This window comes from Oncorhynchus keta, chromosome 33 (assembly GCF_023373465.1).
Source record: "Oncorhynchus keta strain PuntledgeMale-10-30-2019 chromosome 33, Oket_V2, whole genome shotgun sequence".
Classification (NCBI taxonomy): Eukaryota; Metazoa; Chordata; class Actinopteri; order Salmoniformes; family Salmonidae; genus Oncorhynchus; species Oncorhynchus keta.
The window spans coordinates 19,307,558-19,423,841 of record NC_068453.1 but is presented as its reverse complement, the minus strand read 5'-3'; the positions used below and the strand labels follow the sequence as shown (position 1 = coordinate 19,423,841).

The window sequence follows — 116,284 nt, the reverse complement described above, 5'->3', positions numbered from 1 at the left end:
AGTGCACAGTTAGAGAGATTGCAAAATTAGAATCAATCTTTAATTCAATTTACATTAGCAAAATGACAAATCAATAATAGAAGCTGAAATGCAATGATTACCAGATGGTTTCCTGGCACTGCCGATAGCCGGCTTTCAATCGCTTTATCCTGGTGTGGCACTGATCTGCAGTTCTGTCATAACCACGGAAGTTGAGCTTTCCCGAAATCTCTGAGTATATGTGACTGTTGTGCGGGCAGCGCTTCAGGTTCTGCTGCACAGTGTCGTCTCCCCAGAGCTCCAGGAGGATCACAGTCTCGCCGTCCGCCCAGGGGATCTTCTTCCTGTCCTCTGGCATGCCCACCATAGCCCCATGGATGGATCAGTCAATGGGAAAGAGTGTGAGAGAAATATTGGCACAATCCATCCACTCACCCTTATCCCTAAACTCTTGTTGACTCCTCCTCATAGATATCAAAGAATGAGTCAGATATGCTAGGTTGAGTTTCTTCCCAGTCCTTCCATACCCATACAGAGGTCTTCATGTTGATCTTATTATAGTTTACTAGTGAAAGAGGAACTGGTTAACCAGTAGAGAGAATGTGACCTTACCCCTCTCCTGGGAAGAGTAAACAGAGCACTCGTTGTCTGCTGATGATGATTCTCTAGACTCCATGTCAAGACAGTTTTCTAACATCTCCACATGTGAGAGAAGCTCATTCCCCGGTATTCTCTCCAGCAGGTCATATAATTTGCATTCTACTTGCTCTCTGCCTTTCATGCTGCGTTTGGGGAAAGAAAACAAAGCACATTTTCAAAGCAAAGCATTTTTCTGTCTCAAATAGACAAAATGTAAGCCATGACAGGATATCAAACATGAATGGCCCGAGCATAGATCTCTGTGGGACTGCCAATGTACAAAGAAAATGATTGTTAAACTATAACTGACATACTTGTTCTCGTAGCACTGTCGGAAACTCAGTTTCAGTCTTTTAACCCTTGTCTGGCACTGCTCTGCAGTCCTTATAAAGCCCTGGGCAGAAATCCTTTGGGATATCACAGCAAAAAGGTGCCCATTTCTATGCATACCCCTCAATTCCCTCTACATTTTGTCATCTCCCCATATGTTGACTAGGGTGAAGGTTTCCAAGTCTGTCCAGGGAACACTTCTGGTTCCTTCAATGGAAATAGAGACAAACATAACAGCAGTGATCACTGACTATTAATCATTTGATTGATTTAGATCAGGGCTGCCCAACCCTCTTCCTTGAGATCTACCTTCCTGTGAGTTTTCAGTCCGACCCTAATTTAACACACCTGATTCTACTTATTAGCTGTTCAACAAGACCTTAACTATCTGAATCAGATACGCTAAATTAGGGTTGGACTGAATACAGGACAGTAGATCTCCAGGAAGAGGGTTGGGCAGCCCTGATTTAGATGAATCACATTGCACATTCCAAATTTAAAATCAGCTGTATTAACATTCAAGCAGTTTGACCTCTTTGTAAGGTCGTGGGCAACATGCTGCATGCAAACACACATTAGTCACTTTCCCAAGAGACAATATTATGTGATTTACCAAGAAAGGCACAATCAGACCATACCCATCTCTTTTAGACCAGAGTGGCCAGGGAACTCCCAATCATCAGTGTCTTCTAGATGGTCATCTGTCACCTCTTCAACATCATAGGTTACCTCAGGAACCATTAAGGGGGACACGTTCCCAAGTATTCACTCGAGCTGGTCAAAATATTTACACTCCACTTTGTACATAGGGAATGGTTTCAGTGTGAGAATATAGACAAGCACATTTCAGGGATATTGTCCCCATGCCTCTCTCATCTTTTTAAGTAGGAGAACATGCACAATTGGTGGCTGACTAAATAATGTTTTGCCCCACTGTATATATATAGTGTGTGTGTGTGTATATATATAAATATATATATATAGCAAATGTTCTTCTGTAGTGTATTCAATTCTGCTGGAGAGACTGACGAAAGCTGTTCTTCAATCGTTTGATCCTGGTCTGACACTGCTCTACAGTTCTCATGTAGCCTCTCTCAGACATATTTTTGGAAATGAGAGTGAATACGTGCCGATTTTTGACACAGCCTTTCAGAACTCGCTGCACAGAGTCTTTTCCCCAAATGTCTATAAGGTTTAGAGTCTCATCATCCGACCAAGGGACTTTGGTGTCAGTCGTCATGGGTTCTTGACACAAAAGGGTAAGTGAAACTGTCATGCATTTTCTTTTACCATGTACTGTATTTCAAATTTCACACCTGTGTATTCTCCCAATATCGAGATGAGAGGAGATTCACTATAGTATTTGATATTCACTGGAGAATCCCTGTAAAAGAGGAACACAGAAATTCACATAAAGCAGATTTAAAATCCCCCACAAAAAAAACACAATGACTTCAAAGGCATGCTGGGAGACACACCAAAATGAGCCACTTCAATATCAGTTCTTACTGAAACAGAGGTGAATCTGCTTGCCGTTTCTGGGGAACGTCTGAACTGTTGCTCATTTTCCTCTTCCAGGACAGAGTCTGCCCTCTCCTACTCTCATTGGCTGAAAATGACGTTCCCTCCTTCAAAATTTCATCCGTTTCAATTCTGTCCCTCTGTTCATTTCGCTTCTGTCTTGTTCTCTCAGATATCCTCCTCTTACCAGTCCCCAGATTTGGCTGGTCAGTGGGAATCTCAATCATCTCTTCTTTATTTGGATGGTTTGAGATTGGTGTGGCCTCTTGCAGGCGATCAGAGTGTATTTGAGTATGTTTGTCAGCAGTAGTCCCCAGTTTCATGAATGGAGGGAAGGACAGAGAGGAAAGGATGCAGTCGTCCATAGGTAAAGACCAAGTGTCTGAGAGAAATAGAGAATGAGAGGCTTAGTAAATCACTGCGACTTCTCACCGTTTGCTAGTCAAATAATACATTTATAATTCTAACAATCAAAGCAAAGATCATGACACATCAGTCATAATTATCCAATGAGCCAGCCTTACCTTTTTACATCAATGTGTCCAAGATTTCTGTGATGTTCAATTAAAGCCTTCATCTCCTCTGGCGGAGTCGCAGATTGCAAACACTCATCCAGAACTGAAGAGGCCCCATCAAGCCATGACACCACCTGAGAAAGTGCCCTTAGTCATCACGGGTGTGCATTAGCAGTGGTAGGTTCAAGTTTAATACAATACATGCTGTATTCTTTCTTCCTATTGATTACATTTATTTTCTTTTGCACAGGAGGACGCTGAGGGGAGAACAGCTCATAATAATGGCTGGACTGGAGTGAATGGAATGGCATCAAACACATGGAAATCATGTGTTTGATGCCATTCAGTTTATGCCGTTGCTGACATTACTATGAGCCTGTTCTCCCCAATTAAGGTGCCAACAGCCATCTGTGGGTTAATGTGCATAGTAAAATCACCCACACAGTGGTCCCTGGGTGTAGTGATGGAAGCTTTGATTCTGTCCAGGTGGGGCTGGATGGTCTCAGGGTTGACTTGGTGATCACCACGACACAATTCCAGAACCAGCTATGGACACAAAAAAAGTATTTCAACGCTATCATTGGCACCAGTGCACTACTGGTTTACTGGTTCAACTATCAACCACTATTAGACAGATTGGAGGGAACTAATACAGTTGTTAAATGTACAAAAATAAACTAAATTTCAGTCACTAAACAAATCCATGTGCAGACACACATGCACACACACCCACACACTTCTCAGCAGAGATGCTAACCCTGGCTCTCAGTCCCAGGATGAGTTGGGCCCTCTGCCGGTAACTCAGCAGCTCTGGAACCATCTCTGTCACCAAGGTGACAAACTCCTCCAGCATCACATAATGCATGACAAGTCCTTTCTGCACAACTTGCCACATAGCAGCTGACAGAAGTTGCAGGGGTGGAGCCGAAAGGCGTAAATAAGAAATTGATAGAAAGGGGATCTGCGAGAGATAAATAATTATACTCACATTAAAACACTACTAAGATCTACCAACACATTGGGTATTTGCTGTTCCAAAGAAATTTCATCATAGGACTGAATTTATACTAAATTTAAGAATATTCATTAGTAGTAAGCATTTGTGTTGGCGAACACACGTCAGATTAATTGTAGACTTTAAACAATTGCACATAGCCTAAACTAAATATGAGCTGCAGGATAAAGGCTCACGAGGATGGCACTGGCATGCAGATGCATAGCAGACTCAACTATATAATGTTGCATTCAGGTCGGCACTAGAAAACTCGGAAAGTTCCACTATATACACGTTGTATTTAAAGCAATGATCGCAAGCAGTGTTTTAAAAACGTAGGCCAAACAAGGTGGTGAAAGAAAAATCAGTGTTTAAAAAAGTCACGCACCTTTACAATTTTCTTTACGGCTTCTTTCCATTGCTTGTGTCCAATTTTCAAAAAATATCCGACAGTGTCGCAAATATATCTCAATAACAGGGTTATTTACCTTGTTGTAGTAGTGTCAACTCAAACCAAAATGCTCTGATGCTATCTTGGACAAATTTGGATGTATTTCTAATCAAAAACGTGCAGCATTATCATACTCATTCTGCAGGACGAAATAGATATCTTTGAGCGCATAAATCATTCAAAAATATTAGGAGAAACTGCTTCTCACAATTTGAACCTGGATGACCGAAAACAAATATTCTGGTCTAATCCGCTTTAGTCCGGATCACATGAAGCCTGATTCCCCCATTGATTGCGGAGAACCATAATTGCCCGGTTTTGCTAATGAAAGCCACTATACGGAGTCACCGCAACCACCGGGTTGATTTTAATGCCTATGGAGATATAGGCCAAAACAGCCATATATCATGTTTCCATATGTATCATATATTCATTATCCATATATGGCTAATCCCCTTTGAACAATCAATTGTGTGTGAGAATTATTATTATATATTAATTACACCCATGACACTCGAGGCGGGGGGGGTCCTCCATTTATAAACTGTGATACTGTATTTACTGTCGTTGCTTTGGTCTTTTTCACTAAATTTCGTTTTTCTTTCAGCAAAACTGATGAGGAATAGTGTAGCCACATCAACATTGCCAGACTTCCAGGAACGCTTGCGAAACAGACCACGCCGGGTTTGGGATTTGAGAATTTAATGAGAGAAAGGTTGGACTAAATTCCTGAGTTGTTCATTTTCTCGAAATCTAAAGACAAAACCTAGATTCCATACAATGTCTTAAGTATTTTAACATGTTTTTACTCCGACCTCCTGAAATCGACAAACTGACACCTTTTCATTTTCGTCAAAACTACTTTATTTGGAAGGAATGTCTTTGATTTGACATCCCGCACATGCGCAGTTTGTCGTGAGACGCAACGACGTACTTCAACGCATGCGCTTTGCTAGACAAAGTCGTCATGACATCGCCCAGTGTGATCGGGGATTTCTACTGGAGGGGCAATTTTAGCCTTTTATCTTTATATTTTATCTTCATACTGTACTGTCTTTGATGTAGTGGTATCCTGTGGTTCGCTGTCCTAAACCAGGAAAAACAGTCGCGTAAGTCATTGTGAGATGGCTCAACAATTGTTATTAAAAGTAATTTGCAATCATCAGGGAACATTGAACTATGCAGATCTGGCAGATATTGGGTGTGGGGCAGATATGATCTGCGCTCTTGATAAACTTGTTGAAAACGATTTATGTTCTATAGCAGTGTGTAATGGAAATGAACGCATTTTTGCGAAAACGAAAGTTAGGCGCTGCAAGGCTCAGCAATGTGATGGCTGCAATGATTTACATCTATGTAAATTGTATCTATTTGGGGACTGCAAGAATAGTATCGGAAGGTAAGCATAAAATATGTTTTATACGATATGGGCTAAATAAACTGCGTTTAAACAGGCAATCCAATTCTGAACTTGTTTCCATAATCTTATCTTTTTTAGAGCTGATGTGATTGGACAGAGGACCAATTATTGAAAAAAGATCAGAATTGGGCTGCCTGTCTAAACGCAACGATAAAATCAGAGAAGTCTTAAAGTAGGCCAGTTAAACTCTGGTTAAACTCATCCGGGGAACCAGGCCATGCAAAACGAACTCGCCCAATGTTAGACTGCGTGCCTACACATTAAATGTATCATTGCAACTGGTTATTACTATTATTACATTTGAGGTATTTCAGGCCAAAACTTGAAACTGCAACAGTGTTGAAAGATTCAATGGGGTTTAGATGTTGAATTAATTCAGCAAACTGAATTGTGCCTTGCATGTTTATTGACCTGTTTATTAACACTTTGATTCCCAGACGGACATGCCGCTTTGGCCATGACCTTCACTCCGAACACAACTCCATAGTTTTGAGAGAGCATAAACTTGAGACGCTGAGTAGACAGGAACTCAGGCAGCTATTATTACAGAATGACAACTCCCTCCTTCCACCGGTAAGAGCCAACCGTTTACCTGATGTGCTGATGTGGATCAGTGGTGTGTGTGTGTGTGTGTGTGTGTGTGTGTGTGTGTGTGTGTGTGTGTGTGTGTGTGCGTGCAGGGCCAGCTCCAGGCATAAGCGACATAAGCAAGGGGGTGGGGGAATCTATTGGGTCTCAATTTTTTGTTGAGAGTTAGAATAGTGTAATACACAAGGTGCAATTTCAAAATGTGTTTGTGTATCAGCAATTTTTCTCTTATTAGGTCAGTCATTGACAGTCACTCAATTAGTCATGTCAGCTAACCATTTTGAGATTGGTACGTTAGTTTATCCAGCTATCTAAACTTGTAGTAGTCATTGCTTAAAACCAACTTGGCATGCAGTACACATGCCCAGGGCCATTGACCTCCAGAGGGCCCCCATTGATTTTGTTAGTTACTCTCACTCAGATATCATTAACAAGGCATAAATCATGGCAAAATGTGTGAGGGGGCAACCAAATCTCTCTTAGAGGCCCCCAAAGGATATAACCTGCCATGTGTGTGTGTGTGTGTGTGACTGATGAAGAGGTGCTGTCTGCACATATTAAAATCCATTTGAATTCAATTACTCTTTGACAGAATCCCATTTTATGTAAATAAAACTTTCCATATGTTTGCCCATGGAAGAAGTGGTCAGAAAGTGATCTTCTGGACTTGAACAGTAGGCTACCTGTGCATGTTCGTCCACTCCAAAATAATTCCGGCATCCAAACTTCATGTACATTTGTGCCATTTGATGAATGGAAATAGACATCTGTTACAAAACACCAAAAAGTTCACCTAATGACATTCAGGGATTACCATTCATTAGCCTACATTAACTGACAAATGTACCTTTTTTGTAGCCTGAAATGGGGGTTAACACCTGAAATGGGGCTGAAACTGTCCTGGGAAAACTGGGATGGTCACCCTAACACACACGGTCAACTTTACTAGACTAGGCTACAATGTGAATTACCATGAACTTCAAATATGCCTACCGGTAGCCAGTGGTGTAGTGGTAAAAGAAAAATAGGTGGGTGAACTCTGATTGCCGGTCACGGTGAAAAAAAGTAACGCTCCCTATACGTTCAATGCATTTTTCTGAAAAGGGTGGGTAAATGGCGTTTACTTGCGTTTACACTCCAGTAGGCCCACAGCACTGCCAGTAGCCTACCCTGTCACCCGAGACAATTTTACACACGTTCCTACATTCAATATAATAGGCCTATGATTTGAATCAAAACATATTTACTTTTTCCACATTTTGCTATGTTACAGCCTTATTCCAAAATTGATTTTTTTAAATACCCCATTATGACAAAGCAAAAACAGGTTTTTAGAAAATGTTGCAAATCAAAAAATATTTAAAAAAACAGAAGTATCACATTTACATAAGTGTTCAGACCCTTTACTCAATACTTTGTTGAAGCACCTTTGGCAGTGATTACAGCCTTGAGTCTTCTTGGTTATGACGCTACAAGCTTGGCCCACCTGTATTTGGGGTGTTTCTCCCATTCTTCTCTGCAGATCCTCTCAAGTTTTGTCAGGATCGATGGGGAGCGTCACTGCACAGCTATTTTCAGGTCTCCAGAGATGTTCGATTGGGTTCAAGTCCGGGCTCTTGCTGAGCCACTCAAGGACATTCAGAGACTTATCCTGAAGCCACTCCAGCGTTGTCTTGGCTGTGTGCTGAGAGTTGTTTTCCTGTTGGAAGGTGAACCTTTGCTCCAGTCCGAGGTCATGAGCAGGCTATCATCAAGGATCTCTCTGTACTTTGCTCCATTCATATTTTCCTTGATCCCGACTAGTCTCCCAGTCCCTGCCGCTGAAAAACATCCCCACAGCATGGTGCTGCCACCACAGTGCTTCACCATAGGGATAGTGCCAGGTTTCCTCCAGGCGTGTCGCTTGTCATTCAAGAAAAACCTCAATGTAGCTTATAGATATAAATTGCACAGGAATTATACATTTACAGTACATTCAGAAAGTATTCAGACCCATTCCCTCTTTCCACATTTTGTTACATTACAGCCTTATTCTAAGGATCCGCCCCTTTTTTTCAATTTTTGACTAAAATGTCATACCCAAATCTAACTGCCTGTAGCTCAGGCCCTGAAGCAAGGATATGCATATTGTTCATACCATTTGAATGGAAACACTTTGAAGTTTGTGGAAATGTGAAAGGAATGTATGAGAATATAACACATTAGATCTGGTAAAAGATAATACAAAAGAAGAAAAAAAAGTTTGTTTTCTATTTTTTTTTTACCATCATCTTTGAAATGCAAGAGAAAGGGCATAATTAATTATTCTAGCCTAGGCGCAATTTAGACTTTGGTCACTAAATGGCAGCACTGTATGTGCAAAGTTCAAAATGCAAAAGTGCAAACTATTCAAAATGTTGTATCAAGACTGCCCAAATGTGCCTTCAAGTTCAGAATTGTGCACTCTCCTCAAACAATTGCATGATATTCTTTCACTCTAATAGCTACTGTAAATTGGACAGTGCAGTTAGATTAACAAGAATTGAAGCTTTCTGCCCATATCAGATATGTCTTTGTCCTGGGATTTCTTGTTTGTTTCTTACAACCTCATGCTAATCGCATTAGCTCAACCGTCCCCCGGACGGGACACCGATCCTGAAGAAGTTTTAAATGGATCAAATAGTCCCCCCTCCCCCTCATCAATCCACACACAATACCCCATAATGACAAAGCGAAAACAGTATTTTTTTGTTTTTTGCAAATCTATTAAAAAAACAAAAAAACAGATACCTCATTTACATAAGTGTTCAGACCCTTTGCTTTGAGACTCGAAATTGAGCTCAGGTGCATCCTGTTTCCATTGATCATCCCTGAGATGTTTCTACAACTTCCTTGGAGTCCACCTGTGGTAAATTCAATTGATTGGACATTATTTGGAAAGGCACACACCTGACTATATAAGGTCCCATAGTTGAGAGTGTATGTCAGAGCAAAAACCAAGCCATGAGGTCGAAGGAATTGTCCATAGACAGGGAGAACAAGGCTGTAATGTAACAAAATGTGGAAAAAGTCAAGCGGTCTGAATATTTTGAATGCACTGTATGGATTTTTAATGGTATTGTTTTCTCTTTATTCAACCCACCCGCCACACACCCGCCATTCAGCCACACAATATTTAATGACCTTATACCTGCCCTCCCCGCGGATATAAGCACGGGGACTGCAAGTTAGAATTCAACCCGCACATTGCTACTTCACATTGCTACTACAGAACAATTTAGCAAATACACCATTGAAATGTAAATTGAAATTTTAACTTCTAATTTCCACCTCAGAGATGTCACATTCGTCAAAATGAGCGACCAAGGCACAGCGTGCATTGAGTTCCACATATTTTTAATACAAAGTGAAACTAGAAACAAAACTTACAAAGAACGTGAAGTTGTGCCCTACCACAAACAATGTCCCACAAATGCAGGTGGGAAAAAATCCTACCTAAATATGATCCCCAATTAGAGGCAACGATTACCAGCTGCCTCTGATTGGAACCACACAAACCACCAATCTAGAAATCTAAAAACTAACTTGTCTCAACAGATAGCGGGCAACTTCATATGATCTAAAATAGCGTCTAAGCTACTACATATGCAAATATGTTTTTTTATTTTTTAAATAATTGTTGTAAAAAATGTTAACCCTTTACACTCGTACCTGTATACAGGTTGAAAATGGCAGATTTGGGCAAGCATAAATTGGAACGCAGTGGCTGTACATGTCGTCAGACCTGTGCTTCTCAGCGCTGTATGGGTTTTGACTGACAGACGTTCTCAACTTGAGCCCCGCGCGCGACACGAAGTTGCCCCCATCCTTCCCGCTAATTGGGCAACTTTTGTAAATGTTCTGTTGACTGAGTGAGAGAAATGCTGTTAAGAGGACTCAATGTACAATATCTTGAAATATGAGACGTTGAGGATTATAATAAATGCTGCTTTGATGTGTTTGGCTTGCTTGTATGACCTGTCCAAATGTGCACTTCACATTTTCTTATCATATACAGTATCAACGTTTATGATCACTGTTTGTACAGTTACAATATGACATGGCATCCTACCCTGAACAGAATAAGCCTGTTTGTCCACTGTGAATTTATTTTGCTGCTGCACAGGCACGTGCATGTATTCATGAATCCTTTTCTACTGCCCAGGGATACAGTACTTTATGGCAGAGTGGCAGATTGTGGGCATGCGCCTGTTACAGAGAAATGCAAACACCAGCTGGTTGACAGAGCGCTGTGTCATCTCTATGCGCTTGTTGATGTTCCCCATCCCACTGAAACATCCAACTCCTCCACTGTGGGATGTCAGAGTAGGTCACCGTTGTCAGATATCCAGATGACTACCTCCAAATCAGCTCACATCTGACTCAACAGGGCTGTCTCCTTTGTGTCCCACGTCGCTTCCACCGATGTGGATGACTATGATACATTCACAGTCACACCTCGCCTTGGTGAGAGAGAATCATTCAGAACCCTTCCATTAAGAACAGGTCATCCATTTTTTGTTCTCCTGTAGTCATCTAGCCACATTGTGTAATCGCATAGTAAATATTTGCTTCAGTCTGTTTCCTTGCTCTCACCAATTTGCTTTGAGCAATGATCAGTAGGATTATAAGCTGGGATCTTATCAATAAATAAAATGCACAACATTGTGAGGGTTCATAAGGAGAGCATGTGTTAAGCTGTATGATAATGTTGAATAATCACTTTCTGGTGAAATTGAAAACAAAAAAACTATGTTTTAAGTGAGAATAGGCATTGGTCTGAAGCCGAAAAAGAAATGAAATTCACATGAGCACCACAATGCCTATTCCACCCATGCTCTACCAAGGTTTTCCAGCACACAGCTTTGACCTACTACAGTAGCTATGTTGGTATTGTACTTCAAACTGTGTAGGCAGGTTGCTTAGGATTCAAACCTTCTGAAACAGCCGAATTCATCCTCTTCAGGGGGATAATGGACTGTAGAGTGTATTATCGTTGCATAACCATCTTTACTGCAAAAATAAATACAAGTACAAACAACTTTAAGCTACATCTTATTTTGACATCGGTAATGAACTGTCCATTGATCAGCACAGCAATTGATAAAACAGGACCCTGTTTGAAACACAAGTGGTTCTGAGTCAATATTACGTATTAAGCCAAAAGTTACAGAAATGAAGAATGCAGACCACCACCTGTTGGGCACATACTGACTAAAAAAGGATGTCATTTTTTTCAATGACATGTATTGCTAAAATAAAGGTTTAAGAAAATACAGGGATGCACCACATTGCTGCAAGACAAAACAGTTCAATCAAGCCTGATGGTCTTGTAAGTATAAAAGCAGAGCTTGCTTTAATGAGATTTTTTTTTAAAGCATGAAAGGGTAGCGTAATGGTATAATGTCTTACTGTGGTGGGTGAAGAATTCAATGCTTTACCTTGTATGCGGTACAAACCACATTATTGTGGAAGCACCTGTTCCAAGAGTATGAATTAGGCTGTTTTATTCTCACTTATAACATAATTTTTTCTTTTTAATCTCTTGAATGTTTTGGCATTAAGGTCTTAAAACTGTAGCACTTCTACAATGGGTAAATATGTATGGAATGTTCTGTCAAATTAATAGGGGTTCTGTCAAAAAGTGATTGAATTTAAATGGATTTACCCAATAGCTCTGTGTGTTCATCTCATGCTTTCTTGCATAAACAAGTATTTTAAAAGCCTTGTCACTCACTCCTTCAGGTGTGCAACTCTTATAACAAAGGCACTATGCCATATGGCAACTGCCCAGATCAGGAGGGGTGCAGGAGACTTCACGTGTGTGACAGGTACATCAGAGGAACCTGTTCCTCGGGAGCCGACTGCAACAGGTGTCATGACTTCTTTGAGCCCCACCCACTGAGGACCCTGCAGCAGAGGGGGGTGCCAAACGATCTAATGGTGTCCATGTTGTCCACCTACCGAAACATTCAGGCCATGAAAAGTGAAGGTGCCGGCAGTGCTGCTTCTATCAACAGGCCCCAGAGCTGTCCTCAGAGAAACACAGGTAGACGGCTGCAGGAACAAACATCAGGGTTGTGTTCAGTGAGGAATAATGTTTCAGAACAGTCACTATACAGTGGGGCAAAAAGTATTTAGTCAGCCACCAATTGTGCAAGGTCTCCCACTTAAAAAGATGAGAGGCCTGTAATTTTCATCATAGGTACACTTCAACTATGACAGACAAAGAGAAAACCACTCGTTACCTGTATTAATGGCACCTGTTTGAGCTTGTTATCAGTATAAAAGACACCTGTCCACAACCTCAAACAGTCACACTCCAAACTCCACTATGGCCAAGACCAAAGAGCTGTCAAAGGACACCAGAAACAAAATTGCAGACCTGCACCAGGCTGGGAAGACTGAATCTGCAATAGGTAAGCAGCTTGGTTTGAAGAAATCAACTGGGAGCAATTATTAGGAAATGGAAGACATACAAGACCACTGATAATCTCCCTCGATCTGGGGCTCCACACAAGATCTCACCCCGTGGGGTCAAAATGATCACAAGAACGGTGAGCAAAAATCCCAGAACTACACGGGGGGGACCTAGTGAATGACCTGCAGAGAGCTGGGACCAAAGTAACAAAGCCTACCATCAGTAACACACTACGCCACCAGGGACTCAAATCCTGCAGTGCCAGACGTGTCTCCCTGCTTAAGCCAGTACATGTCCAGGCCCGTCTGAAGTTTGCTAGAGAGCATTTGGATGATCCAGAAGAAGATTGCGAGAATGTCATATGGTCAGATGAAACCAAAAATATAACTTTTTGGCAAAAACTCAACTCGTCGTGTTTGGAGGACAAAGAATACTGAGTTGCATCCAAAGAACACCATACCTACTGTGAAGCATGGGGGTGGAAACATTATGCTTTGGGGCTGTTTTTCTGCAAAGGGACCAGGACGACTGATCAGTGTAATGGAAAGAATGAATGGGGCCATGTATCGTGAGATTTTGAGTGAAAACCTCCTTCCATCAGCAAGGGCATTGAAGATGAAACGTGGCTGGGTCTTTCAGCATGACAATGATCCCAAACACACCGCCCGGGCAACGAAGGAGTGGCTTCGTAAGAAGCATTTCAAGGTCCTGGAGTGGCCTAGCCAGTCTCCAGATCTCAACCCCATAGAAAATCTTTGGAGGGAGTTGAAAGTCCATGTTACCCAGCAACAGCCCCAAAACATCACTGCTCTAAAGGAGATCTGCATGGAGGAATGGGTCAAAATACCAGCAACAGTGTGTGAAAACTTACAGAAAAAGTTTGACCTCTGTCATGGCCAACAAAGGGTATATAACAAAGTATTGAGAAACTTTTGTTATTGACCAAATACTTATTTTCCACCATAATTTGCAAATAAATTCATTAAAAATCCTACAATGTGATTTTCTGGATATTTTTTCTCATTTTGTCTGTCATAGTTGAAGTGTACCTATTATGAAAATTACAGGCCTCTCATCTTTTTAAGTGGGAGAACTTGCACAATTGGTGGCTGACTAAATACTTTTTTACCCCACCGTAGTTGTCTGCAAACCCTTACTTGGAAGTATTTCTCTATGGACTTGCTTGCCAGCCAGGGTTGGGGGTCAATTCTATTTAAATTCCAGACCAGTCAATTAAATAAGTACAATGAAATTCCAATTCTCTGAAATGCTTTTCAAGTGCAAGTAAAGTACAGTTGAATTCAGAAGTTTACATAGGTTGGAGTCATTAAAACTCATTTTTCAGCCACTCTACAAATTTCTTGTTAACAAACTATAGTTTTGGCAAGTCAGTTAGGACATCTACTTTGTGCATGACACAAATTTTTCCAACAATTGTTTAGACAGATTATTTCACTGTATCACAATTCCAGTGGGTCAGAAGTTTACATACACTAAGTTGACTGAGCCTTTAAACAGTTTAGAAAATTCCAGAAAATGATGTCATGGCTTTAGAAGCTTCTAATAGGCTAATTGACATCATTTGAGTCAATTGGAGGTGTAGCTGTGGATGTATTTCAAGCCCTACCTTCAAACTCAGTGCCTCTTTACTTGACATCATGGGAAAAGCAAAAGATATCAGCCAAGACCTCAGAAAAAAAATTGTAGACCTCCACAAGTCTGGTTCATCCTTGGGAGCAATTTCCAAACGCCTGAAGGTACGACGTTCATCTGTACAAACAATAGAATGCAAGTATAAACACCATTGGTGTTAAGGTTTTCTTGCGGTGAAGGAGAGGAGGACCAAAATTCAGCGTGGTTATTTCGATTCATGTTTAATAAAAAGATAACGTGAAAACAAAAACTGAGACAGGAACAATCACCCACAAAACACTCAAAGAATATGGCTGCCTAAATATGGTTCCCAATCAGAGACAACGATAAACACCTGCCTCTGATTGAGAACCACTTCAGGCAACCATAGACTTTTCTAGACAACCCCACTATACCACAATCCCAATACCTACAAAAACCCCAAGACAAAACACACCACATAATAAACCCATGTCACACCCTGGCCTGACCAAAATAATAAAGAAAACACAAAATACTAAGACCAGGGCGTGACAATTGGACTACGCAGCCATCATACCGCTCAGGAAGGAGACGCGTTCTGTCTCCTGGAGATGAACGTACTATGGTGTGAAAAGTGCAAATCAATCCCAAAACAACAGCAAAGGACCTTGTGAAGATGCTGGAGGAAACAGGTACAAAAGTATCTATATCCACAGTAAAACAAGTCCTATATCGACATAACCTGAAAGTCCGCTCAGCTAGGAAGAAACCACTGCTCCAAAACCGCCATAAAAAAGCCAGACTATGGTTTGCACATGGGGACAAAGATCATACTTTTTTGAAAAATGTCCTCTGGTCTGATGAAACAAAAATAGTACTGTTTGGTCATAATGACCATCGTTATGTTTGGAGGGAAAAGGGGGTGGCTTGCAAGCCGTAGAACACCTTCCCAACCGTGAAGCACGGAGGTGGCAGCATCATGTTGTGGGGTGCTTTGCTGCAGGAAGGACTGGTGCACTTCACAAAATAGATGGCTCATGAGGTATGAAAATGATGTGGGTATATTGAAGCAACATCTCAAGTCATCTGTCAGGAAGTTAAAGCTTGGTCGCAAATGGCTCTTCCAAATGGACAACAACCCCAAGCATACTTCCAAAGTTGTGGAAAAATGGCTTAAGGACAACAAAGTCAAGGTATTGGAGTGGCCATCACAAAGGCCTGACCACAATCCTATAGACAATTTGTGGGCAGAACTGAAAAGGCGTGTGTGAGCAAGGAGGCCTACAAACCTGACTCAGTTACACCAGCTCTGCCAGGAGGAATGGGCCAAAATTCAGCCAACTTATTGTGGGAAGCTTGTGGAAGGCTACCCGAAACGTTTGACCAAAGGTAAACAATTTAAAGGCAATGCTACCAAATACTAATTGAGTGTATGTAAACTTCTGATCCACTGGGAATGTGATGAAAGAAATAAAAGCTGAAATAAATCATTCTCTCTACTATTATTCTGACATTTCACATTCTTAAAATAAAGTGGTGATCCTAACTGACCTAAGACCAGGAATCTTTTTAAATTAAATGTCAGGAATTGTGAAAAACTGAGTTTAAATGTATTGGCTAAGGTGCACGTAAACTTCCGACTTCAACTGTACATGTTGGATGAAAAATGTCATGACAGGCCTGGGGGGAAAAAAATTGGTAAACTTTCCAAATGTTGACATAAAAATACGCTGGACAACGTAAGTTATTATGCGAGAAAAGGCGTAAATGCTTTTAGTCCCAAATATTGAAGTAAACTTGGAGTCACGGGATGACACGTCGTGTGGTCCTCCCACTACGACTCAGGAAAGCATTCAGTTTATTAGGCCACAGACGAAACAAGATATGATCAACTTATCAGGGGGGTGAAAGTGCAAGGTGATACGCTTGATGCTCCTTTCCAATAAACATTGAGGGTTTTATTCTGGTGACATGATCATCAATGCTTGGCTGCCATTTGACAAATAAAAATTATCTTGCTCTTTTGTCCATAATAATCTCATCATGTAGACTGTACCCACAACTGTATCTGTACCAATACCTGAGTGGGCACATTCGCTATATAACGCAAAAACAAGTATTCGGTACATGGGAATTTAACTGCAAAAGTAATGCTTCTGTGCACTATGTCACCATGCACAGCCTTTTAACCACAACAAGTCAATTTGATGGAAACACGTCTCTGGTGGGAAAATGCGCAGATAGTTTGGATGGAAACCTAGCTAGTGAGGAAAATGTGGAATTGGAATTTGGTTTACTTCATGAGTGAACTGGAATTGACCTCAACCCTGTTGCCAACTTTGATTTCATGTAACTAAATGTTTGTTTGTTAACTTATTTATTCACAGTGAGGAATGAGATCTGCCTGTTCTTTGTCAAGGGGGACTGCAAACAAGGAGGTACATTTAACGAGGGAGATATTGTGTGTGGAGGCAGAGTGACTAGAGGATAGCTTTCCTATGTTTGCTTTGGCAGCTGCAAGAGCTTTGCCCCATTTTTATTCAGGAAGAAGCTATGGCAGCCGACCGGTTATGAGTTTATCTATAACTTTCAAGGTTGTCAGTAGATACACAGTACAAACCCTGTGAAACCATAATTCAGGGACAAATCTGGCTGTTACCCAGGTGCAACAATGATACTCAGCATCATATCACATCTCACTGCAAACGTATGACTTTCAGAGAAATGCTCGAGAGTCCACTTCAAAATGCCCTACAAGTGGGAAGTGAATGGTGGACAGACTTGGTCAGCTCTGCCAGAAAACGAAGCAATCGAGAGAGACTTCTGTGACCCTTCTAAGATACACAGGTACAGTATGTTGTTATGTCATACTTAAAGGATAGACTCAGTGATTTCCGCAACAACTAAGAGCGTTGGAGCGCAAGCCTCAACTTCCCCGCTGTTTTGGTCCCGTGGCTACCACATTGTAACAGCGTGAAGCAAACCCGTGCACATGTGCAGATATATTACTGTGTGTGACTGTCCTGCATCTCGCTCATCTCAATATCTGCGGTGCTGCTTGTGGCAACGTCATTTCCCTGAGTCTACCTTTAACTAGCAACATTTTTCTTTGAACCATTAACCAGTTTTGAACCATTTACGTTTGTTATGCCTTCACAGTGAGGGAGCTGAGCGTGTGCGTTTCGACTCCATGAGCCGCGGGTTATGGGATGTTCGTCGTCTCTCCACAGTTTCCTCTGTGACCCAGCCCACATACGTACTCACCACAGAGTGGGTGTGGTTCTGGGAGGACGAGTACGGCAAATGGATCCAGTACGCATCCATCGTAAGTGGTGTAAAACACTCAAACAGGCTGATGTGTTACGAGGACAATAATAGAGACGGTAAACTGTTGTTCCCCTTGAATTTGATTTTTTTCCTATAAATCACAGAAAGAGATGCACAGATTGTCATCCATCACCAGTGAAGACCTTGAGAAAAGGTTCCAGGAGGATCAAAGTGCTGTGGTGAAGTTCACTGCAGGCCAGCAGTTTTATGAGCTGAGTTTCAGAGGTAACACACATCAACACTCTTGCAAAACAGCTCTCGTGTGCATCCTTCTGTAATAATAGTAATAATAATAATATATTTGAGTTATAAGCGCGTAACACAAGTTACAGTTAGAGTCTAAAAGGCTACTCTTATATACTACCGGTCAAAAGTTTTAGAACACCTACTCAGTCAAGGTTTTTCTTTATTTTTACTATTTTCTACATTGTAGAATAGTAGTGATGACATTAAAACTATGAAATAACATATATGGAATCATGTACTAACCAAAATAATTTTAAACAAATCAAAATACATTTTATTTTGTGATTCAAATAGCCACCCTTTGCCTTGATGACAGCTTTGCACACTCTTGGCATTCGCTCAACCAGCTTCACCTGGAATGCTTATCCAACAGTCTTGAAGCGGTTCCCACATATGCTGAGCACTTGTTGGCTGCTTTTCCTTCACTCTGAGGTCCGACTCATTCCAAACCATCTATAAGTACCTAGGTGTCTGGCTAGACTGCAAACTCTCCTTCCAGACTCACATCAAACATCTCCAATCGAAAATCAAATCAAGAGTCGGCTTTCTATTCCGCAACAAAGCCTCTTTCACTCACGCTGCCAAGCTTACCCTAGTAAAACTGACTATCCTACCGATCCTCGACTTCGGCGATGTCATCTACAAAATGGCTTCCAACACTCTACTCAGCAAACTGGATGCAGTCTATCACAGTGCCATCCGTTTTGTCACTAAAGCACCTTATACCACCCACCACTGCGACTTGTATGCTCTAGTCGGCTGGCCCTCACTACATATTCGTCGCCAGACCCACTGGCTCCAGGTCATCTACAAATCCATGCTAGGTAAAGCTCCGCCTTATCTCAGTTCACTGGTCACGATGGCAACACCCACCCGTAGCACGCGCTCCAGCAGGTGTATCTCACTGATCATCCCTAAAGCCAACACCTCATTTGGCCGCCTTTCGTTCCAGTACTCTGCTGCCTGTGACTGGAACGAATTGCAAAAATCGCTGAAGTTGGAGACTTTTATCTCCCTCACCAACTTCAAACATCAGCTGTCCGAGCAGCTAACCGATCGCTGCAGCTGTACATAGTCTATAGGTAAATAGCCCACCCATTTTCACCTACCTCATTCCCATACTGTTTTTATTTATTTACTTTTCTGCTCTTTTGCACACCAATATCTCTACCTGTACATGACCATCTGATCATTTATCACTCCAGTGTTAATCTGCAAAATTGTATTATTCGCCTACCTCCTCATGCCTTTTGCACACATTGTACATGGACTGCCCATTTTTTCTACTGTGTTATTGACTTGCTAATTGTTTACTCCATGTGTAACTCTGTGTTGTCTTTTCACACTGCTATGCTTTATCTTGGCCAGGTCGCAGTTGCAAATGAGAACTTGTTCTCAACTAGCCTACCTGGTTAAATAAAGGTGAAATAAATAAAAAATATATATAAAAAAAATCTCAATTTGGTTGAGGTCAGGGGATTGTGGAGGCCAGGTCATCTGATGCAGCACTCCATCACTCTCCTTCCTGATAAAATAGCCCTTACACATCCTGGAGGTGTGTTATGGGGCACTGTCCTGTTGAAAAATAAATGATAAGCACAAACTAGATGGGATTGCGTATCGCTGCAGAATGCTGTGTTAGCCATGTTGGTTAACTGTGCCTTGAATTCTAAATAAATCACAGACAGTGTCACCAGCAAAGCACACCCACACCATAACACCTCCTCCTCCATGCTTTACAGTGGGAAATACACATGCGGAGATCATCCGTTCACCCACACCATAACACCTCCTCCTCCATGCTTTACAGTGGGAAATACACATGCAGAAATCATCCGTTCACCCACACCGCGTCTCACAAAGACACGGCGGTTGGAACCAAACATCTCCAATTTGGACTCCAGACCAAAGAACAGATTTCCACAGGTCTAATGTCCATCGCTCTTGTTTCTTGGCCCAAGCAAGTCTCTTAATATTATTGGTGTCCTTTAGTAGGGATTTCTTTGAGGCAATTCGACCATGAAGGCCTGATTCACACAGTCTCCTCTGAACAGTTGATGCTGAGATGTGTCTGTTACTTGAACTCTGTGAAGCATTTATCTGGGCTGCAATTTCTGAGGCTGGTAACTCTAAAGAACTTATGCTCTGCAACAGAGGTAACTCTGGGTCATCCATTTCTGTGGCGGTCCCCATGAGAGCCAGTTTCATCATAAAGCTTGATGTTTTTTGCGGCTGCACTTGAATAAACTTTCAAAGTTCTTGACATTTTCTGGATTGACTGACCTTCATGTCTTAAAGTAATGATGTACTGTCGTTTCTCTTAGCTAATTTGAGCTGCTCTTGCCATAATATGGACTTGGTCTTTTACCAAATAGGGCTATCATCTGTATACTCCTCATACCTTGTCACAACATAACTAAATGGCTCAAACGCATTAAGAAGGAAAGAAATTCCACAAATGAACTTTTAAGAAGGCACACATGTTAATTGAAATGCATTCCAGGTAATACCTCATGAAGCTGGTTGAGGGAATGCCAAGAGTGTGCAAAGCTGTCATCAAAGGCAAAGGATGGAATCTCAAATATAAAATATATTTTGATTTGTTTAACACTTTTGTGGTTACTACATGATTCCATATGTGTTATTTAATAGTTTTGATGTCTTCACTATTATTCTACAATGTAAAAAGAAAAACCCTTGAATGAATTGGTGTTCTAAAACTTTTGACCGGTAGTGTACACCCCTCAAATTACAGTACTAAAATCGGCAGCAGGTCCCCTAGATGTTAGAGATGTCGAACGGTAACTGTAAGGATGCTGGTTCAAATAGTTATTATTGTAATTACAGACATGACTCAATTTAACGAAAGATTTGGTACTACAAGGATGGTCAGACGACGTCCAGTCTTTGTTTCAACTGTGGACGCACAAGCTGCAAGAAGCAGGTAATATATGAATGGGAATGGACTGAGAATGAGTATATGTTATGAATCCATTTTTTTTTAATTACACCATTTCCATATTGACCTAATAGATTATTTTTCATATGTAATTTCAGGAGAAATAGAGCACGCAACCCCTCTCAGAATTTCAGAGCTGTTCCTGGATCTTGGGACAAGTCTGCGATACCTGACATTGGATACAAGGTCACTTGTTTACATGGGATTCTACTGCTTTGACTTGCAGGGAAGTCCAACATTTCCTTTCATTTGGTTTCAGCTGTGACAACCATTTTGCTTTCCCCCTCCTGCAGACAGTCACTCTTCTGAGTTCTGACAGGGACTATCAGAAGGTCCAGAGACTTTTCAATAACACCATGAGGGGCTTCCAAATCACCAGCATCGAGAGGGTCCAAAACAGGGACCTCTGGGAAGTCTTCCAGTGGTATGTTTACTTCAACTCTCACACACAATCCTTGCATGGACTTCCAAAACACTATGTAAACTCTCACACACAATCCCAACGTGTTACTTCCAAAATACTATGTAAACTCTCACACACAATCCTAGCATGTTACTTCCAAAATACTATGTAAACCCTGGCTTGAACAAGATTATGGGGAAGCAGGAATTGAAAACCAGGGTGTGTAGAAATGGTCAGGGTGTGTAGAAATGGTCAGGGTGTGTAGAAATGCTAGATACAAAATATGAGGTGAACATCTCCTATATTTAAAGGTTTATTAGACAAGAGAGACATAGACATACATGTTCATGTAAGAGGTCTTCAACAAATCTCACCCCCTCCCCTCCCAGGGGAGGGCTGACCTAAATACTCTTGCCTATCTTTTTTCACTGCCAAAGCATTAAATCAAGGCGAAGAGCTTGGGGTTGAATAGACTATACATTTGAAACGTCTTAATCGCTTAAAGACAACCATAGACCATTTTATGTCTTAGGGGGCCAGATACCAGTTACTGAGAGCTGCTATACGGTGACCTCTGGCTTTACATATGGTACCTGGAGGCCAAATTCCAATAGGGAATAACCATCCAAAAATAGTATTCTTAACAGCAGCTAATGGTCATTTCCTCTTTCTCAGGAAAAGAGATTTGATGAAGAAAAACAATGGGGGTAGAAACAGCAAGGAGCTACATCTGTTCCACGGAACGGACCCAAAACACGTAGACGCCATTTGCAGAGATAACTTCGACTGGAGGCTGTGTGGAACCAATGGAACTGTGTATGGCGAAGGTACCTCATGTTAACCAACTGTCAGAAATGTAGTCAGATTTTAGAAGCAGTCATGATCTCATGATAGTCAGTCATTTTGTTTTACTGATGATCGTCTCTGTTTGTTTTAGGGAGTTACTTTGCCAGGGATGCCAAGTACTCACACAGCTTCACCAGCCACTCAGGAGTGAGGTCCATGTTTGCTTGTCAGGTGCTTGTTGGTGACTACACACGGGGTAATTCGGCGCTCCGTCGTCCCCCTCCAAAAGGCGAGGGAAGCCCCACTCTCTATGACAGCTGTGTGGACAATGTCCTGAACCCATCCATATATGTGGTGTTTGAAAAGCACCAGGTGTACCCCGAGTTCCTCATCAAATATGATGATGGCGTCATGCACTGGACCTCTTCGGCTCCAGCTCCACTCAAAACTGTCTCTATCCAATCCACTTCCTTAACCCCAAAATCCAACCGGATTCAAGCCACAGCTGCTGCTACCACATTGAAGAGAGTTCCATCCACTTTGAGTCCATCTAAAACTGCAGCCACAACTTCTTCTAATCCAACCTGTTCTCTTCCCGCCTCGCGGTTTGTCCCAAAATCTGACCAAACCCCATTAACATCTCCAGTCCTCTTAAAGCCAGCCCTAAGTTCTCAATTGGTGGATACCACCCTAGGCCCAGATTTCACTCTCTCATTTGCAAACCTCACTCACACACTCACTACCACAGCCAGTACCCCCTTTCGTACGCTCACTACCCCAGCCAGTATCCCCTCTCACACACTCACTACCCCAGCCAGCACCCCCTCTCATACTCTCACTACCCCAGCCAATACCCCCTCTCGTACGCTCACAAACCCAGCCAGTACCCCCTCTCACACACTCACTACCCCAGCCAGTACACCCTCTTATACGCTCACTACCCCAGCCAGTATCCCCTCTCCTACACTCACTACCCCAGCCAGCACCCCCTCTTATACATTCACTACCCCAGCCAGTATCCCCTCTCCTACACTCACTACCCCAGCCAGTACCCCCTCTTATACATTCACTACCCCAGCCAGTATCCCCTCTCCTACACTCACTACCCCAGCCAGCACCCCCTCTTATACATTCACTACCCCAGCCAGTATCCCCTCTCCTACACTCACTACCCCAGCCAGCACCCCCTCTTATACATTCACTACCCCAGCCAGTATCCCCTCTCCTACACTCACTACCCCAGCCAGCACCGCCTCCTGTACATTCACTACCCCAGCCAGTATCCCCTCTCCTACACTCACTACCCCAGCCAGTACCCCCTCTTATACATTCACTACTCCAGCCAGTACCCCCTCTCCTACACTCACGACCCCAGCCAGCACAGCCTCTCGTAGACTGGCTCTCCAACCCCCCACCCCTTCTCATACACTCACTCTCTCAGCCAGCACCCTGTCTCCTGCACTTTCCCCTTTAACTGGCCCCCTATCTCTGGCTCACACCCGCTCAACAACCACTACTCACACACTCCCTGCCAGCAGTACCTCTCACTCACTATCCCCTTCATCCTCATTGAGCACACCTTATCACACACTTTCTCACTCATCATACTCCCCAACTTACACACAAACTCTCTCACACACTTCCCCCTCCACGTCAAGCAATTCTCCAAGCACACTCTCCCCCTCAGCAAGCAACCTATCTCGGGTGTTCTCTCCCTCGACGGGTGCCTTCTATCGTCCACTATCTACCACAACAAGCACTACTAGATCTCCTCCTGAGTCACTGTACAGTGTTCCAACAGCTCAAAGGAGGGACACCAAAGAAACAAACAAATGCCTTCTGCAATAATTTGCCTTTGTCAGGATGGAGCAGTAAGTAGAATGTTTTGATGGCAAACATTTAAAAAAGAAAAGAAAATTAGAAATAAAATGTATTAAAATGATGAATGATCACTTTATTTGCGTATCAAAAATGTAGTATAGATGTGTATCTTTACCTGTAAGGGCGAAATAACAGTAAAGCTGTTAACAACAAACCAGACATTTGTAATTTTGCACATATGAATTTGGTGAGCATGTTTCCTTTACACAGGTCTGCTGACACAGTCCATACATCTTGTAAATGAAACCAGTTTGATGTCTGTGTTTTAAACTGAATAAACTCAGAAAAACATTGATTGTCGATGTTTTTTGGACAAGCCTACTCTTTTCTAAGAGATTTGGAAACACCCTCATGTCAGAAACTTAATTTTCTGGGGAACAAAAATCCTCTTTATTTGAGATTAAACTGAATCAATTAATCACTACTGCTGCTACTGTGTGTCTAGCAGGCCTATTGTGATGTAAATGAAGGTTCCACATACCACTCGGGCAGAGTTCAATGTGCCGTATTTAAAAGGGTGTGTTCCATTGCCTGTTTGTTATACTTGGCTACCTTCATAATAGGGGAGGTGTTACATAAACTGTAAGTTTCATTTAGTCAGAAATGGTTTTGTCGCATGCTGGTCACCTGTTTTGTAGTTAACGGAGAGCAACGTTCTACTTCAGATTTGACAGTATATGTACAGTTTTGCGAGGGCCAACAGTCAGGCGTCCTACGGTGACCGACATGGATACAACAGCTCTGATCTACAAGGTCCTCTGTGCCCATAATGGGTCCTTTGAGCTGGGAGAATTGCGTGCCAACATTAGCACGATGGAAGATGACCTGGAAAGTGTTTTAGGGAATCCGGAGATGTTTACCAGGGCTGTCTCTATGGGAAACAAACTGATAGTTGCCAAGACGAAGATGAGGTTATGCAGAGCTAATGGATGTAGTGGCTGCAGCAATTTACACCTGTGTAAGTTCTACCTGTATGGAACATGTCCATCCAATCAGAGGTAAACTTTCTTTACTTTACTGTTTGTTTTTACTCCGGAAGCCATTTACCCGTCATATTACTTCTATTCATTCTACTATTATTTCTGAAATGTTCTAAATTCCATGTGGTCTTACAGAATGTGACAGGTAATGCACTACAGTATACATGTCAATTACTACAGGTTCGGGGTAAGTTTGTAGATTTGACTTTTAAGGAAAACCTAATATATGTTTTAAAGAGCTTCATAAGAAATCGCCTCTCGTTCTTGCGAATTCCAGACAAGGATGCCGTCTCTGCCATGAGCTGACGTCAGAGCACAACATCAGAGTCCTGAGAGAGCATTACCTGGAGGAACTGGACAGGAAGGAGCTGTGTACATTACTGCTGCAGAATGACAACGCCCTTTTACCCCCAGTATGTGCGTCATAGGCATTCGGGAAGGATTCAGACCTCTTGACTTTTTCCACATTTTGTTGCGTCACAGCCTTATTCTAAAATATATATATATATATATATATATATATATATATATATATATTTTAAATCTTCAATAATCTACACACAATACCCCATAATGATGAAGAAAAAACTGTTTTTTTAGACATTTTTACAAATGTATTAAAAAGAAAAAGCAGAAATACCTTTTTTATATACGTATTCAGACCCTTTGCTATGAGACTCCAAATTAAGCTCACATGCGTCCTGTTTCCATTGATCATCCTTGAGATGTTTCTACAACTTGATTGGAGTCCACCTGTGGTAAATTCAATTGATTGGACATGATTTGGAAAGGCACACACCTGTCTTATAGGCAGGCATTGTATATTCAATGTTTATTTCCCCACGTCCAAAAGGACTACAGACGAATTCACAGACTTGAGGCTATCGTCCAAGTATGTGTACTAAACTGAGCGTGCAGATATCTTTAAAAATTATTTATTTGAATTGGGATATCTGTAAAACTGATGTACTTGAATTGGGACTGATGCACTTAAACAGAGTTTGCACTTATCCAATGTCCTTATCAAGCCCTCATCAGGAGTGGTCTGTGTTTGTCTCCAGGTTTGCTTCACATACAACAAAGGTAGTGGAGAGTACGGATACTGTCCTGACAAAGGGAGCTGCAGAAGACTGCACGTCTGTGAGCGCTACATTACAGGAACCTGTGCTGCAGAGGTGGACTGTGACAGGTCTCACGACTTCTACGAGCCCCACCCGCTCAACACCCTACAGCAGAGGGGACTACCTAATGAACTGGTGGCATCCATGTTGTCCACCTACCGCAACAACCAGGCAATCGGGCATACTAATGATGCTAGTAACACACTTTGGTAAGAGACCTTGTAGAGGAGACTACACTAACCTCGGTCCTCGGAATCAATTTTCTATTGGATATAAATTAGGAGAGAGAGCTGCCAGGTAGATAAGATTATACTGATTGTATTTTATTATAATGCTGTCTAACCTTCTCTAATCATCGTCAGCAAAAAAGACTCCGACTGCCTGCTGAAATCCAAAGTTTTACCCAGTCACTGGGATAAATCTTCAGTACCTGAAACTGGATTCAAGGTTCATAATCACTTTTTAACTCATAAGATCTTGCATCTGGTCAGAAGGCAGTGCATTATTAGATTGGTAGCTATTACATTGGTAAAAGGATGTTCTTTTCAAATGCATTCCCTCTAGAGGGTTGCTCTGCAGAGTTCCTCAGCTGAGCACAAGAATATTCTGGATCTTTTCCACCAAACTATGACTGGCTTCAGTGTGAAGACTATTGAGAGGGTGCAGAATCGGATCCTGTGGGAGGTCTTTTCGTGGTAAGAATCACAAATCCTCAAATCCCATGCCAAAAGAAATGTAATCTACCCAAGAAATATGTTCATATTGTTTGCGTTAATCAAAGCAGTCATAACATATGCGAACAGATGTAACATGTTAAAGGTAACTGGTACTTAGATTCTAGCAGCAAACACTTGCAAATGCTATGAGGTAGCCTGCCAATGACGATACTTGACAAATTAATCTGTTGTTCCTCTCCCAAGGCAAGGAGATGTGATGAGAAAGGCAAATGCAGGGAAAGGGAATGAGAAGCAGCTCTTCCATGGAACAGACTCTAAACACGTGGACGCTATATGCCTGCAGAACATAGCCTGGAGGATGGGTGGAACACAAGGAACGCCCTATGGGCAAGGTGAGCTCTGTATTTCATGTGATATCTAATAGATTTTTAAGTTTCTATAACGATTTATTATGTTACGTGGAAATGGCATATTTTTTTGCTATTCTCTTTCACGTCACATTGTGGAAATACAGTGGAAAAGTTGACAAAACAAATGTCTTTTTAATGTCACACTCACTGTGATGGTTCTAATTCTAACCCATCTCTTTCCAGGAAGCTACTTCTCTAAGGATGCCAAGTTCTCCCACAGCTACACCAGCCAGTCAGGAGTCAGGTCCATGTTTGTTTGTCGTGTGCTGGTGGGAAATTACACGCAAGGACACTCCAGCTACCTCTGCCCCCCTTCAAAAGATGGAAGTCACACCATCTCCTATGACAGCTGTGTGGATGATATCTACAACCCCTCTGTATTTGTGGTGGTCGGGAAGCATCAGGTTTACCCAGAGTACCTTATTCAGTACAGGGAAGGGTCCAGGCCTGGGACCTATGTTCCACCACCTAACTTTGTTCAAAACCAGAGCCACCACAACATGCACTGGACATCTATTCCAGTCATGCCAAGCTCACCAGCCACCCCTGTGCTGCCCTACAATGCAAGGTTCAGATCTCCTTGCCCAACAGGACAGAGAACCCCCAGACCTACCTTGACACATGCTTCTGCACAGTTTGGCTCCCTGAACTCCGTGACACATCCATTGTTTCAGTCAGGTCTGATGACGTATGTCTCTCCTCCACCACCCTGGGTCGGCTCTATGACCTCCATACCACACGCACCTCCATCAAGGACAAGAAGATCACAGTTTACTAAAATGAAAGCAAAAAGTACATCTATGGCATCACTAGATAATCTATAAGTCTTGGTAGTCAATTTTTTATTTTGAAATTTAGGAGGAAATTACCTTTTTTATGTATAAATAAATTATATTTATGAAATTGTGTCCTTTTTAGGTGTTGGTAGAGCATGGTGCATGTAGTGGTTTTTATTCCCTGGACCACCCATACGTAAAGTGACTGCACGCATTTCTGTAAATCACTTTGGATGAGAGTTTGATAAATGGCATATATCATGTGTTGACAAAATAATCAGAATTCGGCTGTCTGTGTAAATGCAGTCATGGTAGTTTCTGAATGCACAACTGCATACAACATTTATTGTTTTTTTCATTTTTAAATGTGTTTTCTTCCCCCTAGGGGTGATGTTGTTAAACTCTGCACCCTACTTATTCTGCATTACTCCACACCACTAGTCAAACAAACATCCAGTCAATGACTTTCTATTGGCCATTTTGTTTATTTAGTTGAATACACAGAAATCCAACTACTTTACAAAATGTGTCAGCAGAACAGAAGTCCCAGCGTAAAGGAAACATGCTCATCATATTCCTTTATACTAGTTGAACATCAGAGGAGGCTGCTGAGGGGAGAATGGCATCAAACACCTGGAAACTGTGTTTGATACCATTCCACCTATTCTGCTCCAGTCATTCACACGAGACCGTTCTCCCCAAGGTGCCACCAACCTGCTGTGTTGAACATCATTCTTGTTTGTTGCAAGGGTTTAACACACCAACTATGCATATTTGACATGAAACTGCAATTATCATTCAGAAACACTACATATTTTCAACAGGTTGAACTTTGACCACCAAATTGTTTAATTAACTCCTGCACTCCAGATGATGTGATAGTAGATGTGTCAGAAGTAGTGCTCGATGTGGAGTGGTCAAACCCTGAGAGTGTGGAGGAGTCTGTGTAAGTGTGGGTGTATGATGAGTGAGAGTGTGTGGTAAGGTGTGCTCAATGAGGATGAAGGGGATAGTGGGTGCGAGTAGTAGTCGTTGAGCGGGTGTGAGCCTGAGAGGATGTGTCAGTTGAACGGGAAAGTGTGCGAGAAGGGGGGCTGGCAGGGGTAGTGAGTGTGCGAAAGGGGTTGCTTGAACGAGTGTGGGCAGTGCCAGGGGTAATGAGTGTGTGAGAGGGGGCACTGGATGAGGGAGTAAGTGTGCGAGAGGGGGCACTGGCTGAGGGAGTAAGTGTGCAAGAGGGGGCACTGGCTGAAGGAGTAAGTGTGCGAGAGGGGGCACTGGCTGAAGGAGTAAGTGTGCGAGAGGGGATGCTGGGTGGCCTAGTGGGTGCATAAAACAGGGTACTGGCTGGGGTTGTGGGTGTATGAGAGGGGGTACTGGGTGTACGAAAGGGGGTACTGGCTGGGGTTGTGGGTGTATGAGAGGGGGTACTGGGTGTACGAAAGGGGGTACTGGCTGGGGTAGTGGGTGTACGAGGGGGGCGCTGGCTTGGGTAATGAGTTTATGAGGGAGTTTTCTGAATGAGGGAGTGTAAGACCAATTAGCTTGGCCTAGGGTGGTATCCACCAATTGAGAACCCAATTTGGTTCGGGCAGGTTTGGGGAGACGTGAAGGGGGAAGAGAATTGGTTGGATTAGAGAAAGTGGTGGCTGCTTGAGATGGACTCAAAGTGGAAGTGGATGGAACTCAAGAGTTTTGCAGTGTAGCAGAAGCTGCTGCTTGAATCTGGTTGGATGCTGGGTATTGGACTATATAATTGGATTGGATAGAGACAGTTTTTGGTGGAGCTGGAGCCGAAGAGGACAAGTGCATGACGCCATCATCATATCTGATGAGGAACTCGGGGTACACCTGGTGCTTTTCAAACACCACATATATGGATGGGTTCAGGACATTGTCCACACAGCTGTCATAGAAAGTGGGATTTCCCTCGCCTTTTGGAGGGGGGCGACGGAGGTCCGACTTCCCTTGTGTGTAGTCACCAACAAGCACCCAACAAACAAACATGGACCTCACTCCTGAGTGGCTGGTGAAGCAGTGCGAGTACTTGGCATCCCTGGCAAAGTAACTCCCTTAAACAAACAGAGAAGATCATCAGTAAAACAAAATGACTGACTATCATGAGATCATGACTGCTTCTAAAATCTGACTACATTTCTGACAGTTGGTTAACATGAGGTACCTTCGCCATACACAGTTCCATTGGTTCCACACAGCCTCCAGTCGAAGTTATCTCTGCAAATGGCGTCTACGTGTTTTGGGTCCATTCCGTGGAAGAGATGTAGCTCCTTGCTGTTTCTACCCCCATTGTTTTTCTTCATCAAATCTCTTTTCCTAAAAAAACAGGGGTAAAAACATTAGCTGCTTCCCCATAATCTTGTTCAAGCCAGGGTTTACTTAGCATTTTGGAAGTAACATGCTAGGATTGTGTGTGAGAGTTGATGTAAACATACCACTGGAAGACTTCCCAGAGGTCCCTGTTTTGGACCCTCTCGATGCTGGTGATCTGGAAGCCCCTCATGGTGTTGTTGAAAAGTCTCTGGACCTTCTGATAACAAAATAGTTGTCACTGCTAAAACAAAAAGTTGAACACTAACCTTCCTGTAAGCCTAAGCAGAATAACCACATGTAAACAAGTGACCTTATATCCAATGTCAGGTATGGCAGACTTGTCCCAAAATCCAGGAACATCTCTGAAATTCTGAGAGGAATTGTATGTTCTATTTGTCCTGAGGATAAATATAAAAGAGGACATGACATTCAACACTAAGAAAATAAGTTGCTCAACTTATTATCTCCACTTATTATCCAAATATTGATTATGCAATTGTGAGTGTTTATTAGGTTAAATACAGAACATGGTGACCATCCTCTTAGTTCATCCTCATCCGTACATTACCTGCTGTCTGCAGTTGAAACAAACACAGGACGACGCCTGACCATCCTTACAGTAACCGTATCTTTTGTTTTTTTGCGTCATGTCTGTAATTATGAGAATAACTATTTGAACCATGTCTGTTGTATATTAAATATATTTTGTGCAAGAGTGTTGATGTGTGTTACCTCTGAAACTCAGCTCATAAGACTGCTGGCCTGCAGTGAACTTCACCACAGCACTTTGATCCTCCTGGAACCTTTTCTCAAGGTCTTCACTGGTGATGGACGACAATCTGTGCATCTCTTTCTGTGATTTATAGGAAAAAACTCAAATTCAAGGGGAACAACAGTTTACCGTCTCTATTATTGTCCTCGTAACACATCAGCCTGTTTGAGTGCTTCACACCACTTACGATGGATGCGTACTGGACCCATTTTCCGTACTCGTCCTCCCAGAACCACACCCACTCTGTGGTGAGTACGCACATGGGCTCGGTCACAGAGGACACTGTGGAGGGACGTTGAACTTCACTGAATCTCCTGCTCATGGCTTCAAAATGTACACAGTTTGGATCCCTCACTGTGAAGCCATAAGAAAATGCCAATGGTAAAGCAACCAATCCCCATTGCCAATTCCCATTCCAAGAATGTACTTCATTCACACTGTGAAATATTTGTATCTAGTTTAATATAACCTACTGCACCTTTGTATCTTAGAAGAGTCACAGAAGTCTCTCTAGATCGTTGTTTTTCTGGCAGAGCAAACGAAGTCTGACCATTCTTCACTTCCCAATTGTAGGGCCTTTTATAGTGGATGCTCCAGCATTAATCTGAACAGACGTTAGGTTTATATAACAGATGTTACAGTTATGTAACAGTGTGTCATGAGACTCTTGTTAGCCAGAATGACAAGATAATATCTTGCCATGGCCTCCATTCACAAAATCGATGCTAGGCTTCTAGTGTTGCTTTGAAAGTTTTATCAAATAAAGTACAACATAGTCCATTATTGTGGATGTACAGTATATGGTTGTATGTTGTCCTATGAGGAGGATATGGTATTGTGTATCTACTGACAACCTTTAGATCTAGATAAACTCATACCCAGCCAGCTATCCTGGATGGGGCAAAAAGTTCCCCTGATCTCAGGTGTTCTGCCAAAGCAAATGTGGGAAAGTTAAGCATCCCAGCAACGCTCTCCCTCTTTAACTTTACCTCCTTGTTTGCAGTACCCCTTGACAGAGAACAGACAGATCTCCTTCCTCACCGACAACAAACAACTTGTGGTGCCATAAAAGAAATGCACCCCTCCCCAATGTTGATATTTTCAAACGACCCCCCCTTGTACTGAAGAAAAAGTGAACACACTCCCTTATAGAATTAACTAAAATAAATATACGTCCACAAATAACAATAACTGTAGCGACCCCGTGTTTATGAACCTGGATATCAACTTTGCCACTTCAGCATGCTTTTGTGGCACAGTCGATGGCTACGGGCCAGACAGAAACAAACGCATCGCGCCGATAGAAACAAACATCTTTCTGGTAAGAAGAGGGGCGGGGGCGTATGCTTCATGGTTAACGTGACGTGGTGTGGCCACAACAACATACAGGAACTCAAGTCCTTCTGTTCACCTGATTTAGAATTCCTCACAATCAAATGTCGACCGCATTATCTACCAAGGGAATTCTCTTCGATTATAATCACAGCCGTATATATTCCCCCCCAAGCAGACACATTGATGGCTCTGAACGAACTTTATTTGACTCTTTGCAAACTGGAATCCATATATATCCGGAGGCTGCATTCATTGTAGCTGGGGATTTTAACAAGGCTAATCTGAAAACAAGACTCCCTAAATTGTATCAGCATATTGATTGCGCAACCAGGGCTGGAAAAATCTTGGATCATTGCTATTCTAACTTCCGCGATGCATATAAGGCCCTGCCCAGCTCTCCTTTCGGAAAAGCTGACCACGACTCCATTTTGTTGATCCCTGCCTACAGACAGAAACTAAAACAAGAAGCTCCAACGCTGAGGTCTGTTCAACGCTGGTCCGACCAATCGGATTCCACACTCCAAGACTGCTTCCATCACGTGGACTGGGATATGTTTTGTATTGCGCCAGACAACAACATTGACGAATACGCTGATTCGGTGAGCGAGTTCATTAGAACGTGAGTTGAAGATGTCGTTCCCATAGCAACGATTAAAACATTCCCAAACCAGAAACCGTGGATTGATGGCAGCATTCGAGTGAAACTGAAAGCGCGAACCACTGCTTTTAATCAGGGCAAGGTGACCGGAAACATGACCGAATACAAACAGTGTAACTATTCCCTCCACAAGGCAATCAAACAAGCTAAGCGTCAGTATAGAGACAAAGTAGAATCTCAATTCAATGGCTCAGACACAAGAGGTATGTGGCAGGGTCTACAGTCAATCACGGATTATAAAAAGAAAACCAGCCCCGTCACAGACCAGGATGTCTTGCTCCCAGGCAGACTAAATAACTTTTTTGCCCGCTTTGAGGACAATACAGTGCCACTGACACGGCCCGCAACTAAAACATGCGGACTCTCCTTCACTGCAGCCGATGTGAGGAAAACATTTAAACGTGTCAACCCTCGCAAGTCTGCAGGCCCAGACGGCATCCCCAGCCGCGCCCTCAGAGCATGCACAGACCAGCTGGCTGGTGTGTTTACGGACATATTCAATCAATCCCTATCCCAGTCTGTTGTTCCCACATGCTTCAAGAGGGCCTCCATTGTTCCTGTTCCCAAGAAAGCTAAGGTAACTGAGCTAAACGGCTACCGCCCCGTAGCACTCACTTCCGTCATCATGAAGTGCTTTGAGAGACTAGTCAAGGACCATATCACCTCCACCCTACCTGACACACTAGACCCACTCCAATTTGCTTACCGCCCAAATAGGTCCACAGACGATGCAATCTCAACCACACTGCACACTGCCCTAACCCATCTGGACAAGAGGAATACCTATGTGAGAATGCTGTTCATCGACTACAGCTCGGCATTTAACACCATAGTGCCCTCCAAGCTCGTCATCAAGCTCGAGACCCTGGGCCTCGACCCCCCCGTGCAACTGGGTACTGGACTTCCTGACGGGCCGCCCCCAGGTGGTGAGGGTAGGCAACAACTTCTCCACCCCGCTGATCCTCAACACTGGGGCCCCCCCACAAGGGTGCGTTCTGAGCCCTCTCCTGTACTCCCTGTTCACCCACGACTGTGTGGCCACGCACGCCTCCAACTCAATCATCAGGTTTGCGGACGACACAACAGTGGTAGGCTTGATTACCAACAACAACGAGACGGCCGACAGGGAGGAGGTGAGGGCCCTCGGAGTGTGATGTCAGGAAAATAACCACACACTCAACAAAACTAAGGAGATAATTGTGGACTTCAGGAAACAGCAGAGGGAACACCCCCCTATCCACATCGATGGAACAGTAGTGGAGAGGGTAGTAAGTTTTAAGTTCCTCGGCGTACACATCACAGACAAACTGAATTGGTCCACCCACACAGACAGCATTGTGAAGAAGGCGCAGCAGCGCCTCTTCAACCTCAGGAGGCTGAAGAAATTTGGCTTGTCACCAAAAGCACTCACAAACTTCTACAGATGCACAATCGAGAGCATCCTGTCGGGCTGTATCACCGCCTGGTACGGCAACTGCTCCGCCCACAACCGTAAGGCTCTCCAGAGGGTAGTGAGGTCTGCACAACGCATCACCGGGGGCAAACTACCTGCCCTCCAGGACACCTACACCACCCAATGTCACAGGAAGGCCACCCCGCTATCATCCAGAAGGTGAGGTCAGTACAGGTGCATCAAAGCTGGGACCGAGAGACTGAAAAACAGCTTCTATCTCAAGGCCATCAGACTGTTAAACAGCCACCACTAACATTGAGTGGCTGCTGCCAACACACTGACTCAACTCCAGCCACTTTAATAATGGGAATTGATGGGAAATTATGTAAAATATATCACTAGCCACTTTAAATAATGCTACCTAATATAATGTTTACATACCCTACATTATTCATCTCATATGTATATGTATATACTGTACTCTATATCATCTACTGCATCTTTATGTAATACATGTATCACTAGCCACTTTAACTATGCCACTTTGTTTACATACTCATCTCATATGTATATACTGCACTCAATACCATCTACTGTATCTTGCCTATGCCGCTCTGTACCATCACTCATTCATATATCTTTATGTACATATTCTTTATCCCCTTACACTTGCGTCTATGAGGTAGTAGTTTTGGAATTGTTAGCTAGATTACTTGTTGGTTATTACTGCATTGTCGGAACTAGAAGCACAAGCATTTCGCTACACTCGCATTAACATCTGCTAACCATGTGTATGTGACAAATACAATTTGATTTGATTTGATTAGAAGGTTGAGGGTTCGCCGACCACCACAGACAAATTAACTTTCCCTTCCTGTTTCAGTAGACCTACACTACGATCAGAACCGGCTGCAGACAATGATCAGCTAGTTGGAAATCTGATTTTCAAAATGTTTATGCTATAATTATATTTGCAACAAATTTTCCAATGCCAATGCACCACAACCATTAAGGAAAGCATACCCACTGGGCACAAACTGGTTGAATCAACATTTCAATGTAATTTGTCAACATATTGTGACATGGAATCTATGTTTAAAATACATTGGATTTGCAAAAGGTCATCAATGTAAACTGTTGTTTTGAGGGTGAAATTTCAACCACAGGACTATGTCATCATGGTAACCAATTTTCAACATTGTCGAACTTTGTATAAAATATGTTGAATTTGTACCTTTGAAACAACGTTAGATCTTCAACGTTATTTCCACTATAAGAAAAAAACTAACTTCGATTTTTGTTTAAGACGGAGATGTGAATCCAACATATCAATTATTAATTTGTAGACAAACTGTAATTAAAGCCAGACTAAGTCAGTGGCACAGATGGAACTATCCAAGCAGAAGATACATCTCCTAAATAAATGTTCATATTTGGTTGTGTTGACAACCAAACACAATTAAATATCACATGTGCAATAGAGTAAATAGCTATATTTGAAAAAATGTAGACAATTAGATATCAATGGATTGCTCTGTTTTTTTTTTTACAGTATGTATAAACAAGTAATAGTCAGCATATATTTTCATATTTGCTCTTTGAATATAATGTTTATACATATGTTAAAAACTTCCAGTGAGAGTATAAGAACAACTCTGGCATTTATCTCAAGACGACATTCACAGCTAAACGACAACAGCATTTCTGACTCATTCTGCCAATCACCTGACAATTACTAGAAAGGAGGAAGTGTGTTTCACAATAATACAATTTCAGAGGAGAGAAATAAAGAAATAGTCAATTGTGAGGCAATTTGGGAACCTATTACTCACAGTGAGACACTTTCTGCAGAATTGAGATTAGTAAAAAAAAAAAAAAATTAAATACCAGATTGAAACAAACCTTCCATAGTTGGCTGTAGAAAATAAAATTATAGATTGGGAAACTAATAATGATGAGGCAGTGTGAAAAGGCCTATCCCATAAGAGTGATTTCTGTCTCAAATGGTTGAGAATATGTGGGATTCATTCAACAATTCAGAATAACCTAGGTCACACTTTACATTTATGTTACACTGATATGTGAACAGGATTTTCTCAACTGAATTGCTCTGTAGATAAACCCATCTCTCATAGCAAAAGTTTGATTTAGTCCTATTCTTTAACTTAGATTTTTGGTTGAGATGGAGACACGAATCCAACATATTAATTATAGATTTGTAGACAAACTGGAATTAAAGACACTAAGTCATGAGCACAGATGAAACTATCCAAGCAGAAGATACATCTCCTTCAAATGTCTGTATTTGGTTGTTTCTAATTTAGTCAGAAAGTTGTTTTCATTTCAAGATAAAGTGTACTGTTAGCTAACTAGCTAATGTTAGCTGACTGGCTAGCTAGGTAACGTTACGTGTATGATCTGTGTAGTAATATTATTAGTATCTCTGAGTCATTTGCATTGCTAGTTATAGCCTAATGTTAGCCAGCTAACATTGAACCTGGTTGGTTAGCTACCTGCAGATTCATGCAGGGTCGTAACATTATGAGTTGAGATTGTGGTTCATTGTTTAGCTTGCTAGCTAGCTGCATGTCTAAACAAAAGACTCCACTATGCAAATAACTAACTATTTCAATAGAATGTTTATGATGACACTGCGACAACTGTCGATAGGCGTAGCTGGTAAATTCGCTCTGGCTATCTACTCATATTTTAGAGCACTCTCGTCTGAGTGTGTCAGAGCGCAGAATAATAACATGAATTTATGAACATTGAATATGGTGTCAATAAACGTTGTCAAAAAATATTAATTAAATTGTTGCCAGCAGCACAGCTGCAGTCACCAATGCTCTGGATAACAATAAAACAGCTTAACCAGCTCTGCTCGGGTGAGTAAAATGGTCAGTGAGCTGTTCTAGTAGTTAGCAAGATAGCCAAAATTTAGCCAAAATTAGCCAGTTAGCTTGGTGCTTGACTGCTGCTGTTAAATCAGAACGCTCGGATCAACCCTACTCCTCGGCCAGAGCGTCGAGTAAGCGCTCTGAACGCTCCCAGAGAGAAACGCTCTGAATTTTGGTAAGACAATCTGGCAACGCTCTGTGTTTACGAACACCCAGAGCACACTCTGGCAATCCAAATGACATTTAAGAACACATCCATAGAATAAACAAACCTTTAGTCTTGAAATCTTCGGTTGTTAAGTATATAGCCTCACATGTTAATCCTTAAAGTGATGATTGTGGCTAAATCTTAAGAACGTGTGAACAATGCTGAATGGGTGTCGACAAAAGAAGAGCTCAATAGTAGGTACAAAAACATTAAGGGGCAATTTTCTCAAACGTGAGGTTACAAGTTTATCAACTTTCAAAGCATAATTACTTTCCCATTGTTCCTCAACTGTAGTGTATTATATACTATTTTCTATCTCCGAGTCTCTACTTTTATCCAATGTAAAAAAATATATATTTCAAATTTTGCTACATAAGACCATCTGCTAAACACTTGTACGTGACAAATAAATGAATACAATTGGATTTTAAATGATCTGAATGGAATTAAATATTAAATCACAGGGCTTTTGCACCGTTATTCAAATAGGATTCTCACAACAGTTTCAAATCACATTTTATTTGTCACATGCCCCGAATACAACAGGTGTAGTTGACCTTAAAGTGAAATTATTACCTACAAGCCCTTAACCAACAATGCAGTTTTTAAAAAAAACGTGTTAAGTAAAAAAACAAATCTTTTTTTTTAAGTACCAAAAACATTGATATATGGGAGGCGTATGTAAGCAGGCGAGGAAATGTTGCTAGGTTGCAAGAAAATATGAAGTAAAACCTTCAAACGGGCGAATGTAAACCCGGAGGAAAAAGCACTACCAGCTACGATCAAAGTGTTAACATCCCCCTAGGGTTGTGTTGTTGAATTGCACCATAATTCTGCTGCATTACTGTAGACTCACCACTAAGTGGAAGCACATACACACTGAGCACAGTGGCACAGCGCAGATGGTTTAAAGGGCCAATGCAGCTATATTTATCTCAATATCAAATCGTTTGTGTAACAACTACCTCACTGATTTTTATTTAATTTAAAACAATGGTCAAAAAGAAAGCTTCTTGGTAAAAGAGCCGTTTCTCAAGCAATCATTTTGCCAGGATTGTCTGGGAGTGGTCTGATTGGAGAGGTAACAATGTCAAATTAGCTGTAATTGGCAGTGAGGTTTGGAACTATTTCTTATTGCTCTATTAACCAATTGCCAAAACTCCATCCCACCAAAACAGGCAGAAATTTCAGGCAGTCTTTTCAAACAGCTCTTACACCAAATGTGCATTATCATTGCTTTAATGAAGCTCCCAGTTCCCAGACATTGGGAGCTGCTGCCAGCTAGTTGATGGGAGTTGGCAGAAACAGGGTACTTCAAAACGCACTGGAGTACAAGCTAAATAATTAAGTTTGCCCAGGGGGAATTGGATAAAACATGAATGATGCCCAAGATCGTTTGAACACCCTCACTGTATGCAAAACATGTTCACATTATTAATGTCACTAGATTTAAGCTAAACAAATGCCACTGGTCACTGCTTCTTCACAATAACATTCAGACTAGTGGTTTGTTGCAAAATGGTGTACAGTGCTATTTGGTTCATAAGATAGAGAGGAGTGCTGAGGGTAAGTATTCAGACCCCTTGACTTTCCACATTGTTACATTACTGCCTTATTCTAAAATTGATTAAACTGCCCCCCCAATCCACACACACACTACCCAAAGCAAAAACAGGTTTTTAGAAATGTTAGCAAATTTATAAAAAATAAACACTGAAATATCACATTTATGTAAGTAGTCAGACCCTTTATTTAGTACTTTGCTGAAGGACCTTTGGCAGATTACAGCCATGTCTTATTGGGTATGACGCTACAAGCTTGGCACACCTCTATTTGGGGAGTTTCTTCCATTCTACTTTTCAGATCCTCTCAAGCTCGGTCAGGTTGGATAGGGAACGTCGCTGCACAGCCATTGTAAGGTCTCTCCAGAGATGTTCGATCGGGTTCAAGTCCGGGCCACTCAAGGACATTCAGAGACTTATCCTGAAGCCACACCTGCGTTGTCTTGGCTGTGTGCTTAGGGTCGTTGTCCTGTTGGAAGGTGAACCGTCACCCCAGTCTGAGGTCCTAAGCAGGTTTTCATGAAGGATCTCTGTACTTTGCTCTGTTCATCTTTACCCTCAACCCTGACTAGTCTCCCAGTCCCTGCCTCTGAAAAACATCCCTACAGCATGATGCTGGGATGGCGCCAGGTTTCCTCCAGACATGACGCTTGGTATTCAGGCCAGAGTTCAATCTTGGTTTCATCAGACCAGATAATCTTGTTTCTCGTGGTCTGAGTCTTTAGGTGCTTTTTGGCAAACTCCAAGTGGGCTGTCATGTGCCGTTTAGTGAGGAGTGGCTTCCATCTGGTCACTCTACCACAAAGTCCTGATTGGTGGAGTGCTGCAGAGATGGGAGAACCTTCCAGAAGGACAGCCATCTTCACAGAGGAACTCTGGAGCTCTGTCAGAGTGACCATCAGGTTCTTGATCACTTCCATGACCAAGACACTTCTCCCCCGATAGCGCAGTTTGGCCGAGCGGCCAGTTCTAGGAAGTGTCTTGGTTGTTCCAAACTTCTTCCATTTAAGAACGATGGAGGCCACTGTCTTCTTGGGGACCTTCAATGCTGCAGGCATTTTTTGATACCCTTCCCCAGATCTGTGTCTCGCCAAAATTCTGTCTCGGCGCTCTACGTACAATTCCTTCGACCTTATGGCTTGATTCTTTTTTTGTTTTGTTCTCAACTTGCCTACCTGGTTAAATAAAGGTTAAATATTTTGTTTTCGATCTGACATGCACTGTCAACTGTGGGACCTTATATAGACAGGTGTGTGCCTTTCCAAATCATGTCCAATCAATTGAATTTACCACAGGTGGACTCCAATGAAGTTGTAGAAACATCTCAAGGATGATCAATGGAAACAGGATGCACCCGAGCTCCATTTCTAGTCTCATAGGAAAGGGTCTGTATACTTAAGTAAATAAGATTTGTTTTTTTTATTTTGAATACATTTGAAAACTTATTTTCTCTTTGTCATTATGGGGTATTGTGTGTAGCTTGAGACAAATTTGACAATTTAATCTATTTTAAAATAAGGCTGTAACGTAACAAAATGTGGGAAAAGTCAAAGGGTCTGAATACTTTGAATGCACGGTGTGTGTGTAATCTAAAATGTGTAATTTATTACTCCTGTCGACAGCACTGTACGAGCACAGAAAAATACTTCCCCACCCCTGTCGACAGCACCCCCAACCTAAAACATCTCCCCACAGCCATGAAACTACACAGAACATATTGACAAACAGATTAAAAGGTTAATAACGTCACCTTCTGTGCAGAGCCCTCACTCCCTGCATCATCATCATCTCTGGTAGATAAAGTATAATTGATGACCGGATCAAGAGATCAGTTCAGGGCAGAAATACTCTGATGAATCTTCAGAGGATAAAAATGAGAAGAGCTCTATGATAAAAGACTCAATTTTTCTAGAAAAAGATAATTTATTTTTGTTCTCATTTTTAAAAGTGTTTTGGAAAACCATTACCGGATTAAACCCAACAGCGTGCAATGCTACTGCGAGGGGATAACATAACGGAATCTAGACACTGGAATTATAGGCCCTGGGCTGTGAATCTGGGATATGGCTCTCTCTCCAGACACAGGGAATAGATTCAGGAATTGGGATAGAGCCAGAACTGTTGAGTAACCAATGGACAGTGTAAATATCAATGGTTCAGGACATGACATATTACACAAGGTGCCAGCCAGCCACATAGACCCAAATTTGGCTTTTTAAAGAGACAGAGACCAAAGCACAGAAAATATCAGGTTTAACACAGAAGCTGCATTGAAAAGGCATCAGGCCTGGCCACTATCATCATCATAATCATCACAGTGATAAGTAGCTTACAGAGTGGGTGGGGCCAGAGCTGCATCACTCACTTCCCACCTACCCCTCCCATCTCTGTCCAATCAGACGATAGCATCAAAGGCATTTAGATGTTCATTTTGTTCGGTTCTCATTGTAAAAAGGCAAAGAATATTAAACATTTCAGATAAAACGCATAAAACGTAGTGTTCAAATCTGTCTGAAACATTTGGTATAAGTCAATTCCTTTGTTCAGCCCATTCTGAACAGCACTTAATTCCTATTTCACGAAAATGACATTATCATCAATATTAAAGGATGAATCACAAATGAGGTTTGTGTGTATCACGTCTGAGGTTACTTCCCCCCCCAGGTCCATCAGACTGCCAGATGAGATCACTCGCAGTTAGCATGTTAGCGGCTAAAGGGTCAGTCTATGTATTTCCTATGGGAGAGAACACGTAACTCTTGGGGTGAATTCACCCCTTATAGACTAGACCCGTGGCAGTTCCACTGCATCTGTTAATAGACTATATAAAGTACATAAGACACCATTTATCCACAAACCCGTATACCAGTACACATTCCTTAGTAAAAAAATGAACCACCCTTCACAGGCACAGGGACACACAGGTACACAGGCACACACACACAGGCACACACAGGTGCACACAAACACACACACACACACGAGAGAACAATTAATAAAATAAAATTGTCCTGTCTTCTTTTTCCAATTATAAAACATTTTATCACTTGACAGTACAGGTACACACAGACAAAGCGCTCTCACATGGAGAACACCCCCACCCCCTGTACATACACAGACACACAAGTCACATTCCTCTCAGTGTGTGTGTGGATGAATGTGTATCATGGGGGATGGGAGTGAGAGTGTGTGTGGATTAGAACCAGAGGTCTTCTGGGAGAATTCGTTTTTAATACTCTCAGTGTGTTAGTGTAATAAAGGTGACGCAAGTACGACTCCGCAAAAGACGAGGAACCAATCGGCGGACCCCTTGTTTTTCTTAAAGGTTATACAAAAGCTTATGACCTGCATAGTCCAGTTCAATGTCCTATTGAGATTGACAACCACACAAAGATCAGTGTCCGCAATAATACTGTATGTGCCTGGTCCTGCTTCCTCTGAAGCCACCATCTGATTGGTCAGTCCCAAATGTCTTGCTTTTCTGTAATTTGTACTGTAGTGGCACACTGGCATCGTTTGGAAACAATTTCCCTCAAGGAGTTCTGTCCAAACTCCAAAAGACAGAGAGGAGGAGAGACACGAGGGTGTTGGGGTGTAAGGCTACATTGTAAACACCGCCCCATTTAATCTATCGCTATGACAACATCACAGAGTTCCAAAGTTCCAAACTCAGTGTGGGAGGCGCCAAACCCACATTGTGAGGGGGACAAACTCAGACTGGGTGGAGCCTAGCTTAACATGGGAGGAGTCTAGCTCAGTGTGGGAGGAGCATGCGTTCCAGGGCACACTGCAGGTGCTCCCAGTTCTTCCAGATGACCACCAGTAGGGACAAACCCATGCAGGTGAAAGCCAGGTGCACGCGGCTCCGCAGGAGGGGCGCGGTGAACTTGGCCGCCGTGGAAACGCACACCAGGATCACCGTGACGATGGCCAGCATGATGTTGATGCATTTCCCCAGCAGCACCTTGGCGTCTGTGTTCTCCACCTGTACCGTCTGCTGCTGCTGCTGCTGGAGCTCCAGCTTAGAGACACGCGTCTGACACGACTCCAGAGCCTCCTGTAAACACAGAAAAACACAAGCGTTCAGTTAACATTTGACAATCAGGCTTAAAGTTACTGACCATATTCAGCTTCGATAGATGTGTAAGGGGCATGTTTGTAGAGGGCATGTTTGTAGATGTGTGTGTCTGTGTGTGTACATACCTGGATGTCCCTAGCTCTCTCGTAGGCCTGGTAAGCCACCTTCTCCTCAATGCTGGCAAGCTCCTGCTTCAGGTTACTGGTCTCATGCTGGTGCAACTCTGTCAGGTCATTTAACTGGTCCTCTAACCGCTCAAACCTATTAGGTAGAGAGAGAGAAGGGGAGAGAGAATGACAAGTCTTAATATTGAATGCACAGCTTCAATTCCAAAGCAAACCTATGTGTCCATCTCTTCCCTCACCAATGTGTGTGTGTGTTCTCTGTTTGTGGTGTGTGAAGCATTTTCTACATAGGCGTGTTGATACATCAGCCCTAAGTTGACAGTATCAACAGCGAACAATATTAAAAACAAGATTATGGTTCAAGGTGGGAAATAGTGAAGCAGGCCTAGATAAGTGAAACAGCTAGAACGATGGTGGAGGATGTTGTTGGTGCGTCTGCATGGAGGATGTTGTTGGTGCATCTGCATGGAGGATGTTGTTGGTGCATCTGCATGGAGAATGTTGTTGCGTCTGCATGGGTGCGTCTGCATGGAGAATGTTGTTGTTGTTGTTGGTGCGTCTGCATGGAGGAGTGCATCTGATGTTGTTGGTGCGTCTGCGTCTGCATGGAGAATGTTGTTGTTGGTGCGTCTGCATGGAGGATGTTGTTGGTGCGTCTGCATGGAGAATGTTGTTGGTGCGTCTGCATGGAGGATGTTGTTGGTGCGTCTGCATGGAGAATGTTGTTGTTGGTGCGTCTGCATGGAGAATGTTGTTGTTGGTGCGTCTGCATGGAGAATGTTGTTGTTGGTGCGTCTGCATGGAGAATGTTGTTGTTGGTGCGTCTGCATGGAGAATGTTGTTGTTGGTGCGTCTGCATGGAGAATGTTGTTGTTGGTGCGTCTGCATGGAGAATGTTGTTGTTGGTGCGTCTGCATGGAGAATGTTGTTGTTGGTGCGTCTGCATGGAGAATGTTGTTGTTGGTGCGTCTGCATGGAGAATGTTGTTGTTGGTGCGTCTGCATGGAGGATGTTGTTGTTGGTGCGTCTGCATGGAGAATGTTGTTGTTGGTGCGTCTGCATGGAGAATGTTGTTGTTGGTGCGTCTGCATGGAGGATGTTGTTGGTGCGTCTGCATGGAGGATGTTGTTGGTGCGTCTGCATGGAGGATGTTGTTGGTGCGTCTGCATGGAGGATGTTGTTGGTGCGTCTGCATGGAGGATGTTGTTGGTGCGTCTGCATGGAGGATGTTGTTGGTGCGTCTGCATGGAGGATGTTGTTGGTGCGTCTGCATGGAGGATGTTGTTGGTGCGTCTGCATGGAGGATGTTGTTGGTGCGTCTGCATGGAGGATGTTGTTGGTGCGTCTGCATGGAGGATGTTGTTGGTGCGTCTGCATGGAGGGATGTCTGCATTGTTGGTGCGTCTGCATGGAGGATGCATTGTTGTTGGTGCGTCTGCATGGAGGATGTTGTTAGTGCGTCTGCATGGAGGATGTTGTTGGTGCGTCTGCATGGAGGATGTTTGCGTCTTGGAGGATGTTGTTGCCAGTGCGTCTGCATGGAGGATGTTGTTGGTGCGTCTGCATGGAGGATGTTGTTGGTGCGTCTGCATGGAGGATGTTGTTGGTGCGTCTGCATGGAGGATGTTGTTGGTGCGTCTGCATGGAGGATGTTGTTGGTGCGTCTGCATGGAGGATGTTGTTGGTGCGTCTGCATGGAGGATGTTGTTGGTGCGTCTGCATGGAGGATGTTGTTGGTGCGTCTGCATGGAGGATGTTGTTGGTGCATCTGTATGGAGGAAGACTCATGGGGAGAAGTGTCTGAAAGATTAGGTTCTTTTATACCCAGAAATGAGGGTGTGTTTTTGCTTGCTGTATTGATTTGTGCATGTGTGGAGGAAGACTCATGTGTCTGTGTGAAATGAGGGTGTGTTTTTGCTTGCTGTATTGATTTGTGCATGTGTGTGTGTGTGTGTGTGTGTATGTGTATGCCATTGTGTCTGCACCAACCTATATCTCTCCTCCTGCAGTGTCTGTGTGATGAAGCTGTAGTCGCTCTTGAACTGTCTTTTCAGTGACTCCATGTCCTCGGCCAGCTGTGCCTGGGCCTCCCTAATCTCCCTGACCTCCTCCAGCACCTCCCCCAGCCTCCCCTGAGAGTCCGACCTCCCTGGCCCACCCCCTGACCCCAACCCGGATCCCCCCGCCGGGTTCCCGTTGGAGTCTGCCGACACAGAGGTCCCTATGGAACATTCGTCGTCGCTGGGGTACTTGGCCTTGGCAATTGTGGTGGCGCTGCCGCTCAGCGCCCGGGCCCCGTCTTCCGCCTGGAGCCCCGCCTCCATGGAGCTCTTCATGTGGGCGATGTTGTCGGCGCTGCCAAACTTGTTGCGGATGAGATTGGCGAACTCCCGCGACTTGTTGAAGAAGAAGGGGGGCGAGAGGGAGACCCCGGGGCCGATGGTCTTGACCTTGTCCATTGCCGGGTTGCGCGCGCTGGCCAAGCTGATGTCCCGCAGGCTGCCGTCCTTTTGGCCCTCCTTGCCCCCCTCCCCCCGGGCATCCCTGGGCGGGTGCTTGGCCCCGTTGGCCTCCTCCTTCATACGACGGTGGTACTGCTCCAGCTTCCTCTGCAGCTGGGCGATGCTGTGGGCAGACTTCTGGTTCTTCTTCTCAAACACCTGGCAGACCCACAGGAGAGGCAAAGGGTCAAATTAAAGATACTGCTAGAATTGCTGCATTTTCTTTAAAAAGAAGCTTGTAAACATTCAGCGCACTTGGCAGATGCAGTTATGTAGCAACATAAAAGGAGAAATCAGTGGGATGTAATTGGACTGACCTGGCGTATGCGTGCCACCTGCTGCTTGTCAGCGTTGTTGACCAGTTTGAGGTACTCTGCCACGTTCTGGTCCCTGGCTGTCTGTTCCACCTTGATCTGCTCTGTCACCTTGGGGGAGAGCAACGAGTCAACACAGAGACTAACACACAGATGGGCCAATGCTCTCGCGCTCTCACACACGCGCGCAACACACACACTCACCTTGAGTATCTTCTGCTGCAGGCTGTCGATGGCCAGACGGCCCTTAGTGAAGTCCAGGCCCACGCCCCCGTCAGACACCAGGTTGGACTCTGAGCCCCCCCGCCGCATCGGTACCGGGAGGCTGAGGATGTTGTTCCCATCGTTGCCGCGCTCCGCCTGGACACACACACACACACACACACACACACACACACACACACACACACACACACACACACACACACACACACACACACACACACACACACAGAGAAACATGTAAGATATTGAGAATGTCACTTCAAAGAGAATGTTTTCAATTGAATTTACACTACAGTAAATGACTCATGTACGTATGATAGGACAGTATGAGCTCAGCCAAGTTCATGGTGAATCTCATAGCAACTTATAGTTAGTGAGATAGATATTGATCATTTTATTGAGTGGTAATTGTTTTATCACACGGTAATACACTGTCATCATAATCTCATCTCTTGTAATGTAAACACAAGCTCCATTTCTAGGACTGTCTGTGTGTGTGTGTGTGTGTGTGTGTGTGTGTGTGTGTGTGTGTGTGTGTGTGTGTGTGTGTGTGTGTGTGTGTGTGTGTGTGTGTGTGTGTGTGTGTGTGTGTGTGTGTCTGCGCACATTCTTGCGTAGCCGTGCGCCTGTGTGCACGTGTGAGTCTGTGCGCCCTCTAACCCATTCCGGCATTGAGAAAAATAACTGGATAGGAGGAGAGGACAAAAGACGCATGAAAGAGAGCTCCAAGTCTCCTCTCTTGGCAGACTTTAATGGCTCTACTGAGTGGCTAGGGCAGTTGGTAGCCTCTGGGTTTACAGGCGCAGCCTCTGATGCAGAAACGTCTTTGACTGTTAACTACAGGGACAGAGGATGATTACGTAATAAACCAACCTGAGATGCCTGCAGTACAACTGGACTGTCTGTAACCTGACTATATAACTACACGGTTACCTTGGCAGCCAGCTTGTCCTCATCTATAATTTACAGGGCAGAGTCAGGGCCCCTTCTCATGTCCAACAGTAACTGATGAAATTAATAAAGCAGGCAACAGCAGCTTTAGCCTACTGGTTCACACGTCGCACCACACACACTTCCAATTACACCATACTCATTCACACATACACAGCATGTCTCTCTCTCGCCATCCTCAGATTCCCCACCCCTCTCTCCTCTCCATCCTCAGATTCCCCACCCCTCTCTCCTCTCCATCCTCAGATTCCCCACCCCTCTCTCCTCTCCATCCTCAGATTCCCCACCCCCTCTCCTCTATCCTCAGATTCCCCTCCCCTCTCTCTCTCCATCCTCAGATTCCCTCTCCCCCTCTCTCCTCTCCATCCTCAGATTCCCCACCCCCCTCTCCTCTCCATCCTCAGATTCCCCACCCCTCTCTCCTCTCCATCCTCAGATTCCCCACCCCTCTCTCCTCTCCATCCTCAGATTCCCCACCCCTCTCTCCTCTCCATCCTCAGATTCCCCACCCCTCCCTCTCTCTCTCTCTCCTCAGATTCCCCTCTCTCTCCCTCTTTCTCTCTCCCTCCTCAGATTCCCCACCCCCTCTCCTCTCCATCCTCAGATTCCCCACCCCTCTCTCCTCTCCATCCTCAGATTCCCCACCCCTCTCTCCTCTCCATCCTCAGATTCCCCTCCATCCTCAGATTCCCCCTCTCTCTCCTCTCCATCCTCAGATTCCCCTCTCCCGCTCTCTCTCCTCTCCATCCTCAGATTCCCCTCTCCCGCTCTCTCTCTCCTCTCCATCCTCAGATTCCCCTCTCCCGCTCTCTCTCCTCTCCATCCTCAGATTCCCCACCCCAGATTCCCCACCTCTCTCTCCTCTCTATCCTCAGATTCCCCACCCCTCTCTCCTCTCCATCCTCAGATTCCCCACCCCTCTCTCCTCTCTATCCTCCGATTCCCCACCCCTCTCTATCCTCAGATTCCCCACCCCTCTCTATCCTCAGATTCCCCACCCCTCTCTATCCTCAGATTCCCCACCCCCTCTCTCCTCTCCATCCTCAGATTCCCCACCCCTCTCTCCTCTCCATCCTCAGATTCCCCACCCCTCTCTATCCTCAGATTCCCCACCCTCTCCCCTCTCCCGCTCTCCATCCATCCTCAGATTCCCCACCCCTCTCTCTCCTCTCCATCCTCAGATTCCCCACCCCTCTCTCCTCTCCATCCTCAGATTCCCCACCCCTCTCTCCTCTCCATCCTCAGATTCCCCACCCCTCTCTCCTCTCCATCCTCAGATTCCCCACCCCTCTCTCCTCTTCATCCTCAGATTCCCCACCCCTCTCTCCTCTCCATCCTCAGATTCCCCACCCCTCTCTCCTCTCCATCCTCAGATTCCCCACCCCTCTCTCCTCTCCATCCTCAGATTCCCCACCCCTCTCTCTCTCTTGTGGTGTAAGCTCAGCTCATTTCTCACTCTCTCTGAGTGCCAGTTAACTAGGTCTCCAACCACAGACAAACTCTATCCTGGACCACTCAGGCCCAGCACACAGATGGCCCCACCAGTCAGTAACCAGGCTATTCTGCCTGGGTCAGAACCTACACACACATTATCGAGTCAGCATGGCCAGAGAATTAGCTGACCCTTACATGACCCCCAACAAGCCCGAGGGATGAGGAACAGCATGCACTGACATGTTGTCTGTCCCATCTATCATACACAGACAGTACACACCACATCCTGCCCACCTCATCTAATCTGGAAGATGGGGGGGATTCAAGTATGGTAACTAACATTTTTTTTGAGTCTCAGTCAGTATTCCAAACACGTACAGTCTGAGAAGGAGAACAGACACAGACACCACATAACACAACCATATGCCACAAATGTACATATGGGATGTGTTGTGTTGACTGTCCCCGGGTCAATGCTAAACTCAGGTAAGTATTTATCCTCTCAACCGGGCTGGTATTAAAGCCAGTCAGACTACAATTTCACATGTGTTGTGCAGATGGGCGGATACACACACACCAGCGCCCTCTCCCTGAAAAAGAATGCATCTCACACTGCAACACAACAACCCATGATGAGGCAGGCAGACACACTGCAACACAACAACCCATGATGAGGCAGGCAGACACACTGCAACACAACAACCCATGATGAGGCAGGCAGACACACTGCAACACAACAACCCATGATGAGGCAGGCAGACACACTGCAACACAACAACCCATGATGAGGCAGGCAGACACACTGCAACACAACAACCCATGATGAGGCAGGCAGACACACAACAACCCATGATGAGGCAGGCAGATACACAACAACCCATGATGAGGCAGGCAGATACACAACAACCCATGATGAGGCAGGCAGATACACAACAACCCATGAGGAGGCAGGCAGATACACAACAACCCATGATGAGGCAGGCAGATACACAACAACCCATGAGGAGGCAGGCAGATACACAACAACCCATGATGAGGCAGACACACAACAACCCATGATGAGGCAGGCAGATACACAACAACCCATGATGAGGCAGGCAGATACACAACAACCCATGATGAGGCAGGCAGATACACAACAACCCATGATGAGGCAGGCAGATACACAACAACCCATGAGGAGGCAGGCAGATACACAACAACCCATGAGGAGGCAGGCAGATACACAACAACCCATGAGGAGGCAGCAGATGCACAACAACCCATGATGAGGCAGGCAGACACAACAACCCATGAGGAGGCAGGCAGAACACAACAACCCATGATGAGGCAGACACACTGCAAACAACCCATGATGAGGCAGGCAGACACAACCCATGAGGAGGCAGGCAGAACACAACAACCCATGATGAGGCAGACACAACCCATGAGGAGGCAGACACACTGCAACACAACCCATGATGAGGAGGCAGACACACTGCAGAACACAACAACCCATGATGAGGAGGCAGACACAACTGATGAACACAACAACCCATGATGAGGCAGACACACTGCAACACAACCCATGATGAGGCAGACACACTGCAACACAACAACCCATGATGAGGCACACACTGCAACACAACAACCCATGATGAGGCAGACACACTGCAACAACAACCCATGATGAGGCAGACACACTGCAACACAACCCATGATGAGGCAGACACACTGTAACAACAGCCCATGATGAGGCAGACACACTGCAACACAACCCATGATGAGGCAGACACACTGTAACAACAACCCATGATGAGGCAGACACTGCAACACAACCCATGATGAGGCAGACACACTGCAACACAACCCATGATGAGGCAGACACACTGCAACACAACCCATGATGAGGCAGACACACTGTAACAACAACCCATGATGAGGCAGACACACTGCAACACAACAACCCATGATGAGGCAGACACACTGTAACAACCCATGATGAGGCAGACACACTGTAACAACAACCCATGATGAGGCAGACACTGCAACACAACCCATGATGAGGCAGACACTGCAACACAACCCATGATGAGGCAGACACACTGCAACACAACCCATGATGAGGCAGACACACTGTAACAACAGCCCATGATGAGGCAGACACACTGTACACAACCCATGATGAGGCAGACACACTGTAACAACCCATGATGAGGCAGACACACTGCAACACAACCCATGATGAGGCAGACACACTGTAACAACAACCCATGATGAGGCAGACACACTGCAACACAACCCATGATGAGGCAGACACACTGTAACAACAACCCATGATGAGGCAGACACACTGTAACAACAACCCATGATGAGGCAGACACACTGTAACAACCCATGATGAGGCAGACACTGCAACACAACCCATGATGAGGCAGACACACTAACAACAACCCATGATGAGGCAGACACACTAACAACAACCCATGATGAGGCAGACACACTGTAACAACAACCCATGATGAGGCAGACACACTGCCTGGTGAGAGATATTTGTTAGTTGTGGTGTTGTGTGTTCTATGTAGGCTAGAGCTGCTCAGCCTAGCGTGTTTCCCCACAGTCACACACACACACACACACACACACACACACACACACACACACACACACACACACACACACACACACACACACACACACACACACACACACACACACACACACACACACACACACACACCTCAGTACAGGAAATCACAGTATGACCTCAGCTGAGGGACAACACACACTAGCATCGATGTACTGGAGTGTCATAAAAACGTACAAATCAGAACAGAAGAAAAGCCAGAAAGTAATTGTCTGGAGATAAACAGTTCTAAAATAGGTTTCAGTTGGTGTGAAATTCATGACCAAGAGGTGATAGGACGTAGGCTACTTGAGATTGTCAAACCCATTTAATAAGCCTAGCTAGCATGGATCTGTCCTATCAGTAGAAGGGCGATTCCACGCCAGCAGAGTATTTTGTGTAGGTCGTTGACAAAAAAAAAAAGCCAATTAAATCTATTTTTATCTCAACTTGTAACACAACAAAATGTGTGTCCGGATGAGCTGATGATTGAATAAAAGTAGAGATGGATGGAGAGTTGCAAAGAAAGACAGGGTGAGAGTCAGTGGATGAGAGGAGGGGCCGTCTTGACCCGTTTGTATTATGTGGATTATAGCCTATAGACTGTCTGATCTAACCCAGATAGGACTTTTAACATCAAATCATACATCAACCATTCTGCATTCAAATCTATTTTGTTCCCATAGAAATTAATATTCACACACCACTCTAAGATGAATAGGCTATCCATTCTGACCAACATCAGACTGCAGCACACGCATTCTTAACCATTTGTGTGTGTGTGTGTGTGTGTGTGTGTGTGTGTGTGTGTGTGTGTGTGTGTGTGTGTGTGTGTGTGTGTGTGTGTGTGTGTGAGAGAGAGAGAAAGTCACAATGAGATTGGTGGGATTCAAATAAACAGATTTGGTAAAGAGATGAGACGTTAAAAACTACCCACCGTCGCTCACAGGAACTGACCTCACAGTGGACCCGTCATGACCCCGCCAGCCATTCTACTACAGCATTACCCGACAGCCTAATCACTACGATCTACGACATCACAGGTACTCTGAGTTAAGTAACTGTCACGCCGGAGTCGGTCCCTCTCCTTGTTCGAGCAGCGTTTGGTGGTCGACGTCATCGGCCTTCTAGCCATCACTGATCCACTTTTCATTTTCCATTTGTTTTTTGGTTTCAATTCCCACATTAAATGCTCATTATTCAACCCTCTGGTTTCCCCCATGTTTGTGTGTGTGTTTGTTTTATTGTTCAGGCTGTTACTGACGGCTGGGATTATTACTGCCGGGTTTTGTTGTTACGCCAGTTTATTTCGTGGTATCGGTATTTTTCCAGCACCATAGTATTGTGTTTTTACTGTGTTTTCCTGAATTAAATACCTTGTCCACGCATCTCAGCTCTCATGCACCTGCCTCCTTTCACCAGTTACCCACAGCCTTGACAGTAACACTATTGCGGTACCACACCTCTGGTTCATACACAACCAGCCCACCAGCCACCTACAGTATCCATACTTGAAACTGACACTGAGAAATCCACATAGCAGATCAGAGAGCAAGGTGGAGATATTACCATTTTGCTTACTGTAGTGTATAGCAGAACTTCCCAACTCTTTCCAATCTACATGAAGTGCTAATGGACTACTATGGGTATAGGGGTTGTCTGTGGACTGCAGGGCCAGACAGGGGTTATACCCTCCACAGTGTTGAGCGTGATACAGACTAGCCTATCCTTGGTCATTTATAGCACAGCCTTCTAAAACACTGGAGAGGCCAGGCTCACTGCATCATTCTGTCAACCCTTGGCCTTGCAAATCACAGCACAGAATAAATGTGATGCAAACCTACTCAACCTGCATAACAATATATCAACCATTTAGCAGTTAACTTCAGAACACTGCTCCCTCCATCTGCTACAGCGCTACCACAAAGACCTGAAAATAGGACTTTTAAATGTTTTGATGTCCGAGACTGTCTGGTGATTGTTCTGGTTGGGTGTATATATAAATCATTGATTCCTGTCGTGTATTTATCCCCCTCTGGGCTACTAGTCTTCCTCTCCTCTGCTCCCACTTCCCACCCACGCCTGTTCTAACTCCACTGTCTACTAGCTTACTGTTTGTCTGGTGATTGTTTTGAACGGTTCTGCCTGCTGTGCTGCCTCTTAGCCTGGCTAGCATTGTGAATGAAAAGAGGTCCCCAGACCGATGCTCGACTTGGACAGGAGCTCAGCGGAGCTAAGTACCGCTACTTTAAAATGTTTTACTGCTTGAGCTCGTGTTCCTCTTATAGAATATTAGTGAAAAAGTAATATGGAGCTCCTATGCCTAAATATAAACACAAAATGAGTATCGGAACCTATTTCAGTCCAAGTCAAGCAATGCCACAGACTCGCCTGGTATGATTAAATAACAATTTAAGGACGGGAAATATTCAGTTGGTTGCTGGTCTGAGTTTGTAACCACGCCCCCAAGCGTATATCTGAATAGAATAATCCAGTTTAGTGTGAAGTTGATGAGTTGATTTGAGCAGAACCGGTTTTGATCAGATCTCAGACCCAACCAAACTGATTCGCTCTGCGGTCTGCAAATCAGCACACACTTCAGGGAGAACCCCCCCACTCTCTCTCTCTCGCTGCTCTATGTGTGTGTATGTGTGTGTGTGTGTGTGTGCGCGTGTGTCCTGCACGGCACCATAGAAAACACCCAGAGTCCTGCTCTTATCAGACTTTAGGCAAATGTCAAAGAGAAAGGAATTCTGATTACATTTATGGTCCTGCAGCAGCTTTACCTTTGGTTTTACACTCAACGAGCACTCACACACACGTACTAGTAAATCAGGTCAACCCCTGGGCTGGGCTAATATAGGGCTGGGCTCCAGCAGTTAAACATACCTGAGTTACTGCTACATGCCCTGACCTGCAGTGTATACACTAAACACACATAGTGAATGCGGGTAACACAGGACAGGATATCCACAGACTGTACCATATGATGGAAGAGTGTTTATGGTATTGAAGCTACACTGAGCTGCTCTCCTCTTGCCCACTCCCCTGTGTATGAGTGGAGAGAATCACCACTTGTATTTCCGGCTAAACACTGAAGTGACAGAGGGTCAGGACGTGTGTGTGTGACCGTGTGTCAGGGAGTCATCCCTCCTGGGAAGCACACTTTCTTTGACAATGTTCCAGCAGAGAGAATGAGGAAGAAAACAAGAAACAAAACAAAAAAGAGAACAAGAAACAAGAAAAGAAACAAGAAAACATGTGCAGGCCCGCTAAAGGCTCATCATTTATCTGTACACTTAACAAGACAGAGAAACTGAAGGAGTTTGTTATCTCTAGCTTAGAAATTGGCTTTCATACTTTGATCTCTATTTCTCACGGTCTCTCTCGTTTTTTTTTCAAGTGGAGCACATCAGCCCCAGAGGTCACAATAGCACCGACTTGGACGCATCCCGGAGAGGAGTATGTGTCTCTAATTAATCATTTAGGGTGGTTTACCAGGCCCCGAGCAAGTAGAGCACAGCCCTCAATATCTCACTGCTAAGGGCCAAGTATATAAACACACACTGGTATAGAGACGTAAAGAAGGTAGAGTCTCCAAAGCCATGCCAAGGACTGTGTCAGCACTCAGATGGAGAGAATGTCATGTAACAGAGAGAGAGAGAGAGAGAGAGAGAGAGAGAGAGACGGAGAGAGAGAGAGAGAGAGAGACGGAGAGAGCGAGAGAGAGAGAGAGAGAGAGAGCGAGTGAGTGAGTGAGTGAGTGAGTGAGTGAGTGAGTGAGTGAGTGAGTGAGTGAGTGAGTGAGTGAGTGAGTGAGTGAGTGAGATGGAGAGAGAGAGAGAGAGAGGAGGTGAAAAAAGAGAGAGATCCATCCTAGAAAAATCAATAGACTGTTAAGCGCCCAGTGCGGTCAAAAACTAGATTTTCCTATTTTATATTTATTTCCAAACTATGAGGTTGGAATAATACTGTGAAAATTATGTTAATGTCCTTTTAGTGTAAGAGCTGTTTAAAAATATATATTTCAACCTGTTTTGGTGGGATGGAGTTTTGGCCTGACTGGTGATATCACCAAGCTCTAATTAGTTAATAGACTAATAAGAAAGAGAATTCCAAACCTCTCTGCCAATAAAAGCTAGTTTTCCCCTCCCCACACATTTTAATTGAAAACAATCACAGTAAGGTATTTAATTGTTACCCAGAAATGAGTTGATTGATATTGAGAAGGACCTTTATACACACGCACTAATTAAAACACTGGTGGATAAATACAGTCCACAGGGGGGCAGGAACTCTTCACCAGAAAGGCCTGAAAAGATGTAATCCTCTCCTTTCTGTCATCTGACATTTAATCTCTTTTTTTTCCAGAGCCAAATATTACCCAGCAGCCACCACCCTCAACAAACACACTATTTTAGATGGAGAAGAGGATGGAAAGAAAAGGATGAGCACATAGAGATGGAGAGGGAGGTGGGTGAGGATAAAGAGATGGAGAGAGAAGAGAGAGGGATGGCTATAAAAAGAGAAGGAAGTGAAGGGTGGATAGAGTAGGAGAAGAGTTGAACAAGTGTAACCATGTAATCTTATTGATTTAGGCCTAAAGAGAGAGAAGAGGGATAGATAGAAAGAGAGTAGGAGACGAGTTGAAGTGTAACAGTGAATCCTGTTGTAATGTAGCTTCCTTAAATAGTACCCGCAAAACACCAGTCTCAACGTCAACATTGAAGAGGCGACTCCGGGATGCTGGCTTTCTAGGCTTTCCTCTGTCCAGTGTCTGTGTTCTTTTGCCCATCTAATCTTTTCTTTTTATTGCCCAGTCTGAGATATGGCTTTTTCTTTGCAGCTCTGCCTAGAAGGCCAGCATCTTTCTTGACAATTTCTCGCCTTCATTTCTCAGAACAAGAATAGAATGACGAGTTTCAGAAGAAAGGTCTTAGTTTCCGGCCATTTTGAGACTGTAATCGAACCCACAAATGCTGATGCTCCAGATACTCAACTAGTCTAAAGAAGGCCAGTTTTATTGCTTCTTTAATCAGGACAACAGTTTCAGCTGTGCTAACATAATTGCAAAAGGGTTTTCTAATGATCAATTAGCCTTTTAAAATGATAAACTTGGATTAGCTAACACAACATGCCATTGGAACACAGGAGTGATGGTTGCTGATAATGGGCCTCTGTACGCCTGAAAGATTAGTGGAATCTGTGTGGGTAGCTGGACAGGTAGGATGACTGCCAGTGAAGGTGAAGGGGTAGTCACGGCTCAGGTGACAGAGGAATGGACTGAGGCAGTAAATCCTTTAGCCATAAAGTGGTATATTTACTGGGTAGTCTGTGGTGCATAACAAAGGAAACCTGAATAAATAACATGTATCCAATCAAATTCATAATCAAATCATAACAATCATTCATTCATTATTAACATAATTAGGTGATTCAGCAATTCAGTTCATTAAGAGGTCAATAGGAATCATTCTTGAGTCATAATATTCATCATAATCATGAGAAATAATGATTCAATCAGTGATCGGTTATTCAATCTATAATCCTCATCAGTTTGATATCAGAATTGATCAGTTCAGCAAACAATGATGTTTCATATTTAACCCTTTCAAGTTTGTCTTCATATGTACATGTCATTTCATTACATATTAACCATATATCGATGGCATGATTGACCTGTGATGATCTGTAGGGCCGTGATCATTGACCATTTACATTAAACAATAGGTCTGAAGCGTACGCCCCAAACCGCGCTCTCTGCAGTAATAACTATAAACAATAACTGATGGCCCACTCTCCCGATCGCAACAGATAGTTCAGATGAAAAGGTAACAGATTCGGTGGATTTATGTGGATTCATGGACGCACTCACACAACACAGACTGTCCATCTTTGGAGTTCTGATGACAAACACATCGTACTGCGCAGCACATGGCTGGCTGGCTGGCTGGCGCGCACACGCACACGCACACACACGCACACGCGCACACACACACACGCACACACACACACACACACACACACACACACACACACACACACACACACACACACACACACACACACACACACACACACACACACACACGTCAGAGCTCTTAGGAAAGCAGTTTACCGACTTGGCGTCCACATGTGCTAATGTGTCAGTGTAACCAATGGGCAGATAATTGATCTAGCTTGCTCTCGTTAACACACACACACATACACACACACCACTCCCCTGTGTGTTACGTAATCTACACTGATCTAGTCAACTCAATCTGTGAGCTTTGCTGTGTGTATGTGTATGGTACAGTAACTGAATAGCACTGAATGTGTTTGTAGGTACAGTAGATTTCAATAGGCTGTGTGTGCACGCACACGCATGCAGGCAGCAGACTAGAGTGTTTAATGCTTTATAACGTGACAGCTGGGCTGTATGGCCATTACTTGAGTCAATATTATGGCCGGCAACAATTTGCATCATCACATAAGCTTCTACAGGTAGAGATTGGTTTCATAATGACTGATTAAAAAGATCCAGTCAGCTCTGAGCCTGTGTTATAATATGTAAAGACAGTTCGGTGATACAGAAAATCCTTTTGATGAGTGAGTGCGTATGTGTGTGTTAATCCGAGGCTGTGTTACTCACTCTACCCGGCATCTCTGTTGGTTTGTTAGTGCGTGTCTGTCCACTGTAGGCTTAGCTCACGTTCAATCACTAATCTAACAACACACACACACACACATAGACAGAGATCCACAGAGAAGGGAAGATAGAGAGAAGTACCTCAAAATATTCTGCTAACCTGGTCCAGATATGTACAGTTTCAGCCAAGTCTAGCTAGTAGCTACTTTAGTGTATTACAGTGCCTTGCGAAAGTATTCGGCCCCCTTGAATTTTGCGACCTTTTGCCACATTTCAGGCTTCAAACATAAAGATATAAAACTGTATTTTTTTGTGAAGAATCAACAACAAGTGGGACACAATCATGAAGTGGAACGACATTTATTGGATATTTCAAACTTTTTTAACAAATCAAAAACTGAAAAATTGGGTGTGCAAAATTATTCAGCCCCTTTACTTTCAGTGCAGCAAACTCTCTCCAGAAGTTCAGTGAGGATCTCTGAATGATCCAATGTTGACCTAAATGACTAATGATGATAAATACAATCCACCTGTGTGTAATCAAGTCTCCGTATAAATGCACCTGCACTGTGATAGTCTCAGAGGTCCGTTAAAAGCGCAGAGAGCATCATGAAGAACAAGGAACACACCAGGCAGGTCCGAGATACTGTTGTGAAGAAGTTTAAAGCCGGATTTGGATACAAAAAGATTTCCCAAGCTTTAAACATCCCAAGGAGCACTGTGCAAGCGATAATATTGAAATGGAAGGAGTATCAGACCACTGCAAATCTACCAAGACCTGGCCGTCCCTCTAAACTTTCAGCTCATACAAGGAGAAGACTGATCAGAGATGCAGCCAAGAGGCCCATGATCACTCTGGATGAACTGCAGAGATCTACAGCTGAGGTGGGACACTCTGTCCATAGGACAACAATCAGTCGTATATTGCACAAATCTGGCCTTTATGGAAGAGTGGCAAGAAGAAAGCCATTTCTTAAAGATATCCATAAAAAGTGTCATTTAAAGTTTGCCACAAGCCACCTGGGAGACACACCAAACATGTGGAAGAAGGTGCTCTGGTCAGATGAAACCAAAATTGAACTTTTTGGCAACAATGCAAAACGTTATGTTTGGCGTAAAAGCAACACAGCTCATCACCCTGAACACACCATCCCCACTGTCAAACATGGTGGTGGCAGCATCATGGTTTGGGCCTGCTTTTCTTCAGCAGGGAAAGGGAAGATGGTTAAAATTGATGGGAAGATGGATGGAGCCAAATACAGGACCATTCTGGAAGAAAACCTGATGGAGTCTGCAAAAGACCTGAGACTGGGACGGAGATTTGTCTTCCAACAAGACAATGATCCAAAACATAAAGCAAAATCTACAATGGAATGGTTCAAAAATAAACATATCCAGGTGTTAGAATGGCCAAGTCAAAGTCCAGACCTGAATCCAATCGAGAATCTGTGGAAAGAACTGAAAACTGCTGTTCACAAATGCTCTCCATCCAACCTCACTGAGCTCGAGCTGTTTTGCAAGGAGGAATGGGAAAAAATTTCAGTCTCTCGATGTGCAAAACTGATAGAGACATACCAAGCGACTTACAGCTGTAATCGCAGCAAAAGGTGGCGCTACAAAGTATTAACTTAAACGGGGCTGAATAATTTTGCACGCCCAATTTTTCAGTTTTTGATTTGTTAAAAAAGTATGAAATATCCAATAAATGTCGTTCCACTTCATGATTGTGTCTCACTTGTTGTTAATTCTTCACAAAAAAATACAGTTTTATATCTTTATGTTTGAAGCCTGAAATGTGGCAAAAGGTCGCAAAGTTCAAGGGGGCAGAATACTTTCGCAAGGCACTGTAAATCAAACCCATGTTTGCTCTGACTAGATTCCCTCTTCATCTCTTCTTCCTCCAACACGCCACTCTGCCTGAGGACTCTCGCTCTCTCGTCGATGGCTATTACTCTGTCCTCATTCCCAGAGATCCTAGCCCAAACGCTATGGATAACCCATATCCTACCCACCAACTCACACAACTCAGGGCGAGTCCATGAATACGGTACACAGACAGACAGAGACAGACAGACAGACAGACAGAGACAGACAGAACAGTTGATGTCACAGAGACAGGACAAAGAGAGAGGGAGAGAGAGAGAGACGGAACAATTGATTATGCAGAGACAGCGTAAAGAGGAAGAGAGAGAGACAGAACAGTTGATGTCGCAGAGACAGGATAAAGAGAGAGGGAGAGAGGCAGAACAGTTGATCTTGCAGAGACAGGATAAAGAGGTAGAGAGAAGCTTTAGAGCAACACCCCCAAAGTAAATAAGTGCCTTTGAGCATCATTCATGCACAGAGACATCAGAGAGAGAGGAGAGAAGGGAAGAGGGAGAGAATGGGGAGCATAGAAAGATATCAGCGGCAAAGCCTGTATACGATTGGGGGACTCCTGTGGTTGCCCTGACAACAGAAGGGAATGACAGCTGCTAGGCTACCCCTCACCATAATGGCCAATAGAGCATCTCAGAGACTAGGGACCCATAATTCAATACATTGAGGCCTTTCCTCACCATCCCACCCTCTCTCTACCCCTCTTCCTCCCACCCTCTCTCTACCCCTCTCCCTCCTTCGCCCTTCCTTTCTCTCACAGAGGTAAGACCGAGCTAATTTCAGTGATTTGTGGTGATTGGTGATTGGACAGTAGTATGAGGTATGTGGGCTCTCTGATTGAGGTGGTCAGATAAGGCAGGCTCATTGTAGACATTAATACTGTATGCATCCAGACTGAAACAGTGTCTGTGTAGCATGATGCCCTGGGAAACAACTGCAACATTAAATGAGAACTCAAGCGCTTGTTCCCTTAAGGCTGGCTCATTTAATCACCTATTGTAGAACTATTGCCCTGATTGTTTTTTTATTTGGTCTGAGAGGACAGTTGTTGTTTTTTTAAATCAAATTATTTTTTTTATTTAAAACAACAACAATACTAATGTGGGCGTTCTGGTTAGTGGTTGCGCTCGCCCCCACCCGCCCCGAGATGCCCGCAAGGCCCCGCTCATAACCACCAGGAACAACACACACCTCTCACAGCATGAAACCAAAACACAAAACATAAATAGTGAAACACAAAACATACAATAATCCCATCTCCACCCCTGATTGGAGGACCTTTTATACTGTACATTAGTGTATAAAATTATTCCAATCAATTCCAACTTTAGACAGCCACAGATCAACCCATCTCTCCCAGTAAATCACCATTCTACCATTTCCTCTTCTAATACATCCCTCCATTCTCCCATGGTGTCTCACTAGGAACCTCACCATCATTCTCCCATGGTGTCTCACTAGGAACCTCACCATCATTCTCCCATGGTGTCTCACTAGGAACCTCCCCATCATTCTCCCATGTTGTCTCACTAGGAACCTCCCCATCATTCTCCCATGGTGTCTCACTAGGAACCACCCCATCATTCTCCCATGTTGTCTCACTAGGAACCTCACCATCATTCTCCCATGGTGTCTCACTAGGAACCTCCCCATCATTATCCCATGTTGTCTCACTAGGAACCTCACCATCCTTCTCCCATGTTGTCTCACTAGGAACCTCCCCATCATTCTCCCATGTTGTCTCACTAGGAACCTCACCATCATTCTCACATGTTGTCTCACTAGGAACCTCCCCATCATTCTCCCATGTTGTCTCACTAGGAACCTCCCCATCATTCTCCCATGTTGTCTCACTAGGAACCTCCCCATCATTCTCCCATGTTGTCTCACTAGGAACCTCACCATCATTCTCCCATGTTGTCTCACTAGGAACCTCCCCATCATTCTCCCATGTTGTCTCACTAGGAACCTCCCCATCATTATCCCATGGTGTCTCACTAGGGACTTGAACCTCCCCATCATTCTCCCATGATGTCTCACTAGGAACCTCCCCATCATTCTCCCATGTTGTCTCACTAGGAACCTCACCATCAGGAACTCACCCCATCATTATCCCATGTTGTCTCACTAGGAATCATTCTCCCATGTTGTCTCCCCATCATTCTCCCATGTCTCCCACTAGGAACCTCCCCATCATTCTCCCATGTTGTCTCACTCAGGAACCTCCACCATCATTCTCCCATGTTGTCTCACTAGGAACCTCCCCATCATTCTCCCATGTTGTCTCACTAGGAACCTCCCCATCATTATCCCATGGTGTCTCACTAGGGACTTGAACCTCCCCATCATTCTCCCATGATGTCTCACTAGGAACCTCCCCATCATTATCCCATGTTGTCTCACTAGGAACCTCCCCATCATTATCCCATGTTGTCTCACTAGGAACCTCCCCATCATTATCCCATTGTGTCTCACTAGGAACCTCACCATCATTCTCCCATGGTGTCTCACTAGGAACCTCCCCATCATTCTCCCATGTTGTCTCACTAGGAACCTCCCCATCATTCTCCCATGTTGTCTCACTAGGAACCTCCCCATCATTATCCCATGGTGTCTCACTAGGGACTTGAACCTCCCCATCATTCTCCCATGTTGTCTCACTAGGAACCTCACCATCATTCTCCCATGGTGTCTCACTAGGAACCTCCCCATCATTCTCCCATGTTGTCTCACTAGGAACCTCACCATCATTCTCCCATGTTGTCTCACTAGGAACCTCACCATCATTCTCCCATGTTGTCTCACTAGGAACCTCCCCATCATTCTCCCATGGTGTCTCACTAGGAACCTCCCCATAATTCTCCCATGGTGTCTCACTAGGAACCTCCCCATCATTCTCCCATGTTGTCTCACTAGGAACCTCACCATCATTCTCCCATGTTGTCTCACCAGGAACCTCCCCATCATTCTCCCATGTCTCACTAGGAACCTCACCATCATTCTCCCATGTTGTCTCACTAGGAACCTCCCCATCATTATCCCATGGTGTCTCACTAGGGACTTGAACCTCCCCATCATTCTCCCATGTTGTCTCACTAGGAACCTCCCCATCATTCTCCCATGTTGTCTCACTAGGAACCTCCCCATCATTATCCCATGGTGTCTCACTAGGGACTTGAACCTCCCCATCATTCTCCCATGATGTCTCACTAGAGACTTGAACCTCCCCATCATTCTCCCATGATGTCTCACTAGAGACTTGAACCTCCCCACCTGCAACCTTTCTGCTGAAATTGCCCCATAAATGTACATTTTACCCAAGAGCACAATATTATTTCCTATTGACTGACAGCAGCACCCTGACATTATGGCATAACAACCATTCCTGGACCCGACTCCAAAAACAAGCCAACGATGGACAGTACCAAGAGAGATGCTCTACTAATTCTGTTTCCGCATGGCAGAGTCTGCACCGGTCTGACTGTTGAATACCCCATATACTGAGCATTCTGTTTGTGGCGAGAATTTAATATAATAGCTTAAATTGAAAAGAACTAATTAATGCATCAATTGTTGTTTTGTACTGTATATCAGTTCATAATCCCAATGCCATGGTATTGGGACATCGGAAATCTGTTCACAACTATCTTGAATTTTATGCGGCATAGTTGTCAACCCTCTTGACTGTGAAACTGATACATTTCACGATTTATATAGTATTTTTAAGCCATTTAGAATTTTTTTATTAGTGGCAGACAAATTATACTGAACAAAAATATAAATGTAACATGTAAAGTGTTGGTCTCATGTTTCATGAGTAGAAGTTAAAGATCCCAGAAAATGGCCATATGCACAAAAAGCTCATTTCTCTCAAATGTTGTGCACAAATTTGTTTACATCCCTGTTAGTGAGCATTTCTCCACAACACAATGCCACAGATGTCTCAAGTTGAGGGAGAATGCAATTGGCATGCTGACTGTAGGAATGTCCATCAGAGCTGTTGCCAGAGAATTGAATGTTAATTTCTCTAACATAAGCCGCCTCCCAATGGCATTTTAGAGAAATTGGCAGTACGTCCAACCGGCCTCACAACAGCAGACCACGTGTAACCACACCAGCCCAGGACCTCCACATCCGGCTTATTCACCTGTGGGATCGTCTGAGACCAGCCACCTCGACAGCTGATGAAACTGAGGAGTATTTCTGTCTGTAAAAAAAAAACTTTTGTGGGGAAAAACTCATTATGATTGGCTGGGCCTGGCTCCCTGGTGGGTGGGCATGGCTCCCTGGTGGGTGGGCCTGGCTCCCTGGTGGGTGGGCCTGGCTCCCTGGTGGGTGGGCCTGGCTCCCTGGTGGCTGGGCCTGGCTCCCTGGTGGCTGGGCCTGGCTCCCTGGTGGCTGGGCCTGGCTCCCTGGTGGCTGGGCCTGGCTCCCTGGTGGCTGGGCCTGGCTCCCTGGTGGGTGGGCCTGGCTCCCTGGTGGGTGGGCCTGGCTCCCTGGTGGGTGGGCCTGGCTCCCTGGTGGCTGGGCCTGGTTCCCTGGTGGCTGGGCCTGGCTCCCTGGTGGCTGGGCCTGGCTCCCTGGTGGCTGGGCCTGGCTCCCTGGTGGCTGGGCCTGGCTCCCTGGTGGCTGGGCCTGGCTCCCTGGTGGCTGGGCCTGGCTCCCTGGTGGGTGGGCCTGGCTCCCTGGTGGGTGGGCCTGGCTCCCTGGTGGGTGGGCCTGGCTCCCTGGTGGGTGGGCCTATGCCGTTGCATTTATATTTTTGTTCAGTATAATTCATTCCTTTCTCTTTTAAGTAATTTCCTCTTCCATTTTTTTGTGGCAGAGCTGCGATGAGTTGGTTATAATTTTGTATTGAGCAGACATCTCCATTCACCTGGATTCATTTGTTGTATGACATAATTCTACCGTCGTTGTTTACAATGTCATTCATAAACAGGGTACCTTCCTTAAACATTCTCTCCAAGAAAATTGGTTCATCCTCCATCAGTACATTGGAGTTTAGCCATATTATTTGCTGTAATATATATTCTGCCTCTTCTGGAGGATAACATTAGAATTGTAGGCAACTCTATAACTTCATTTAAAAATAAAAGATACTTTAAACACGGTTCCATTGTCAATCCATTGGAAATTGAGTTTGAATCTGTATAACAGCACAGAGACCCCTTTTAAACATTGGATGTGCCTCTTTTAGCAGCTTACTGGAAAACCCTGTTTGGATTTAGATGTTGTTTCCGTATAATAAAATCTTTAAGAGAGAGGTTTAATGCCTTGATATTTAATCATTTTAGCCATCCAAACTCATATTCATTATATAAATATACCAGTTTAACCTTAACTTGTTTTTCCATTCTAAATTAAATTAAATGTTTTGCTCATATAACTTGAAAAAGCATTATCCTGGAGTTGGTAGAGCCATGAATAGCTATGTCAACTGTGATATCACTAGAGAATTAATCAGTGTAATTTTCCCATAGACTGACAGGTGTTTCCCTTTCCATGGTTTCAAGGTCCTATCTGTTTTCTATCAAAATTGACAGTTGCAAGATCATTAAACTTTCCTGTAATGTATACCCCAAGCACATCAACAGCACCATCAAGTAATCAGGAGACCACATCGCAATTTAAAGTTTGTGACTTTTAGAGACCCAATCCGTAATATAGTACACTTAGTAGTTGGGTTTTAATCCAGATAAACTGGAGACATTATCCAGGTCCTCAAAAAGACTGTTCAGGGTTGAAGATTGTGGACTCAAAAAAAAAACTTGAATCAGCATATATTGATACCTTTGTTTCTAATCCATTAATTTTTAACCCCTTCATTTTATCATTGGATCTGATTTTTATCATTAACAATTCAATGGCCATAGCAAACAAGTATGGTGAAAGAGGGCAACCCTGTTTTACACCTCCTAACAACAAAAACATTTTCAGAGAAATAACCATTATTTATAATGTTACATAAAGGAGTGTTATATATTACTTTTATACATTTTACAAGCGATTCTCTAAAATTTAAATAATCCAGGCTCTTATAAATAAATTCAAGCCGTACTTTTATTGAAGGCTTTCTCAAAATCTGCTATAAAGATTATGCCCCGGTTTCCCTGCATTCTGAGAGTTTAAGTATTTGTAATGGCTGGCTGTTATCTCCAATATATCCTCAGTCCATCCTTTTCTCACTTTTGGCACCACAGAAAAGGATACCAGAACGTAGTCAATCCAACTAGCTTGATATTTCCTCATTTCTGAAGACCAAGCGGCCATTAACACCTTTGGAATGTGCCATCAGCCACTTCTCTCTCCGATGCACTGGCCCTGGGGCCACAGTAAATTGCGCTCACAACACACTATTTAATGGCCTGTTACTACACTGCCAAAAACAGCTCAGCAACGCACACACGAACAAACACGCAAACTCGCACATACACTCGCTCGCTCACTCACACACATACACGCATACCACACACACACAACCCATCCGTACATTCTTTTTATTCCTGTGTCTCGTTGGAATAAGACCTCAGGCAGTAAAAGTCCAGTCTGTACTTGAGTGGAGCAGTCTGGGAAAAACACAGCCTTAAGAAACTTACTCTGCCCAAGGGCAGACTTCCAGGGAGTTGTGAAAGGAAAAGACAACCCATCCCTTCTTTGCTCTTTCTACGAGTCTCCCTCGCTTTCTCAGCAAGGCAGGAAAACCTTCTCTAGTTAAACAGAGGAGAAAGGACAGAAACAGCATATTCTCCCCATAAACTTCTGATAGATTAGGGACACATGAGGCACTATACTACATATATATTCACTACATACATATACACACACACACTATGCAACACGTCACCATACACTATGCGACACTACACCATACACACACACACACTATGCGACACTACACCACACACACACTATGCGACACTACACCACACACACACTATGCAACACTACACCATATACACACACACACAGGGTGGACCTGACCTTTGTATATTTAGTACTTAACATGGAAAGACTAGCGAGGCACTATTGAATAAATAGCGAGGCACTAATGAATAAATAACATTCAACCTTAATAACACCCTCCATCGATCACAATGTCTGCATGTCTGTCTCTCTGTCCGTCTGCCTGTTTGTCAGATTACAATTCTAGCATCTCTGTCGATGTAAAGGGTTTGAAAGCTTTCCCTCTCTGAAATCAATTTATATTCAGTGAAATGTGCCAGCTTCAGTCAGTGTGTGTAGTTAAATATAAATGAGTGGGGATGGTGGCAGGGCAGAGAGGAGAGGGGCACCGTTTTTATATGACAGATGCCAAATGGACACACACTGACGAGTGCTGCTGGCTACAGTGTGTGTGTGCGTGTGCGTGTGCGTGTGCGCGCGTGCGTGTGTGTGTGTGTGTGTGTGGTCATCATCACCAGTGATAACAACAACATATGGATTTGTCTTCCATAATGTAAATGCTAGATGTGGATGTTAAATCTCAGCCACATTCCTTCAAACTGCAAAACAACTATCCTGTAATGAAAATATGGGGCATGTGTACTAGGGAGGGTGAAAAGAGTATGTTCTGTCTCTCAGCATCTCCTCTCCCTGCTCTGTAGTCTGTTCCAGCCAGGGTTATGCCGTCCCAGTTGACTCACGGACAAACCGCCACTCTCCAGCCACGCTAATTAACGTATGGATGGCTGGCGAGAGCACCCAAACGCTCCTTTCCACTCCAGTGACCATTACCGACCAAGGGTTTCCACTGTCAGATAGAATATGTGGAATATGCCAGTGCCATCCCCCTGCCTTCCCCTTGGCTCTCCATCACAAAATCTGCATCCTTTCCCCTATGCCTACCCTCTATAAGGGACATATAGCTGAATACCAGCTAGACCCCTGACTACATATACTTCTTTACATTTTCACACATTAATTGAGGGGGTGGTTTGTCATATACTAGGATAAATATCTTGATTTAGTTTAGCCTATCCCCTAAATGGGTCATGGTATGGGGATCAGCTATCAGTGTTGTTTGTTCTATAATTATAACTCCACTGTATCTCACCCACGACATTACAGTTAAGAATGAACACAAACACCAGGGACAAAACAATTATACCGTGGCAAACTACAGAGTGGGAATGACCGTATAAAGCAAAGCGTTTAGGGGCCACGTCCACCACAAACATCTGGCTGCACATTTGCTCCCGACAAAACCGCTAAGGTAAAGGAACCGAATGAATAGAACCTACTTCGTAAATTTGTTCAACAGTTGTTGTGTTCATGGACGAGCACTTGACAGAGGTCGCACGCAACGTTGTGTTTTGTGAAAAGAGCTGCTGTTGCCGTCAATGAAACACCTGCCCAGCAGTACAAATCATTGACTAACCGGTTTATACCTGGCTGTCAAAACAACAGATACAAACACTGAGTGTATAAATAACAAATTCAGTTAGACATGTGTTGGCTAGATACAAAAAAAATCTAAAGCAATAAATGACCACAATTTACAAACAGCCTGTCTAACTATGGAATGATCTGAAATTATTCCTAAAGTAGATTCCTAAACATGTCCTGTTGCAATTAACTACAACGTCTCACATGATGTAATGGATACGGTGCACATAATTTCCAAATCAAGTCGCCCCAACACTTGGGACTGCGCTGCACGATGGAACGGTTCCGAACTCGACTCAGTCACGGATAAACTATGGCCCAAATACTTTGTTAGCTACGGTTAGTTGGGATAATTCGCATAGAGACAACTGGTTGTTGCTACTCTCGCTAACAACACAGATGATATATATTACCGATATTGTACACTACAACCGCCACGAAGAAGTGCTAGTATACTACCGAATATCAAACGTGACAAATGTTGGCTAGCTCTACAGACGCAGTCAGATACGTTACAGCAAGTCACTGTCATTCCGCAGACGATGTGACCAGGAAGGCATATTTACCATTTCGCCGCAGATGTTATATCTCTCTACTTCTGATAAACTTTTATCCACAACGGTATCGGCACTGGGCATAGTCCCGTAGTTTGGTCCGTGAATGTGGACTTGACGTTCCCCTTCAAAAGCAAAGTTACAAACTGTCCATCGTGCTCACGCCGTCCCCGCCCGAGAGCTGTCACTCATCACTGTCACTCACTTCGGTTGTCGGGTGATCAGGGTCTCCTGGGGGTAATCTGCTTCCGAAGCACACGACCGAGTGCGAAGCCACTAGACTCCTCCCACTACTACATTAATTTATATATTTAACCGACACAATTATGATTTGCCCATGTAATTAACCCGTTATCACTATGAATTAACCTCACAGTCATTTATCTCAAATCTATATTTGTAACTGTAGCCAGAGTTGAGCTAGGTGAGAGTGTGTTGCCTATTTTGAAATGAACAACCATCCACGATTAGAAATATGAATATATATATATAGTAAATAGCCTATAAGGCATCAAATGTCAGTCTCCCCATACACATGTTGCTGCCCATGGGACGACATAACAGTTTACTAATGGCAAGTCGAATGAATATAGCACTAGATACGATGAAGTTCGGGGTCATTTTCCACCGAGTGCGAAATGTCCATTTAGCACAGTCCAAGACACCGTGGCCGCGCCTCATGACCTCCCTGATAACATCAGCGCGCTGCACCTGTCTGTGACTGGCACGTCTTTGTTTTTAGAGTATTGGTTCCGAAATAATATCCTATTGGCGAGCCAACTGGTAAATTCAGAGGGTATTTTTTCTTAGTTATAAGGAATACACTCTCACCTAGCTCAACTCTGGCTACAGTTATAAGGAATTCTTATAACTTTACAAGGTCCCTGTAACACCTAACGATTTTGAAATAGTTTTAGATGCCATTTATTACTCATTATTATTCAGGAACGCGCCAAGACCTGACCCTCAGAACCTACCTTCCATTAACCCTGTTGACCTGTTGACTTGAGATTTGTTTCTCTTCTGGTCCATTCAGCAACAGAGCGATACGAACCTTGTTTCAGCAGGATGTTGTATTATGTCATGCCTTATTGGAACGGTTTTATTGATAATATCTGTGGGGGAAAAGGTTGGATGTTGCCACACACTTGTTAACTAAATTAAGGACAATTATTCATAAATATTATCTTGCCAACTACTATATGAATAAGTAAAAAAAAAAAACAGAAACTCAAATTGTACCTTTTGTAATGACCACCCGGAAACGGTGTTGCATCTTTTTTTGGCAATGTATTCATGTAAGTCATGTAAAACTGTGGCAAGACATCAGTAGATTTATAATTGAACAAATTTACGAAGATTTTACACTATTGTGGAGAGATGACCTGCTTGGATTCTTTACCTACGATAGAAATAAGTTGAACAATTTTATGTAATTAATTTCATTATTCTTTTTGCCAAATTTCATAGTCACAAATGTAAATTTACAAACAAAATACCACATTTCTTACCTTAAAAATGTTAATTGAACTGTATTTTATGACAATTAAATACTCTACTAACAAAAAAGCTGTTAGAATTATAAGTGTATGTATGTAATGTGATATTGTACCCCCTAGCCCCGCCCCCTAGCCCAAATGTCCGTTGTATATTATTTATATATACTTGTGTTCCGCCATGTAAAAAAAATGTAAATAACAAGACTGCCACATCTTTCCACAGAAGCCTCAACAGCGCCCCGTGTAGGTGGTTCACTGCATGCATGTGTGCTACGGAGATCGGCTTGGTAAAACAGCTGATAAAAATAAAGCATTTCTACAGCGAGGTAGCCTTGGCCTAAGCATGTCACCCTTTGGAAGAGGTAGTGGATATCCCACCCTTGTCTCCAAGGATAAAGGTCCACATAAATAATTCAATAAGGATATCTCTTTTATTGTGTCATCCATTTTTAAAGACACAGTTGGCAGCCCACAGTACTGCTGGCTAGCAGATGAGTCCAGTAGCTGTGTCACGTGACCCAGGCGCAGGAGGTTGTTGTTAGTTTACTGTCCATAAACGGAACAGGACATTTAATCCTCAGTTTATTCATATGCAGTCTCCCACCTTTCAGACCCCCACGTCGCCTTCACAAGGTAAACCAGCTATAACATACCTGATCAGTAAACAAACACACACATACAGTTGAAGTCAGAAGTTTACATACACTTTAGCCAAATACATTTAAACTCAGTTTTTCACAATTCCTAATCATAGTAAAAATTCCCTGTCTTAGGTAAGTTAGGATCACCACTTTATTTTAAGAATGTGAAATGTCAGAATAATAGTAGAGAGAATTATTTGTTTCAGCTTTTATTTCTTTCATCACATTCCCAGTGAGTCAGAAGTTTACATACACTCAAATAGTATTTGCTAACATTGCCTTTAAATTGTTTAAGTTTAGTCAAACGTTTCGGGTAGCCTTCCACAAGCTTCCCACCATAAGTTGGGTTAATTTTGGCCCATTCCTCCTGACATAGCTGGTGTAAGTGAGTCAGGTTTGTGTGCCTCCTTGCTAGCACATGCTTTTTCAGTTCTACCCACACATTTTCTATAGGATTGAGGTCATTATGGCCAAACAGTTATATTTTTGTTTCATCAGACCAGAGGGCATTTCTCAAAAAATTACAATCTTTGTCCCCATGTGCAGTTGCAAATACATCCACAGGTACACCTCCAATTGACTCAAATTATGTCAATTTGCCTATTAGAAGCTTCTAAAGCCATGACATAATTTTCTGGAATTTTCCAGGCTGTTTAAAGTCAGTCAACTTAGTGTATGTAAACTTCTGACCCACTGGAATTGTGATACAGTGAATTATAAGTGAAATAATCTGTCTGTGAACAATTGTTGGAAAAATTACTTGTGTCATGCACAATGTAGATGTCCTAACTGACTTGCCAAAACTATTGTTTGTTAACAAGAAATTTGTAGTGTGGTTGAAAAACAAGTTTTATTGACTCCAACCTAAGTGTATGTGTAACGGATGTGAAACGGCTAGCTTAGTTAGCGGTGCGCGCTAAATAGCGTTTCAATCGGTGACGTCACTTGCTCTGAGACCTTGAAGTAGTAGTTCCCCTTTTCTTAATGACCAATTTCTCTTCTTAATAATGACTATAAGATATTAGCCTCACTACTTGCAAAAAGATTTAAGGAAGTCCTGGATGCAATCATTGATGAAACACAGTCTGGCTTCATGAGGAACAGACATATTTCTAACAATGTCAGACTAGTATTAGACGTACTTGACTACTCAGACCTAATAACTGAGGATAGCTTCATATTATTTTTAGATTTTTATAAAGCATTTGACACAGTAGAGCATCAGTTTCTCTTCCACTCCCTTGAGAGACTTGGCTTTGGGGATTTTTTTCTGTAAGGCTATTAATTAAGACTCTCTATGCAAATGGTAACAGCTCTATCAAATTGAAATATGGCACCTCACCTAGATTTGAATTAAAGAGAGGAATTAGGCAAGGTTGTCCTATCTCTCCGTACCTGTTTTTATTAATCACCCAACTTCTTGCAAATTCTTTAAATAATAGTCCTGTACAAGGTATTTCCATAGCTGGTAAATAAATTATTATAAGCCAGAAAGACGCTAACCAAATTCCCATATCGATCAATGTGATACAATCCTTTTCCAAAGCGTCTGGTCTATATCTTAACATTAATAAATGTGAACTCTTAGCTGTCAAATATTGTGTGACACCTTCAAATTATGGTATTCCAGTAAAAGAAGAACTTACATATTTAAGCATAACCATTACAAAGGATCAGAAGTCTAGAGGCTTACTCAATTTTAACCCTCTTATTTAAAAAACCCAGAAGAAACTAAATCAATGGCTACAGAGGGATTTATCTTTAAAAGAGTCCTAATAACCAAGGCTGAAGGTATCTCTAGACGAACATATGGTGCTCTATCTTTATATCTTGACAGTAAAATAAGCAAGGAGATAGACCAGATGCTTTTCAACTTTCTTTGGAGAAACCGTACCCATTACATTAGGAAAACTGTTGTAATGAACACTTATGAGAATGGTGGACGGAATTCTGGACTTTACTACTTTAAATAATACTTTTAAGATCAATTGGATAAAACAATTCCTAAGAAGACCCACTTCTACCTGGAATGTTATTCCTCATCATATCTTCTCTACTTTTGGTGGCCTTAACTTCATGTTGTTTTGCAATTATAATATTGACAAAGTTCCAGTGAAACTCTCTGCTTTTCATTGGCAGGTTTTCTTGTCATGGTCCTTAATTTATAAACACAATATTTCTCCACACAGATATTATATATTGAATAATCGGGATATATTGTATAAAAATACCTCTCTGTTTTTAGAATATTGGTTCTAAAATAATATCCTATTGGTGAGCCAACTGGTAAATGCAGAGGGTCTTTTACTCAGTTATAAAGTATTCTTATCACTTTACAAGGTCCCTGTAACACCTAAATATTTTGCAATTGTTTTAGATGCCATTCCCTCAGATGTTGTTATGTTATTCAGGAACATGTCAAGACCTGACCCTCAGAGCCTACCTTCTGTTGACCCTGTTGACTCATCAGTAGGAAAGATTTGTTTCTCTTTTGGTCCATTCAACAACAGAGCGATACGATCCTTGTTTCAGCAGGATGTTGTACCTTATGTCGTGCCTTATTGGAATGGATGTATTGATAATATCTGTTGGAAAAAGGTTTGGATGTTGCCACACACATACCTACTTGTTAACAAAATTGAGGAAGTTTCCTTTAAAATTATTCATAAATATTATCCTGCCAACCACTATATGAAGAAATTTAAGGAAAACATCAACTCAAATTGCTCCTTTTGTAATGACCACCCAGAAACAGTTTTGCATCTTTTTTGGCATTGTATGCATGTAAGAAAACTGTGGCAAGACATCAGTAGGTTTATAATTGAACACATTTATGAAGATTTTACACTATTGTGGAGAGATGTACTGTTTGGATTCTTTACATACAATAGAAATAAGCAGAATCATTTTTATGTCATTAATTTCATTATTCTTTTTCGTGGGTGACTGTAGTTGATGTGTGCAGAGGGTCCCTGGTTCGCGCCCGGGTATGGGCGAGGGGACGGTCTAAAGTTATACTGTTACATATGTAAACTTCCGATTCAACTGTATGCACATAGGCATATAGGCCTACATATTGGAAGTGGAAATGGCAATGAACCAAAAGCTAAGAAGGCAATATGGATGGAAAGTCATTCATTGATTTGAGGCAGAAAGAAAATAAGGATTGCACTGAACTGCACACACTGTATACAGGTGGACGTCAGTTGTGAATAACACATAAGCCTACACACGCACGCACGCACGCACGCACGCACGCACGCACGCACGCACGCACGCACGCACGCACGCACGCACACACACACACACACACACACACACACACACACACACACACACACACACACACACACAATCACACAGTATATTAAAATGGTAGCCAAGGTGGGAATATATCAAATAAAATGTATTAGTGTTAATTGATTTGAGGCAGACAGATAATGACGATCGGATTGTATCTTCATACACTGAATGAATGTGTGAAGGTACTGCTTAAAAGTGTGAGTAACACACACACACACACACACTCTGCATTGATACCCTAAAATCCCAAAGTGCCTGTGGAGTCAGATGTGTCCCGGTAAGACTGGGCTGGCAGAATGAGAGCAGCTCCTCTGGTGGCCAATAGAAAGAGAGAGTCACACAGCCATAATGGCCATAACGACCGGGCCGGTGACAGGTAGACGTTCCAAGACTGAATGAATCAGCTTGGAGGGAGAGAACATCACCTGGCACATAGGGCACGGTGGGCACAGAGAGGGGTGGCATGAGTGCCAAGATGGGATCCGATGGAATCTGGCTCTGGAGTAATTCATCCATTAGATACGGAGTCAATTGGAGAAGGGAGAATATGTTGATACATTTGGTGGGGGTGAATCATTAATGAGTTATTTACATGTTGCGTATCAGAAATACTGCAGCCAGAGACAGTACAATCCATCAGGAGAGAAGTCATCATGTCTTCTTTACCTTGTCACTCTCAACACAGGCTGAAAACAGCCCATAGCCTGGCCCCACCTAGCCCCTTCACTGTTGGCAGATCTGAATAAACCAGGTAAGCAACAAGTCCTCAAATGGGTTTATGGGAGCTTCAACCATATTGCTTCCATCTTTTTCCGTACTATAAACACAAAATAGACTTCTTGAGGCGGCAGGTATCCTAGCGACTAGTTAGAATCTGAGAGCCGACGAGGTAAAAAATCTGTCGATGTGTCCTTGAGCAAGGCACTTAACCCTAATTGCTCCAGGGTCACTGGCAGACCCTGGCCATGACCCCACTCTCCGAGGGTTTCCCAGGGGGAGTTAGGATATGCAAAAAAACACATTTCCAATTCACACACGCGTATAATAAACACTTGTACATGAAATAGGACAAATATAAGCCCCCACCAAATTATTATTATTATTAGTATTATAAATAAGGTCAGAGAGGTAGAGGGTACAGGGATTGGGGACAGATCTCGCTGCTTTGCTCAGACCATTTAACTAATCCACTTCTATTCCATTATCACCTATGTAGGCCTGTTGATTAGTTCAAATGTGTTTGATTTATAATGAGGAATGGAACGTTCATTTGGTCTAAATTGGTGTTTGGCTGCATTGATTTGGCTTGGAGCACCATGTGTGCCCAGGGAGAATAGCTTTAGAACAAACATGGATGCATGCTGCACACACACACACACACACACACACACACACACACACACACACACACACACACACACACACACACACACACACACACACACACACACACACACACACACACGCACACACGCACGCACACACGCACGCACACACACACGCACGCAAACACACATGCACGAACACACACACGCACACACACATGCACGCACACACACACGCACACAAGCACACACACACGCACGCACACACACACACGCACGCAAACACACACAGTCTGCTCATATAACTCACAATGATCAGAGCACGAATCAGAAGTTCTCCAGACATGGAACTCTAATACATCTTTTACACTGGTCTCAACTGTTTAGTTCCTTGCGCCGCTCTCTCTCTCCCTCTCCTTTTCTGCTGCTTTCTTAATTAATCAGACAGAAGTCTCATCCCTCTGAGAGCTGAACTACCTCCAGTATGTTCGCTCTTTATAAATACACACTCTCTCCTTTGCCGCAACATCTTATCTAAATGGCACTAGTGGTCTCGCTTGATAGTCCATTTCTTTTTAGTTGATAATCCAATTACTCTGAAAGATAAGATTGTCCAGTTTATTAATATTGACTTTGCATAGAGAGACCGTGGGCTATAGTTCATCTGGTGTGTGCGCGTACGAGTGGTGTTTATCGCAAAGACTGCCATTGTTCCATTTCCCCCTGACGTTGTGTTCATTCTACACTTCCTGTGCCACTTCCTGTCTCTGTCCCAGACGTCACCCCAATCTGACCTCTAACTTCCCACATGGTTCCGGAACAGAAAATGTAGGTAGAGTTATGGAATGTTGATGTAGAGATCTGGAATGTTTTAATGGGATCCTAATGAAGCCTCTACAAGAGTCATACTGGCTCGGAACTGACCTCAAAGCTGCCCTCTGTGTTTGTGCGTGGGTGATTGTGTGATAATCTTACGAAGAACAAGGAAATCGAAACGAACAGACGATTCCCCCTGGTAAGGCATTGGAACAGACTGCTCTGAGGAACTCTGGCCCTTCTCCTTCCTGTGTGACTCAGAGAGACGCCAGGGCCAGATTAGGTCACACACTGTCTGGGTCTCTGTTACACACACATTGCTTGGGTCTCAGTAACACACACACACACCCACACACAGTGCATTGCTGCTCCTCTAGCAGTGTTAATGCCTATCTGTCCAGACTGGTGATGTGCTGAGCGTAATCGGATTAGGAGAACAGATCACTATATGCACATATGGGAACACAAAGTGTGAATCTGTATTCTCTGTTTCAGTCCTGTTTTTACCAGTGTGTGTATGGAGCATGTGTGACAGACAGTCTGTGTGACATCTTCCCTAATCTCGACGCAGTAACGCGGGTACTCTGAAAAGATTCAGTATACTGAGACAGAGTGAACACACGCACACGCTCACGCACACGCACACACACACACACACACACACACACACACACACACACACACACACACACACACACACACACACACACACACACACACACACACACACACACACACGGTCCTTGTCTCTATGTAATTGGGATAGTGTGGTTGAACTAGTTTGTGATGACCAAATCCTACACCCTACAAGTTCTGTCCAGAAGAAAAACAACCTCATCTCTCTCAAACCATTATGCGTCATTCTGCATACCCCTTAAATCACTCTCTTCTCCCTCCAAAGCTCCCTCCCTCTCCCTCCCTCTCTCTCCCCCTCTCTTTCTCTCTCTCCCCTTCTCTCTCTCTCTCCCCTTCTCTCTCTCTCTCTCTCTCTCTCTCTGGAAGTGAAGCTGTGTGTCAGTGAATGTAGTCATCACATCACATCTCCATCTCTCTCTATCTTTTAAATGCTGACAATCTCCCACCCAGTCCTTTTCAGCTAATGGCCTTTACAGAGTCTCTCTCTCTCCCCCGCTCTCTCTCGCTCTCTCTCTCTGTCTCTCTCTTACATTCTCAATTCAATTTAATTTAACGGCTATATTGGCATGGGAAACATATGTTTATGTTTAGATAATAAACAAAAGTGAAATAAACAATACAAAAATGAACTGTACACATTACACTCTGTCTCTCTCTTTCGTACTGCTTCCTCTCCACTACTATCTGATACGAGCTACTGATTTTAGACTCAGTGAGAACACACACACACACACACACACACACACACACACACACACACACACACACACACACACACACACACACACACACACACACACACACACACACACACACACACACACACACAGCCACTGTTTCCATGGATGGGTTTCTCTGACAAACCAATCAGTCTCGCCGGCCTCATACCTCAGCCATGTGTGATAACAGAGGCTACTTTCTGACTGCCAGACATTATTAAACGCACTCAGAGGGCAGGCTGGGAACGAATCAACACTGGGTTGTTAAAATTACATAAGTCATAACAGAACTGTACTAAACTTGAATGGCAGGGGGGGACCAGCATGGAGAGGCTGTAGAGAGGAGAAGGCAGGGAGTGGAATAGACAGCAACTACCTCCTCTCTCTTCTTCTTACCCTTCTCTTGTCCTCTCTCGCTCCTTCTTACCCTTCTCTTGTCCTCTCTCTCTCACTCCTTCTTACCCTTCTCTTGTCCTCTCTCTCTCTCCTTCTTACCCTTCTCTTGTCCTCTCTCTCTCCTTCTTACCCTTCTCTTGTCCTCTCTCTCTCTCCTTTCCCTTCTCTTGTCCTCTCTCTCTCTCATTCTTACCCTTCTCTTGTCCTCTCAATCTCTCTCCTTCTTACCCTTCTCTTGTCCTCTCTCTCTCTCTCTCCTTCTTACCCTTCTCTTGTCCTCTCAATCTCTCTCCTTCTTACCCTTCTATTGTCCTCTCTCTCTCTCTCTCTCTCTCTCTCTCTCTCTCTCCTTCTTACCCTTCTCTTGTCCTCTCTCTCTCTCTCCTTCTTACCCTTCTCTTGTCTCTCTCTCTCTCTCTCTCTCTCTCTCTCTCTCTCTCTCTCTCTCTCCTTCTTACCCTTCTCTTGTCCTCTCTCTCTCTCTCTCTCTCTCCATCTTACCCTTCTCTTGTCCTATCTCTCTCTCCTTACCCTTCTCTTGTCCTCTCTCTCTCTCCTTTCCCTTCTCTTGTCCTCTCTCTCTCTCCTTCTTACCCTTCTCTTGTCCACTCAATCTCTCTCCTTCTTACCCTTCTATTGTCCTCTCTCTCTCTCCTTCTTACCCTTCTATTGTCCTCTCTCTCTCTCTCCTTCTTACCCTTCTCTTGTCCTCTCTCTCTCTCCTTCTTACCCTTCTCTTGTCCTCTCTCTCTCTCCTTCTTACCCTTCTCTTGTCCTCTCTCTCTCTCTCTCCTTCTTACCCTTCTCTTGTCCTCTCTCTCTCTCCTTCTTACCCTTCTCTTGTCCTCTCTCTCTCTCCTTCTTACCCTTCTCTTGTCCTCTCTCTCTCTCTCTCTCCATCTTACCCTTCTCTTGTCCTCTCTCTCTCTCCTTCTTACCCTTCTCTTGTCCTCTCTCTCTCTCCTTTCCCTTCTCTTGTCCTCTCTCTCTCTCTCTCTCTCTCTCTCTCTCTCTCTCTCTCTCTCTCTCTCTCTCCTTCTTACCCTTCTCTTGTCCTCTCTCTCTCTCCTTCTTACCCTTCTCTTGTCCTCTCTCTCTCTCCATCTTACCCTTCTCTTGTCCTCTCTCTCTCTCCTTCTTACCCTTCTCTTGTCCTCTCTCTCTCTCCTTTCCCTTCTCTTGTCCTCTCTCTCTCTCTCTCTCTCTCTCTCTCTCTCTCTCTCTCTCTCTCTCTCTCTCTCTCTCTCTCTCTCTCTCTCTCTCCTTCTTACCCTTCTCTTGTCCTCTCTCTCTCTCCTTCTTACCCTTCTCTTGTCCTCTCTCTCTCTCTCTCTCCATCTTACCCTTCTCTTGTCCTCTCTCTCTCTCCTTCTTACCCTTCTCTTGTCCTCTCTCTCTCTCTCTCCTTCTTACCCTTCTCTTGTCCTCTCTCTCTCTCCTTCTTACCCTTCTCTTGTCCTCTCTCTCTCTCCTTCTTACCCTTCTCTTGTCCTCTCTCTCTCTCTCTCCTTCTTACCCTTCTCTTGTCCTCTCTCTCTCTCCTTCTTACCCTTCTCTTGTCCTCTCTCTCTCTCCTTCTTACCCTTCTCTTGTCCTCTCTCTCTCTCTCTCTCCATCTTACCCTTCTCTTGTCCTCTCTCTCTCTCCTTCTTACCCTTCTCTTGTCCTCTCTCTCTCTCCTTTCCCTTCTCTTGTCTCTCTCTCTCTCTCTCTCTCTCTCTCTCTCTCTCTCTCTCTCTCTCTCTCTCTCATTCTTACCCTTCTCTTGTCCTCTCTCTCTCTCTCCTTCTTACCCTTCTCTTGTCCTCTCTCTCACTCTCTCTCCTTCTTACCCTTCTCTTGTCCTCTCTATCTCTCCTTCTTACCCTTCTCTTGTCCTCTCTCTCTCTCTCTCTCTCCTTCTTACCCTTCTCTTGTCCTCTCTCTCTCTCTCTCCATCTTACCCTTCTCTTGTCCTCTCTCTCTCTCCTTTCCCTTCTCTTGTCCTCTCTCTCTCTCCTTCTTACCCTTCTCTTGTCCACTCAATCTCTCTCCTTCTTACCCTTCTATTGTCCTCTCTCTCTCTCTCCTTCTTACCCTTCTCTTGTCCTCTCTCTCTCTCCTTCTTACCCTTCTCTTGTCCTCTCTCTCTCTCCTTCTTACCCTTCTCTTGTCCTCTCTCTCTCTCTCTCTCCTTCTTACCCTTCTTTTGTCCTCTCTCTCTCTCTCTCTCCTTCTTACCCTTCTCTTGTCCTCTCTCTCTCTCCTTTCCCTTCTCTTGTCCTCTCTCTCTCTCCTTCTTACCCTTCTCTTGTCTTCTCAATCTCTCTCCTTCTTACCCTTCTATTGTCCTCTCTCTCTCCTTCTTACCCTTCTCTTGTCCTCTCTATCTCTCTCTCTCCTTCTTACCCTTCTCTTGTCATCTTTCTCTCTCTCCTTCTTACCCTTCTCTTGTCCTCTCTCTCTCTCTCTCTCTCTCTCTCTCCTTCTTACCCTTCTCTTGTCATCTTTCTCTCTCTCCTTCTTATCCTTCTCTTGTCCTCTCTCTCTCTCCTTCTTACCCTTCTCTTGTCTTCTCAATCTCTCTCCTTCTTACCCTTCTATTGTCCTCTCTCTCTCCTTCTTACCCTTCTCTTGTCCTCTCTATCTCTCTCTCTCCTTCTTACCCTTCTCTTGTCATCTTTCTCTCTCTCCTTCTTACCCTTCTCTTGTCCTCTCTCTCTCTCTCTCTCTCTCTCTCTCTCCTTCTTACCCTTCTCTTGTCATCTTTCTCTCTCTCCTTCTTATCCTTCTCTTGTCCTCTCTCTCTCTCCTTCTTACCCTTCTCTTGTCTTCTCAATCTCTCTCCTTCTTACCCTTCTATTGTCCTCTCTCTCTCCTTCTTACCCTTCTCTTGTCCTCTCTATCTCTCTCTCTCCTTCTTACCCTTCTCTTGTCATCTTTCTCTCTCTCCTTCTTACCCTTCTCTTGTCCTCTCTCTCTCTCTCTCTCTCTCTCTCTCTCCTTCTTACCCTTCTCTTGTCATCTTTCTCTCTCTCCTTCTTACCCTTCTCTTGTCCTCTCTCTCTCTCTCTCTCTCTCTCTCTCCTTCTTACCCTTCTCTTGTCCTCTCTCTCTCTCCTTCTTACCCTTCTCTTGTCCCCTCTCTCTCTCCTTCTTACCCTTCTATTGTCCTCTATCTCTCTCTCTCCTTCTTACCCTTCTCTTGTCCTCTCTCTCTCTCTCTCCTTCTTACCCTTCTCTTGTCCTCTCTCTCTCTCTCTCCCTCCTTTCCCCTTGGACCCCCTTTTCAGCCAGACATCACACTATTGAGAAAGACTTACTGCCCCCCCCACTTGCCCCCAACAAAACACCCCTCCTTGCCCCCTGTCCTCCTCCTCCCCTCCTCTCCTCTACTCCTCGTATTCTGTTCTATTCAGACCCAGAGTGAAATGGTGGACCAAGAGACCCATCCACAAGCCACTAATCCCTCCCACCTCCACGGTCTCTTTTGTCCCAGCACAGCTGGCAGAAAATGGGACATATGAATACAGGGCTGGGGGGAGTGACTGGTAGAGGTGGGTGGTGGTAGGAGGGGGACGGTAATATTCAACCTCAGCTGTAAATCTGACTGGACTGTGTGGCAGAATATCATTAAAGAGAGAAAGAGGGTCTTACCAGTGTATATACCTGATTAACCACAGATACAACCGCCAGATAAAGAGAGAGAATAATACCAATTGTTTGTATATTTATTTAACTAGGCTCGTCAGTTAAGAACAATCCTGGCTGGTTGTGATACAGCCTGGAATCGAACCAGGGTGTCTGTAGTGATGCCTCTAGCACTGAGATGCAGTGCCTTAGACTGCTGTGCCACTCGGGAGAAGAAGATACAAGGCAGAGAGAGAGAGGAGAGAAAGGAGAGAGAGGGGGAGAGACAGAGACAGAGATAAAGAGAGACAGAGAGAGAGAGGAAGAGAGAGAGAGACAGAACGAGAGAAAGAGAAGGGGGAGAGAGACAGAGAGAGAAACAGAGAGAGAGACACAGAGAGAGACAGAGAGAGAGAGGGGGGAGAGACAGAGAGAGAGGAAGAGAGAGAGGGGGAGAGAGGAAGAGAGAGGGGGGAGAGACAGAGAGAGAGACAGAGACAGAGAGAGAGAGAGAGAGAGAGAGAGAGAGGGGGGGGGAGACAGAGAGAGAGAGGAAGAGAGAGAGGGGGGAGAGACAGAGAGAGAGAGAGCGAGAGAGACAGAGAGAGAGAGAGAGAGAGAGAGAGAGAGAGAGAGAGAGAGAGGGGGGGGGAGAGAGGAAGAGAGAGAGGTGAGAGAGAGAGAGACAGAGAGAGAGAGAGCGAGGAAGAGACAACAGAGACAGAGAGAGACAGAGAGACAGAGAGACAGAGAGAGAGAGAGAGAGAGAGCGAGGAAGGGACAACAGAGACAGAGAGAGAGAGAGAGCGGCAGGGTAGCCTAGTGGTTAGAGCGTTGGACTAGTTGCAAGTTCGAATCCCCGAGCTGACAAGGTACAAATCTGTCGTTCTGCCCCTGAACAGGCAGTCAACCCACTGTTCCTAGGCCGTCATTGAAAATAAGAATTTGTTCTTAACTGACTTGCCTAGTAAAATAAAGGTAAAATAAAAAAATAAAAAAATAAAGAGAGAGAGAGAGGGGGGGTGGACAACAAGGAAGAGAGAGGATAAGAGTGAAAACAACATAGTAGAGTTCATAGAAAGACAGGGCAATTGACCGTTACCATTAAGAACGCAAACACTCAACCTAATTGTGTTAACTATGGTGACCTCTGATCTATGGTCAGAGGGTCGGTTTCCTATAGGCCACTGAGGCTCCAGCAGCTTCTAGAAAGAGATCTGATATGTCACTCCCTTAGTGGGGGTCCAAAGTGATGCAGGGCACACCCTTTCATGTATACCTATAAGTAGAAAACACACACACGCTCTGACACACACACTCATATAATTCTCCCACACACTCACGTCTAAACCCAAATATCAAGCCGGTGGCATTCTGACCTAACTAGTCTTTTTTAGTGTTAAAAGGTCTATTCTGAGTGTGTTTATTGACCGATGGGGAACTGTGAGAGGATAAAGAGTTGGCAGACAGGGCTGTGGTGTTAGAGAGAGAGCGAGAGAGAGGAGAGAGAGAGAGAGAGGAGAGAGAGAGAGAGAGAGAGAGAGAGAGAGAGCGATAGAGAGAGAGAGGAGAGAGAGAGGAGAGAGAGAGCGAGAGAGGAAAGAGAGATAGGAGAGAGAGGAGAGAGAGAGAGGAGAGAGAGAGCGAGAGAGAGAGCGAGAGAGAGAGAGGAGAGAGAGAGAGAGAGAGAGAGAGAGAGGAGAGAGAGAGCGAGAGAGAGAGAGGAGAGAGAGCGAGAGAGAGAGAGGAGAGAGAGAGGAGAGAGAGAGCGAGAGAGAGAGAGGAGAGAGAGAGAGGAGAGAGAGGAGAGAGAGGAGAGAGAGAGCGAGAGAGAGAGAGGAGAGAGAGAGAGGGATAGAGAGAGAGAGATAGGAGAGAGAGGAGAGAGAGAGAGGAGAGAGAGAGAGAGAGAGAGAGAGAGAGTGAGAGAGGAGAGAGAGAGGAGAGAGAGAGAGGAGAGAGAGGGGAGAGAGAGAGCGAGAGAGAGAGAGGAGAGAGAGAGAGAGGAGAGAGAGAGTGAGAGAGAGGAGAGAGAGCGGTAGAGAGAGAGAGATAGGAGAGAGAGGAGAGAGAAAGCGAGAGAGGAGAGAGAGCGATGGAGAGAGAGAGAGATAGAGGGGAGAGAGAGAGAGAGAGAGAGAGAGAGAGAGAGAGAGAGAGAGAGAGAGAGAGAGAGAGAGAGAGCAGAGCCACTGTCAGATGGAGATGGATTGATAATAACAGACTGATGCATCCTGCCTGTCAGCGAGCGAAAGCACCCAGCTGTGAATAACACGCGGAATCACACCAGATAAAAAATAGAGAGGGAGAGATTAAGGGAGAGGGAAAGAAAGGATGCACTTTTTTAGTTTCATTTTGACTCCATTCACACAAATGATGAGTCTGTTCTCTCTCTCTCTCTTCCCTTCTCTCTCTCTCTCTCCTCTCTCCCTCTCTCTCTTACACCACAGCCCTGTCTGCCAACTCTTTATCCTGGTTATTAGAGTCTTCTTTGATTTGGCACTAAAACAGACCTCCCACAGGAATATGAGAGGTTGTTCCAAATACAATTCTCTTTTCTGTTGACATAATGGGAGGAGGAGGGGAATTAATGGGTGGAAAGTATTACCCTGAGACAATTAAATGAAAGTAGCTAATGTTGTTGCCTATTTGCAGTGTTTGCTTTGTACTTTGAATTGCAAGATTAGACGAGGTTTATTGGGATGAAGTGTTTTCATTCAGTTTCACGTAATTAGTTTCACAAATTTGTAAATTCGCTTTATACACTCACCACACACAGCCAATTTCAATACAATTAGGCGGTCAGCCAGCCCGCCTCCACATGCACGCACGCACACACACCCTAGCACTCTCTCATACGACCGTAAAGGTTTTCAGAGTACAGATCACTGATCATTGAGACACATGTCAAACCCAGGACTACCCATTGTAACAATCACCTACTTTGTCTGTGATGAGTGTGTACTGTGTTGTGTGTGTGTGTGTGTGTGCGTGTGTGTGTGTGTGTGTGTGTGTGTGTGTGTGTGTGTGTGTGTGTGTGTGTGTGTGTGTGTGTGTGTGTGTGTGTGTGTGTGTGTGTGTGTGTGTGTGTGTGTGTGTGTGTGTGTGTGTGTGTGTGTGTGTGTGTGTGTGTGTGTGTGTGTGTGTGTGTGTGTCTGTCTGGCAGCCCACCTGATGGCCAAATTGCTGTGAAATTGGAATCAAAGTATGTTTACTGGAGGAAAAAAATATATTGTTCCCATGGCAACACATCCTGGTGGACAGGTCAGAGAGTGTTTTTATCAACTGAACATTAGGGGGTGTGGGGGTGATGACTGATGTGTATGACGGGGATGGGCTGAGGTAGTGCGGTGAGAGGTAATTATCACTAATGTACTGGCTTTGGAGTCTTGTGGTTGTTTTCTAATGATGAGCACAACCAGAGAGGCTGACTGGTATTCTCCCCAGATGAACCTCACACAGCATCGGTCCAGAAGTGAGGGTCAGCTGCTGGTGGGGGGGGTTACAGCAGACTGGCTGGGTTGTGTAATGGAGTACCCCCCCCCAGTGTGAGCCCTGGGTGGAGCGAGCACTAGATGTTTACACAACACCTTCATTCACACAAACTCACACAATCTCTCACACACACACACACCACTAACGAGCTAAAACAATAAGGCCATGTTGACACTACATCTGAGATGTGTCCCGAGTTACCCACCACCTACTATGTGATGAAAGAGACAACATGAAAGAGATCAGCAAAACTGACCGAGGCCTTCAAGCTCCTCGTATCTAAGGCAACGAGTTACTAAGGCGTTACCATGGCATCTAATATTTATTAAGGTAAGAGTTTAAGGACTTAGACAGGTTGGGTATGGAAAGATTTAAACATTATTCCAACACACACACACACGCACATGCATGCGCACACACACACACACACACACACACACACACACACACACACACACACACACACACACACACACACACACACACACACACACACACACACACACACACACACACACACGTGCACACACACACACACATGCATGCACACACACACACGCACTGGTTTTGGAGTCTTGTGGTTGTTTTCTAATGAGGTGCACAACCAGAGAGGTAACCCAATGCACACACAGTAACCCAATGCACACACAGTAACCCAATGCACACACAGTAACCCAATGCACACACAGTAACCCAATGCACACACAGTAACCCAATGCACACACAGTAACCCAATGCACACACAGTAACCCAACGCACACACAGTAACCCAATGCACACACAGTAACCCAATGCAGCCCTAATGGTATAAAGGTAATGGTATATGTCCATGGTACAGGGAGACAGCATCAAAATAGCCAGGGTCAACATTATCAGAGAACTACTGACAAACCTTATGCCTACATCTCCACCATACCTCTTCTTTCTCTCCCTCTCTGTCTCTTTTTTATCATTAGTGGTCTGTGGCAAGACTGACTAGAAGAGAGTCATTATCCACACACACACACACACACACACACACACACACACACACACACACACACACACACACACACACACACACACACACACACACACACACACACACACACACACACACACACACACACACACACACACACACACACACACACACACACACACACACACACACACACACACACACACACGACTCAGCACAATCACAACAACTACGACTACCATAGGCCAGTCAGGAGGCACTCACTGGTAGAGAGAGGAGAAAGAGGGGGGGGGGCATTAAAGATAGGGAAGGGGTGATTAGAGAGAGAGAGAGAGAGAGAGAGAGAGAGAGAGAGAGAGAGAGAGAGAGAAAGAGAAAGGTATTAAAGGTAGGGAAGGGGTGATGAGAGAGAGAGAAATAGGTAGGGCAGAGAGAGAGATTAATGATGTGGTCTGGATAACTAAAAGCAGATCAGCCATCTATGACTGACTGGTTTTAAAGACATCCCTCTGGCATTAGGTAAGCAGAATAGTTTAACTATACATGCGCGTGGACACACACACACACACACACACACACACACACACACACACACACACACACACACACACACACACACACACACACACACACACACACACACACACAGGGGCAGGACACAACATGTCTGACACAACAGCAAACTGTCAAACACAACCTCTCCCTGCTTGGCTCTTTTTCTGTAACTCTACCATCCGTTTAACTGGTGTTTACATTTATCCAAATGTCCCCCCCCCCCCACACACACACACAGCTCCTCACGTGGTGCTTGTCAAAGTCTGCCTATGAACTGCCGGCAGCATAAACACACAGCTGACAGCATGTGACTACTGTTCTGACTACGTTTAGACTGGAAACAGCTTGGAGACTGTAGTACCTTGAGACATACAGTCTCAGTCACACACGCACACACACACCCTACCTCTGTGACGTGGATGAGTGGGATGGTTGTGAAGTGCTTCTTCATCTCTCCTCGTCCTCAGGGTTAAGGGCCAGAGTGTGTAAAGTCAAAGTTCATTCCTACGAGTTCCAGAAGATGCTCAGTGATCATCAAAGAGCTGGCAGCCTTTTAGAGGAACAGCTACTGTGGGAGGAGTGTGTGAGTGTGTGTGTGTGTGGTTTCCCTCTGGCTCTGGTGAAAGCCCTTCCTTCCTGTCAGTGGAGATAAAGATGTGTCGTCACAAGGCCCGGCTCGGACTTCTCCAACCAACACCCTAAAAATACAAAGATACACTCCTACACACACACACACACTTCTACGCCCTTATAAGGCAGTAACCATCCCCCACCCCCCCCGCCTGAGGTCTCTGATTCTTATCCAACTCCCTCCTTGGCCCGCCCGGGCACGCTTCACCACGGCGTTCATTTATTACCTCTGAGGCCAATCAGGAGTCAGCAGCCAGAACAACAGGCTGAGAGGTAGTAGGGATGTCTGACAGGTTAGGAGAGGGAGGGAATACAGGTCCTCCGTATACTGCTGTTGGGATAGAGCTGGTAAAGTTAGTGAAGTAGTCTCTCCCCCCTCCCTGTCTCAGTGGTGAATACATTCAGACAGAGCCATTAATCTGCACTGTCTGTCTGTCTGTCTGTCTGTCTGTGTGTCTGTGTGTCTGTGTGTGTGTCTGTCTGTGTGTCTGTGTGTCTGTCTGTCTGTCTGTCTGTCTGTCTGTCTGTCTGTCTGTCTGTCTGTCTGTCTGTGTGAGTGTCTCAATGCAACTGGGCTCTGCTCCCACTCCCACACATAATCAAATATACCCCCCAACTATAATTCACTAAAGCTAAGCCCATATGTCTCTGAGAACCATTCAGTGTGTCTTTTTCACTCTCTTTCTCTTTCGGTCTCTCTCAGAGCCCATTAAGAGCTGAGACACACAGGGGAGGTGAACAGAACAGGGCCAGGGGTATTTTTACAGCACTATGCTCAAGAGCAAGTGTAAAGGCCTGAAAACCCTACAAATAAAATATTTGGCGCATCGCCCCCTCTGACCCATTAAACATCTAGTCGGGAGGCTTGTCTTCCTGTCCAGGAAATACTACAGACTCATCATATATCATCTCCAGAGGAATACAGAAATGAATACGATATGGACAGAAGGAAGAACAGAATAGACAAAATGAGGAGTTGGGTAGGAAGGAGAGTATACGGGTAGCAGAAAGGAAAGAGAACGTAGCAGAAACAGGAAGAGGGGGGAGGGAAAAGAAAATAGGGAGTTTGCTCAGAAGGTATATAATGGGGACAGACAGACAGGTGGTGAGATGAGGGGAGAGGGTACCAGGGGGCAGAGGGGAGAGGGATGAGGGTACCAGGGGGCAGAGGGGAGAGGGATGCACCTGCTCTAAAATGAGTCCTTAAATTCCCTCTGGTACCCAGATGGCATCACCACCAACACAGCTGCCACCTCATTATATATACACACACACACACACACACACAAATGAGGAGGAATAGAGAGATGGGGAGAGAGAGAGAGAAGAGAGTTGCAGAGAGAAAATGGAGAGTGAGATGAGAGATGTGTTGAGTGTTCACTGACCTTATAATTAGCCACAAGGAAGTATCGCCATGGCAGTACAAGTCCTCTCACTTAAATCAGACGCCATTTTACTCCATTTACACAAATGACTCAGAGACAGTAGCTGAAACACCAGGGACACAGCTCTGATATCCCACACACACTAAACCTAACCAACTAAACATGGCAGACTTGTGTTCCTTTACAGCAGGTTCCGATAAACCCTAAGCCCTCTATTCTAATCCCTTAGACCTTAAGCACCAGGAGCTTCAACCCACTGAGAGACAGTGAAGTTGGAAACACATTTAAATGTTCCAGTTAGTTCAAGCACCTTCCAGTCAAGGCGATAAAGCTCAGCCGCAAGGCGCCAAAAGATTACTCAGGTTCTTTATGAGATTGTCCCCGGTCCCCGTCCTGGTGCCTATGTGACTGGCTTCCAAATGAAAGCCTGTTCGCATTCTAGTCAGAGGTAGCTGGATATATTGTAACACCTGGAACTGCTGACTTGTGGCAATGTTATTCCACATCAACAAAGAGCTTCTCAATTTACATGCTCAAAAGCAAAGTGCTCATGAATTGTGTTTGATTTCATTATGATATAGCTGAGGTGTGAGTTGAATGCCGACTTTATCAGGGGACACAGTGACCCCAGGTGGATGGATCAGTCATTACAGGTCTTCCTGACAGACAGAAAGTGGAAAGGAGAAAATTATGTGGCCCCTTTCCAATAAATCTTTAAAGGCCCAGTGCAGTCAAAAACGTGACTTTTCTGTGTTTTATATATATTTCCACACCATGCGGTTGGAATAATACTGTGAAATTGTGAAAATTATGATAATTTTAGCTATTTGAAAAGGCCACCTTAAATTTCAGCCTGCTTTGGTCTGCCTGGTGACATCTCCAGTTGGTAAATTAGTTAATAGACCAATAAGAACGATAGGTCCAAACCTCTCTGCCAATAACAGCTAGTTTAAATTGTTCTCCTCCCAACTCAAACCACTCCTAGAATGTCCAAGCAAAATTCTAATTTGAGAAATTGTTCTTTGCCAAGAAGCTATTTTTCATGTTTCTGGTCACTGGTTCAGGAATGGCTGAAATTAATTTATCTGAAATGAACCCTCCAAATAGCAGTGTTGGGAGATTTAGAAAACCATCGTCCAATCAATTAACAATATAATAATAATTTTAGTAAAAATATTTATCTTACAATCTGTATATACTATGCGATTAGACAGGTTCAGAATGTAAGTGAAACATCACATCGCAGTTGAAAAACTAATGGCACATGGAAATCATAAGAGGGTGGTTTATGGAGATAGGTGAAGAGGGTGGGGGGGGAGAAAAAAACAGTATACAACATATTTTTTTAAATCTAAGAAAATCAGCTAAGAAAATCAGCTATTTTGGTTTCTTTTTGAACATTTTAATTGAAAAGAATCACAGTATGGTACTTAATTGTTACCCAGAAATGATGTTAAATTGAGATTTAAAAAGAAGGCTGCATTGGACCTTAAACATGCATCCTTCCTCTCTCCCTTGAAGTAACTACTATAGTAACACATTTGGGATGGTGGATATTTATGAGGGTTTCGCCTGTTCAGCCATGTCATTTCAGTGAGGGGCATTTAAAATGGATTCAAACAGCCATATAAAGGGATAGAGAGACTGACCTCATCATCTGCCTCCTCACTGACCCCACGGCCAAATAGCGTTGACAGCGTAAACCTTCTCATCTAACAGCCAAGACCACTGGAAGCAAAGGCAGGGTTAGAATACCGGTAAACCCTGAGCAACCAAGCTGCTTCTGAAAATATGAATGTCCTTACTATGGTACAGACTACAGTAGAATAGCTATTATGATGCCTACAAGTAGATAAACTCTGCCATTTTTCCAGTGCAGAAAAATATCTACTTCCAACGCCATATGAAAAGATTCACTAGGGACTAATACAGTATACAGCATTTATTTTCTGCACCACCAAAGATAGTCCAACTATGGTCTTAACTAGACATTGACATCAGAAAATTGTCTGCCAACTCACAGACTGGTACTGGAGTCAACTCACCTCTCATTGCACAGCAGTCCCCGAAAGGACAGAGGGACTGGAGCTGGGAGTGTGTGTCTGTCTGCCTGTGTGAATGTGACAACACATTCACACAGTGAATGTGACAACACCCTGTCCACAATATCACCCTGATATGATGGTCATCTGATCAGACATGCTCCCATTACCCCCATGTGAAATACTGCAGCCTTTTCTCAGCTCAGCAATATCCTGCTGTCTGAAACACACACACAAATCAGACCATCTAACACCCTCAGAGAAACATTACCTCATAATCTGCCCCTCAACAATGGGCCAGTCTCAGTCAGTCTTAAAAAACACCTCAGACAAACTAATGTTGATAAAATGTTTATGTCATACTCGTGGAGAGCTGGTCATTAGTCAGCCAACAAGTCACTAGTGACATAACAGCCCACAGTTTCACACATAAGGACTGAGTCATCACCAGTGTCCATATAGATTCGATTTTATTTAGAAGCAAAGATGTGGTGGTGAACGCACACAGGAAATAACACTCATCATTTACAGAACAAGGTCACGGGTCAGAGGTCAAAGGTCAGGTCTAAGCAGGGTCACTGAGCCTTTGGGGGCACCCACTCGTGGATCTTCTTGCGGGTGGTGGAGTAGGGCACGTACGCCTGGGCCGAACCACTCACGTTGAACTGGTGGACCTCCGCCAGGAACTTCTTGGGCGTAGGAGGGTGTGTGGTGGGGGGGTTGTCTGTCATACAGTGGAGCCAGCGATGCCTGAGGAGATTTAAGATTGGAAGTTAGCATCAGGTACTCATTTCATCAATAGAAGGTTCTTAGACGGTAAAAACACAATTAAGACACCAGTACATCAACTCAATGAGTACCACCCAGATCTATGACACTTCCATACTCAGAACTTTGTCAGCAATTTTACTATGAAGGCCAGTATTTCCAACATGGCAATGGCCCAGTCACTGAGATCGAGGCAACTCCACCTGTGTCAAACCAAGTGAGATGTATTTACCATTCAGCGGGCACCATGCTGCCATCCACCTCCCACATGGTGTTCTTTCCATTCATCTCCGTGGTGTAGATCACCCAGCGGTGACGACCTGACAAGGAGAGGTGTTACTCTGAGTACACTACAGGTCTTTGAACAGCCCTCTCTACCACACTTATACTACTTGATTTCCCCACACTCTGACCAATCAACTCCATATGGAAAATATTATATGTGCCGACTACATTCAGAGATAATATGATGATTGTCACTGCAGTACATAGCCGAAGGCCATCACTGGTAATGTGAGCTGAGGTTTCGGACTGTTCAACCTTACCAAAAAAGTAGCGTGTGTCCTCAAAGTACTTGTTTCCATACTTGTCCACGCCAATCAGGGCTCCCGTTTTCACATCATTTGCCCTGTAACAAAATAACAGTCACTCCAAGTTAGATAAATTGCTGGCTAGTCCATTAGCACTATGTCTAATTTGTCAGACCGGATACAGGTCAGAGATCACACAATCAAGTAGTCTTAAAACAGATTTGAAAAAGAGCAGTGAATCCGTTTGTTTACCAATGTAGCCAGCTACAGTAGTTAACGATAGGAAGTTAGCTAGCCGGTTGCCTGCCGACCGGGGACACTTATTTATCTTGAGTAAATGCATTGAAAGTGACAACCACCTCTAAAGATTACAAAGTACATTATATCGCTCTTCAACTGACCTGAATAACTGAACAAATAAGCCTTTCACACCACCGTGACCTCCTAACTGTCCCAAAGCCCTTCGAACGACATGTATATACTCCGCCATTTTTAGACGGGACTGATTTTGGGTAACGGACACTGTTGTACATTCCGTATGAAACGCTTCCCGGTCCACAATAGTTCCGTCCATTGTTTCAAGTCTAACTGTAGTTAGTCTACGAACAGCATTTCAAGCCGTTTCAAGCACTGTTTCTCTTCTGTTCTGTGATGACAGTAAACGAGTAAAGTAAACCGTAGTAAGAAAATGCTACCACCTAACTGTCCATTTTGAAGTGTTTCAATACTAGAAACAATTTGATGACAATTTGATGGTAACCTATTGTAAAAAAAAAAAAATAATAATGTAACCATGCTAACAGTCTTGTCTCAAGTGTATCTTAACGTTACTTGGGAGCAAAATGTGATGACTAATGTAGAAGTATCATTTAGAAGCTAAATGTAATGACATAATAATTAGTTATAATAAAATACATTTCAAAAATACTTTCATACGGTGTCTTCAGAAACTATTCACAACCCTCGACTTTTTCCACATTTTGTTGTTTTTCAGATGTTGTGTCACTGGCCTACACGCAATACACCACAATGTCAATGTGGAGTTCTGTTTTTAGACATTTTTACAAATTGAAACGTCTTGAGTCAATAAGTATTCAACCCCTTTGTTATGCCAAGCCTGAGTTCAGGAGTAAAATTGTGCTTAACAAGTCACATAATAAATTGCATGGACTCAATCTGTGTGCAATAATAGTGTTTAACATGATTTTTGAATGACTACCTCATCTCTATACCCCACACATACAAGTGTCTGTAAGGTCCCTCAGTCTAGCAGTGCATTTCAAACACAAATTTAACCACAAAGACCAAGGAGGTTTTCCAATGCCTCGCAAAGAAGGGCACCTATTGGTAGATGGGTAAAAAAACAGACATTGAATATCCATTTGAACATTACACTTTGGATGGTTTATCAATTCACCCAGTCACAAAAAAGATACAGGTGTCCTTACTAACTCAGTTGCCGGAGAGGAAGGATACTGCTCAGGGATTTCATCATAAGGCCAATGGATGTGATAGGAGAAAACTGAGGAAGGATCAACATCGTAGTTACTCCACAATACTAATCTAAATGGAAAAAGTGAAAAGCAGGAAGCCTGTACAGAATAAAAATATTACAAAACCTGTTTGCAATAAGTCACTGAAGTAAAACTGCAAAAAATGTGGCAAATAAATTAACTTTATGTCCTGAATACGAAGCGTTATGCTTGGGGAAAATCCAACACAACACATCACTGAGTACCACTCTTCATATTTTAAAGCATGATGGTGGCTAGAGCATGTTATGAGTATACTTGTAATCGGCAAGGACTAGGGAGTTTTTTTAGGATAAAAATAAATAGAATAGAGCTAAGCACATGCAAAATTCTAGAGGAAAACCTGGTTCAGTCTGTTTTCCAACAGAAACTGAGAAACAAATTCACCTTTCAGCAGGACAATAACCTAAAAGTTGCTTACCAATAAGACATGGAATGTTCCTGAGTGGCCTAGTTACAGTTTTGACTTAAACCAGCATGAAAATCTATGCCAAAACTTGAAAATGGCTGTCTTGCGATGTCCAACTTGACAGAGCTTGAAGAATTTTTAAAAGAATAATGTGCAAATAATGTACAATCTAGGTGTGCAAAGCTCTTAAGAGACTTACCCAGAAAGACTCACAGCTGTAATTTCTGCCAAAGGTGATTCTAATATGTATTGACTCAGGGGTGTGAATACACATGTAAATGAGATATTTCTGTATTTAATTTTCAATACCCCCCGAAACCCCCCCCCCCAAAAAATCTATTTAATCTATTTTGAATTCAGGCTGCAACACAACAAAATGTGGAATAAGTCAGGGGTATGAATACTCTCTGGAGGCACTGTACAGGCTGCAACACAACAAAATGTGGAATAAGTCAGGGGTATGAATAATCTCTGGAGGCACTGTACATACATAATCTTATTCAAAGGAAGAAAAGTGCAGAGTAAACCCAGAGTGAGCGTTGGAGTAAATATGAGTCATATTTTGAAATACTCTTATCTTCCTCAACACAGCGCTTTGATCACTGAGCTCAAAGCAGAAATAAGACAGCCGAGGAAGACTTCTTTATCAGTGTCAAACTTAAACACATGCAAAGATCCACACCCACAAAGACATGCCTGCACCCACAAATCAATCAGTACTATGCAATAAAATAACTAAGTGACAGTAATCTAAGGAGGAACGATGTATTAACTCCCTCATCCCTTGATGTCTCAAAGCATGAAATTGAGTCATGATGCAAAGTCACTTTCAGAGGTTTCATTAAAAAGTGGTGCCTGACAGTTCTGCAGAAATATTATTTACAGACAAGACACGATGGCTCTCTAGTGATTGTGTATAAGGATGAAGGGACATTTAGTCTCTTTAAAATATTATCCCTAATGTTTCTGTGTTATAAACTTCATTTCCCATAAGGCCACCTGTCATAATGGTGTAGTAGTGCAACCTGATTAGTACATTTGAAGTACTAAATGTAAACTAAAAAAAAAAAATCTATTTAAATACATAATGGATATTTTCACTGTTTAATGTCAGATGTGCCGGCCAAAGTAGTCACTGTGATAATAGAATATCCTAATTCAAATGAATAATTAATTAAACAATGCACCAGATAATTAAATACAGTTTTCTGTATCTATATCATTACAAGATAATTGCGCATATTTAAGGCACTGTCTGGATGTTGCTTTATTGCTAGTGAGCATTTCCTCAGGGATACATTTCATTCTCCATTCCATATCTACCTCAAAAGACAAACATTATTTTGTAATCTGTTCACTTTAAATGATTCAATAAAAAAATGATACAAATGAGGCCTGGATTAAAAGATTCCTCCTAATGAATCCAACAAGTCTGTTGTGGCAGTTTAAAACAAACTAGTGAGGCATTGTTACAACACGTGCTTTTACAACCATCATGGCATACAATACAAAAGATAGCTACTACTTATTACAAAAGTGACAAAGATAGTATCCGTTATCAAATAAATCATATTTCTAAAATCACATAATTATGGACATTGAGAAATGTACAGTTCTATATAAATATTAGCTCTCGACTTTTACACACAAAAAAAGTAAATTTTACTCTCCCAATTCTACATATTACCCAACCACCGCTTCTGAGTCTAACAAATACACTTTAAAAATGCATTTGTTCTATAGGTTGTGTAGTAAAATATTGACACTTATGCCATTTCCAGTTTTATCCAGTATACTGCCTTATGCATGTGGTAGATGTACTGAGTTAAGCCTAACAGAGAATAACAATATAAACCGACCCCTGTAATTTTGCTATATTTCTAAGGAGCAAAATGCTCATCTCCTGTGTCTCTGTGGCACCCTGTTTTTCACAGTTGAATCCAACCACCTGCAGTGCACTAGAGAAGCTTCCCTACTCAGAGAGAACGCACTGCGTCTCACCCTTCTTTGTAACTGGTATCCATCCCATCATGCAAGGTTCATACTCTAATCGCCATTCCAATTTCCATAATTCATCAATATTTGAGTTGATACTTTGCTTACAATATGTTACATTTTCCAAAGAAAATAACAAAATCTTTTAACTTAACTTGATGTAAATCAATAGCAATTTACATCAAATCATTTTCAATGACTTTCAAGGCTTTTTGTGGACTGTGGGAACCCCTGTATAAGGTAGCAGGCTGTCCACAGACAACAATTCTGTTAACACTTCCACACGCACACGCTTCAGGACATGACCTTTGACCCACAGCTGTGACACATAACGATTCCATCTAAGATCCAGAACAGATAGATATGCAGCCTATGAGGCTCAACACACGCATAACCTCAGAGCTCCACTGGAAGCATGGTGGTTTGACCAAGAGCACATTTTCAACAGATCCCAACATTTACAATGAATGTAATATAGAGCTGACACAAAGTCCATATTTCCACCAGAAAGACAGTGGGACTCTGGGGTCTCCTGGTGAGCAGCCAGACCGGTTCATCAGGGCTCGGGGTGTGGGGAGTGCTTCCTGAGCTGCTGATCCCTGACGTGTCTAGAGGACAAGGATCAAAAGGTGTCCTTCAACTGGCTCCAGGGGAAGGACATGAGCTGACTGGTTTAGGTGTTAAAGAATCATGGCCTCCTGGAAAGCCTCTATCCACCTGAGAGAAAATTGAGAAACACAACAAACTTTATTATATTGGCACCTGGGAAAAAACAAACTCATCAATAAACATTATATTGATAAAATAACTATATGAATGCTTTCACCCTCCCACGCTCCGGAGTTATCTGTTACAGCGTGGTCCCCTCCTGATTGATGAATACTCTAATACTCCATTACCTCTGTGCAGTGGGGATGTCGTCAGCCTTGAAGATATAGAACAGGGTGTTTTTGTGGTACAGTTTAAACTGCAGCTTCTGGAAAGGGCCACACTTCTCCTCCCGCAGGAAGAAGCCTAGCAGAGGCTGGCTCTCTAGAGCAGCTACGTCCTGGAGAGAGGGAGAGAGGTACACATGTCACACACACACACACACACACACACACACACACACACACACACACACACACACACACACACACACACACACACACACACACACACACACACACACACACACACACAAAATGCACAAATATGTGTTTGTGACTAGAGTGGCGGTGGTGTTACCTCGCTGGCGGCGTAGGTGTACAGGACTTTGTTCTTGATGACGAACCATAGCCTCTTCCATTGCTTCTTGTTGCCCTTTGACCTCTGTAGGTAGCCACTCATGGAGGAGTTCTCTGTGTTTGCAGACACCTCTTTGAGAGCAGCTGGGATCTTCTTCTGTTTCCTGGAGAAAGAGAATCCCCCAGATCTGCCAGTAGGAGACAGTGCCCCAGAAGCAACACGGTCACCTAGGAAACACACGAACACAAAGCACCCTCTGACATACATACTGAATTCACAATAACAAACAACACAGGGTTTAAATCATGACTTCAATTCATTCCATTTTTAATATTTGAAATAGTCAAAACACTTTAATATTTCATATGTATTCATGTAAAAGACGCATACTGTTCTCCTGTAGCTTGACGAAGCAGTGGTCACACACACGAGCCGGCTGGTTCTTCAAGTACTCTAGATAGAACTTACTGGACGAGCACGTCTGACACACCACCTACAATACAGACAGTGAGTGAGAAAACCACTACACACACGCGCACACACACATATGGAGTATAGTAGTGAACCATTGTAAACTAGGGCCCTTGTCCTTTCCTTACCTTCCCGCAGGCTCGGCAGTGGTGGCGTCTCCAGGTGAGGGTGAACTCACAGGTACAGACCATACACATGGTGGCCCTCAGGTCTGGGATCCAGATAGGGGCCTTAGAACCCAGTGGGGCCCCACTGTCACACACGCCATCAGCCTACACAGAGAGAGAAGGTTATAGCCATAACAAGTGGATTGTAGCAAAATTATACTGGCTATGGTAACAGTGGGACCGGAGTGTTCCCATATTCAGTCAGTCGAATGAGCTGGAACTATACATGCTACAAGCACGTGCATGCTCACTCACGAAACACACACACACTGCCTCACCTCCTCCTGACTCCGGCTGGAGATGAAAGTGATCTTCTTCCTGGTGTGGTCGTCTATCGCCGTGGCGATGGCCGCCAGCCACTCATCTCTCTCTGTGGCCGAGCTGCCAGGCAGAAACAACAACAGAAACGTCTGTAACCAATCAAAAGCCATTGGAACTGTACCCACAACCAATTAGAAGGGTAACTCATCAGAATGTCCATAATGTTAGGCGCCACCTTCAGGTGTTCAGGTGTGTCAGTGAGCAGGTACTCACCTGGCAGACAGGATGAAGGAACGCTCCACACTCTCAATGTTCAGTTCATTCTGATACGCCTCCTGACTGGGCTTACTCACCTGAACACAATAAACACATGTTTTCGGTGACGCTTTAGAAGATTTTTGTCACGGGTAAATGTGTGTTCAGCCCTGCCTGTACTCACCTTCATGCCCGCCAGAGAGAGCATGCTGTTGAGTTTATACTGACCAGACTGAACTGGAGTGGTGTACAGAAGAGTGTCATTGAACTAGAGAGAGAGACAGATACACATGCCACATGAACATACAGATACTTGGGGGGTAATGTTCTGGTCTACAGACAGTGTTGGAAGTGAACTAAGCCAGACTCTAAATAAACTGCAGAACTGTAACAGTAACGGGTCAGGTATCACAATGAGACCTCCACTACCCCGGAGGCATCAGTCAGTACTCACCAGGAAGAACATCCGTGGCTGCATGACCTTCCTGGACAGCTTCATCAGAGTGCCCTCCTTAAGAAACACCTGGGGACAAGAAGTGATCACAACAGATGAGATCACAGGTGTGTGTGTGTGTGTGCGCGTGTCATAGTGCTGGACACTCACCCTGCCTGGCTGAACAATCTCATGCTGTCCGTTCAGACTGTACTGAATGTGCATCAGCTTCTGAAAGTTATCCTGAAAGATAGAGACAGACCGGGGTCAGAGGAAATGCAATGGGATGACTTTGGCCGAATTCTCATGAGGATGGACATGGTGTGACGTCTCACCCCTTGTTTCATGATGTCGTTGGCATGGTTGGCCACCTCCTTCACTATGCCCAGAGCAGCTGTAAGGTCAACATGATTAACATGCCGTGAGAGTGTCTGTGAGAGAGAAATGGCATCACACCGGACATTGTCACACACAGCCTGATCAACATTGTTCCACTCACCCTGCGTGTCTTTGTAGTCAGACGAGTCCTCAGGAAGGTTCTTCAGATAATCTGTAGAAGAGCAGGGAGTTACATCAGTCCCAGATCACACTAAATCATGCTATATACAGTATGTTTTACATAATCCGTTTATACATGTGGAGAACTGTGTCTGCTGTTACACTCTGTGTCCACTAGGTGGCAGAGTGCTGCCGATGCACTAAATAGTGCAAGTAGTGCACTGTGTCCATTAGGTGGCAGAGTGCTGCCGATGCACTAAATAGTGCAAGTAGTCCACTGTGTCCACTAGGTGGCAGAGTGCTGCCGATGCACTAAATAGTGCGGGCTCCATGGGATGCAACAGCATCATAGCCGCGGGAAGTGAGGGTGCTGCAACACCCCCTGAAAATAAAATACAAATAAATACAAAAGTAGTGCACTGGGCCTCAACTAGTATTAGCGGACACATATAGACCTCTGTAGCACGTGCAAAAAAAACTCTGCTTTGGGAAAAACTTGTATAATTTGATTTGATTAAGAACAGTATATGGCACGATTCAATAGTTGGAATTGCACGAGTTGTTGCCCTGTCCCTTTCTCTGCTATAGTCATTCTAAGGGAATCCAGAAAGAACAAAACCCTGTCCTCAAACACTTCCATCAAAAGGTGCGAAGTCATGAGCAAAGACAAAAAACATCCAAATCAAATCAAATTTTGTTTGTCACATACACATGGTTAGCAGATGTTAATGCGAATGTAGCAAAATGCTTGTGCTTCTAGTTCCGACCGTGCAGTAATATCTAACAAGTAATCTAACCTAACAATTTCACAACTACCTTATACACACAAGTGTAAAGGAATGAATAAGAATATGTACATAAAAATATATGAAAGAGCGATGGCTGGACGGCATAGGCAAGATGCAGTAGATGGTACAGAGTACAGTATATACATATGAGATGAGTAATGTAGGGTATGTAAACATTATATAAAGTAGCATTGTTTAAAGTGGCTAGTGATACATTAATTACATACATTTTTTCATTATTACAGTGGCTAGAGATGAGTCTGTATGTTGGCAGCAGCTACTCAATGTTAGTGATGGCTGTTTAACAGTCTGATGGCCTTGAGATAGAAGCTGTTTTTCAGTCTCTCTGTCCCCGCTTTGATGCACCTGTACTGACCTTGCCTTCTGGATGATAGCGGGGCGGACAGGCAGTGGCTCGGGTGGTTGTTGTCCTTGATGATCTTTATGGCCTTCCTGTGACATCGGGTGTTGTAGGTGTCCTGGTGGGCAGGTAGTTTGCCCCCGGTGATGCGTTGTGCAGACCTCGCTACCCTCTGGAGAGCCTTACGGTTATGGGTGGAGCAGTTGCCATACCAGGTGGTGATACAGCCCGACGGGATGCTCTCGATTGTGCATCTGTAAAAGTTTGTGAGTGTTTTAGGTAACAAGCTGAATTTCTTCAGCCTCCTGAGGTTGAAGAGGCGCTGCTGCGCCTTCTTCACCACGCTGTCTGTGTGGGTGGACCATTTCAGTTTGTCCATGATATGTACGCCGAGGAACTTAAAACTTTCCACCTTCTCCACTACTGTCCCATTGATGTGGATAGGGGGCTGGTCCCTCTGCTGTTCCCTGAAGTCCACAATCATCTCCTTTGTTTTGTTGACATTGACTGTGAGGTTATTGTCCTGACACCACACTCCGAGGTCCCTCACCTCCTCCCTGTAGGCCGTCTCGTCGTTGTTGGTAATCCATCCTACCGCTGTAGTGTCGTCTGCAAACTTGATGATTGAGTTTGAGGCGTGCATGGCCACACAGTCATGGGTGAAGAGGGAGTACAGGAGAGGGCTGAGAACACACCCTTGTGGGGCCCCAGTGTTGAGGATCAGCAGGGTGGAGATGTTACCTACCCTCACCACCTGGGGGTGGCCCGTCAGGAAGTAATAATAATAATAATATAATAATAATAATATATGCCATTTAGCAGACGCTTTTATCCAAAGCGACTTACAGTCATGTGTGCATACATTCTACACCATGTGTATGGGTGGTCCCGGGGATCGAACCCACTACCCTGGCGTTACAAGCGCCATGCTCTACCAACTGAGCTACAGAAGGACCAAGTCCAGGATCCAGTTGCACAGGGTGGGGTCGAGACCCAGGGTCTGAGTTTGGAGGGAACTATGGTGTTAAATGCTGAGCTGTAGTCGATGAACAGCATTCTTACATAGGTATTCCACTTGTCCAGATGGGTTAGGGCAGTGTGTAGTGTGATTGCAATTGCATTGTCTGTGGACCTATTGGGGCGGTAAGAAAATTGGAGTGGGTCTAGGGTGTCAGTTAGGGTGGAGGTGACATGGTCCTTGACTAGTCTCTCAAAGCACTTCATGATGACGGAAGTGAGTGCTACGGGGCGATAGTCATATAGCTCAGTTACCTTCGCTTTCTTGGGAACAGGAACAATGGTGGCCCTCTTGAAGCATGTGGGAACAGCAGACTGGGATAAGGATTGATTGAAAATGTCCGTAAACACACCAGCCAGCTGGTCTTCGCGTGCTCTGAGGACGCAGCTGGGGACGCCGTCTGGGCCGGCAGCCGTGCGAGGGTTAACACGTTTAAATGTTTTACTCACGTTGGCTGCAGTGAAGGAGAGCCCGCAGGTTTTGGTAGCGGGCCGTGTCAGTGGCAATGTGTTGTCGTCAAAGCGAGCAAAGAAATTGTCTTGTTTGCCTGGGAGAAAGACATTGTGTCCGCGATGGGGCTGGTTTTCCTTTTGTAGTCCGTGATTGACTGTAGACCCTGCCACATACCTCTCGTGTCTGAGCCGTTCAATTGCGACTCTACAGTCGTGGCCCAAAGTTTTGAGAATGACACAAATATTAATTTTCACAAAATCTGCTGCCACAGTTTGTATGATGGCAATTTGCATATACTCAATAATGTTATGAAGAGTGATCAGATGAATTGCAGTTAATTGCAAAGTCCCTCCTTGCCATGCAAATGAACTGAATCCCCCCAAAAACATTTCCACTGCATTTCATCCCTGCCACAAAAGGACCAGCTGACATCATGTCAGTGATTCTCTTGTTAACACAGGTGTGGGTGTTGACGAGGACAAGGTTGGAGATCACTCTGTCATGCTGATTGAGTTTGAATAACAGACTGGAAGCTTCAAAAGGAGGCTGGTGCTTGGAATCATTGTTCTTCCTCTGTCAACCATGGTTACCTGCAAGGAAACACATGCCGTCATCATTGCTTTGCACAAAAAGGGCTTAACAGGCAAGGATATTGCTGCCAGTAGGATTGCACCTAAATCAACTATTTATCGGATCATCAAGAACTTCAAGGAGAGCGGTTCAATTGTTGTGAAGAAGGCTTCAGGGCGCCCAACAAAGTCCCCCAAGCGCCAGGACCATCTCCTTAAGTTGATTCAGCTGCGGGATCGGAACACCACCAGTACAGAGCTTGCTCAGGAATGGCAGCAGGCAGGTGTGAGTGCATCTGCATGCACAGTAAGGCGAAGACTTTTGGAGGATGACCTGGTGTCAAGAAGGGCAGCAAAGAAGCCACTTCTCTCCAGGAATAACATCAGGGACAGACGTATATTCTGCAAAAGGTACAGGGATTGGACTGCTGAGGACTGGGGTAATGTCATTTTCTCTGATGAATCCCCTTTCCGATTGTTTGGGGAACCCAGAAAAAAGCTTGTTCCGGAGAAGACAAGGTGAGCGCTACCATCAGTCCTATGTCATGCCAACAGTAAAGCATCCTGAGATCATTCATGTGTGGGGTTGCTTCTCAGCCAAAGGAGTGGGCTCACTCACAATTTAGCCTAAGAACACAGCCATGAATAAAGAATGGCACCAACACATCCTCCGAGAGAGAATCCCACAGATCTTCTCCCAACCATCCAGGAACAGTTTGGTGAAGAACAATGCCTTTTCCAGCATGATGGAGCACCTTGCCATAAGGCAAAAGTGATAACTAAGTGGCTCGGGGAACAAAACATCGATATTTTGGGTCCATGGCCAGGAAACTCCCCAGACCTTAATCCCATTGAGAACTTGTGATCAATCCTCAAGAGGCGGGTGGACAAACAAAAAACCACAAATTCTGACAAACTCAATATTTTGGGTCCATGGCCAGAAAACTCCCCAGACCTTAATCCCATTGAGAACTTGTGATCAATCCTCAACTTCAAGCATTGATTATGCAAGAATGGGCTGCCATCAGTCAGGATGTAGCCCAGAAGTTAATTGACAACATGCCAGGGCGGATTGCAGAGGTCTTGAAAAAGAAGGGTCAACACTGCAAATATTGACTCTTTGCATCAACTTCATGTAATTGTCAATAAAAGCCTTTGACACTTATGAAATGCTTGTAATTATACTTCAGTATTCCACAGTAACATCTGACAAAACAATCTAAACACACTGAGCAGCAAACTTTGTGGAAATTAATATTTGCGTCATTCTCAAAAACTTTTGACCACGACTGTACTTTGTCTCTATACTGATGCTTCGCTTGTTTGATTGCCTTGCGGAGGGAATAGCTACATTGTTTGTATTCGGTCGTGTTTCCGATCACCTTGCCCTGATTAAAAGCAGTGGTTAACACGTTCAGTTTTGCACGAATGCTGCCATCAATCCAAGGTTTCTGGTTGGGGAATGTTTTAATAGTAGACGCTGTGGGTACAACATCACCAATGCACTTGCTAATAAACTCGCTCACCGAATCAGCTTATTCATCAATGTTATTATCCAACGCTATGTGGAACATATCCCAGTCCACGTGATCGTAGCAATCTTGAAGCGTGGAATCCGTTTGGTCGGACCAGCGTTGAACAGACCTGAGACTTTCTGTTTTAGTTTCTGTCTATAGGCGGGGATCAACAAAATTGAGTCGTGGTCAGATTTTACGAAAAGAGTGCGGGGGAGGGCTTTATATGCGTCGCGGAAGTTAGAATAACAATGATCCAGGGTTTTACCAGCCCGGGTCGCACATTCAATATGCTGATAAAATTTAGGGAGTCTTGTTTTCAGATTAGCCTTGTTAAAATCCCCAGCTACAATAAATGCAGCCTCAGGATATGTGGTTTCCAGTTTACATAGAGTCAAATTAAGTTCTTTCAGGGCCGTCGATGTGTCTGCCTGGGGTGGGATAAACACGACTGTGATTATGATCGAAGAGAATTCTCTTGGTAGATAATGCGGTCAGCATTTGATTGTGAGGAATTGTAGGTCAGGTGAACAAAAGGACTTCCGAGTTCCTGTATGTTGTTATGATCACACCACATCTCGTTAATCATAAGGCATACCCCCCCGCCCTTCTTCTCCCCAGAGAGATGTTTGTTTCTGTCGGTGCGATGCGTGAAGAAGCCAGGTGGCTGTTCCGACTCTGATAACGTATCCCGAGTGAGCCATGTTTCCGCGAAACAAAGAACGTTACAATCTCTGATGTCTCTCTGGAGGGCAACCCTTGCTCGGATTTTGTCTACCTTGTTGTCAAGAGACTGGACATTGGCGAGTAGTATGCTCAGGAGTGGTGCGCGATGTGCCCGTCTACGGAGCCTGACCAGAAGACCGCTCCGTCTGCCCCTTCTGCGGCGCCGTTGTTTTGGGTCGCCGGCTGGGATCTGATCCATTGTCCTGGGTGGTGGACCAAACAGAGGATCCGCTTCGGGAAAGTCGTATTCCTGGTCGTAATGTTGGTGAGTTGACGTTTTCTTGATCAAATAATATGGAAAACAACCACTTTTTATGCAGTATTAATTTACCATCCTTACAAACCACTTAATATAAATGTACATGACTGTATTGTACATAGGCTGGTCATCTAGGTTTGTACCTATAGACTTTCTATCAGCATTAAGAAAAACAATGGACAATACAGTAATTGAGTACATTAAGACATCAAGTGGTTTGTGATGAGGTGATGATGTGGCTCAGTTTGTGGAGCAAGGTACTTACATTGCCAGGTTTGTGTGTTCGATTGAAAATGTATGAGCTCACTACTGTAAGTTGCTCTGGATAAGAGCGTCTACAAAAATAGAAAAGGAATGAATCGACCATTTCAGTTTTCACATAGAAATAAGTTGCATTTGCAAATTATTTTAAAAAACTGGAAAACGTATATCAGGCAAGTATTTTTATATTCCAGAAGTATTATCATACTAACTGTTTTGTACAGATAATTATCAGACTAAAGTTACAAATGCTGGTAAATAGTTAAATACATAAAAATTAAAAAATTAAATCACAGTGCACTGGGCCTTTCCTAGTCCTGTATTAGCAAACCGATATAGACTCTTCAGCACAGCACCCCCTCCCTGCATATCCAGTAACCCCCCCCATCTGTGTGTATGTGTGTGTACCTGTGAGCAGAAGCTGATACTGGGGGATTCTCTGCACAGGTTTCAGCAGGTAGTGCTTCAGAGCCAGGCTGGCACATCTAGGACTCATCTGGGACAGAGTACAGGAGAATTGTCACACACATTTGCATACAGCATTAACAGTATACATACTCAAATCTAGCTCCACGTCCTTGGCGCCAATGTAGTCTTCAGACTATGTCTGGCTTGTTACATCTAAACACCCACGTATTTTACCACTCTATCATCAACTATGCGGATAGGAACTTCCTATGACACACACGCACACACACACAGCTGTTTACCTCAAACTCCCGGACCACAGCGGCGAAGCCAGGGTTTTTCCTACACTGTTCATCCAGCATAGCCACGTTGTTGTCAAACTGCCGGATGTAAGTGGAGTACATCTTCAGGTACGGCCCCTTCTGAACAAAGATGTCTGCCAGCCTCTGGTGGTCCCCCCTACACAGCAGAGAGAGAGGTGAGAGGGGCAGGGAGAAGAGAGGCAGAGGGAGGGAGATGGTCATTGTGGTCTGGTCTGAGTTCAGCTGTCCACAGCTTGGCATGGTCAGTTGAGGTTTGTATCTCTGGTGCTGATAATGATGGTGAGGGTGCGTACCAGTGGGCCACTCTCTCCTCTAGCTCCCGGAGCAGGTCTCGGTTGAGCTGGTATAGTTGAGGCAGGTAGTAGAGGATCTGGGTTAGAATACGCTCTTCAACCACCGGCTTACCATTCTGACGCGTCGCCTTGGCAACTGCATCCCGGAAATCCTGCAGGGAGCGAGGGGGTTAATGTCGACAGACGAATGAAGGGAACTGACACAGCGACAACAGAGTGGTGGGAGACTAATTAACACAAACACACAGCTGCAGGGCAGAGAGACGTTACACAGTACAGCACAGGAACACCTGGTTATCACCTCATAAACATGCGTCCCTCTGCATCATACACACACACACAACTGAGTCAGCACTCTCACACTGCCCAGTGAGCCAACACACACATCCAGGTGGAAGGAAGTGGTGAGACAACCAGGGAAGGGTCCCAATGTCCTGGTGAACACTGTCACACAACCACAGCCCCACACCCACAATAAAACACACACAGCTGCAGTGTGAAGGACCGAAACATGTAGAGTTGAAGTCGGAAGTGTACATACAGTTAGGTTGGAGTCATTAAAACTCGTTTTTCAACCACTCAACAAATTTCTTGTTAACAAATTATAGTTTTGTCAAGTCAGGTAGGACATCTACTTTGTGCATGACAAGTAATTTTTCCAACAATTGTTTACAGACAGATTATTTCACTTATAATTCACTGCATCACAATTCCAGTGGGTCAGAAGTTTACATACACTAAGTTGACTGTGCCTTTAAACAGCTTGGTTAATACCAGAAAATAATGTCATGGCTTTAGAAGATTCTGATAGGCTAATTAACATCATTTGAGTCAATTGGAGGTGTACCTGTGGATATATTTCAAGGCCTACCTTCAAACTCAGTGCCTCTTTGCTTGACATCATGGGAAAATCAAAAGAAATCAGCCAAGACCTTAGAAAAAAAATTGTAAACCTCCACAAGTCTGGTTCATCCTCGGGAGCAATTTCCAAACACCTGAAGGTACCACGTTCATCTGTACAAACACCATGGGACTAAGCAGCCGCCATACCGCTCAGGAAGGAGACTAGTTCCATCTCCTAGAGATGAACGTACTTTGGCGTGAAAAGTGCAAATCAAACCCAGAACAACAGCAAAGGACCGTGTGAAGATTCTGGAGGAAACCGGTACAAAAGTATCTATATCCACAATACAACGAGTCCTATATTGACATAACCTGAAAGGCTGCTCAGCAAGGAAGAAGCCACTACTCCAAAACGCCATAACAAAGCCAGACTACGGTTTGCAACTGCACATGGGGACAAAGATCGTAATTTTGGGAGAAATGTCCTCTGGTCTGATGAAACAAAAATATAAATGTTTGGCCATACTGACCATCATTATGTTTGGAGGAAAAAGGGGAAGGCTTGCAAGCTGAAGAACCTCATCCCAACTGTGAAGCCCAGGGGTGGCAGCATCATGTTGTGGGGGTGCTTTGCTGCTGAAGGGACTGGTGCACTTCACAAACTGGATGGCATCATGAGGTTGGGAAATGATGTGGTTACATTGAAGCAACATCTCAAGACTTCAGTCAAGTTAAAGCTTGGTCTTCTAAATGGACAATGACCCCAAGCATACTTCCAAAGTTGTGGCAAAATGGCTTAAGGACAACAAAGTCAAGGTATTGGAGTAGCCATCACAAAGCCGTGACCTCAATCCTATAGAAAATGTGTGGGCAGAACTGAAAAACTGTGTGGAGCAAGGAGGCCTACAAACCTGACTCAGTTACACCAGCTCTGCCAGGAGGAATGGGCCAAAATGCACCCAACTTATTGTGGGAAGCTGGTGGAAGGCTACCCGAAACGTTTGACTAAAGTTAAACAATTTAAAGGCAATGCTACCAAATACTAACTAAGTGTATGTAAACTTCTGACCCACTGGGAATGTGATGAAAGAAATAAAAGCTAAAATAAATCATTATCTCTACTATTATTCTGACATTTCACATTCTTAAAATAAAGTGACCTAAGACTGAAATTTTACTAGGATTAAATGTCAGGAATTGTGAAAATCTGAGTTTAAATGTATTTGGCTAAGGTGTATGTAAACTTCCGACTTCAACTGGTCCTTCTGTAGCACAGTTGGTAGAGCATGGCGCTTGTAACGCCAGGGTAGTGGGTTCGATTCCCGGGACCACCCATACGTAGAATGTATGCACACATGACTGTAAGTCGCTTTGGATAAAAGCGTCTGCTAAATTGCATATATTATTATTATTAACTGTATCTCTAGAAAACATGTCAAAAGTCAAGTCAAAATATAATGCAACACATTATTGTACACAACATATCAAATGAGAACCATCCTATAGGTTATAAGGGAGGACTTAAGTGTGAAACCAAAACACACACACACACACACACACACACACACACACACACACACACACACACACACACAGGATTAGCCGAGGCATTTCTATGTCTGGGGGTCTTCCACCCACTCACTCACTGCAGGAAGCAGCTGTTCTGTGGCCAGGGGCAGCCATGGAGACTGAAGAATGTGATTTGACCTCTTTCTTTAAGTCTCCCTCTCCCCCTCTTTCATCTCTCTTTCCCTCTCAGTCTCTCTCATGCCCCATATTCAAAATTAGTCCCATAGTGGGTCCTGTTTAAGGCAGTGTGTGTGTGTGTGTGTGTGTGTGTGTGTGTGTGTGTGTGTGTGTGTGTGTGTGTGTGTGTGTGTGTGTGTGTGTGTGTGTGTGTGTGTGTGTACCTGCAATTTCCCTTTCGGGCAGTCTGAAAGCCACTCCCAAGAGGAAATCTAATGTCGACCCTGCGGCCGTCTAAGACAAATTGTGGGTTTAGAGAGATTTTAGAGACAAGGCTATGCGAGATGCAAATTTTTATTTTTTTATTTTACCTTTATTTAATGGGGCAAGTCAGTTAAGAACAAATTCTTATTTTCAATGACGGCCTAGGAACAGTGGGTTAACTGCCTGTTCTGGATTAAAGCATTTAAAGCATTTCTAATTGAAATAAATAAAAGATTGAAATCCAACACACAGTCTATCTTCTGCTGCAAAATCAAATCCTTTTTAAGAGCCCAGGACAGTTTGACCTGGCTGGTACAGTTGACCACCTCAGCCTGACACATCCCAGCCCTGCCCAGTAAATAAGACCAGTACAGTAACCACCACAACACTACCACCGTGAGTTAACAACACTCATCAGAGATCCAACACACACACACGTGTCACCTCCCCCTGAGACCAACATCAAAGCACCCAGCTCTGTCGTCACGGTTACCTGCTCCACTTTTCACCCCAACAGGCACAGAGCAGGGACGGTATTCCACCCACCAGGCAGGAGCAGTGAGCAAGCTAGCCGGTAGTTAAATATAATGAAACAACTCTAGCCTATGTTTCCACTCTATAAAGCCACCACTTGAAAGTTGAAACTAGCAACACATGCTTGACTCCTTAGCTTCGTTTATGATTTAGAAAATGTGAGTCTAAGTGTTTATCACTGATCCTGCTAAGTGTAACAGGAACAACAACAACAACCGTTCTACCAGAGACCAACTCCACTGCTGAGTACTGCTGCCTCAGGGGCTGGGGAGAAAGGCAACACGGCTCAGCTAGTCGAAGGCTTGCTGAGTAACACCATTGAACACACAGATATGGTGCTCATCAAAAGCCCAGAGGCTTAAGTGATACTTACTATGTGAAGAAGCTTCAGGACGTCCACAAACCTGGAGGGAGAGGAGATGGGTGTAAAACATTATATATGACAAAAAAAGACACCCAGCACTAAAAAAAAGGAAAGATTCTGTGGTATATTCTCATGATAAAGTCATTGATTGCGTGTGTGTGTGTGTGTCTCGGGTACTCACACTTTCTCAGAGCTCATGATCTCCTGGGCGATATGCACCACCTTTTTTCTCTTCACCTCATCCTCCTGCTGGAACGACAGACAGACAGAGAAAAGCACAGCATTCAGTCCATGTAGTGAAAAAAGCTAGCTGACCCTATTCTAAACGGTACAGACATACTTCCACTTACAAGGTCACTGCAGCCCACCATCTGACTGTCCTGCTATAGTATGCATAGGCACAATAATCTGCCCATTTGCTGTTTCTAAACAGACACTCCAACAAAGATTATGTCCGAAAACAGAGCCACCGTTTCACACGTCTCCACTTCAGCTATCTTCTCTCCCCTCTGCACTCTCCCTCCCTCACTCTCTCTCCCCCTTTCAGTCTGATAGTGAGTGGTCTGGGCTGGAAATGGGGTGGTCTTAATTTGGACAGTGGCCTTGCCCTTGCGTGACTGAAGGGGCCTCCTGCTCCTTAATTGTGTGTGTGTGTGTGTGTACTCGTGTTTTTGTCTGTTACAAACACAGCCTTTTAGAGCAGGGGTTCTAAAACTTTTTCAGCCTGGGACCCAAGCTTAGGAAAATATGCAACTATAAGTAAATATCGGTACATTTCATTGCCCTTATGCCCCCCAAAAAAGCAATATAGAACATAACAAATAACAATACCCATAAATCTTTTCATGTTTATTTTTCCCCATTAAAAACACTCTTACATATCTGGTTGGAACTGTTGTGGTTAAAATACAATAAATGATTGGATTCTGAACTGGAATAAACAGATTGATCACATCACACAGATGTATAACAGAACACACACACAGGCCTTTTGATCGTGCAAACCTCTGCAACAGTACAGATGTTTTTTAAAATCAAGCCTACTGTACATCTTTCTGTATAAATTATTGTTGATAGAGAGTCTAGGTTGGAACTGCTGCTATTAAAAATGCATATCTTTTTATTCTGAACTGGAATAAACTGATTGATCACATCACACAGATGTAGGCCAGAAAATACACACACACAGTCCTAATGAGAGGTGTGTGGCTGGTTGAAGTTTTCAACAAGCAGGTCTATTCTGGACTCTGCTTTAGACAGTGCAACACTGAAGTCATGCTCAGCATTAACACTGTGTCTGAACTTGAGAACCCTGACTTGCATAGGTATGTAGTGCCAAACTGGATCTGAACATCTACTGCTTTCTCAGTCAGGCAGGAGACCGCTTCCTGCTGCAGATGAGCAACCCAGAACTGTGAGTGTTTGCCCCCCCAAAAATAATCTTTCTTCAAACAGTTTATTCCAGTTCAGAATAAAAAGTATTACTTGTAACAGCAACAGTTCCAACCTAGACTTGTTTTCAACAATAATTTCTACAGTAAAATGTACAGTAGGCCTGAATTTTTCATCTTCATCTGTACTGTTTCTTAGGGTTGCACTATCAGTAGCTAGTTAGCAGGCTTTGGCTAACGTTAGCTACTAGCTGGTTAATGTTACAAGGCCAGGGGATTGTTTGAAAGATAAACTCACATATACTACTATGAGAGATAGTACTCCCTTATTTTTGCTCACCTGTTATTAAATGACAACAATGCCTTGTTAGTTGACTTACTTTTCCACTGTGGAAGCACTGTTTCCTGAAGCATTCTGCCCTGTTCTGAAAGAACTCCCTGGGTTTACCGTCATACTGTGGATGTTTGGTCAGGACGTGTCATTTGATTCATTTGTGTGTTTTGTGAGGCTCTTCACTAAACACTTGCCCACACAAAACACAGTGTGGGTGCTCCTCGTTATTCCTCAAAGTTTGTATGAAAGAGACAAAGTCATCGCTGTATATGCGTTTCATGATGATTGAGCTCAGTCAGAACATGTGACTAGCATGAGTCCATTTCATAACGATTGAGCTCAGTCAGAACACGTGGCTAGCATGAGTCCATTTCATAACGATTGAGCTCAGTCAGAACACGTGGCTAGCATGAGTCCATTTCATAACGATTGAGCTCAGTCAGAACACGTGGCTAGCATGAGTCCATTTCATAACGATTGAGCTCAGTCAGAACACGTGGCTAGCATGAGTCCATTTCATAACGATTGAGCTCAGTCAGAACATGTGGCTAGCATGAGTCCATTTCATAACGATTGAGCTCAGTCAGAACACGTGGCTAGCATGAGTCCATTTCATAACGATTGAGCTCAGTCAGAACACGTGGTTAGCATGAGTCCATTTCATAACGATTGAGCTCAGTCAGAACATGTGGCTAGCATGAGTCCATTTCATGACGATTGAGCTCAGTCAGAACACGTGGCTAGCATGAGTCCATTTCATAACGATTGAGCTCAGTCAGAACATGTGGCTAGCATGAGTCCATTTCATGATGATTGAGCTCAGTCAGAACATGTGGCTAGCATGAGTACATTTCATGATGATTGAGCTCAGTCAGAACACGTGGCTAGCATGAGTCCATTTCATAACGATTGAGCTCAGTCAGAACATGTGGCTAGCATGAGTACATTTCATGATGATTGAGCTCAGTCAGAACACGTGGCTAGCATGAGTCCATTTCATAACGATTGAGCTCAGTCAGAACACGTGGCTAGCATGAGTCCATTTCATAACGATTGAGCTCAGTCAGAACATGTGGCTAGCATGAGTCCATTTCATAACGATTGAGCTCAGTCAGAACACGTGGCTAGCATGAGTCCATTTCATAACGATTGAGCTCAGTCAGAACACGTGGCTAGCATGAGTCCATTTCACAACGATTGAGCTCAGTCAGAACACGTGGCTAGCATGAGTCCATTTCATAACGATTGAGCTCAGTCAGAACATGTGGCTAGCATGAGTCCATTTCATGACGATTGAGCTCAGTCAGAACACGTGGCTAGCATGAGTCCATTTCATAACGATTGAGCTCAGTCAGAACATGTGGCTAGCATGAGTCCATTTCATGACGATTGAGCTCAGTCAGAACATGTGGCTAGCATGAGTACATTTCATGATGATTGAGCTCAGTCAGAACACGTGGCTAGCATGAGTCCATTTCATAACGATTGAGCTCAGTCAGAACACGTGGCTAGCATGAGTCCATTTCATAACGATTGAGCTCAGTCAGAACACGTGTCTAGCATGAGTCCATTTCATAACGATTGAGCTCAGTCAGAACATGTGGCTAGCATGAGTCCATTTCATAACGATTGAGCTCAGTCAGAACACGTGGTTAGCATGAGTCCATTTCATAACGATTGAGCTCAGTCAGAACATGTGGCTAGCATGAGTCCATTTCATAACGATTGAGCTCAGTCAGAACACGTGGTTAGCATGAGTCCATTTCATAACGATTGAGCTCAGTCAGAACATGTGGCTAGCATGAGTCCATTTCATAACGATTGAGCTCAGTCAGAACATGTGGCTAGCATGAGTCCATTTCATAACGATTGAGCTCAGTCAGAACACGTGGTTAGCATGAGTCCATTTCATAACGATTGAGCTCAGTCAGAACACGTGGTTAGCATGAGTCCATTTCATAACGATTGAGCTCAGTCAGAACATGTGGCTAGCATGAGTCCATTTCATGACGATTGAGGTCAGTCAGAACATGTGGCTAGCATGAGTCCATTTCATGACAGCTGCGAGTGGGAATAACAAGTCAGTGGTTTGAACCACAGCGCTGCAGGGTGTGGGTCGCGCAATGATCTTCAAGAAAACTGCAGAAAAAAGATCAGGTAAACTGCAAAGAACACGGGTATCCCCCTCTACCTCTCCCACTCGCGCAGCTGCCAAACTGAGCAGAGAGCGCACTGAACCGAGAGAGCAGTTGCACTTGGCCAAATCAATTCCAGTAATTAATGCAATACGTCGCGACCCCCAATTGACAGGAACGCGACCCCATACTTTAAGAAACGCTGCTTCAGAGTATCATGCATAGGGTCAGACAGAAGTTTCAGAGTTATTCCTGCCCGATAAACCCTCTATGTCTGACCCCCGAGACCCCAGCTCCATCACACGCAGGCAGTGTGATATCCCCGCCTGCCTTTCTTTCCTTCATAGAGCCCTGTGCCCAGCACCCATTTTGGCTCCATGACGCCTGTCCGATGGTGTCCTTATCACTCGTGTTATGCCTGCCAATATCCTTCCTGTTATACCACCTGTCATCACTGTCATTACTCTGGCTCAGTAATATCCCCTCTGTTATCACTCACGCCTCACTGCATGGCCATAGGACCTACCAGAGCAAACACATCTAAAGAGCCCTACCGTAACCTTATTGACAAGGCCGCCTCATCCACTGTCGATCTGGGTGTGTGTGCGTACCAGCGTGTCCTCCTGAGCCAGTGTTGCAGATTGTGTGACCATCCCCAGTTAATACCAACCACATAAGAATGTGTGTGTGTATTAAAGATATCTACCTGTCTGTCTTCTTCTGACAGCTCCAGGTGCTCCTTGCTGGAGGTGGAGCTGTTGTCATCCTCGTCAGAGCTGTGGACTTCCTCCTCAGAGTGAGCATCGTCCAATCCATGCCAGCCTCTGCAGGCAAAACAGGAAGGTCACCGCATTATCCTCATGGTTATCAGCCAGAGTGTGTGTGCACTTACACATACAGTATATCCATGCAAGCATACCACGTACACACTTCTGAATGGCCTTTTGAACGTTTTATGGAAACAGTAATTGACACAATGTCTCTATAGCCATGGGACTCAGATGATCACCAGCCTGAAACACGGATGTCAATACTTTGTCCACAGCTGTACTCAGGTAAACATAGTTTCCATGAAGACTCCACAGACAGCCTGTCTGCTGGCAGCAGGGCACCAGTCTGCTCTTCAGTCAGCTGATACACGTCTGTCTGCTGAGTGGCACAAGTAGCAACATGTGTTTGTACCACTAATGTTTTCATCTTGGCTTCACAGCCTTTCCAGGAGATATTATCACCGCTGGATTTTGAACCAAACAAACCCAAAGTACTATCTACTTTCTAATCTGGAGGACTCATAAGATACTGTCACTCTCTTTATTTTGACTACTTTATTTTGACTAATTCTTTCCCCCTCCTCTTGTCTCTCCTTTTTCCCTCTATACCCTGTTTCTCTTCCCTACCCCCCATCTTTCTCTCTTTTCTCCCATTCTTTCACTCTCTCTTTCTCTTCCTCTCTCCCTCCATAGACAGGACTTCCTGCACACTGGGTCAGGCACAGAGTGCCTCTTGTTTACTGCCTGAGGCTAGTTACATAAACGGAACAGGCTCAGATGCTTGGGAAACACTACAGATTCACGACACACATACACACTCTTTCAAACAACCACAACGGCATACACAAACACACACATGCATGCAAGCACACACGCACACACACACAAGCACGCACAAATGCAAGCATCTTTCAGACGATGAAACACATAAAATCACACAGTGAACGATAAACACTAATATTATCCAACTGGAGTACCAGATCTGGGCAGCTAGATATGTGGAACTGTTGCATACTGCTCTTTACTGCTGAACTCTTTGAGTCTAATATTTCCCTTCACCTGCCCGTCTTTCTACCTGTCCTGTAATCTGACTGACTGCCTTTATCTCATGGCCTCAGAGTGGCTTAGCAAAATACTAGTCTGAGCACGCACGTGCACTGCACACACACAACTGCACCCACACAACTGCCTTTTGATATATGAGGTAAACACACACACACACACACACACACACACACACACACACACACACACACACACACACACACACACACACACACACACACACACACACACACACACACACACACACACACACACACACACACACACACACACAATAACACTTGAATGAGGATGTGATTACAGTGAGTTGGGAGGCCTGACTCTTGTTAGCAAGGACCGTGTCCAGTCCATTCACCCATCCACACACGCAAATATTTTTGTGTCCAATACAGTAACAAAATATTAAATTACGCTGAGTCAATTGAAAAGCGGTTTACTGGGAATAGGAGAGAGAGCGAGAAACTGAAAGAGAGA

General features: G+C 44.0%; 6 protein-coding genes and 1 long non-coding RNA gene across 22 annotated transcripts in view; 3 read left to right on the top strand and 4 right to left on the bottom strand.

Moving 5' to 3' along the window:
• The first annotated feature begins 5,376 nt into the window (after nucleotides 1-5,376).
• Nucleotides 5,377-24,387, top strand: LOC118366349 (protein mono-ADP-ribosyltransferase PARP12-like). Of its 3 annotated transcripts, none has more exons than XM_035748946.2 (12): nucleotides 5,377-5,828; nucleotides 6,287-6,422; nucleotides 12,201-12,504; nucleotides 16,878-16,928; nucleotides 17,211-17,337; nucleotides 17,650-17,815; nucleotides 17,922-18,042; nucleotides 20,911-21,007; nucleotides 21,121-21,208; nucleotides 21,316-21,446; nucleotides 22,101-22,252; nucleotides 22,363-24,387. In XM_035748946.2, exons 1-12 carry the CDS (start codon nucleotides 5,554-5,556, stop codon nucleotides 24,057-24,059), a joined length of 3,345 nt encoding a protein of 1,114 aa, XP_035604839.2. In that variant the 5' UTR covers nucleotides 5,377-5,553; the 3' UTR covers nucleotides 24,060-24,387. The 3 variants fall into 3 exon arrangements, with proteins under 3 accessions (XP_035604839.2, XP_052348343.1, XP_035604840.2); XM_035748947.2 differs by having other exon boundaries at nucleotides 5,379-5,538; XM_052492383.1 differs by lacking the exon at nucleotides 16,878-16,928.
• Nucleotides 24,388-24,527: 140 nt separating this feature from the next.
• LOC118366350 (protein mono-ADP-ribosyltransferase PARP12-like) lies at nucleotides 24,528-28,426 on the top strand. Of its 3 annotated transcripts, XM_035748948.2 has the most exons (7): nucleotides 24,528-25,090; nucleotides 25,350-25,485; nucleotides 26,134-26,402; nucleotides 26,556-26,640; nucleotides 26,758-26,888; nucleotides 27,114-27,262; nucleotides 27,464-28,426. In XM_035748948.2, exons 1-7 carry the CDS (start codon nucleotides 24,819-24,821, stop codon nucleotides 28,102-28,104), a joined length of 1,683 nt encoding a protein of 560 aa, XP_035604841.1. In that variant the 5' UTR covers nucleotides 24,528-24,818; the 3' UTR covers nucleotides 28,105-28,426. The 3 variants fall into 3 exon arrangements, with proteins under 3 accessions (XP_035604841.1, XP_035604843.1, XP_035604842.1); XM_035748950.2 differs by lacking the exons at nucleotides 24,528-25,090; nucleotides 25,350-25,485 and adding an exon at nucleotides 25,818-25,964 and having other exon boundaries at nucleotides 27,464-28,183; XM_035748949.2 differs by lacking the exons at nucleotides 24,528-25,090; nucleotides 25,350-25,485 and adding an exon at nucleotides 25,818-25,964 and having other exon boundaries at nucleotides 26,101-26,402; nucleotides 27,464-28,183.
• Nucleotides 28,427-29,375: 949 nt separating this feature from the next.
• LOC118366352 (protein mono-ADP-ribosyltransferase PARP12-like) lies at nucleotides 29,376-37,958 on the bottom strand. The gene is made up of 10 exons (XM_052491620.1): nucleotides 37,715-37,958; nucleotides 31,638-31,763; nucleotides 31,347-31,513; nucleotides 31,120-31,240; nucleotides 30,956-31,038; nucleotides 30,698-30,785; nucleotides 30,510-30,604; nucleotides 30,239-30,390; nucleotides 29,872-30,128; nucleotides 29,376-29,543 (listed from the first exon to the last, which is right to left on the bottom strand). The coding sequence occupies exons 5-10, from the start codon at nucleotides 30,997-30,999 to the stop codon at nucleotides 29,376-29,378; spliced, it is 804 nt and encodes a 267-aa protein (XP_052347580.1). The 5' UTR covers nucleotides 31,000-31,038; nucleotides 31,120-31,240; nucleotides 31,347-31,513; nucleotides 31,638-31,763; nucleotides 37,715-37,958.
• A 3,153-nt stretch (nucleotides 37,959-41,111) lies between these two features.
• LOC118366348 (transmembrane and coiled-coil domain protein 3-like) lies at nucleotides 41,112-87,478 on the bottom strand. Of its 4 annotated transcripts, none has more exons than XM_052492379.1 (6): nucleotides 87,255-87,478; nucleotides 46,435-46,590; nucleotides 46,234-46,341; nucleotides 45,405-46,075; nucleotides 43,416-43,551; nucleotides 41,112-43,269 (listed from the first exon to the last, which is right to left on the bottom strand). In XM_052492379.1, exons 1-6 carry the CDS (start codon nucleotides 87,297-87,299, stop codon nucleotides 42,967-42,969), a joined length of 1,419 nt encoding a protein of 472 aa, XP_052348339.1. In that variant the 5' UTR covers nucleotides 87,300-87,478; the 3' UTR covers nucleotides 41,112-42,966. The 4 variants fall into 4 exon arrangements, with proteins under 4 accessions (XP_052348339.1, XP_052348341.1, XP_052348340.1 ...); XM_052492381.1 differs by lacking the exon at nucleotides 87,255-87,478 and adding an exon at nucleotides 69,871-69,997; XM_052492380.1 differs by lacking the exon at nucleotides 87,255-87,478 and adding an exon at nucleotides 69,099-69,231.
• LOC127914632 (uncharacterized) lies at nucleotides 43,561-45,283 on the top strand. Of its 9 annotated transcripts, none has more exons than XR_008089130.1 (3): nucleotides 43,561-43,915; nucleotides 44,082-44,426; nucleotides 45,012-45,283. It is a non-coding gene; the product is annotated as an uncharacterized LOC127914632 (long non-coding RNA). The 9 variants fall into 9 exon arrangements; XR_008089129.1 differs by having other exon boundaries at nucleotides 44,986-45,283; XR_008089128.1 differs by having other exon boundaries at nucleotides 44,960-45,283.
• A 3,880-nt stretch (nucleotides 87,479-91,358) lies between the features above and the next one.
• Nucleotides 91,359-92,875, bottom strand: LOC118366347 (NADH dehydrogenase [ubiquinone] 1 alpha subcomplex subunit 12-like). The gene is made up of 4 exons (XM_035748939.2): nucleotides 92,605-92,875; nucleotides 92,219-92,301; nucleotides 91,906-91,993; nucleotides 91,359-91,655 (listed from the first exon to the last, which is right to left on the bottom strand). The coding sequence occupies exons 1-4, from the start codon at nucleotides 92,775-92,777 to the stop codon at nucleotides 91,481-91,483; spliced, it is 519 nt and encodes a 172-aa protein (XP_035604832.1). The 5' UTR covers nucleotides 92,778-92,875; the 3' UTR covers nucleotides 91,359-91,480.
• A 2,359-nt stretch (nucleotides 92,876-95,234) lies between these two features.
• The window catches only part of LOC118365980 (FYVE, RhoGEF and PH domain-containing protein 6-like), a 33,224-nt gene continuing 12,174 nt past the window's right edge, over nucleotides 95,235-116,284 (bottom strand). The window contains 18 exon segments of the mRNA XM_052492374.1: nucleotides 95,235-96,856; nucleotides 97,039-97,187; nucleotides 97,367-97,593; nucleotides 97,757-97,859; nucleotides 97,966-98,109; nucleotides 98,283-98,385; nucleotides 98,539-98,618; nucleotides 98,705-98,788; nucleotides 98,975-99,043; nucleotides 99,125-99,196; nucleotides 99,289-99,347; nucleotides 99,453-99,503; nucleotides 105,809-105,896; nucleotides 106,111-106,267; nucleotides 106,425-106,576; nucleotides 110,125-110,155; nucleotides 110,297-110,364; nucleotides 114,682-114,799. Of these exon segments, the coding sequence (XP_052348334.1) occupies nucleotides 96,820-96,856; nucleotides 97,039-97,187; nucleotides 97,367-97,593; nucleotides 97,757-97,859; nucleotides 97,966-98,109; nucleotides 98,283-98,385; nucleotides 98,539-98,618; nucleotides 98,705-98,788; nucleotides 98,975-99,043; nucleotides 99,125-99,196; nucleotides 99,289-99,347; nucleotides 99,453-99,503; nucleotides 105,809-105,896; nucleotides 106,111-106,267; nucleotides 106,425-106,576; nucleotides 110,125-110,155; nucleotides 110,297-110,364; nucleotides 114,682-114,799 (1,792 nt within the window). The 3' untranslated portion in view covers nucleotides 95,235-96,819.

Excerpts from the sequence above, each read along its gene's own strand:
- LOC118366352 (XM_052491620.1), bottom strand. The coding sequence starts at position 30,999 with ATGGTCAGGCGTCGTCCTGTGTTTGTTTCAACTGCAGACAGCAG. Across the intron at positions 30,605-30,697 it reads TACCTGACATTGGATATAAG|AAGGTCCAGAGACTTTTCAA; the intron begins GTCACTTGTTTA and ends TTTTGTTATCAG. Across the intron at positions 30,129-30,238 it reads TGGAACTGTGTATGGCGAAG|GGAGTTACTTTGCCAGGGAT; the intron begins GTACCTCATGTT and ends TGTTTGTTTAAG.
- LOC118366349 (XM_035748946.2), top strand. The coding sequence starts at position 5,554 with ATGGCTCAACAATTGTTATTAAAAGTAATTTGCAATCATCAGGGAACA. Across the intron at positions 21,008-21,120 it reads GCACAAGCTGCAAGAAGCAG|GAGAAATAGAGCACGCAACC; the intron begins GTAATATATGAA and ends ATGTAATTTCAG. Across the intron at positions 21,209-21,315 it reads TACCTGACATTGGATACAAG|ACAGTCACTCTTCTGAGTTC; the intron begins GTCACTTGTTTA and ends CCCCTCCTGCAG.
- LOC118366348 (XM_052492378.1), bottom strand. The coding sequence starts at position 68,977 with ATGCCCAGTGCCGATACCGTTGTGGATAAAAGTTTATCAGAAGTAGAG. Across the intron at positions 46,076-46,233 it reads AGGTGGCACGCATACGCCAG|GTGTTTGAGAAGAAGAACCA; the intron begins GTCAGTCCAATT and ends TGGGTCTGCCAG. Across the intron at positions 43,270-43,415 it reads AGAGAGCTAGGGACATCCAG|GAGGCTCTGGAGTCGTGTCA; the intron begins GTATGTACACAC and ends CTGTGTTTACAG.
- LOC118366347 (XM_035748939.2), bottom strand. The coding sequence starts at position 92,777 with ATGGACGGAACTATTGTGGACCGGGAAGCGTTTCATACGGAATGTACA. Across the intron at positions 92,302-92,604 it reads TTATTTGTTCAGTTATTCAG|GGCAAATGATGTGAAAACGG; the intron begins GTCAGTTGAAGA and ends ATTTTGTTACAG. Across the intron at positions 91,656-91,905 it reads AGCATGGTGCCCGCTGAATG|GCATCGCTGGCTCCACTGTA; the intron begins GTAAATACATCT and ends AAATCTCCTCAG.
- LOC118366350 (XM_035748948.2), top strand. The coding sequence starts at position 24,819 with ATGGATACAACAGCTCTGATCTACAAGGTCCTCTGTGCCCATAATGGG. Across the intron at positions 26,403-26,555 it reads GATGCTAGTAACACACTTTG|CAAAAAAGACTCCGACTGCC; the intron begins GTAAGAGACCTT and ends AATCATCGTCAG. Across the intron at positions 26,641-26,757 it reads TACCTGAAACTGGATTCAAG|AGGGTTGCTCTGCAGAGTTC; the intron begins GTTCATAATCAC and ends CATTCCCTCTAG.